Consider the following 141,469-nt stretch of genomic DNA (forward strand, 5'->3'; position numbering starts at 1 on the left):
TCACTTATGCTAGCACTTGTTTTTACTACTTTGTATGCTAGTTTTTAATTATTCGTACTTTTATATTACTTTTTATTAGCTTCCGCACGTGCACATGGCTACGTCACTTCCACGTGACGGCCAGCACGCCCTGATTTCGGTCGAGGTGTGTCACGTTATGTTATTCTTGTTTTAGTATTTACCATGGTATTGGTATAATGTGTTAACTTAACTTTGGTACGTACAATCTAATGGTATGTTATGACCCTCTAAAAAAAGAGAAATTTTCATATTAAAACTTTGTATTGAAAATTAATTATATCAAATTCTTAACAATTAATTATTGGGATAATGACTCAATCAAAAATTTCAGACTTATTTTCTTTCCAATAATTTAGGATTTTAGATCTCATCAGTTTCAATATAAATAACTCTTATTTTCAATTTTTTTTTGTTTTCTTTAAAATTTACTTAAAATGATGAGTTGGAAATTAAAACAAATGACATGGATAAAGACGGAAGCACCTTAATCAAAATACAAAGCGTTTTAATAAAAAGTTGAAAACCCACAAATGTTTAATTAATAAGATGTATAATTGGAGTGCTTTTACCTAATTTTGCCAAAATCAATAAGTATTTAAGCAATACATGCATGCTGTTATTGGAAATTTGAAAAAAAAAAAATAATGCTAGATAAATCAACTATTCACTAAATTTGCAAATTATATGATAGATTATTAATAAAAAATAAGTACGCTAAATTAACAATTATAAATAATTATAATCATCAACAACTACATAGTATAATTTTAAAAATTTCGTATAAATATTTTGTCTCCCTAATATTACTTTTGATAAAAACAAATACGTCTTTGTCTCTCAAAAATCGATTCCTTTCTTGTGGTCCTAAACATGACGAAGTGTGTGACGCACTTTGTAAATTAAATAATTTACTACTTATTATTCTATTGTCCAATGTGCACATGAAGGTGGGCATGAGAAAAAAATAATCCAAATGCTTATATTATTGTACATAAAATAGACTTGTGGAATGCATTTGTCCTTGTATAGCATTATAAAATGGGACGATACTATTTACACATTATTTTTATATTTTGTAAACTCTTTTAATTTTTGGTCGTTAATTTTAAATGAATTGAAGAATATTAAAAGATAAAAGCTAACACTAAAAGGTAAAAATAGAAGTGTGGATAACAATACCCCATAAAATATCCATTTGAGCATAGTACATGTAAGTGTAACCAACATTGTTGGTTTTTTGTGAAGATGAAATTCTCACCAACAACTCTTATTTTTTATTAAAAAAAAGTACACAATATAAAATTTATGCTCGGGTGTAAAAGTGTAGAATATCTGCTCTTTATCGGCACTAACAAGTCACTTAGTATAGGTAATAATTAAAAAAAAAAAGGGATTGAAGGTGCGCTATACAACTACAAGTGCATTTTCGCCAATCACACTCAATTGGTTGTAATATTTATTACCATATTTATTATTATCGGATGATTTTAAATTTTGAAATTTGTGTATAATACTATACAAATTTTGAACATAAATCTCAAAATTTTAACTCATCAAATAATAATAAACAAAATAGTTAGCAATTGAGCATTACCGAAGTAGTGAGCAAAAATATTCTCATACAGCCACAACGCAACTTGTGTCTAAGAATAATATAATTAGCTTATAAGACATTTGGCTCTCCCTTTTGCCTTTTGACCATCCAAAAGTTTGTGGACTTAATAACTTTTACATTTGAAAAAAAAAAAAAAGTTTCCAAATTAAAATAGTTGGTGGTCTTCCTCACTCGGGTTCTATGTTCTCTGGATTGAGATTTTTTCTGAATCACTGAGTCCGAAACAGATGGATGGGGAAATTCTGAACATTATTTAAATTTTGTGATTTCAATTAACATATTTTATTGACCTACTTCACACAAAATCAGCTATTGAACAGTCAATATCTCTTTCTTTCTCTTAAACAATCTGAATTTTCAAGTCCTTAGCTCCAGACACAAAAGACCTGAAGAGAATCTCAATTCATGTTCTCCCACCCTCTTCCTCCCTTAGAAGAGATTTTTCAATGTGACCAGAACACGAAATGATACGTGTTACTATACAAATGGTGTGATGTGTGTTAAAAAATTAATAACTTAAATAATAAAATTTCCCACTTATATAAAAACATCTAATATACTATCCGTATTCCGATCACAATGAAAAATATTTCCTCCCTTATAATCCAACGAAACTACTTTTAAATAAATAAGCAAATAGTTGGTAGTTTGGACCACGTCATGGCCCATGCAGCTCTATTCACCCGATCCGTAATGGAGGCATTACCAGAATCCAGATTAAAATTGGCAAATTTAACCCAACTCATTGTGGGACGGGCCTTGTGTTGGGCCTTATGATGTTAAATGGGCTCAAATGTTAAGCAACTTGCAGGCAAGACGAGCCCAACTAGTGCGACTGCTTCAATGGGTCAATGTTTACCTTACGGATCACTGCCCTATCACTTCTTCTGGGCAAGCTTGAGGTATCAGTCGTCCCTTCTACTCCTCGCTCGTAAATTATACCAATTCATAATATCAACTTGGAACAAAACAACCCTTTGATAATGAGGTATAGCGGACAATTAATACTATGATCTAGTGATATTCATATTCACTCGTAAGTAAAAAAATTTTACATTCGATTCTCGTCAAAAGCACCAAAGACGAATTTGAACCACATTATTCATAACTTATTGTGAGGCTAAGCACACATTCATTGTGTGATTAAGCCTATAACTTCCTTTTAATGTAAACAATATCGTTTGTTAAAAAAATATATATGGTACAACGGTATTTATCTAAAATTATAAGTAAAACATTTTAAGTTTGAATCTCATAATCGACGGGTGAATTAATTCATTATACTCATATAAAAATATATTTTCTTCATGTGGTTTGACTTTCACCCTACTTATTTTTTTCCCTTCCCTTCCAATTTAAGTTTTAATGCATGTGACCTTTTATAAGTTTTTTACTCTTATAAAAAAAAATACAAAACATGGTAACATAACATTCCCTCTAAAAAAAGAAATTTAAAAAGGTCCATTCACAAAATTCCTAGAAAGTCTTAAAACGTTATATTTCATTTATGTTTTCTTTTGTTTTTAACTCAAGCATTAGTCTGGTGAAAACTAATTTAAAGTATAAGAAGAGATTTGATTTTTTTAAATTTTACATGAGCGATAATGAACTGAAATTTAAATTTAAAATCTCAACTGCAAAGATAAATATTTCATGTAACGTTACAAAAGCGGTTCATTCAAAACTCAAACGTATACAGGTACAAAATTAGAAATATAGATTTCAAACGTAGAAAACTGTTTTAATAAAGTTCGAAATCGAGATTTGGGAAAAATGATTTAGACGAGGAGACCGCTATATCCACGCCTTTGGACTCGAAGACTCACATTCTTCTCTCTTTCTTCCGCAACCCTCTTGTTTCTCTCTCTACATTCAAACCATCGACACATCCATTTCCCGAACTTCCAACCAACTCCACCCTCTCTCTCTCTCTCTCTCTCTCTCTCTCTCTCTCTCTCTCTCTCTCTCTGTCTGTGGAAAGCAGCCCTATGCTTCCACGCTAGGGTTGCTTCGATTTCGGAAGCCGTAGAAAAATATCTACACAGTAATGGTGTTCAAGGCCAGGTTCTTCTCCTCCAAGAAGTCCGACTCCTCCAACAGCCCCGATGGCTCCAATAATAGTCCGCGATCTCTGGGTTCCAACTCCCCTATCCGATCCGATAAGAAGAAGCCCAAATCCGCGTCCAAAGACGACTCGCCGGGCCCGAGTACCAGTTCTGGCGGCGGCGGCGGCTTCAGTCGGCGGAGTCTAGTCAAAGACTTGTCAAAGAAGAAGGATGTGAAGGGGAAAGAGAGTCCAACTCAGCTGAAGACGCCGGCGAAGTCCGCGAGCTTGACTGGTGCGACTCCCAAGAAGTCGTCCGCGTCCACAACGGGGGCGGCGGAGTCTGCGGCGTCGGTTTCTCCCATTCTGGCGTCATCGCTGGGGTTGAATAGGATAAAGACGAGATCGGGGCCGTTACCGCAGGAGAGCTTTTTCGGGTTTAGGGGTGACAAAGGGTCCGCGCTGGGCTCGAGTAATTTGTCTAGGCCGGGCGTGGGCGGCGATCGTTTAGGGTCGGGCGGTGGGGGGAAGAAGAAGGATGCTGCGAGTCAGACTAGGATTGGGTTCAATGAAAATGTGGTAAGTGGGAATTGGGGTGATAATGGCAGCAATTCTGATGCTGCCTCAACTGGTAGTTTGCCTTCGAGAGACCAGAGCCCGAACGTGGTGGCGCCATCGCGGTTACACAACGGGGAATCGTCGGCAGAAGCTGGTACAATTTTGAGCAATTATGCAATGCAGGATTTTTTTTTTTTTTTTTTTTAAGTTGTGCTAGTTTAGTTTATGCTGTAAGTACTGGGTTATGGTTAAAGATTTAGCCTTTAGGTCGTGTTTTGAGCTTAGAACTTAGGAGTCACTTGGTTCTGAAATCACTCCAGTAGGTTGTAGGCATTACCGTAAAAGTGACTAGGACTCTAACTAAAACTATTAATTGTTTTTACATTTGTAAAAGGCATCGATTTCGAATAATCTGTAGAGCATTGAAAGCTTTATCTTTTGATGAGTGTGCAATGGTATGATGGGTGGACGTGGCTCTGGTTGACGTGGGTTTCCCTGTCCGCTACATGAATCTAGCTTAATGGTAGTACTCCACCCATCACTAGGTGTATGTTTAGGAAAACATGGACGACAAGTGTGGTTGTGCGTGGTGACTTAATCAAGCTTCATGAGTTGATACTAGAACGCCTTTGCTCTTTTATGCAAATTATTTGTACATTTTCATTTTTCTATATGAGTGCGATGCCTGTTGTGTTTCCCCTCTAATGGCTTTTGATACCTCCATCATCCTTAACAGGGAGAAACATATCATCTTGGGGTCACTCTGGAGGCTTAAGAAGTTCGGATGTACGTACACCAGAGGTGCGGGTACAATTATTTTATTTTTTGTCTCGGCATATTTATTTCTTATTTCTGACGGTTTCCCTATTCTATTATTTCTTGTCATAATGTGTTTGCGATTGATATTTTTCCTTAATAGACTGCATATGATTGTGAAAATCCTAAGGAGTCCGAGTCTCCTCGTTTTCAAGCCATACTCCGCTTAACAAGTGCACCAAGAAAGAGGTTTCCTGCTGATATAAAAAGTTTTTCCCATGAACTGAATTCAAAAGGTGTAAGACCTTTCCCATTTTGGAAGCCTCGAGGCTTGAACAACCTGGAGGTACGTATGTCTTCCTTTTATATCACATTTTTTAGTAGATAAATTTGAACTAGGAAATTTTACCTGCTTGGAATATGCTTCTGATATGCAGGAAATCTTGGTTGCGATTAGGGCAAAGTTTGACAAAGCAAAGGAAGAAGTGAACTCTGATCTGGCTATATTTGCGGCAGATTTAGTTGGAATTCTTGAAAAAGATGCAGATAATCATCCAGAGTGGCAGGAAACTCTTGAGGATTTGCTGGTTTTGGCTCGAAGTTGTGCAATGACATCATCTGGAGAGTTTTGGCTTCAGTGTGAGGGCATAGTTCAGGAATTGGATGATAGACGTCAAGAACTTCCCCCGGGGGTGCTGAAGCAGCTTCACACTCGAATGCTTTTCATACTCACAAGGTGTACTAGGTTGCTGCAATTCCATAAGGAAACTGGATTGGCTGAGGATGAACAAGTTTTCCAGCTTCGTCAATCAAGAGTTCTGCGTTCCTCTGATAAAAGAATTCCTCCAAGTTTGGCAAAGGATCCAAAGAGTTTAAGCGCTGCAAAAGCCTCTAAAGCAGCTTCAGCTAGGAAATTTTACAGTCAGGAGCAACATGGCTCGGAATGGAAGAGAGACCATGTTATACAACGGGGAAATTTGTTCGCACCTCCTGTTGATCAACCCTCTAAGAATTTGGAGTCTCCTGCTGGTAGGGACCGGATGACATCATGGAAGAAATTCCCATCTCCGGTTGCAAAAAGCATGAAAGAAGCTACTGAATTTAAGGAGCAGAGTGATTCTAAGGTTGAACATTTGAAAGGTTCAGACAACAAGAGAGGGACTTCTGACATCGATCCTACTTCTGTTAAGCCTCCTGAGCCCTCTGGCAAGGGTTCTCATGAACGTTCTTCCAAGCACCAGCACAAACCTTCTTGGGGTTGGGGAAATCAACAAAATGTATCTGACGATAGTTCTATAATATGTCGCATCTGTGAGGAGGAGGTTCCAACTGCAAATGTGGAAGACCATTCAAGAATTTGTGCAATTGCTGATCGATGTGATAAGAAAGGTATAAGTGTGAATGAACGTCTTGTCATAATTTCTGAGACCCTTGAAAAACTGATGGAGTCCTTTGCTCAAAAGGATATCCAGCATGGTGTAGGAAGTCCAGACATTGCAAAAGCATCTAGTTCAAGCATGACAGAAGAATCAGAGGTTCTATCTCCAAAACTTAGTGACTGGTCTCACAGAGGCTCAGAGGACATGCTTGATTGTTTTCCTGAAGCTGATAATTCATCTTTTATGGATGACCTGAAAGGGCTACCTTCCATGTCATGTAGAACTCGTTTTGGTCCAAAGTCTGATCAAGGAATGACAACATCATCTGCAGGCAGCATGACTCCTAGGTCTCCCTTATTGACCCCAAGTGGCAGTCAGATTGACTTGCTCCTCGCAGGCAAGGCTTCTTTCTCTGAGCAAGACGATATACCTCAGGTATCTTATAAATCTGTTTGATTTTACAAATACTTCTTTGCTCTGGGAGTTGCCCAGGCACATGCTTGTGATGCTTGGGATGCAATTGTACTGCCTTTGAATATCAATTTACAACATGAACTATAATCTTTGTCAGATTCAAAATGCAATGGAAAGACTTTGCTGTCCTTTCCAAGTCCTTAAGTTTTCTTATTAAATGAAAATTATCACCTCAAGTACTGTGCACCCCCTCCAGATTATGAGTGTGTGCATTTTGCTGGCCTTGGTGCTGTGCTTAGTGGTACTGAACTTTGTATCAAAATTTTATTTTTCATGCTATCAAAGCTAACTCCATTTGAATGATACAGATGAATGAACTTTCTGATATTGCTCGGTGCGTGGCAAATACACCTTTGGATGATGATCACTCTATGCCGTATCTACTGACTTGTCTTGAAGACTTGAGAGTTGTTATAGACCGCAGAAAGTTTGATGCACTTACCGTGGAAACATTTGGGGCACGCATTGAGAAGCTGATTCGGTGGGTACTTGCTGCTATTTTTCTTGGCTTTTACAAGCTTGAAGCCTTCAACTAAAGTGTTCATTAATATACCTTGAATTATGGTATCTACATTTCTCTTGAAATGTATTAGTAAACAATTCATTGAGTAATCAGCAAAACTACGTGTGACCTTCTCAGTTCCCTTTTTAAGTTCCATTTTACAATATCCTAATGTTGATTTTCTAGGGAGAAGTATTTGCAGCTTTGTGAGTTAGTGGATGATGAGAAGGTTGATTTAGCAACTACCGTAATTGATGAAGAAGCTCCTTTAGAAGATGACGTGGTTCGTACAAGCCCTATACCTTTTTCCAAGGACCGAACATCTATAGATGATTTTGAAATTATCAAACCAATAAGTCGTGGGGCATTTGGACGAGTTTTCTTAGCTAAAAAGAGAACAACAGGGGATCTTTTTGCAATTAAGGTACCACATAATTAGACATGTAATTTCTTGCTGACTGTATTGCTCCATGTCACCCTTAGTTGTTTAAGCTTACTGTTGTCTTTGATATACTTTTCTGTACATTACTGAGTTGTTTTTTTGGGTGATTTATTCATGTTATAGCCGGTCTTCTGTGTGCTTTTATTTATTGAGATAGCTTCTTCATCTCTATCTTTATTTTTATTTTTAATTTGACCCTGTGGAAGCTTTTGGCATAATCAATTTAATGGTTTTTAAGTACCATAATTGATGAAAATGATGCTACTTTGGATGACATCTAGCCTGTCTAGTCTATAAATTTAGTGTTTCCATCTCCACAAACACCCCGAAAACAAAGAAAATAATGTTTTGGTTTTGTCCTGTTGTTGAGCATGAAGAGGATTTGCTCATTCTTATTTTGTATCATTTGTAACAGGTTCTTAAAAAGGCTGATATGATCCGGAAGAATGCTGTTGAAAGTATATTAGCAGAACGTGACATCTTGATTTCAGTCCGCAATCCTTTTGTGGTGAGCAGGTGTTCTAGTAAAGCGTTTTACCTTGCCTTGAGAAACATTTAGTTTCATTCTAACACAAATTTGAATTGTATCAGGTTCGCTTCTTCTATTCTTTTACTTGTCGTGAAAATTTGTATCTTGTGATGGAGTATTTGAATGGAGGAGATCTATACTCATTGTTGAGGAATTTAGGCTGCTTGGACGAGGAGGTTGCTCGTATATATATGGCAGAAGTGGTATGGGCTTGCAACTTGTTCAGAACTATTTTGCTGCATACTTTTTGCTAGTTTATAATCTGAGGTCCTGTTTATCTATATTTGATTTTGCAGGTGCTTGCTTTAGAATATTTACATTCACTTCGTGTGGTTCATCGTGATTTGAAACCTGACAATTTGTTAATTGCTCATGACGGCCATGTTAAGGTACATACATACTTATTTATCTTTATTAGTTTTGTTGCGTTTCAGTGTCAGTATAATAGTGGTTTTTTTATCGTTGAGTTTTTCAGTTGCTGGATAGTGAAATTTGAAAATCCATCTCTACTAGAGGTCGTGATGGTAACTTGGTTTAGCTTTAGTTGGGTGCTTATTTTTGTTCAAGATAAATGAAACACTTTGAATAAATTTCAATTATTTCACATTATATTATAGAGCACTAGCACTCACGTAGGCACATCCGAAGATTGCTCTCAATCTATTTCTTTCTTAAATAAAAATTTCAGTAGTTTGTGCCTTGTGGGTTGGAAAGAATTCATTTTTGTGTAGCAGTTAATTGGGAGTTATATATGGTTGTCACTTCTTTCACCACCCAATTTTAACCTTTTGTGTTTCATCTGAGCAGTTGACAGACTTTGGGCTTTCGAAGGTTGGTCTCATCAACAGCACGGATGATTTATCTGGTCCAGCAGTTAGTAGCACATCCCTTCCAGGGGAAGATGAACCCGAATCATCTCTCTCCGAGCATCAACAAGAAAGCCGAAAGAAACGTTCTGCTGTCGGTACACCTGACTATTTGGCACCAGAAATACTTTTGGGAACAGGACATGGTTCGTATAGTCTTTTCTAAGTTTAAGGTGCTATTATTTCCTTTATTTTGTTTTAAAACTCTCCAACCTTAGGTTAAGCTTCAACATCAAGAAAGAAATACTAATTATTCAGTAATGTTCAACTATGGGCTAAAATGGTTTAATCATTATTCATTGGTACTGTTTAGTCTTTCATGGAAGCTGAAACAATGTTTAAGGGCAACCAACCATAATGCTCTTGTTTTCCCTGATTTTCCCCACACATCTAGCTGTTCTCTTATTTGGTTGATCATTATTTAAGTATTTAAGGGCGCAACCATTGTGCTCTCGTGTTTTTGCCAAATAGCTTTCTGTTCTGTTTATTGGTTGATCAGTTAACCGTTGTAAGATTAACAACTTGCTGCTGTTTTATGGTCCACAGGTGCAACTGCAGATTGGTGGTCTGTTGGTGTCATTTTATTTGAATTGATTGTTGGAATTCCACCCTTCAATGCGGAGCACCCTCAGGTTAATACGTTGCCTCTAAAATATGTTATACTACATAGGCTTGGTGTTTACTCTGTTTACAACAAAAATTGTTTGTGATTTCATAGTTTGTTTGAGTTCTAAATTGCTTCTTTTAACATTTTCTTCTTTTGCTTGTAGACTATATTTGATAATATTCTCAACCGTAATATACCTTGGCCTGGGGTTGGTGAGATGAGTCCTGAAGCGCGGGATCTTATTGATCAGTAAGTGAAGCATTAGCGATCTTTTAATGCAACATTATTGCTTTCAAAGATATATTTTGTCATCACTTTGCTGAGGTGGAAATATTTGTTTCTGTTGAAGTTAGAATCTCCATGAAGTTGACCATTAGTCAGTTTGTGTGGAGATCAAGGGATGTATCGGACTAGAATTAAAACCTGTCAATTAGCCAATTGGTTGCTCTGTTTTGGTCTAGTTTTGAGATACTCATGTTAATATTCTTAAATTTCTCCGTACTTTTACTTCAAGTTATGAACCCATCACTTATGGTTTCAGTTAGCAGAAACTCTGTTCTCATTTTGCAAAGAAGCCTAAATGTAGAATACCAATTTGTATCAAATTTGTTAAATTGTTCTATGAATCTGTAAAACTGATCTTAGATTTTGACTGAATTTGTGTTCCTGTTTAAGATTCAGTATGTTCAAACATGTATATATGCTGATGTCGAGTGATAGTATGTAGTTGTGATGTTTGTTTAGTTGATGCTGATACAAATAGTTTCTAGGTTATTGACAGAAGATCCTAATCAAAGACTTGGAGCTCGAGGAGCATCAGAGGTATTTGTTAGTTTACTTTCTTATTCTTTTTCATTATTTTTTAGGGCGTGATCTTTCAAACTTCTTCAATAAACTTAATAGAATTGCAACTTTGTGATACAGGTGAAGCAGCATCCATTCTTTAAAGATATCAACTGGGACACACTTGCCAGGCAAAAGGTGCGTTGCAACATATTCATAAATCATAAACATGTAGATACAGATTTTCATCTTCGGTTAGGTTGGCACCACCGCACCACTCCCTTACGACTTTTCCATTTCTTGCAGGCTGCGTTTGTTCCCTCTTCAGAGAGTGCACTGGATACCAGTTACTTCACCAGTCGTTACTCATGGAATCCTTCAGATGAACATGTATATCAACCTAGTGACATGGATGATTCCAGTGATTCTGATAGCTTAAGTGGCAGCAGCAGTTGCTTGAGCAACCGTCATGAGGAAGTGGTACATTAGTTCAAGAAACAAGCGCTTTTAGCTACTGATGCGAATATATTTTGTATTTGCCTTATTTCCATATAATTTGCAGCACTGACATGATCTTGGGCAACGTTCATTGACAGGGTGATGAATGTGGGGGTCTGACAGAGTTCGAGTCTGGCTCTTCCATCAATTACTCTTTCAGCAATTTCTCATTTAAGGTATTTCTTAACTTACAAGGCTGTCGTTTCTTTTATTATCTCTAAAATGACCACTCAGGGTGCGTATACTGTAATTGGTCGTGAGTTTGCCTTCATGAATATCGAGTTGGATGCCATGTTCGATAGATTTCCACTGTGAATGTTGTTGGGCCGTATTTCAATATAATTTTCGCCTTTTCCTAATATATGATCTTACTATTTTCTTATGATTGTGGTCCAGAATCTCTCCCAGCTTGCATCAATCAACTATGATCTGCTTTCAAAGGGTTTTAAGGATGATCCGTCACTGAATCCCAGCACGTAGCAAGTTGCTCCCGGTCGTCAAAAGCCGGGATTAGGGTTCTAGCACTAAAATGATTTGGGCTTGTTTTTTGGGGCCTAAACACCTCATCGGTGTTTGTATACCCTGTACATATGATCTCCGATCAGTTTTTTTCTTTTTCTTTTACAGTATGTGCAGTTGAGCAATTTGAGTGATGAATTTGCACCTGCCGAAACTGGTTCGGAATGTGCTCTTTGCTGTTATAGGTAACTTCTCCGCCGCAGGGGCGGCAATTTTACGGTCGAGTAGTCTTTTGTATCTAAGGAATTTGATGTATCCCAATTCATATCCCCTGCGCTGGTTGAGCTTGAGTATTTTTGTCACCAGTCTGTTGGTTTTCGCCATGGCAATGTGAAAACACATCCCTTTCTGTTCCAAATTGCCTTGTATCTTGTTTTACTCAATTTTTTGACCTAATGTTTGATCGTTGTATAAAATCTTTGGAACTCGTGTTTCGAAAATCTTTCTTGCTTCACACGCTGCATATACGATGGATGTTTCCGAGTTATAACTCGTGCAATGCAGCATAAAACTTTCCAAAACTAATTCAAAATCGTTACTCTTCGTGATTTACCACTTTTTTGTGCCCTGTATGTAATTTTTATGAAACTTGGATGTGGGTGTTTGAAGGTTATCCAGAAAATTTAGTCAAATTGACCACCTATCTTATATCTAACTAGCTCCTTAGCACTCGCTCACGTGTGTGCCATGTCAATTAGTAGCATGTGTCATTTAAGTTATATTTGTATTTTGAATTTAACTATTATGTGAACTGAAGCGAATCAAACATATCTCATATCCGTTCATAGTGCAAGATTCAAAACCAAATAGGTGAATAGGTGTTTCCGTAAAAGAGCTGTCTTGAAGGTCTTATTGATAACTATTACTACGTGGATGCAAATTTCTTAAGACAAAACATCAAAAATGTGTATTAACTTATTACACATAGGTTATTAATTGTCAAAATTGGGAATAAAGTTTTGTTATACAGACAAACACCCAAAACTTTGGTGTCCTTTCTGGTCCAGAAGTTACTGTTACGATTTTTCATTTTTTATTTATTTTCTTTTAAAATACGAGGATGGGACAGCACAACCCCGGGACAAAAATATCCCATACCGAAAAAACCAAAATTTTGTTGTCTTTTTTTTTTTTTTGTTTTTTTGTTTTTTTGTTAACAAGTGATATTAGCTGTATCAAAAGGAATTAGAACGGGCGTAGCCTCATAATGTGATAGTAATAATATAGTTCAAATTCACCTTTTGCGATAATTGAACCTAACAACTTTCACTTACAAGTGACATTTTAACAAACGATATTAGTTACATCAAGAGGAATTAGGGCGGGCTTAGACCTGGTTTGGTACTGAGGTGATTCTGAAAAAAAGTTGGGAGCTGTTTTTGTGTTTGGTAAACATTCAGCTTCAGCTTTTTTTCACAGTTTTGGGTGAAAAAAAAGCCAAAAACAAGAAGCTGCAAAACCTAGCTTTGAAAAATCGGCTTTTTTTCACATCTGTTTTACATAAAAGTTTACCAAACACTATAATTCTTTTTTTTTTTTTTTCAAAAGCACTTTTACAAAAAAGTTTACCAAACACTCTGCTGCTTTATTTCACAGCCGCTTATTCTCACAGCACAGCAGAATCAATTTTTTTTCAAAGCACAGCAATACCAAACCAGCCCTTAGTCTTATAACGTGCTAACAATAATATAGTTCAAATTCACCTTCTACGAGAATCGAACCTAACACCTTTCACTTACTAATGATAAATAATACTATCAGATCGTAGTACTAAATGTCACAGCCAACAAAATTAAGCATATTTTTTAAATAAGTTCTGTTATAGTTTGCTTTGGATGCCAACTCCCAACAAAATTAACCATACCGAGGACCACTGCATCACTGTCTGCTCTCTTTTTACACTTCTTTGTCCCTTCACGGACCCTCCACTTCAACAGCAATAGTTTGGTCCACCACCAAGCTTTCAATCGTTACTACAAAACCTCAATAGGAACCGAACGTGACTGTAATGCTATCTCACGTCATTTACGCATTGTTATAAAGCTTTCTTCATCCTCATCTTCGTCAACAACCATCAAGTTACTTTCTCTCTTTCCCGAATTCAAATTTGTTATATCATCCCACACGAGCGGGGAATTCTTGCAAAATCAGATCACGTGATCAAAGAGATACTAAAATATCCTCGGTCGTATGGTAGAATTTCAACAAATGAGAAACAGGAATTGGAAAATGACCAACGCAGGTTTGCTTAATTTCACAAAACTTTGACCAAACTATGGATAGACATGAAGCAACCAACACATCTTAATTTCGAGTAGCTAAAGAGTCGTAATAATAACAACAAATAAAGGAATAAAGGCAAAGGCAAAGGCAAAGGCAAAAGCGGAAGTGATAATTACAGAAAAGAAAACCATCATCCAACAACAACAAATGGAACAGATCTCCACCCCAAAAGGGCAGTTAGAAAAACTAGAGCAATGGGGAACAAAAGGGTGAATAAAAATTACAGCAAGGAATTTCCCTGCAAATCCATGAGGGAAGATGGTCGAGGTGCCGTTGCCCTGAGCAACCCAACTCATCGAGAAGACACATCGTCTAAATCATGGACAACCTCGGGCTGCTCATCTTGCAAGCTAGAACGACGTAGCTCCTCAATGCGCCTTGTCACTTCGGAGATTGAAGGGCGTTTGTCAGGGTACTGGGCTGAACAATCTATCGCAAGTTGCAAGAGCTGAACCATCTCCTCCTCGACATTCTGGTACCTGAGGAGCTCAAGATCGAAAACCTCTGAAGTCCACTCCTCTTTGACTATGGACTGAACCCATCTTGGGAGGTCAACTCCTTCCTCATTCAAGAGGGCATGCGTTGGGGGCTTCCCGGTGAGTAGCTCCAGGAGCAACACCCCAAAGCTATAAACATCGGCCTTTTGGGATACCTTGCGAGGATCAGTAACCTCCGGTGCCCGGTAGCCAGCAACACGGTTGGGAGTGGATGAGGGGCCAACAAGGTGCGCTAGGCCAAAATCAGAAACCCGAGCTTCATAGGACTTTGTGAGCAGGATGTTGGAAGACTTTATGTTTCCATGGGAGACAGTATGACCTTGAGAGTGTAGGTATTCAATTCCACGGGCAGCTCCAAGGGCAATGCCGGACCTGATTTCCCAATTCAATGGAGTCCTACCTGCTCCTTTGTTTCCTGTAGATTAAAGATAGAACACAAGATGGCAGTAAAGATAAAGCTCATCTATATTATTCTACCATTGAAAGCACGCATTGCCTCGACATTGCTGAAAAGATGGAAGTTTAAAACTTATTGATGTGACACTTTGAAGAAAACTCAAATGGGAATACTGAACCAAAGATCCATGAAACGGATTTGAAATCATCGCAAACTCCAGATAATTGTTGCATATATATATATATATAAGAATATACAGACAGCATAACTGTTAAATCAGGCAAAACAAAGTACCAACACAACTGAAATAAGCAGCATTGTATAAAACTCGGATGTATCAATGCTAACAGCGGAAACAAGCACACAAAAATAAGTAACACGGTGTTTGTGGAGACGCAAAATTTTGTACACCAAATCCTCAAACACAACTCAAAGAAACCAATAACTTCTAATCATCCAGATCAAAAATCGGAAAAGAAAGGGCGAAAAGATTGAAGCAAACATCCCGAACTAGAGAAACTGATGATGTATCAGAAAAAAAATCATATCCATCATCGTCAAATTTCCAGCACAGAAATAAAGTAACAACAATCGAACCGAAAAGGCAGAGCAATGTGTGAACAAAAAAAGCAAGCAATCAAATAGCAAGAAACACTGACCATGCAAAAGTGCAGATAAGCTTCCCATAGGCATGTAATCATAGACAAGAAGCTTCTCATCTCTGCTGAAATAATATGCCCTCAGAGGCACCAAATTCTCATGATCCTTCGCTCCCACAGCCTCAATCTTTTCTTTAAACTCGCTCTCCGAAATCGTCACGTCCTTCAGCCTCTTCACAGCCACCACAGTCCCAGCCTCCAGAACCGCTTTGTACGCTGTCCCGAAAGTCCCCTTCCCCAAAACCTCCGCCGAAGCTCTCAACAGGTCCTCCAGATCAAACACCCTCGCCGCATTGCCAAAAAACGCCAGCTTTTTAGCACCACTAGCGCCACCGGCTTCACTTTTGCCATTCCCCACCATCGCCGCGGAGGCAGCATCCGCCACCGAATGCCCATTTCCATATCCTCCATTCTCAGCCTCCGCAGGCAGCTTCTCGCCAGGAATCTCGACTTCCCGGTGCTTCACGGTGGCAATGGCGACGGAGCTCGTCTTCTTGCTCTTCTTCTTTCGGCAGAAAAGGATCAAAAGCATAACAATCACGAGAAAAGCCAGCACAGATCCGATCACAATACCGGCAATAGCACCACCGGAAAGCTTTCTCTTTTTGTGGTGGTCATTGATGTTTATATCTCCTCCTATGGCAGGCTTGGCAGCTTCGCCACCGTCTCCAGGACAAGCAGCAAGGGGACGCCCGCATAGAGAATTACCCTGAAACGAGCTCGAAGAGTAAGACTGCAACTGTTTTGGAACAGACCCGTTTAGCAAATTGTTGGATACATTGAACTGGTCGAGATTGGGCAGCTTCAGCTCCGGAATCGTCCCCGAAAGCTTGTTGCTTTCGAGATACAAAGTCCTGAGCCTGGTGAGATTGTTGAAACCCAGAGAGATCACACCGGAAAAATTGTTGGAGGCCAAGTTCAGCCGGACCAAGTCGTGCAGACTGAACACAAACTCCGGGATTTCGCCGGAGAAAAGATTGCCCTGCAAGTAAAGGTTACGAAGAGTAACGCAGGCAGAGAGATCTGAAGGCAGAGGACCTCTTAAAGCGTTGAGACGGAGACTGAGAGTGCGGAGACTAGTCAGATTTCCGAAAATGCCACTGGGGATTATGCCGGAGAGAGCCACGCCGGGAAGACGAAGCACCGTGACGCGGTTGTTCTCACAGTTGACGCCTGCCCACGAACATGGGCTGGTCTGGCTCACATCCCAGAGCAGAGTTCGGCCGCCGACGGCGGAGCGCAGGGCTAGCAGAGCGGCGCGGTCAGAAGCCAGATCTGGTCTTGCAATGGGGAGCAAAACCAGCAGGGAGAAGAGGAAAAGGGACAGCCTTTGGCTTGGCGAATGCATTTTGGTGGAAACCCAGATGGTGTTTTTGGTGAATTGGATAGGGGGTGTGGCTTTCTGGGGTTTCAAAGTTCATACATTGTTTTGGTTTATGGGTCTCAGAGGAGGGGAGAGAGAGGGGAGAGAGAGAGGAGAGAGTGCTATGGGAGCTGCATTTCCTCTTTTCTTTTTGGCCCTTTTTGTTAGCCTTCTGGTTTCCCTTGAGGAGAGAGAAAGAAGAGAGAGAGAGAGATAGTACAGGCTGTGAGGTAGATACTAAAATATGGAAAGAAAAAAGTAAAGCAGAGAGAGCAAGAAACCCTAGCTGTATGCAGTGACGGTGAGGAAGAGGGAGGAGTGGGGAAAACTTTTATTTTCCCAGTTACCAACTTTTTAATATATAAATCTTACCATTAATATAATTACACGTGATGAATCACCTTACGTGATAACACTTCAAAATCTCTCGGGAAGAATGGAAAACTGGCGGGTGGTAGTCAACTGTCATTTACTATTTAACCTTTCCTTTTTTGTCTTTTTCTTCTTCTTTTTTCCTTTTTTTTACTGAATAATTTTTTAATATTTTTCTTTGTCTTTTTTTTAATGTGTGACAGTTAGATAGGTTTGTTTGTTTTCTGATATTTTGTTATTATTTATTTAAGAAATTGGCTTTTTGTGTATTTGGATTTGTTTTTCTATGGTAGATGGTATTGAGATCAAATTGCCAAATTTTCCCTTAGCTTATCCATATTCCCCTTCAATTGTTTTAACATTTTTGCGAGTGCGACTTCAATTCTACGGGTAATAAGATAATCATATGTAACTCATTTTTGTATATAAGAAAAGAGTAATGCTATCCACATACTGATTTTTACTTCTAACACGTCCTTTTTAATTTTCGATCGTCTGATCAAATAATAAATTAAAGAAGATCGATAATAAAAAATTAACAAAAGTGCGTGAAAGATAAAAATAAATACGCGAATAGCACTTTTCAAAAGAAAACTACTACATCATTTTGTTTTGGTCTATGAGGCTTCAACAATATGTCATCAGCCTATAATAACAAGATCAATATCGTGGAGTCATTACGTTAAACAAACAAGGAGACATCTAAATAAAGATTGAACAAAGCCCAAATTAAGAAGATGAGTTGGAGATATCCTTTAGCTACAAATCTGGCTTTATGCCGTGAAATGGATCCATTGACATTCTTGTTTAATTTAAAAAAGAAATGAATGTTAAAAAAGAAATGCCTCTTTTTAGATATATCAGCCTTGAATCTTGTCACCATGATAGGATAAGATGAGGAGTATGTCGAAATAAAAGTTGATAAGGAGATTTCATACCAATGTTTCCGGAAGGCATTCTATTAATCAATAAGTTCGTTGTGGAACATGCATGGTACCAAAATTTGAGTGCTAACAAAGTTGTAGGCAACAAGTTCATTCTAGTTTTCATAAGATAACAATGTTTTCTTTCAGTTATCTCATTTTGTTGTCGAGTGTATAGCGATAACCAGAAATGACAACATATGGGCTAGGCCTTCATACATCAAAGTGCACCTTATGAAAGGGCTCATTAGCTCTATTAGGCTATTAGCAGAAGAAGAAAATGGTAAACGTGACATTTTACCATGTAAAATATATCAACTAATAAATATAATTTCTGATTTTAAACAAAATTATCAAAATAATTTCCAATAGTTCCTCTTGGTGAGGAAAAAAAATAAAGAAAAAAAATTCTTTCAGACTTAATACTCCGTTGTCAGTTTAAAAAAAAATTCTTTCAAGCTTATGCCTAGTTGTCAATAAAAAAAAGAGAATTGTTATTGGCACTTTAAAAATCTCATTCTACACTCCAAACTTTCTATATTTGCATTTGTGAGAAGTGTAGAATAAGATTTTTGAAGTACCAATAACACTTCCAAAAAAACAAAAACAAATTTGTAATGATTAAAAGGGCAGGCCAAGTGGATTTTTTTTGGGGATTTTGAAATGATTTTGTCCTTTTTTGGGGTTAGAAAATAGATATAATATGAGTGCACTTTTAAGATCCATATGGCCATTTGTATTTTAATCACAATGGCCTAATTATTCAGTCGATTAACGTCTTGGCACAATTAAGCTGTTATTATCAGGGTGGCATTGAACAACTTGCAAATTCAATTCAACAGAAAAACCAGCATACCCACTCAGAAATGCAAAACACTCAATTAGTTTTCTTCTCCAATGTCAGCAAGTGGATGAAATTATCGAATAATGCTTGGCTGCTGAAAGAATAGCAGCATGTTATGTTAGACTTAATTGAAAATAGATATGTGTTCATTTGTTTGGAGTGATATTGGTTCACATTTTTAATTTTTTAATTGTTTAGGCACTTGTTCATTTTAGCTGGATTTGCTGCTTTTTTTTTCAACAACCAAGCATTATTCTAAATTATCCTCAGTTTATTGATATAACTCATTTCTGTATTCATTTTAGTACCGAGTTGTAATTTATCTGTAAAAGAGATGTTTTGGATTTTCCGATTGTTAAGCATATGAGTAATAACAAATATGTACTCTTTTTATTTAAATAGGAAAGAAATACATTACAAAGAGATAGAGCCTTTTAAGGAAAGAGATTCTCAAGATTAGATGTGGGACCCATTCTATATGGAACTTCAATGATTCCAACCTTATATTTTATAAGTCTTGATTCATAGATCATTTTTGCAAAAATTCAATTCAATTTGAAACCAATTGCCTATTTAATCATCACAATGAAGTTTCATTGTTTCTTATAGAATAAAGTGTTGGTCAATTTCTTTGAACTCAATTAAATGTCTCAAATATTTCCGATTTGATTAATATTTTGTAAAAATGAAAAAAAAGGTACAACTTAAAAAATAAACGATTTGGATTATTGAAATTCGATATGGTGTGAGCCCCATAATCCCCGTGGGAATCCAAGAAGCCTCCCTGAAAGCTCTGACATTTGTAGAGATTACCGCCAACACTTGATAAGGGATGATAAGCTTCCGTTGGAATAGGAAACAACACCTAACCTTCCAAATATGCCAACAAGAGAACGCTACCCAAGTCAGGATCTTTTCTCTGTCAACTTTCAAACCTTCGCATGCCCTGATGATATCGCCAATATCCAATGCGTCCATGTGGTGATCTCTTCCTGATTTACCTTGTAGTTTAGGATTCCACCAAACCAAATAGTTTCCACCCATGGGCAAAGGACAAGAAGGTGTTCAATCATTTCCTCCTGAGTGTTGCATAAGTGGCAGAGGGGGGAGGAGGCAGATTTCCTGTGGTAGAGGGCCGCCATAGTAGCCAGGGCATTATGCACCGTTTTCCACATAAAACATCTAATTTTTGGAGGGGTTTTAAGTTGCCACACCAATTTCCATAATGTCACCGGGATGGTAAGAGATGATGACGATTTAGAATTGGTTTGTGGGATCCCTTGAGAGTGCACCCAATGGTAGCCTGACTTGACGGAATAAATCCCCCGCTTATCAAATGGCCATATTAACATGTCCCTGCGCTCGGGGTCACCAAGATGGGTTACCAAGATTGCCTCATACTTCGCCGATGATATAAATGGTTTTAAGAAATCAATATCCCACTCACCACTCACTGGATTAATTAATGAAGCCACTTTGGTGTTGTGACTTACTTGCACCGATCCAGAAGGCATTGAGTATCCACTCGGGAGGGAAGGCAACCACCTATCACCCCAAACCCGAATCTCTTTCCCACACAAGACTTGCCAATGAGTCCCCTGTAACAAAAGATCACGCTCCATAAGTAAACTTGACCACACCTAGGACGCACGTCCGCCCCATTTAGCATCCAAGAAAGAACAATGGGGGAAGTACCGAGCCTTCAGAACCTTTGCCCAAAGTGAGTCTAGTTCATGGATGAGCCACCAACATTGTTTCACCAAGAAAGCATCATGAAAATCCATGAAGGATCGAAACCCGAGTCCACCCATTGCCTTGGGAAGGGCGAGAGTATCCTTGGAGACCCAATGAATGTTTTTCCTCTCCTTTTCCTGTCCCCACCAAAAATTAGAAATCAGAGAGTCCATTTCCTTGCAAATGGTAGCAGGAAATTTGAAAAGGTTCATCGGAAAGGCCAAGATAAGTCCCTTTGTACACTTTAAGCTGCATTGGATGCTATTATTTGAAAAGGGCACTTACCAACAATATATTTGTCCATATTGAAGATAATCAGCTTACTTTTTTCAAAAGCCAAAACTTGAAGTTTATGACAAAACAAAATGTCGAATTCTAAAGAGGTTGACGATTTGGCAGTGGCACTGTTTTGCTCAGGTTATAATCTAATAGTTAAGCATCTTGTATTTGCTAAAAGTTAAAATATTCCTAATCTTTGTGTTTTGAGTGTTTCATTTTCTATTTCTTAGAAAGATTTTTAATGTACCAGAAACACAGCTCGGAAATGAAAAATTAGTTAGAATTTAAAAAAAAAAAACAAATTTTTAATAAATTTTATTATGACACTTAGTGTACCAAACCTTGTTCAACACACTGAAAAATTTCTCAATTGAGATAATTCCTAGGTTATCGGATATTGTTAGCAAAAGGTAAAATAATACACTAAATATATTATAATAGTCAAGACATATTATTTAGCCAAAAACAAAATTAAAGTATAAAATATTATTTGAAAGACGAGTGTACAATACCAAAGTAGTACTATTACTTTTATAAAAACACTGGTAATATCCAAAAGAAAGAAATACATATATTATAATAATCAAGATATAAGCCATGGCGGACAACTACGAACTGAACGGTAGTTTTTTGGTGTTGTGATTACAACGCGGTGCGACGTTCCTTATTCAATTTATACGATTACATTATAACATGTGAATTAATAATAATCTCATTAAGTGGTAGTTGAATCTTTTCAGTAAAAAGTTTCTTCAAGTAATTAAACGTCTGGAAAAAAAAAAAATTTGTCTAGTTGATCGCCTATTTCTTAATTAACACTTGCTGGTGATGTAAAACGGATTAATTAGTCCTAACACCTTTGATTTGCTTTTGGTCACTGTGAGCCGTCGGATGCATTAACATGATTGCCGCAAGAGCCACCGACGATTCATACCGCTGGGGTAGTGGGATGAAATGTCTTACTCAGGTCCACGTTGGAAGAAGATATATATAGGGGTGTGATATCTACACACACTATTTTTTACTTCTCCCACATCTTTTTAGTTTTCGGTCATCGGATCGGATGAATTGAAGAAGATCAACTGACATAAATTAACAGGTGTGTGTGAGAATTAAAAAGGAGTGTGTGGATAGCACATCCCTATATATAAGATCAAGGGACAATTATTTGTACAAATACTTTTACACTCTTTTTAAGCCTTTTGATTATATGACTTCCGATGGTTCTTATTTATTCATTAAATGATATAGATCCTTATGTGGATTTTAACTAATATTAAAAATAAAATAAAACTGAAAAAAAACCATAAAATCTGGAAAATTAAAACTAAAATTGAAAAGAAGAAACCCTAGTTGTACGCAGTCCTCCATCTCCCCCTTTGCTGATGTGGTTTTGCAACTTCATGTCTTGGAAACGGTAGTTGTCAACGACACTTTGTTCCTTGGAGCACAACTTGGCAAGACCGAAATCCAAGATTTTGGGTTGAAGTTGTCATCTAATAGTACATTGTAGGTTTGATATCGAAATGAAGGATTCGTTGGTCACATCCGTCGTAAACTTACTCAATTCCTTTGGCTATTCTGAGAGTAATATGTTGCAGTTTCTCCCAACCAAGTAAATGGTTCTTGCGATCTCCTGATGATATGAGTTTTGCAGTGAACCATTTGGTGCAAATTCATAAACTAAGGCTCGTGTAAATCCATCAGCGCAATAGGCAACCAAGCGAACCACGTTAATATGGTGGATCCGACCTAACGTTGACACTTCATTGATAAACTCTTCTCCATTTCCCTTGGAATTGTTGAAACAACAACAAAGATCTCACTCAAGAGCTTTCCTTTGAACACTTTTCCAAATGTTCCTTGTCCCAACTTGCCTCTAGATTTATTTTGTAATCCGCTTGATATCAGCATATGAGTACCTCGTAGGCCTGAGAGCTCTGTAGTTTTCCAAAATTCTTCGATCATGGTTTGCCACTCCTTTTCTATTCAGTTAATAAGTATGTACACGATGGAGACCGACAAGTATCAGCACAAGTGAAAATGAACCAAGGACTGCACCTGCATAGTTTACGTTCAATGAAGTATATGTACCCATTTGGCATCCTTGTACGTGGTTGGTTATATTAATGAAATTCTATCGATTCTCTCAAAAAAAAAAAAAAAAAAAAACTTCTACACTAAACTTCAAATTTTCAAAAGAAAAAAAAAAAAAAATTCAATCCCATGGTTCTTCATTTGTACCAAATCATTAAATCATTGCATATTTGTTAACAGAACATTCTCTAGTTCTTCATTGTGAATGGCACATTTGATAACTATGGAGCACGGGGGTCTCTACTTGCAGGTTGTGCAGGGGGTAGTTGCGATTTCTGCAGAGGGGGAGACACAGGATTGCGTACAACTAGGGTTTCTTCTTTTTTTTTTTTTAATTTTAGTTTTAATTTTCCAGATTTTATGTTCTTTTTTTCAGTTTTATTTTATCTTTAATATTAGTTAAAATCCACATAAGCATTCATGTCATTTAATGAATAAATAACAACCATTAGATGTCATGTAATCAAAAGGCTTCAAAAGAGTGTAAAAGTACTTGTACAAATATTTGTCTCTTGATCATATCCCCATATATATATATATATATATATATATATATATATATATTATATGTTACCAATTTTCTTATTTTTGGGTTGAAATAATAAATTTGGATTAAGACCGTATATCTACCAATTTGCAGGTATACATTTCGAATTATATATGAATGATGGATCCACACATATTCCAAATGCTACCTTGTGTAGTTGTCAATTAAACTCTCAATTAGATATTAAAAAAGGGAAACTAATGAAAATGGGTTGAAAACTTTGAGTTTTAATAATAAGAACAAAATAAAAGGTAAAGTGAATAGTAACAGGATTGTCTTTTTAGTATAAAAATGTGATTTTTCGTTAAAATAAACTGTACCGGAAGCTTTTCGTTAAAGTTCCCTATTAAAAATCTATAGCCAAAGAATCTATTTATTCTTTTCAAATGATATAGTTCGAACTAAAGACCTATCATTATTTCACAACTTTAATAGTGAGAACATAAAATATCCCGACCAATGGGTATGCCACGTTTACAACTTATCAAATATGATTATTGTGCCTTTTGGCAGAATACGTTGATCTTTAGCCAAACCCTAATGAACTAACGTATCACATTCTCAATGAAGCTCTTAGAAGTCTCCAATCAACAAGCTCCCAAGCCCAATTCATCGCCAATGGTTCAAGTTGATCGCCACACAACCTACGCAAGTTATCTTAATATGTCATGGGCTTGCCTATTAGTCTCTTAGCAGGGCAAGACTCTTTAAAGCATATTTCAGGAATCTCAAAAGAATATCCATCTATTGGAACACTGTGCTAACAGGTTCAACGAACCTGAACGGCTAATAGAGTCAACAAAACCTGGACGTTGGGGGTTAACTCCTCAGCTCTCTATAAATGGCCAAGGCCAGCCACTTTTGATAATTAAAAACTCTCACCACTCTTATTATTTCTTACAATCTTTCTACCTTAAACATCAGAGGCCCTTTGACTAACACCACACTGATGTTAGTCTAACTCCGTTCATCTCTTTTCTTTATGTATGTAGGTTTTCGTCAATATCCGAAGCAGAAAGTTGCTCCCACATTAATGTCATTTGAGAGATTTTACTATTAAACAATACAAAGACTAACTGTTAGGTTTAGCCTGATAATCTTTTTGTTTTTAGTTTATAATTTTTTTTTCTTTAGCATTCGATAAAAGAATGCTAAGACGTTCAAAAGATTGTAAGGGAACCGAATCATTAACCCAACCAAATGCTTTCTCATTGTGTCACCTATCTTAGCACTGGTTAACAACATCCAATGAGTTTGTGTTAAATTATTACTTGGAAGGAAACTTCTTCTAATCTTCTTCCTTCTAAAAGATCCTTATTTATATACGAGAGAATCTGAGGCAAACTTTTTTTTTTAAGAAACCTCAGCGATACGAGAGAAATTTTATTGATAACGAAAAACAAAAGTTATACCTAGTCAAGGCCAGGGGCCATAAATCTTGCCCTTCGTAATACAAGAAAAAAAGAAGAAAATTAAGAATGAAAAAAAAGGGGCCATAAACCTTCACCCTCTAAAAACGGAAAAAAAAAATAAAAAAAAAAACTTATACCATTACACCAAACTTATTATTATTAAGAGGAGGGTTGATGATTTAAAACTATTACAATAATTTAATAAATGTGAGAGTTTTGAACCTGAAACGTATGAGTGCAAACCTAAAACCCTATATTGTATGAGATACTCTTAGTTGGATTGGATACTGGCCTTATGAAATCATATTCGAATCATATATATGGTAATTAAAGAATATGAACATTTGTTGGAAATCTTAGTACGAGTTGTCGATTCATAAATCAATGCAAATAACAATTGGTGGGTGCTTTTATTTGTTTATATTTTTATTTTTGTGTTGGATCATCAGGCAGACATGGAGCTGTTGAAATCATATTCAAGTAGGAGAGCAGGACCACCTGTCTAACAAACAATTTTTATGGAAGTTGCGGTGGGAGAACGATGCATGCAGTTTAACTTGTCATCACCATTTTATCTATGGACTGCGTATGCATGGACACTCAAGAAACCGAGACAAGAAAATAATAACATGTTTTAGGTTAAAATATATGTACAATGGGCTTTTAATAGAGGATTTTACTCCTCTGTAGCTCGAGAGGATTATTTGATCTGTCGTTAGTTCGATATTCCTATTCTTAATATCAAGTGTGTGTGTGTGTATTGATGGGTCGATGCATAGTTTTAGATATGTTGTTGAATTTGAATATTCCGCTCTATAACAATAAAACGAAATACTCCTTAGGAAGCTTCTCGCATATAAACATCTGCATTGGTGTTTCAGTCTTTGATATATTGTCGAATGTCTCACTCTATAACAGTAAAACACGGGATAGCCCTTAGAAAACGTAGATGCACTTTTCTTGAAGGCATGTAAATATCGAATAATGAAGCATTATGAGGAGTGCCAAAACAGCCAAGTTGCTAGCCTTTCAACTAAACCCTACGGCTTACATAGGGTTTGGGCCGAGATCTCAAACCGAATCATAATCTAAATTGAAATATAATTTCGGCCGAAAAGAGGAAAAACAAGAATATAATGACACAGAAATTAAGTAGCTGTTCGTCATAATTCATGTTGCATGCTTTCCGTGTCGGCCTCCTCTCTCTCTCTCTCAAACATAAAAACACCAACACATCGTCATCACACATGCACAGAGAGAGAGAGAGATAGAGAGAGAGAGAGAGAGAGAGAGAGAGAGAGATCTGCATTGCCATTTGATATCAGCTTAAATTCCTATCTGCTGTCTCCTATCTGATAGCTGATTGGGAGGCCATAATATTGATCGATATGTGCATATTTCTTGCACGTAGCGCTGGACGTTGCATTTCTTCTACTGAATTAGTTGAGGCCGTTGGTCCGAAACAAAGAAAACCGCAATCTTTTGGTTTGATTAGTTGGTAATTAAATACATTGTCCATACACGTACGGATGTAAATTTACGCCACATGTATAGTCATATATGTACAGCTAGCTGCAGTTACTTTCTTGTATGGTTAACTATAAATGACTCATATGTAATGAACAATGTTAGCAACCTTCTCGATTGGAGTTTCTTCTTTTACGTCATTTTTAAATCCTGCAATATTGTATGATGATTGAGCCCGTCTATTTATGACAACAATCGAATGGTTAAATGATTGATGGTTTTGGTTGATTTTTTGTTGAATTGCTCTTTAAGGGGATGACCTAAATGATACAAAACAACAACAACCAAGCTTTATCTACCAAGTGGGATCTACTGCATGAATCCTAGAACACTACTGAGCTCGGTTTTGTGCCAAGTCTTTCGTTAACTCCAAGTATCCATATGTTCTCTTATAATCTCTTTCCAAGTCTTCCTAAATCTTCCATTACCGATTTTATCCCAAGTCTCCGTCTCATAATTGCATCTTCTAACTAGAGCATATTGGTCTTCGGTTTATGTGTCCAAACTATCTTAACCAATTGTCTCATATCTTATTTTCTATTACAGTCATTCTTACTTTACCTCGAATAGTTCTAAATTTATAATCATCAAACAACATTAAAAAAGCATACAGAAAAACGAGAATATAAAAAGAGATGTTTAAAGAGAAAATTGCTAACACCCCCTTAAATTATAGGTACCTACTCTTCATTTTACTCTCAGTGAAAATGACCCTTTTACTACTTAATTATATTAGTATCCTTGTTAATTTTCAAATACTAGCTAGTGATCACTCTTGTATTAGCATATTAGTAATGTGTAGGTGGGTTAATTACTTCGTAAGAAAATAAAGGTCCATTTTATCGGAGCTTACTTGCATTTCAACATTCCACAAACAAATATGTTTTTCTTAATTAATTAGTTAAGACTAATTAGGGCTTAGATTGTACATTTTCACAAGAAAGTGTTAATTACAGTATTAAGAGGAAGACTGAGAAAAAAGACAGCTCAAGATTATTATTCACAAGAAAAGGTAACCCCTCAAAATATTTTTAGATTTAATTAAGAAATCATGAGAGTTTCTGTCAATCTACACATTTTGGTCATGATCGACAACATTTTCTGCTACCATCTTTACTTTTGTAGCTAGCTTTTTCTGGCTTATGATGTTCAAGGCTGTCCACCTGCACGTCTCCACTTGATTTATTTTCCCTTTTTTGTTACAAAGGACATTACAAGGGGAAAACCGAACACAAGACTTCGGTAAATACTCTTAACTATTTTAGCTACATATTTCTTACTAATTAAATTTGATATCCGAAGCACAATTGAATTCATATTTCCACTCTAGTCAGGGTTTACACAGTTATTGGGAAACTTCGGTTAGACTAACTAATTAGGGCAGCTCTCTCGCTTGGTTCGCAATAATCCGACTGCTTAAAGGTCTACGAGAACTGCTTTATGAATGATGTGGTTTGAGTGACCTACATAATTGTGCAGATCAGATAGCACCAAGATACATATAGCATCAAAATACAAAAGCTCATATACTTCTACGAAATTTGTCCTACGAATGACGTGATCCTAGTGGACATCACACCATTCAAGTGATTAGTTGGTATACAGCAAATTATCCCTTTATCTGATGCACACTACAAATTGCCCTGCCTTTGCAAAGCACAGATCTGATTCGTCTGCATTTGCTTTACCAAGTGGGCCAACTTACTACTGGATACATAAGACCTTGTTTAGTTGTTTTATTATCATAATATTTGCACAAATAATCACGTTAGCCTGCACGTTATATCAAAAGGAAGAATTTGGATCCCGGACCTTACTGTCTGAACTAGAAAATCCGGATCCTTGGTTTGAGTGAAAAAGAGAGATCGAAGTCTTTGATTTTTTATGAGGTGGGCCACTGAAATGAATTAAAGGAGAACGTCAAATTTAATTTGAAAGGTTTAGATTGTCTTGTCGTTGGGCTCTGGACAATGAGATCTAGGAAGGATCTCATCCCAAAAGCAAGCCCTACCATTGTGATGATAAAAACATAAACCTTTGTATGGATTACGAGGTGTGTTGGAACGGAAAAGATTCGGGTCCTCCGACTATTATTCGTTCCTGTTGGGGAATTGGATAACCTGAATTATTGGACATATTGAACTCATGGAGTTTGGGGAGCTTCAGCTCAAAAATAGACCTAGAAAGCTTCTTGTTTTGGAGCACCAAAGCTAACACCAGATTGTTCAAACCTGGCGAAATCTCGCCGGAAAAATTGTTGTCTGCCAAGTTCAATCGCTTCAAGTCGTGGAGATCTAGAACACAAATAGGAAATGGAAAACTAAAACATAAAGAAAACAGAAGATCAAAATACCATGATCCTGTTTGGTTGTCCAACATCAAAGACAAGGATGCAGCCAGACATCCCATGAATACGAAATGAACGAAAATATCAAAATGCCATATCAATTTAAAACAGAAACTCTAATATCAATTCAAAGTCGGAAAAAGATCGTCAAGAACAATCTGCGGTTTAACAGAAAACTAATAATAGGGACAGTTAAAGCCACGATATTTGCTTTAAAGCTCCAACAAGATAGAAAAGTAACACAATATCTGTCAGAAGCAGTAAATTTAGAAAAGAGAGGTTCCCTTCCCCTTCTTGTCTCCACCAATCTCGAAATGCTTGCACCTCTGCAGAAATCAGTGACAACAATCAACCATTAGCAAAAAAAACACGGTTATACACAAAAACAAGCGAATTGCACACAAAATACACTAACCTTGATCGGGTGCTGGGACACATGCTTGCAACCCTGGCATTGGAGCCTCAGAACAATCTTCTTGGTCGTTTTTGCCTGATTATAAAGTTAAACGTGATCATTATTGAAAAAACAAACAATAAGAACAGAGAAATCAATCTGCGGAAATAGAAATATCTAGACATTTGGTTTTCAATTATTCTTTATACATTCCCCGTATGAAAAGGGGGCAAGAACTCAATCTTTACCTTCTTGTGGAACACTGGTTTGGTCTGACCTCCATAACCTGACTGCTTACGATCATAACGCCTCTTTCCCTGAGCAGCAAGGCTATCCTTTCCTTTCTTGTATTGGGTAACCTTGTGCAAGGTGTGCTTTTTGCACTCCTTGCTCTTGCAGTAGGTCTTCTTTGTTTTCGGAACATTCACCTACGACATTACCACATTTGAAATGATCCATTATCAAACAAATCACACAGAAACACAAACCACAACAGGGATTATGCAATCTGAATAAACAAAAACCCAATTACAAGACGCAGCATAAGAAATTACTAACCAACACCAAGATAATCGCAAAAGAACAGTTTTACACGATGTGTGCAGATAAACAATAACTTCGACACAATAATCTAATGACCATATTCAAGAACCAGAACACACTAAACAAAATCATCCTAAATACAAGGAAGCGGACACTTCGCACAGTTCATTGTCAGATACGTAACTTTGAAGTCTAAGAGGCATCCATAAACTAAGGCGTGACTAATGGAGGCGACAGTGGCGGTTGGGCACCTAAAATAGCAAATGGTTATCTTCATACTTATTGAGCACTCGATCAGGAGCCAAAGCAGAGGTGCTCCGGTTCCACAGCGGGTACTGGACCACCGTGAAATCCCGGACACCCATTTTCTATTTCGGGCACTTAATAGTCATCCATAGGAAAACCACCTACAACTCCTAAGGAGTAAGGAAGCACATTCAGGCACCAATTGTCACCATTTTCTTCTGAGCTAAACTAAAACAAATTTATGCTATTTTTCCAATGATTTAAACATGGCATCCATCATACAATCAGAGTATAATCTTAACATAAATCCCAAGTTTAACAAACAAAATTAAAGCAAAGAACAATAGCAATCATCACATAACCACTAAATATTAACAGATTTAGATTGGAAAATCAAACGCAGAAGCAGTAGATATATGATTGATATTGTTGAGATTTAGAGAGAGAGAGGTACCATGGCGACAGCGGGTTCGTAAGGAGATGACCGAGCGGTAGAGCAGAAACGGGCTCTCAGCTAAACCCTAGAAGAAGCACTTGCGGTAGGTATTTCATGGGTCGCCTTTTAGGATTTCCGTCGATTCAACTTGGGCTCGGGTCGAGGTCCACCTGGACCAGCCACCCGGCCCACTATTTTGAGTAATTTTTTTGAAACGCAGTTACGTACTGTTACTATTTCATTTAAATAATTATAAATAAACAAAAAAAAAGAAGATGTTTATATATATTTTTTAGCTTTTCACATACGATTCTTTATTTGAACGAAAACAAAAGACATGATCAGACAAGAATATGAAAGGCGAAAATAGTGTTTATCATTTGTCAAATTATAATTGGTGAAAACACAAACTTCTCCGCTATTATATACATCACAAAAACTAGAGTTGATTAGCATGTCATTTCTTTGTATTCCAAGCTCGAATCACTCTCCTCGTTAAAAACTAGATAATATTCAAAATTATTCTTGACAATCAGGACTGTGAAATACATTTGGACGACAGGGGAAGGAGTTAGGATTTCCTAAAATCCAATGTATAATGTTGTAGGTAAAAACTACATCATAGTTAGCAACTTTTAAGACTTTGTATTTCTATCAACGTTGTTCTTTTTTGTTCTACGAGTACGAGGAGAACCATCCTTTTGCTGTAACAAAGTGAGGTTATCGGTCTTTCCTATCACAGTACAAATGCACGTTACAACTAAAACAGTAAAAACTGATGCCATATACGAGGGTTTTGGCTTGAATGAACCCCATGACAATGGTGGCCTGTCCACGCTGAGTGATGCCAATCCCTCTCCCGACTGCCTCCTCCTGCGAAATGGGCAAATGGTTAAGAAAGGCTCGTGCGTATGCAAGATGAGTTCAAGGATCGAGGAACGTTCTCTCTTTCAAATGGACGTAAGGGCATGTTTAAGATTGAAAATCAGAACTGTAGAAACGAACTGCGACTGAGGCATACCGCAATACGCCCTTTATCGACCCCCACAAGGATGCAGAATGTTTAGTCGCCTGGTTTGAAGTACTGGTTGTATGCTTGCCAAAGTTCCCATCTCGTATCCCTGAAATAAGCACGAATTTTTCCTACAGTCATAATTTAAACCTACTATGGTGTTGCAACTTGGATAGTGGTTTATAAGAGTCCCGAAAACTATACCAGTGCCTTTGGGAGCAGCTGAATGGCCTTCCCTAGATGACTTAAGTGAAGCCAGTTCTTCGACAAGGGCACGTTCCTTATCACTGTCATTAAAGTTACAATAAATTCCAACGAAGAACAGAACGGAAGGTATTGAGATATCAAACTGCATGCCAAGTTCAACTAATAAGTTTAAACTAGAGGAAAGAGGGAAGCATAACATAGTTTAAGGATTCCAACCTGATTATCTTTGGGATCAGAACATTGACAGTAAAGTGATGATCTCCTCGAGCAGAAGGTCTGTTGATGTCTGGAACCCTGCATGCGTCGCAACTTCACTGTCTCTCCAGGCTGAATTCCCAAAGGAATCTGCAGCTCTTTCAAACCTTCAACAGTTTCAACCTGAAGTTACATCACAATTTCCATGTCATACGACTTATACCAAATAAAAGAACACTGATATTCCTAGACCTTCACTAAGTGATAATGCTAGGATTAACTTTATGACGGTCCCTAAAATGGCCTCGGTATAATCAATATTGATTTTTTAGTACAGATTGAGACCATCTCTACGAATTCCAGCCTTTTCATCTACATGGAGCACTATGTAGACATCACCAGCTTTACCCCTGCCATAGTGCAGATGATAAAGATATTAGTGCAGGGCATGCCTTCATATCAAGTCTCATACAGCGAGAGTCCTGAAAAGTAAACAAATCGCGCCAATTCTAATAAGTATAACATAAAAGTGCATCTCATTGTCACCATAGATGGTCAAACGCCAAACAAATCAGCACTAGAACATAAAAGTGCACGCCATGGGTAGATCAGAAAACGTTGGTATTTATTGGAATTTGTTTCTGTCATAAAGGTTGTATGTTTTCAAACATGTTGAATTAACAAAGAACAGACATCAACAACTAGACTAAATGAGCAAAACAGATTTAACGCACATGTAAATTTAAATTGTGCATAAACCTTTTCTTATCAAAATTCCCCTCTCCTTGAATTTGCATTGTGGATCCATCATTAACACCAGCTGGGATGATCACGTTCATAGTTTTTTTTACTGCACTTGTCCATCACCACTGCATCTTTGGCAAGGATCAGTGAGTATTATACCATCACCACCACATTTTGAACAGGTTGATACCTATTAATCATAAAATATCATCTGTGAAGCATATCTCTTAGAGTGTGGTCTTGAAAAAATTATAGGAAGACTTCTATGGTGTCTGAAACTTTTTGCGTAACTGGACGTAATGCAGTTTCAATGATTTTTAATGTTATAAGCAGGTCTCTTAACCTGCAATATCGTTCCAAATGGTGTTTTCTGAGTTTTCATCAACCCTCCTCTTCCTCCACAACAGAACATGATTTTATTCCTTTGTCAGATTTAGCACCTGTTCCACCGCAGTCATCACATGTCTCAACACAAGAAACTTCAATTTCTCTCTGTACCCCGAAATGGATTCTTCAAAGCTCAAATACAGATCGCACCTGCAACATGAAAGTTAAAAGAAAAGCCTAGAAAACATAATTTATGTGCCTTCAAAACAGATTGGGAAGATCATTCAACAGTAACAGTGAAGCTACACAGTTACCGAATGTCAAGACGCTGGTTTTCCCTATTGCTGAAATTGAAGTTCATGCCTCCTGATTCACCCCTTCCACCAAAAATCCCATCTGACCCTCCAAAGAATGTATCGAAAACGTCAAATTGATCCACCTACAGAATTTTGATGATTCATTAGCATGCAGTTAAACCGGTATCTACTTCACTAGGAAAGCAACCAAAAATTACTACGTAAAATGCACTTAATTTCCCATGTCTGTATTAAACAGGTTATCTACTTCACTAGGAAAGCAACCAAATATTACAAAGTAAAATGCACTTTCTCATGTCTATATTACTGCTAAGACCAGGAAGATCTTACCCCTGATGAACCCATGTTCGAGGAATCATATTCTCCCTGTAAACCAGCTTCAACAAAGCGATCATATAGAGACCTTTTCCCGCCATCTGATAGGACCTACAAAAATGCTTCATTAGAATATGAATGAAAAACGGAGCATGGATGCATCATATGCAATACACTCTGGAAGTTCAGAAAACAACAGTCAAATCACTACATGACGATAAAATGAATGAGAAAAAATCCCATCTTTTACTGAAAACTGATGCCACAAGAAAAACAGAAATGCGAAAATGAAGGGAAAAATGACAATGCAGCATCGCTGAAGAAGAAAAACTAGAAATCGTAAATCGTAATACCTCATACGCAGCACTAATCTCTTTGAACTTGTCCTCAGCTCCACCGCCCTTGTCTGGATGATACTGTTCCAAGTTCCACCATTTCCGATATCAAATTTCCATCCAACACCAAAATGTAATTAGATTATATCATCTATATATGAGTATCATGCTTAATTGCAACACCCTTCCGGATGAAAAAACTAAATCTTTCGCTAATCGCCACTCATTCGAACATATCAAGCAGCTTTGCTTACAGCAATTGGGTTTCAACTTTCAATGCATCCAACTTACAAATTTCTGAAAAATCGTTTCTTCTGCTTCAATTTGTATGCAAATAACACGCATTGGAAAATAAACAACAGAAAGAAGTAGCTAACCTTTCGGTAGGCGGACTTGATCTCCTGCAGCGTGGCAGTTCTGAGGACGTTAAGGGTCTTATAGTAATCGGTTCCCGCGGCACTGGCGATTAACCGAGCGCCGCGCTGGGGCTTGGCGCGGAGGAAAGGAGCTGAATTGGATTTGAAGATTGGGTCTTTACTTCTGGTGAAGAATGTAGAAGCGGCGGAGCTGAGGGCGGAACAGCTCAAAGAATAGGGCGGAAGTGGAACCGCAGACTTGGGATTTGGCGGGAAATTGGAGGTGCAGGTGCAGGTGCTTTGGGTCACGGGCATACTTCGATTTTTGAGATTGAAAATTGACGGTGGAGATGGGTTATGGAGATTGGGAGGTGTTGGGGGTTTTGCAGAGGTTTTTGGGTGAAGGGATTTCCGTGAAGAAGAAGAAGAAGAAGAAGATTGTCAGACAGTCAGACGTGAGAAGGAAACATAAGTTTGGGTCCCAACTGGTAAATATTTTCGGATATGACAAACAAGATTGAGGCAAATGTGAGAATAATGAAAAGTATATAAAGACCGTTTTACCCTGATGGAGCACCAAAAATAATAGATGATAATTGACTTTCTGGGATTCATTTCTATTTTAAGATAACAACTCGCATGACATCAGGATTTTACACGTCAATGCCATCCCTGTTCCTTAGCTTATGGCGTCGTCATCTGTGACCTGTCTGATTGTGAAGTCACCGTTTTAATTCTTTATCTTTCAAACTATAACATTGGTTGTGTAGGATCCAAATACATGACATCTCATCACGTTAACAGAATTTTTAACGAAATTAGATGGCAAGCCGCAAGGGCAACATTGATGAATAAGCTAATAAATGAAGGACGGAATTGATGAGTTTAAAATATAAATGATGAAATTTATGACTTCACAATACATTAAGGATCATTTGTGATCAAAACCCTTATCATTATTATTATTATTATTTTTTTTTTGGGGTGACGGCATTGAACTGCATTCATGCCAAGGGAGGATTTCTTTTCGGATGAATAGTGTTATAGCTCGTATGTTACATGTGTGAAAGACAAGATTAATACGTCATCAAAATTCTTTTATGGTCAACCTTAATTGCTTTGTTTCTACAACAAACCGTATCACTTATTCAATTCTCTAGTTCTCTTGCTCACCACATATTGCGCATCACCACCATTTTCCCTACTATTCTAATTTTCACGGTGACAAATGCAACGTCATCGATTTTCATTCTTTGATTAAAGCGTAAACAAGTGATTTCTATAACAAAAATAAACAAAGGTGTGCGGAAATCATTTTCCTAAATATATTCACTTAGTTCGGAAATACCCAGGCCGCAACACCAAGGCATGGTTTGAAGAATCGTCATGGAATCAGTAACACAAATTATCAAAGAAATAAGATCGGCAAATTCTCAAGTTCACATTGAAAAGAATTAAGATCAATTGAATTGAAAGAATGGAATTTGTAAATCTACACGATGTTCTGTTTCTACATGTTCTTCTTCAACTACATTGTACAGTTTTGCAATCAGTCCCCGTTTTGACTACTTAAGTTGAGAAGAAACAGTCGGAGGAACACAATATGTAGAGATGCCCACAACCGCAATTCAGCGAAGGCATCCGACGTCCTCTTTCCTAATGCGAGCTCTTTATTTCGGAAAACTACTTCTTCCTCCCTACGTACACCGCTGTGGTCCGCCAAAATTTGAAAAGAAAAAACAACAAAGCTAAGACTGTGTGTCTATGTACAAGTTGTGTCTTCTTCCTCCCCTTTTGGTTGGGGCTGCATTTGTCGACAGACTAATTTCTCCAGAGCTTCCTTCATCCACCAATTTTGACATGCTTCTCTAGCTTCAGCGACTGTCATCTGCAGAATACGAAATGCATTCCAAAATTTAGAACTACTAATAAATCAATTCAGCCGACGTAACAAAATTTAGGAGAGCATACAAGCAAGCAAAATGTATCGCAATTCCACGTACCCATTCACGCTTGCGGGAACTCTTCTCGGGCCAAAGGTCCAACTGCTGCTGGACAAGCAAAGGGAACATGTACCCCTCATGAAATGTGCCCTGGCTTTTGCTCTTGTAACGCCACATTCCCAATCTAGTCTGCAAGTACATCATCCGAACAGTCGATGAGTAAATTGATTCAATTCAACTCAATGAAATTAAACTAAACTGCTACAGAACAGGATTGCTCTATTGGTATTTTGCAGATACTTACTTCAAGATGGCCAGTCACGCCGGCTTCCTCTAGCGTCTCTCTTTTCGCCGCCTCTTCAATCGACTCATCCATTTCCCAACCTCCCTGTAATCAATCACATTGCGAATGCAGAAACGTTAATGACAATCGAAAAACGAAACCAACAAACAAAAACAAATGCTTTCTAGTTTCTGTGGAAAAATGAGACAAAAGTAGTACCTTTGGGAACAACATTCCTTTCCCCTTCTGTGAACTAATCACAAGAACTTCCAATTCCTCATCAGATGAAGATCTTTCGGTTTTCCGGTATCTGTATGGAATGCATCTGCAGAATTCCCAAATAAACACAACAAAAATTAGACTACAAACATACAAAATCCCACATATGACAGCAATAATTCATTCATCTAATCTTAAAGACCGCAACTTTACCGAAAACCCAGTTGAGATTTTCTTAAATTCAAGCATTTGATCACAAAGACCGCAACTTTCACTCATTTAACAAAAACCCAATTGAGATTTTCTAAGTTTCGAGGCTCTAAGATTGAAGAATTTTGAAATAGGTCCGAAACCAAAGATGCAAATTTGAAAAAAACCACAACAGAGATATGAAACATACCCTACAACTTGGCGGCAACCTTTTTCATAGCGCTGGAATTGTCTTCCGGTCCGGGAAACTAAAGAAACCATGTTCTCAATTTGCATGGGGATGAATTCTCCACCATTTTTCTTGGAGAAAACGGGAGAATTAGAAGAATTGCAAATGTAATTCACAATACTTTTTGAGAGAAGGAGACCCATCGATTACTTCTTCAACTTTCTCTACGTGTAGATTGAAAGGAAAAAATAAAAAATACTTGGAATATTTCTTTTCTTCAAAAGAAATAGAACCCACCAATTTTAGAGGGATATAAAAAAAAACAAAACCAAATTGGTTAAATTTGGAAACTGAAATTCTAAAAAAAGATTGGCTTTAATTGTGAGCAGAGAGAAGGAGCAGGGGGGCTTTGAGAGTTTCAGTTCAAAAGCGCTTTTGTGATGGAAATTGGAGAATCTGAGTGAGTGGTGAATACTTGAGGATACGAAAGAAGTACTTCTGCGTCCTGCTTCTGCTTTTGTTTGTTGGAGATATATATAAGGGCTTCTGGAACTATAGGCCACGGCTTGTTCGTCTCGAAACGACAACGGACGCGCATGTGGTGGTGGCGGTTGACAAAGATTGTAACTTTTGCGAGCGATATTTAGAGATGGAATCCTATGTTGCTGTATTTATTGTAACTTGGTAAGCTTCTTTATCCTTTTTGGTAAATCTCTTGTTTCTTCTGTTTTCGGTTTTTGTAATTTGTTTGGTTAATTGGAGAAGTAAATCCAATCGGAGAAGTGAAAGGGATGGTAAAGATATAGTAAAAAGCAAAATAACCAAGCCACCAATAACAAAAACAAAAAATAATAATAATAAAGACAAAAAAAAAAAAAAACAAAACTTTACTAGCAAAGCTCTTAATTTTATTTGTTTTCATTAATTTGAAAAATTAATGTGTAACGTTCATTCCTTATGATAATAAAATGATAAGTTTGTTCGGTCGTTTTTAATTTGTTATTTCTCATTGTTGACGAACAAAAAATTTCTTGTTTTTCATTTTTTGAACATATATTTCACTGTATTTTAAAATAATTTAATCAAGTTGTATTCACACATCTGTCTTATTTTGCGATCAACTCTCTAGACAATAGTGGAACCAAAGTGACGGTGGTGCATGTCGAAAACATATTTATACATTTGCCTAACTATTCGTGGGTTGTAGACTTAACATACATCAATTGTTGGCTTTTTTTTTGACAACTTAAGCTTTTACTACTTAGTAGTGGTTATAACATCATACAGTGTTATTGCTCTAGACTTATTCCGTTGTGTCACTTATCTGTCTGTTTCTTTCTAGGAGCGGGATTAGGCTACGAGGGGGGAGAGATTAATTTTGACATACGATGTTGCTCAATTTTCTGATCTTTGTAGATCACCAAACTTACCTACTTTCACCAACTTTTTGCACAACTTGATTGATACACGGGAAAAGAACATGACCAACAATTGAGTCAACAACACGGGCGGTTCAGATCAGGGTGACGTTGGTGATCGAGTGAGGATGCTCTTACACCAGACACACATCAAAGCTTAATGTTATATTCAGCGATTGTGCACGCGCCAAAGCGAGAGTAGGAAGATTTTGTCAACTCTTGATTTCTGAGGAATTTAAAAATTGCATGATTGCCAGGTTAGAACAGAGAAAGTTGGGCGTGTGAAGGAGAAAAGAGGGAGGCTTCGGCTTATCTACGAATGTGTACGGACGCGTTTTAGACAACAGTTCAGTCGCTGTTGGTTTTATAAAGTTAAAAAATGTGGGGCTGACCATGAAAAACGACCGTACACGGTTTCAAAAGAAAGGACTGATGACTGAAGACAGTGCAGTGGAGTGGAGTTCGGAGGCGGAGAATCTGTTGTGTCTTCTTGTTTTGTACAATTACGGTTAAATTATGTCAATATTTTATATTATTTTTTTAGAGATAATAAGATAAAAAAAAATAGTAATATAAAATGTTAACATAACTTAACCGTGACCACATAAATAAAAAGATATAAAAGGGCACGGAAAAAAGAAGGGCAGAGAATCTGCCTCTGTGCAGTTCAGCACTCAGCAGTGATATTTTTGCCCTAATTTTTAAGAAAGTCATTGTCGCTGCCTTTCATTAGGGTTAGGGTTAGGTTATGGTGAAAGGTATTTCTCGTGTATCAAATTGGTAATTGTATATTAATAATTTGCTCTTGGTGGTTGAAACTTGAAGGGAAGGAAAGTGACCTTAAGTTTGTTAATATCATGATTATTATTTAATTTTAGGTTGGATGTCTTAAGTTGAATATAGTACTAAGACGATAATTTATTTATGTACACAATGTTTTTGTCTTTGATTTGCCAACGATGAGGGAGAATGTTGAAAATATGAAGGCCTTGTATCGTTTGATCTAAGGGTGTGTGTCTCATTATATGTATATGAGGTTTTATGTACATATATCATTTATTTGCCAATTATTTTTTAAGTTGCATGCTACAATTTATTTTAATATTGCTAAACAAATATTAATGTTTTTGCATCGCCAGAAGCCTCATGTTGAAATCCACGTGCAAACAATATAATTATCAGATCGAGCAGGCTGAGAATCTCTGCATGCAACGTGATCGATTTGTTCTCGAAGCCTCGACAGAAATTAGTAGTAAATTACTTAGTCTGAACGTACGTTTTCAAGCACGTTGAAAGGGTGGATAAATATTCAAAAAATATGTCCTGCAATTTCAGTAGTTTGAACTTTGAACACACGCACAAGAAGTTACGTGCTATTTTTGTATAATGTTAATTTAATCTTTCAACTTTCAAAGTGATTAATTAAGCTGTTAACCAACCGGCCAGTAAAATTTGTATCTGCAAAACATGCCAATAGACAACAAGGCAACTCCTCACTCACCCGATGGCAAACGTTGGGAGTCAACCTATAACTATACCCAAGTGATTAATATGTGAATATGTTTGAAACCAAGTTTATACATTAACTTGGTCCTTTTGCTTTTCTTGAATATCTAAAAATCAACGCAAAATTTTTTTCTTGGTTAACCCTAATCGTCAAATACTGAACATCGTCCTTTTCATTTGGTATCGACTCTCACTTTCTCAATTTTATTTTTATTTTTTTTATAAATCTTTTGGTCGGTCATGCTTTTACGGGACTAACATATAAGTTAATAATCTCTTTATAGTTAAACGACTTGTACGTTTTTAAGTGTACATCAACTAAGAGGAAAAACTTGTGATAGGATGCACCAACTATGTCATTTTATAAGAATTCGCTTAGTAAACTATAGTCTATTGATACTTCTATCAAAAGTGAGGTCGTGGGTAGAAATATCAGTAGACTATAGGTTTGTTGGTTAAAAGATAACCAGATAGTGAGAAGACTCATAAGCCTAGTAATAAACCAATCCTACCGAATATCTTCTCAGCAACAAGATTACTTAATCTACTCATACTTTTGTCTGCCATCTCGCTTATGATATGTTGAGGAGCTAGCTAGAGGGATCGCACAACTTGCAATGGTCCACTGGCTAGTGATGCCATTTGTGTGCACTGGTAAGGATTCATAGGGCTTTAGCTAAAAGGGACAATTAATATTTTCTATACGGTTATTAATTAGATTCCTAACTTGTGCTTTAGTAATCAAAGAAATCAAATAATTAGAATATACACATGGTGAGATCATTTAGAGTATAGGTCGGATATATCAGGCTAGGAAAACCCTACTTTTATTCAGAAAAAAAGGCGTGAAAGATATCATATAGCTAGGCTAACTAGCCAACATGCATCTTTCGAGAAATGTAAAATGAAGACTAATAGAAATTTTTGTGGTTCATGAGTCGATGAGGAGGCTGTGATTTCAAATCACCAGCAATGATAATGTCAAAATTATACAACATAAAGAATAATAATACGAGAATTACATCAAAAAGTTGTGATAGTTTACTAGCATGGGTTGACGAGGAAGAAGACGACTAAAAAAGATAGTTACGCAGCAAGTTCTGGAAAAAGATAGGGAATGCGACTTTTTAAAAGAGAGTTTTTATAGGTAGGCGTGTCCAAGTTTCCATCGTGTCTTGGTGTCTTTATCTCTTGGTGTGTCTTGTAGAATCAGTAGCTTTTCTCCCACATGCTGTCCTACGCAAGGGCCACAACGCACAAGGGATAGGCCCTTGGCCTTGGCTTGTCCGATTGTCATGCCTTTGTTCACCACAAAAGTTATTTTTTCTCAATATGATTATCTCATGTCAAGAGGGCGACCTTAGATTATAATCCCGTATCAAATCATATTGTTCTGACTGATCTTTAAGCTACCAAGTCTCCACCATCTCCCAAGGCAAGATTGCTGAGTCACAACTTCGGAGTCAACTTCTTCCTGCTAACCTAACCAATGAAAGCTCTCTATTCCTCGAGAGATTTTTCAATATGATCGGTACACGAAATGGTACACTACGTGTTATTAAACAAATAGTGGGATATATGTGCTAAAAAGTTAATAACTTCAAAAATAAAATTTCACACCATTCCTATTAAAACATATGGTATACCACTTGTGTTTCCGTCACAACTAAAAATTTCTCCTATTCCTCCAACTAGGAACCCAATTGCTCCAGGAGTCAGGACACGTGTCAACAACACAACAATGAATTCAAATCCAATATCGACCAAAGAAAATAACTTTTCCCAACTATACGCCTCTATAAAAGAAGGTGACATTTCATTTTCTGCGTAGTCGTTATTTATTACCCTAAACATATAAATTTGGAATCTTAAAACACTCTTTGCCAACTTAAGCATCGAACTCTTTGATTCATACCACGTTGGTGGCGTTTGATATACTTGTTCTTGTGAGAATGATGAACCTTGAGCTTGACAATGGAGGTTGTAGAAGAAAGAGAAGCAGAGATTGCAGAAAAGAGAAAGCACAGAACGAAGAAGTAGAGAACAATTATTTCTGTATATTTCATTCACAAACTGTCTGAATCATGGATCCGGCTTCTCTGCTCTCCCACTTCTCATACACTCTAATCCTCTTTTATTTTGTGTGATAACGGTTAAGCCACGTCAATATTTTATATTTATTTTTTTTATAGAGAATTTAAGACAAAACACGATAGTAATATAAAATGTTGACGTAACTTAATCGTAACCGCACAAATAGAAAACGATAAAAATGTATGAAAAATGGAAAAACAGAGAAACCAAGTCGCTGAATCATTACATGAGTTTCTGTTTATACTAGTTTCGTACACGTTAAGTAAACTCAATTGCAACAAGCTTAACAACTTATCACCTAATTTGACAAGTGGCAGCATCTTGACCTTTGATTTGAACATGATTTTTTTTTATGCCTTTGCAGCTCTTTCCCTCATTATAGACTGTCGAAGCACCACTACCAGCAATTGTCATTTTTGCCCTTTACGTCCTAGGCCTTTCCATTTTCATTTTATGGCATGTGATGAGTTAAGCCCATTGGCCCAGAGTATCACTTTGTAGTTCAAGAAGGAGAACTAATTAAATTCTTCATGTTTTTCCAAAAAAAAAAAAAATTTAAATTCCTCATGTGTTGTTTTCCTCATTAGGTGTATTAGCCCAATGGATTACAATGTTTAATTAGCAAGAGGTCCAGCCCTAATTAGAGTGGGATCACTCTAAACCCACCAAATGAGAACAAGCCATCACTCAGTGCTCAAGTTAACTTATCTCATGTCCAACCCACCTCTCTTTGTGTTTGTTAGAATTCTTAATCAAGAGCTCGTTTAAAAGTGTTTTTAAAATGATTAAAAACGTTTTTTTGGTAAAAGGGTTTTTAGGATTTCAAAAACACTCTAAACACATTTTGGAATAAGCACTAGTTATGTGTTTTTTGTAAAAAACACTTTAATTGTTTTTCATAATTCACTCATTTCTATTAAGGATTAGTTTCAGAATCACTTTCATCAAAAAACACTTTCAGTCATTTTAAAAACACTTACAAATACTATATAATAATCTTTCATGCAAATGTGGGTTTGTTAAATTTTCTCCAATAGTAGGTTTAATAAAACAATATGATATTTTAGTTCTCTTCATTTACTATCATATAGGTTTTGGAACCATTTCAATTCCCACATGTTTTTATATTTACCAACACATATGATTTTCATGAAAATCAAGAATCAGATTAACTAGAGTAGAGAGAGTAGTTGATCTTATTCCCTTTTCTTGTTTTTTTCTATTCCTAAATAGCCCAATTTATTATATATCTCATTCTTGTTAAGTAAACACGTCATAAGTTTTCACAAAACCTTTTCCTCATCATCACCAAAGAAAAAAAAAATTCATTCCTTCCTTTTCAATTGTGTTCCCTTTCATTCCCCATTTACAAATTAGAGAAACAGTCTTAATGGGAGGTTTTTGTATAGATTCAACGATAAATATATGGAAGTTGGCCAATAGGCATATAGAGTCAGATCATATTTAAGGATTCAAAACGACATTGGAGGAAAAAAAATTAATAAATTGAATTTAAAAACTTTGAATTTTAATGAAAATAATAAAATAAAAAATAAAGTAAATAGTACTAAAATTAACTTTTTAATGATAAAATATAATTTTTTTATTAAAGTAAACAATACGAGGAGTTTTTCGTTTGAAGGAAATTAGGTAAGCTTCAGTGGTTGTTTATTTGAGGTCGGCTTCAGTGGTTGAAACATTTTTAACAACTTTTTTTTTAACAATTATTTCTTCACGTCAATTCTTTTGATTGAGCCTAAAATTTGCTCTCTACCTATTTTCAAGAAAAATACTTATTCGCCTACCTAGGCTACGGTAGTTTTCGATGAAAAATAAATTTTTATGTAGTTTAAATTTATTTTTAATGAGAATCAAATAGATAATTTTTCATTTACAAATGAAAAAATCTACTTTTAAATCAAAATGTTAAGTGGTTGCCAATTTTGGGCATGTTACTCAATCCGACGTAATTAATGATCATGGAGTTTGCAGGACGTGCACGTGTCAACATCTTATGTCATTACGGTTTTACAAGTCGATACGAAAAGTTGAAAGATAATGGGCCTATCTGTATATCCAGAAGAAAATGATGCCCTGCGGCGTGAACATTGAACGCGTGGCATAATCTGCGTGTTCAAGGTGACGTATGTCGGCTGCCCCGACCAACAAACGTAACCGCCCCCACCCACCACGTCAAAGGCCACGTACGCCTTCCACTCCCTTCCAAGTTAAACTTACTGGAATTACGAATCACCACCTCTCCAACGTGGAAATTAGACTTTTGCCCTCAAGTAAACGGAGACGGCCGGTGTCAACCGTCAAGAGTTGAACTGTTGAACCGTGCTTTTGAACGTTGACTTTTAGATAAGAAAAGAACGTTGACATGACTACATGGATAATTGGATTTCGAATTGGCTTCGACTAAAAGTCTAAAACCACGTTTTCCAGTCCGGATACAATACAAGCACACTAACGAACACATAAAAATAAAAAATGTCATCATAGTTACTTATGGAATGAAACTTGTGACTCATTGAGTAATTTTGCATTGTTTTGATAGACTATTAGGGATTTAATTGGCGTAATACATCATCTTATGATATTTGGACGTATTCATACCTAACATATGTTCGTTACTCAAGTTTTGGACGTATTCATACCTAACATATGTTCGTTACTCAAGTTGATTTCACGTTTTTGAGCTGAACAATTGACAAGGGAATCAAATTTCTACTAATCAACTATGTGGAATAAACGTTTTCTTTAAGTGACGATAGGGATGAACATAAAAATATAAACATTTTTAAATGGTGATTGTGATATTCTTTAAAACCATGGGGAAGGGATGGTAATTTCGACAAGCTAAGGACCAGTCAAAAAATAGAATCTCTGGCCCCCCTAGAATGTTTGGTAGTAATTTGGTAAACTTGTTTGGCAACATAGGATTTAATATAAATATTTTGACCTTTGAAAATTCATTGACGTTCAAATTTTTACACCCAAAAGCCTATTCGGGAAATCCCAAAAGGAAAATATCTGATACTCGTTGCATTTGCACCACAAAACGTAATCCTGATTGAGTGAATGCAGAGATATCATGGGGAAATCCAGATCCTAAATTGATATTGCTTCCCATTTGGAGAAACATCAAATTTAGTGAATACGAATTATCCCCGTCAAATTATGAGGATTTAATACCAAGATTAGCAACTAAATTAAAATATTAAGATTAGCTTGAAATGTATTTACATTTAGCGAGCAAATAGTTAAACCTGATCTTGTACTATGGATGGTAGTCAAGGGAGAGAAAATTACATACAATTAAGAGTATATTATGTGGAAGGAAGTATTCGACTAATTTAGGCATTGTCATGCGTTTTAACTTTATCATAAGACAATGTGTGATTAATTTATTAAACTACTGTATTGTGGCATTATAAACAAATCAAATATTGTCATGAGTTTTTATTTTTTTACATGACGATAAAAGATTGACTTGAAATACTGCAATCAAGTGACGTGTGCACGGTGTGATGAAATGCACAGGACCTAAACCCTATGCGTCAACAAGGTCCAAATAGTCGACTCAAAACTAATCCAAAAGTAGGATATTTTCCACCTAAGTTCCTTTTCCATCTTCCCTCACATCCTACGTCTCATGCCTCCCAATTTACTATATATACCCGCATACTCCTCATCTGCCCCTTCGAATTTTACATACATACAAAACATATAGATATACATCAAACAAAATTTACAAGTATATACTTCTGGGAGGAAGAGGAAGAAGAAGATGGAGAACAGAAACAGCAACAACAGCAGAAAGATGGAGGAGGGATTTGAGGAAGTGGGCTTTCCAGTTCACAGCCAAGTGAGGAAGATCAAGCAAGAATCCGACAAAACCATCGACTGGTTGCCGGGAAATCCGGAGATGAGAACACCCGTCTTTAAAGAGATCACCAGGCAGGTCTCTCGATCTCCTCTCGGAATTTCTTGCAGGCCGATCTCCGTCGGCGACTCTTAAGATTTAGGAGTAGGAGGGCTCTGATTTCTTGGAACTGATGGGAGGAGATGATGGGGTTTTAGGGATCTTATTTGCATCTTTCTGCTCTTGCTCCCCTGTTCTTTTTTCTTTTTGGATCTGGTACTTTTAGACGAGTTCCCTGTGTAAATATAATACATCTTTGTAGTTTATTATCTTGCAGTTATGCAGCCATGCTTGCGGAATGATTTCTGCTCTTTTTTTTTTTTTGTCTTTGCATCTTATTTAGTTATATTTCTTAATTTTCTTTTAGCGTGATAACTATATCGATCTTAAGAAAATAATTTTCAGTTTTTGAAAAAGTAAAAACAAAATAATTATTAAACGTCCTTTTACAAAAATTAAAAATGAAATGGTTATAAACAGCGCGTTGATGTATTCTAAAAACTACAATTGAGTAAGAATATGCAGGAAAGAAACTGATATTCTTAATTTTCGGCTCCTTTTGGAATTTGGTTGTCTGGTTTTGATTGATTTCGTATAATATCAATCAGTCCTCCATAATATATTTGTTCTTGTCCTGACTGTAGAAATCGGTTTGGCAAAGATTTGAACCAAAAGGCCTACCAATCATGTTATGTCATGAAAAGTGAAAACCCTGACGAGAAGAACTTTATCGTAACACAGTGTTGTTGGGGCGGTATCACAGTTTGATAAACCAATTACACAGAGTCGAAGGCAAAGTTGAGATGAATGAATAATACACAATTGGTTTGTGAAATTGTTATGTTTGGCTTTGCACTTCAGTAATGCATAGTTCTCTTGGTTTTTGGTATGAATTTAGTTCTTTGTATGAAGAGTCACGGTTGGTGTTTGTTCTATTCCTCACCAACCAAAGTTGGTGGTATAAAAGGAAAATACTATTACATGAGTAATCTGGAAAGAGTAATCTTTTGGCAAATTTCGATTGTTTGTAACTTTGTAGGTGTTATTTATTTATATATATTTAACTTAGTTTTATTTGGAACGGCAAGTTGCTGATATTTCTATGTTTTAATTGTTTAATTGTTTAATCGTTTAATCGTTTAATCGTTTCGGATTGGATGACCAAGGCTAAACCAGTCACATTCAAGGCCAGGACCCTTTTTTTCCTATAAAGTATAAACCTCTTCATTCGTATTGACTTCATAAGGATTTGATGTGAAAAATAGAATGTCGGTTGTCGATTACTTGATGTGCTCTCTTCCTTCTTCAACGGGTTTGAGATCAGATGCGTAAGATAAACTTACACAGACACAATTACATTGACTTAATAACTTATAAAAATGGAATTCAATTATGCAAGAGTTTCTCATGAATATGCAAATGCACATCGACATTTTCCCCATTCACATTCAAATGGAACGCACCATGAGAAAGATAAGGGAAAAGACAAATATGCCATCGAAACAAAGCAGCGGTGGGATGGTCAACTATTCTCACATAAAAAGACCATCAGTGTATTTAAGTACCATTGGACTTCGGATAGATACAATTTTTAATGCACACGTACATACGGCCTACTCTTTGTAAAAGTAGCTTAATTAGTTGGATGATATTTCATGGCATGTTCAGTAATTCCGTATGTCCTGCATAAGTGACATGGCCAGTAATTTAGGAATTCTTTTGAGACCAAAATATTTGAGTCTCAAATTCTTTTGAGAGCTTCCTTACGGGTCACATGGTCAGTAATTCAGTATATTCTTGTATAAGTTTTTCTTATTGACCTCAAGCTATTTCATGCCACATCTATGCATTTCAATATATTTTGAGAGCTAGTAATGGCATTTAGTCCTGCACTCAAGGTCTTTTGTCGATTCATTCCTAATTAATATAGTTTTTATTCAAAAACTACTTAATTTAGGGGCTCGTTTGGTATATAGGATTGGATTAGAATAATTTCTCAATTTAAAAGTAGTGGAGATATGAAAAAAAAAAATGTCCAACTGTTAGAGGATGAATTACACGTGGAGAAACTTATCTCTGTTTCCTTTTCAAAATAGTAAGATTAGAAGAGATTTTTTTTTTTTTTTAATGTTTAATCCTCTTCTAATCGGAATGAAAAATCCTTTGCAGTCTGTATAATTCGTCTTCATTATTTTTGGGAACAAACAAATTCGCTTTTGCAAATCTCAATAGAACCAGCCAAATCACCTTTCTCCTCCTCCTCGTCATCGCATGAGAGCTGCTGCAGTGGTAACAGTACTGCTGCTGCATGATGCACCCACATCAATGTGTATGCGTGCACCATCCCTGAATAGCTGCAAAGCCTCCAAGACTTTCTCTATGCTAGTTTTCGTCTTACCTGCGATTTCGGCTACTCACATGTGTACAGAAGATATCATCATATGTATATATATAATACATGTAATCTTTTAGAAAATTTGAGTGCAGTAGACCAAACGATCATGGATACACTTTTAGTACTTTTTTATTTTGCAAGGATCCTATGCCCAACATGAATAACACACGACACATGCATATTAGACAACTTTCTTTTTCTTTCGTACGTTTTGCTGGAAGCCAAACAAAGAGACACTTCAGGAAAGCTGATTCATTTTTGCTAGGATTCTATACCAACATGGAACATGCGTATATAAACACCTTCGTTTTTCCTTTGTTTGACTAAAATCCAAAGCAAGAACACCTTAAAGAGAAACCAACCCTTCTCACACAACCTTCTTTTCAATCCATCTCACACTTCTAATACTTTCTGGTTTGCTAGGATTATCTTTACTAAACATGCGCATATAGACAACATTATAAGGATTTCCTTAATGGTCACGGAAAATATTTCAAGAAAATAAAAATTTGCATTTTTTACAGAAAAAGTGTCACATCCCGGCCCGGGCGGGACCACTTCCCGGCCCCGCTCCACCACCGTAGCACGATATTGTCCGCTTTGGGCCCCGACCACGCCATCACGGTTTTGTTTCTGAGAACTCACACGAGAACTTCCCGATGGGTCACCCATCCTGGGAATGCTCTTGTGCGCTACTCGCTTAACTTCGAAGTTCCTACGGAACCCGAAGCCAGTGAGCTCCCAAAAGGCCTTGTGCTAGATAGGGATGAGAATATACATTTAAGGATCACTCCCCTGGGCGATGTGGGATGTTACAATCCACCCCCCTTAGGGGCCCGACGAGTGCTCTCGTGCGCTACTCGCTTAACTTCGGAGTTCCTACGGAACCCGAAGCTAGTGAGCTCCCAAAAGGCCTCGTGCTAGGTAGGGATGAGAATATACATTTAAGGATCACTCCCCTGTGCGATGTGGGATGTTACAAAAAGTGAATTAACACTCATGGTTTTTTGTCAGTTTTGTAAATTTGTACATAAATCACCGTTTAATCCATTTATTTTCACCTTCACCTCATTGTAAAGTTTTGAAAATTAGGGTGAGACTTTCTGTTGAGATTCTTGAGTTTAGAATCCCATTTGACAATGTTCTGGGCTTTACTACTATATTTTTCACTTATTTTTTTAGTTTTCAGCTTAAATACTCTATTAAATATATATTTATTGCTTAATACATCGTAAAACTGCTTCCAAATTCATTAAAAAGTTTAACTTAATGCTTAGGAAAAATATTTTGTGAAAATAAAATACTTGCATTTTTGTCAAAAAAATGAGTGTTAGGCGGGCTCGACACATGCAAAACAAGGCGGACTCAACTCGTGCAAAGCAAGGCGAATCATATGACATCCCACATCGCCCAGGGGACTGATCCTTATATGTATATTCCATCTCTACCTAGCACGAGGCCTTTTGGGAGCTCACTGGCTTCGGGTTCCGTAGGAACTCCGAAGTTAAGCGAGAAGAGGGCTAGAGCACTCCCAGGATGGGTGACCCTCTGGGAAGTTGCTCGTGAGTTCCCAAAAACAAAACCGTGAGGGAATGGTAAGCCCAAAGCGGACAATATCGTGCTACGGTAGTGGAAGCGGGCTCGGGAAGTCATTCCGCCCCGGGCCGGGATGTGACATTGGTATCAGAGCCTATCCCTGGCCGGAAATGTGCCGACGAGGACGTCGGGCCCCTAAGGGGGGTGGATTATGACATCCCACATCGCCCAGGGGACTGATCCTTATATGTATATTCCATCTCTACCTAGCACGAGGCCTTTTGGGAGCTCACTGGCTTCGGGTTCCGTAGGAACTCCGAAGTTAAACGAGAAGAGGGCTAGAGCACTCCCAGGATGGGTGACCCTCTGGGAAGTTGCTCGTGAGTTCCCAAAAACAAAACCGTGAGGGAATGGTAAGCCCAAAGCGGACAATATCGTGCTACGGTAGTGGAAGCGGGCTCAGGAAGTCATTCCGCCCCGGGCCGGGATGTGACACCAAGCATACTAAACCCACATGGAATCGAACCCAACCAAAACCCAAATTGTGAAGGTTTGGTTGACCATCCAACCTGTCCAACCTACCTGAGTTGCATCCCTAATGGTCGTTGCTTCACACGTAGGCCAACCTGACTCTAATATTATAAAAGAAGTTAAGGTTTCACCACAAAACCAATTGACAATATAGAAAATAGCTAAACTCATTGTAAGCTCTAGCAATGTTTAAATCCATCGCTTATATGAGACTTTGTCGTTTACATTCTTATATTAGAAACACATTAAAGAGAATCAACACAACGCGTTTGCAATTCAATCACTTTTAATTTTAAACTCCCTTTTTTTTTTTTTTTTTTAATCAAATGAAATTAATAGCGTTTTTTAATTGTTAGAAGCGCATTTAGCCTATCAAAAGCAATCCCAAACATGGCTTTGACCAATAGGCTTTGATGTGCTTTTAACAAAAGGACTTTTAAGAAAATGCTTATGAGTATAAGTATCATGACTCCTAAAGTGGCCGAGTAATGCTATTCATACTATGCTTTTGTATACCACCTTAGGTGGCATCTGATGTGGACAATCATATCAATTGAAAAATTTGCAAAACCCAAGAAAATGAAGGAGAAAGACTCCTCGTATACCACAATCATCATTTAATTAACTAGTTTTTCTTAATTATTAGTTTATCAAATAATGAACTAAATTTAAAAATTTGATTAATTCAAATGATGTAGCTGCCCACATCAAATGCTACCTAAGATGATATGAAAATATGATACAAAAACATAGTATGAATAACATTATTCAGAGTAACCATTCCATTTTGCGCCTTGTTGCTATTGGGTCATGGAAAAGGAATCAGAGGTGGACCAATACACATATGCTTGGGTCAAGTGAATAAAACGGGGGGAGGCCCGGGAGTGGCCTGCACACAAAGGGAACGGTGGTGGGCCTGGCGGCCGGACTGGTTCGTGGTGAGCACGCAAAAGAGTCAGAGGACTAAACAAGTGGCAGTAAACGAAAGGTCAGGTCAGAGTCTGCGATTTCGGTGACGAACTACCCTCACTGCCTTTCCCTTTCCTTTTTCCTTAACCCCCAAGCCACACCCTCACTATAAATACATATATATAAACCGTATACATATATAAACTACTCTCTCTCCTCTCCCCCTTTCTCATCCCGTTTCTTCACCGGGTCGGTTTGTGTCGTCTCCGAGACAAACCCATCTGAAAAATATCCACCTTTGGGACCCGCCGCACAACACCAACGCGCACACAGAGGGGAGAATATTTTCAATTTTTCTGCTGTTTTTGTTTTTCACTTGAAATCCCAGAAATAAAATCTAGAAAGAGGGAGACTCACCGGAAGTGCGGGAAATTTTCGCTCTGCTTCTTATCATCTGGGTGGGACAAATCCGATCAGGTAATTACTTGATTAATTTATTTTGGTTTCTCTTGTTTTTTTCGACTTCGAATCGGATTTTTAGTTGTTTCGATTAGGGTTTCTATTTTTCTTGTTGGGTTTTCAGAAATTGTTGGAAAGTTATGAGCTTGATTTGAATTAGATATCAATATTTTTTTTTCTTGTTGGGATATCACAAAATGTTGGAAAGCTTTGAGCTTGATTGGAATCAAATATGAATTCGTTTTAGATTAGCGAACCCATGAATGCTTAGTGTTTTGTTTGTTGAAATTTGTTAATTAATTCAACTCCAATTTGAATTCATTGATTGCAGTTACCGGTAGGTTTTCTGGGCGTGGATTTCTTTGAGGAGTTATTTTTTTCTGATTCGATCGCCTATTTCGGCACACTGTCGGAGAATAGGAGGTCTGATAGCTTGGTAGTTTCGCAGAATATGAGTTTTCATGTCCAAAATGAGCGAAGGGATAGGTCCAGGTTTCTTGCTCAGCCTGCTACTCAGCCTACTCAACCTGCTACTCAGCCTACTCAGCCTGCTCGTCGAGAGTGGGTGCTGAGAGGTACCAACCCTACCACTGCCACTGCTGCTGTTAACCCGCCTCCAGTCTATCCGAACAACCTGAATGTCAATGCCAACCAGCCTAATCCAAGATTCAATCCAAACAACCCGACCGGCAATGTGAGCCAGCCTACTCCAAGATTTAATCCAAACAACCTGAATGACAATCTCAGCCAGCCTAATCCAAGATTCAATTCTAACAACCTCAATGGGAATGCTGGCCTGCCTAATCATAGCTCTGTTACATCCGAGATTCGGCCACACAGAGGAGGAAATAATGGCGTTATTAAAGGCCATATGGGCCAGTCAGCGAACCATAGAAGGGAGAGGGGAAGGAGTGAGAATCAGGAGGAAAAGGGATTGAAGGACTCGAATTTGCCCCAGCTTGTGCAAGAAATTCAGGATAAGCTGACAAAGGGCACTGTCGAGTGCATGATTTGTTATGAAATGGTGAGGAGGTCTGCACCTGTTTGGTCCTGCTCAAGCTGTTACTCAATTTTCCATCTGAATTGCATCAAGAAATGGGCTCGAGCTCCCACTTCTATCGACATGTCTGCAGAGAAGAATCAGGGGTTTAATTGGCGGTGTCCTGGATGTCAGTCTGTCCAGCTCACATCTTCAAAGGAGATTCAGTATGTTTGCTTCTGTGGCAAAAGGACAGACCCGCCTTCAGATTTGTATTTGACACCACATTCGTGTGGTGAGCCTTGCGGGAAGCAACTCGAGAGGGAGGTCCCAGGCAAGGGTGTGAGTAAGGATGATCTTTGCCCTCACGTTTGTGTCTTGCAGTGCCACCCAGGTCCATGCCCTCCGTGTAAAGCATTTGCCCCGCCACGTTTATGCCCTTGTGGAAAGAAAACAATCACAACGAGATGTTCCGACCGGGCATCTGTTCTGACTTGTGGTCAGCATTGTAATAAGCTGCTTGATTGTTGGCGTCATCGCTGCGAGCGGACTTGCCATGTGGGTCCTTGTGATCCTTGTCAGGTTCTGGTTGATGCATCCTGCTTTTGCAAGAAAAAAGTGGAGGTTGTTCTCTGTGGAGACATGACTGTTAAGGGAGAGGTGAAAGCAGAAGATGGTGTTTTTTCATGCAGTTCCCCTTGTGGAAAAATGCTTAGTTGCGGTAATCATTCCTGCAGTGAGGTTTGCCATCCTGGGCCGTGCGGAGATTGCAATTTAATGCCAATTAAGATTAAGACATGCCACTGTGGGAAGACAAGCTTGCAAGAGGAACGACGGAGTTGTTTGGATCCGATTCCAACCTGTTCTCAATTATGTAGCAAGTCCCTCCCTTGTGAGATGCACCAGTGTCAAGAGGTGTGCCATACTGGGGATTGCCCACCTTGTTTGGTTGAAGTGACCCAAACGTGTCGTTGTGGGTCAACTTCTCGGTCTGCGGAATGCTTTAAAACCACAATGGAGAATGAGAAATTCACTTGTGATAAGCCTTGTGGGCGGAAGAAGAATTGTGGAAGGCACCGGTGCAGCGAGAGGTGCTGTCCTCTTTCTAATTTGAATAATGCTCTCTCGGGGGATTGGGATCCTCACTTTTGCTCTATGTCCTGTGGGAAGAAGTTAAGGTGTGGTCAGCATTCTTGTGAATCGCTTTGTCACAGTGGCCACTGCCCTCCTTGCCTTGATACAATCTTCACGGACTTGACCTGTGCATGTGGGAGGACTTCAATCCCTCCTCCACTGCCATGCGGTACCCCGCCTCCATCATGTCAGCTCCCGTGTTCTGTCCCTCAGCCTTGTGGGCATACATCTTCTCACAGCTGCCACTTTGGAGACTGTCCACCATGTTCGGTGCCTGTGGCAAAGGAGTGCATTGGTGGGCATGTGGTCCTCAGGAACATTCCTTGTGGGTCGAGGGACATCAAATGTAACAAGCTCTGTGGGAAGACAAGGCAGTGTGGTATGCATGCTTGTGGCAGGACTTGTCACCCACCTCCCTGTGATACATCTTGTTTGGCAGACCAAGGTTCAAAAACTTCTTGTGGACAGATATGTGGTGCTCCTAGGAGAGATTGCAGGCATACATGTACTTCACTTTGTCACCCTTATGCTTCTTGTCCTGATAGCAGATGTGATTTTCCTGTCACAATCACTTGTTCTTGTGGCCGGATGACAGCAAGTGTTCCTTGTGATTCTGGTGGCAGCAATGCTAGTTTCAAGGCTGATACTGTTTATGAAGCTTCCATTGTTCAAAGGTTGCCAGCACCACTGCAACCAATTGAATCAACCTGCAAGAATATCCTGCTCGGACAGAGGAAGCTTATGTGTGATGATGAATGTGCTAAGAGGGAGCGGAAACGGGTTCTTGCAGATGCTTTTGATATAACTCCTCCAAATTTGGATGCGCTCCATTTTGGTGAGAGTTCTGCTGTTGCTGAGTTGCTTTCGGACCTTCTTAGACGCGATCCCAAGTGGGTATTATCTGTGGAGGAGAGATGCAAGTACTTGGTGCTCGGCAAGAGTAGACGTGCTACAAGTGGTCTCAAGGTTCATGTTTTCTGCCCGATGCTGAAGGAGAAGAGGGATGTAGTTCGGATGATCGCTGAAAGATGGAAGCTTGCAGTTCAAGCGGCTGGTTGGGAGCCCAAGCGATTTATTGTGGTTCATGTTACACCTAAATCCAAAGCCCCCGCTCGGATATTTGGGGTTAAGGGCACAATAACAGTGAGTGCACCCCAGCCTCCGGCTTATGAACATTTAGTGGACATGGATCCGAGGCTTGTAGTTTCATTCCCAGATCTCCCTAGAGATGCAGATATAAGTGCACTTGTATTGAGGTTTGGTGGTGAGTGTGAGTTAGTCTGGTTGAACGATAAGAATGCATTAGCTGTATTCAATGATCCTGCTCGAGCGGCAACTGCAAGGAGGAGGTTGGATAATGGTGCACTATATCATGGCGCTATTGTTGTTCACTCCAACGGCAGTGCATCTATGGCGGCACCAGGTTCTAATGCTTGGGGTGGATTGGGGACATCTAGGGAAGGAGGAGCTTCTGCAGTGCTGATGGGTAATCCGTGGAAGAAGACTGTTACACAAGGGTCCGGTTGGAGGGAAGATTCATGGGGCAAGGAAGAGTGGCCTGGCAGTTCTACAGATGCGCCGGCAAATGTGTGGAATAAAAAAGCACCAATTGCTGCCTCAGTAAATCGATGGAGTGTACTGGACGGTGACACGGCATTGGGCTCATCCGCTTCATCTCCCAGAGTTGAGGACACTAGAAAACAGTCTTTGGGTCCATTGAATTCGGCCTTGGACTCGAAAGCAAGTGGTTCGAGTTTGAGTTCCACTTCGGAAGGGCGGCCTGTTGGTGTTATTGCAGAAACACCCGAAGTGGTTGATGACTGGGAGAAGGCTTATGAATAAAGATAGAACGGAGAAACAGATGAAAAAAAGTTTAGGACCTTCAGCTTTGCGGGATTTGTAGTAGTTTTAGTAGATGATCCGCCTTTTGTTTTCTTTTGTCTTGCATTTGGGGGTGATTAAATTTTGTAGCCCAAAGAAATGTTTAGTTAGCTCCACGTTTTTGTATCAGTGACATTTTGGATCAAATGGAAACCATTTTTCACTTTAAAGTTGTCTTGGTGGGCTGCTCGTTGTTGCATTTTTGTTTTAGACATCGTTTGTGAAAGTGGATGACATACATCTAATACAAGACTTCTCTCTCTCTCTTTTTCATCATATGACATAACACTTTTAGTTTTGGGTTTAACAATGAATGAAGATTGATACCATTTAAATAAAAAAATTTGGGGAATTATGCTACGATCATGTTATTTGTGAGACATCTCTCGCCATAAGATTCTACATAGGGTGAGAACTGCAATAATAAGGTTGTCCTATTGAAGTTTATCTTCGCATAAAGGTAGATGAATTCTAATATATAATTGAGATATGTCTCTTCAAATCCCTTACTGGGCCTACGTAGTGTGAAAAACTGTTTTATCGAAAATTTTCTTTTGATAAAGAGATTCTAACACATAACTAGGATATATATTTGCTCTCCATCTCTCACTTCACATGACTCCGTAACCCCCAAGTTCCTTCCACACTGCACCAATAGGCATATTTTCATAATTGATGTTGACCATTTGATTGGTTGTGGTTTCGAACCTTCCATAGTCGAGAAACAGATGAACAACCAAAGTTGGACAAACTACAAGTCCACTCCAAATAAACAACAGAAGATACGAACAGGCGAAAGTCCAAATAAACAACAGACGATACAAACAGGCGAAATCAATCACACAAATCGAACATGTCGCATGTGGGATGTTCCTCCCTCCTACCCCAAACCCACCTCCCAAACGGAAAGGCATGTGAGATGTGGATGTGTATGTGTTTTTCTCTAATATTAATATATTGACACGGGGTATTACGAATATTTTTTCTATTCGTAGGTAGGACTTAAGATCATCTATCAGATAATGATTAGTACTTAATTTAATATGACCGGTCCATTATGTAGCTTAGATCATATCTATGAAAAAGTATATTACTGATTAAAATTTCCAAATAAATTATTCATTAAAAATCATAGGCGTCACCCTCAACCCGGCATTCCATCTCAACTACCGGTATATATAAATATGAAATATTATCATCCCCTCATAACTATGTAAGTTGTAACATCTCTCTCTCTCTCTCTCTCTGTAAATTGGAAATTTAATTTCTGTATTGTGAACTCCGTGTGTGAAGCATTGGGTAAGTCGCCGTGCAGTTGGCGTTCTCTCTCTCTCTAGTTTCTTATATATAAAATCTTCACAATAACGTTTGTTTAGTATCCATTACTTTAACTTTTTGTTTTCAATCTGTCTTCTGATCTCAGACGTCCATGGAACCTCAGCTCACTGCTCCTAACCAGTTCAAGGTAACTTTTTAGCTACAAAACTTGTATGTAATTTGTTTTTTCACTTGATTTTATTGGAAAAAGTTGTCTGGTTTGTACTAAATGGATTTATGAACTAGCTGAAGCATTGAGCCATGATCTCACTATACCATCTCCGTTTCGGGTTGTTGTGCTCACTTGACTTGCATTGCTCTGACATTTCTGTAGCAAGTTTTTTTTTTTTTTAAATCCGTTACCATGAAAATTGAAAAAAGAAAAATAGCCAAGATCCAAGCTTCAATGTTATCTACAGAATACTGCTTAAGACTGTTTTCTCGTGCATTTACTGTCCGAATCGGAGTTTTTTTTTTTTATCAACGGAGAGGGGGATTCAAAGTTTCAAACTGAGGACAATTTTCAATTGGCTAGAATCCGTTACTTGAACGAAACTAGATCTTGTGAAATCATATTGAATAGAGAAGAGAAGTATCACTAGACAGTGGTTAACATCTGTCTAGATTTGATCGATTGGATCTACTTACAGTTCCCATTCTGATTTTGCGATCAGTATACATCACCTAAATTTTGAGTTGATAATATGCAGGAGACTTGGAAACACACACTTCTTTTGTCATTTCAGAGCCTTGGAGTAATATATGGTCAAATGAGTACTGCTCCCTTGTACGTCTTCGGGACATTGACTGCAGGCGATATCCCATCAGAGGATACCGTTTATGAACTATTCTCCTTCATTTTCTGGACTATTAACTTCATTTCTTTACTCAAGTATGCATTTATAGTATTAACAGCTGATGACAACGGAGAAGGTAATGTTCTAGTTTCGTCACAGGGGCAAGAATTTATTTTCGAGTATTTTCCATTAGATTTAACTTTTTACTTTGGCTTTGTTGTAGGTGGTACTTTTGCTTTGTATTCACTTCTGTGTAGGCATGCCAAAGTTGGTTTGCTTCCAAATGAAAGTAGTGCTAATGACGTTATGCATTATGAGACGGGAAGTCCTTTCAAGATAAAGGCAGAATCAAGGGCTCGAAGAGCCATAGAAAAACTTAGATGTAGCCATTATTTGATGCTGTTCCTGGCTCTTTTCGGTTGCTGCATGACAATTTGCATTGGGGTGCTTACCCCAACTCTTTCTGGTTTGGCATTCCTCATTTTTTTTAAATAAATTATATTGTAAATTTATAAAAAAGTTCACTTTCTGCATCGAATTTATGCCAAATTTGATCATATGTACTGTTAATATCATTTTATAGATTGAATGATTTGTTTTCTGTTCTTTTTCTTAACCAGTCTATTCAGTTTCATCTGGAATTCAAAGATCATTGTCGGATATTTCACACAGAAGTAAGAGCTGCCTGTAAATTCAGTTACAGAAATATCTATTTCTTTCAACCATCCTTTAATCACCATATAGCCAGCCACTACTCTGACACAAATGTATCTCGTGGCTCTTAATTTCTAACCAGTTTCAACGTCAGAAAAACGAAGGGAGGCCATATCTAGAGCTTTAGAGAAATGTGAGTATTCTGTCATCAAGTAGATACATCCATTGAATTTGTTCCATTTTCTTGCTTGTGTTGTTTCGTAGTCAGTGAATAACACATAGACAGTAAATAACACATTTCTGAGCCAGTCAATCATGCTAGCTAAAGTTTATCCACTTCCCACGGCATCTTCTATACTGGTCACGATTTGGATATCCTATTTGTTTCAGATGTCCCGGTTTCCACTGCATCTGCTATATTGGTGTGCCTCTTCACACTACAGCACTACGGGACTCGTAAAATTGGGTTTATTTTTGCTCCAATTGTCGTCGTTTGGCTGTTCTTTATTGGTGGAGGGGGTGTATATAACATTTTCCACTGGAACAAAGAAATTCTCCTTGCTACATCCCCCATGTACATGTACAGATTTTTCAGGAATATTCACATCAAAAGTTGGAGGTCATTAGGCAGCATTGCTTTATGTGTAGCAGGTTTTATTCTATTCCGCTTCAGCCATATATTCTTATGAGCTTCATATAATGCTTTTTGTTTTATTTTGGAATCATATGTTTTCACTAGACCTTGTTTTTCATCCAGAAATACTGTTCCTTTTGCAGGATCGGAAGCAATGTTTACATCTCTAGGTCATTTCAGAAGGAAATCAATCAAGGTTTTTGATACATCTCATATTCTTTCAATAATATCTAAGTGTAGTTCGCAATTGAAATGAACTTACGGACGGTGTGTCGTGCTGCAGATGACATTTGTATGCTTCATATATCCAGTCCTTGTTTTAAGCTACGCCGGTCAGGCTGCATATATCTCCAAAAACTTGGATGTTAAAGATTTCAATCATCTCAGTCAATCCATACCTAGTAAGTTGTATGATTTTTTAAAGGGTGCTTTAGATTTTGGTCCTTACAATTCATTATTTCTAGATAAAAACCCATCTATCTTTAAAGATCCAGATTAAGCCCAAATTTAAAATTTGCAAACATATAGGAACACTATTGACATATTAATACAATTTATTTACACTCATGCCACTCATACTTTATGGTCCATTTTCCAAATTCCTAAATTTATGCCAAATTAAAAGTGGTAGAAAAAGTGAAATAAAATGAAAAAAGTGTTTGCATTAACCGTATCGATGTCAAACTAGAAAAGTAATTTTTTTTTCGTGATATATTTTGTAGCAATTTTATCCATATTAATTGGTAGGTAAATTAGTTTGTTTCAATTATTTAAAAAAAAATACTACACCTATATTATATATTTTGAATCAAATAACATTCTTCTAACTTGTAGGTAAATTATTTTCTATGTATTGTTATATATGTTAGACATGTTTTGTTGTTGTATAAACATGAGTGGAACATAATATTGTTGATTTTATACATCAAACTGCATTTCTTTTGTTATAGGTAAATTATTTTCCATTTACAAGTACTTATGTTAGGCAAGTTTTGTTATTGGTACATACAATATTTTGTATCATTGTAAAGAAAGATGTTACATTACACCCATGGTATAATTGTTGTAGGTAAATTATTGAAAATTAATTTGTAGTTAGGTAATGAACATTTTGCATCATTGGAAATGAAAATTTCAAAGCGTAGGTAGGTAAATTAATTTGTTCTAATTATATATAAAAAAAAAATTACGCTACACCTAGCTATATTTAATTTTTCCAATTATTAAAAAAATTTATACTACACCCAACCAAATAACATTTCTCTAACTTGTAGGTAAATTATTTTTCATGTATTGTTAGATATGTTAGGCACGTTTTATTGTTGTATAAACATGGGTGTAACATAGTATTTTTAATACTATACATCGAACTACATTTCTTCTTAATATAGGTAAATTATTTCTTTTTTTTTAATATACATCGAACTATATTTCTTCTTAATATACATCATAGGTAAATTATTTCTTTTTTTTTAATATACATCGAACTATATTTCTTCTTAATATACATCGAATTACACCCATGGTATAATTGTTCGTAGGTAAATTAATGTGCATGTAGATAATGAAATACAATGTTCTAATATATTAATAAAAAAAGGATAAATTCAAAAGTATGCAAGAGTAGGGTGAAAAAACTGAATCGAATAGTTTTATGAAAATTCAATAGCTTTCTAAAAAATTAATATGCAATAAATTTTTAACATTAATGTCTTTTTTTTTTCTTGTTGCAAAATCATTTACTATTTCCTTACAATTAATTATCTACATCAAGTATGTAATAGGGGTATTTTAGGCATGTGAAAATGTAAAATGTGTGAATTAATATGAAGTTAATGAATTTGCTTATGTGTATCCTAGTCATTGGGTTTTCTTTGAGTAAAAAATTTATGTAGGGTTTTATATAAAGAAAATGGAGTTTGAAGGGCTAAAGTCATATTTTCACTTTTACTTGTTTTGTCTGCAATTTTTGAGATTTCTAACATGTGGAATGGATTATGAAAATTCCAGAACAAATGCGCCACTGGTTTGTAGCATTTTCCCTTCTTGCTTCTGTTGTGGGAAGCCAGGCAACCATAACAGCATGTTTCTCCATTATAAATCAGTGCCTGGCACTTGGTTGTTTTCCGAGAGTAAAAGTTATTCATACATCAGATAAGATACACGGGCAGGTCTACATTCCTGATATCAACTGGCTATTGATGGTTCTAAGCCTCCTTGTTACGATTGGTTTCCATGATATTATCAAAATTGGTAGCGCGACAGGTATTTATTTCCCAACTATCTATCTTCTTAGGTACTATTGTGAACTAGTACAAAAACTCCTGACATGTTTTATGTCGGATAAATATCAACAATCAATGATAAATTTATATATGCTAATAAATAATAAATGCAAATAAATAATTTAACAGAGTATGAACAAAATGAATTAATATTAGACAGACAAATTGAAGATCGAGGCTTGCATACCGCAATATTCTTAAAACAGAAATTTCGTCCTTACTTAGTGCTTGTAGTTCTACGGATGTGTGCTTCACCAGGATTCAACGATCTAAGTTAGAATTCTAGCACCGAAAAACTTGACTTCTGATGAATTTCTTTGTGGTTCTCTCAGTAAGAATGTTCGGGATGTAGAAGAAGAATTTTATTTTTCTGTGTTCTAAATGTTATGTAGATGGATGTATATATAATAGGTTTATGCCTGTTCGCAACAGGTATGAGAATGTGATGCGTCTGTTGCGAGACATCTTCTCAGAGGGGTGATTTGCTCTTTGGTGTTCTTTGCTCTCTAGCGTTCTTTCATCCCTTTAGACTTCATCTGAAAAGATGACCCTATTGATATAAAAAATAATTAATTAATTAAATCAGAAATTAATTATAAATAAATAATTAAAAAAATTTAATTATTAGTACACCTCAAAGCCCAATCCCAAGGCTGAGCCCAATTTTATTCTCTATAGTTCATCACACCAATCACTTTTTGTAAAGGACAAAGCCTTAAAAAGTGAGAAAACTTTTTGGTAGTAATCAACGTGGAACAATGAAATTTTTACTCAAAATTTGCAATATTTTATTCTCCCCAGAAATGCTTGTAACAACAATTGGTTATCTAATCGATGTTAGTTAAATCTTCCACAGGTTTGGCTGTAAGTTCTGGAATGCTTGTAACGACTTGTCTCATGTCACTCGTAATTGCGCTATACTGGGAGAAAAGTTTGTTTGAGTCCGTCTGCTGTCTAATATTCTTTGGATCCATTGAGGTGATGTATGTATCGGCTTGTATGTTGAATTTTCACAAGGGAGCTTGGTATTTTGTTGTCCTTTTGGCATTGTCCTTGACTATCATGCTTTCATGGCATTACGGAACCAAGAAGAAGCTCGAATTTGATATACAAAACAAGGTCTCTGCAGAATGGCTTACAGGCATTAGCCCCGGCCTAGGAGTTACTAGGGTACCCGGGATTGGTTTCATTTATAGTGATATAGTGACAGGAATTCCAGCTTTCTTCTCACACTTCATTACCAATCTTCCAGCGTTTCACCAAGTTCTGATTTTCGTGTCCTTCAAGTCTCTGCCAATGCCTTATGTCCCTCCAAGTCGGAGGTATCTTGTTGGCAGGGTTGGCCCGAGGAATTTTAAGATATATCGCTGTGTTGTGAGATATGGATATTGTGATCCTATTAGGGACACTGATAATTTTGAAGAACAGATTATTAGTTCGATTGGTGAATTCATTTGCATGGAAGAAAATGATTTTGATTCCCAAAATTCATCCGAAGGAAGAATGGTGGTTATTGGAAAGCCACCAGCTGATGGAACCGGAAGTGCTTTGATTCCTTTGAATGATACTAATTCATATGAGATAGAGTGTGTAAGTATGGCGAGCAACGAAACTCGGTCTCCATTAGATGATGCAATCGAGAGTGGTTTTGTGCCGGTGGTGAGAAAAAAAGTCCGGTTCATGTTGCCTCCGAATAGTCCGCAAATGCACGTATCTGTGAGGGAGGAGCTGCAAGAACTGATTGATGCTAGGGAGAGTGGGACTGCATACTTCTTAGGGCAGGTGCATTTAGCAGTGCGTGACGGATCAGACATTCTAAAGCGATTGCTGATCATGACTTATGTGTTTCTTGATAAAAATTGCAGAGAGCCTCCAGTTGCACTCAATATTCCTCATGCTGCTCTTGTTGAGGTTGGCATGGTCTGTTGCATATGAATTGTATTGCCAGACACCGTGCGGGCAGGGGATCGAGCAACGAGTTGTACAGAGAGCGAGAGGAGAAAAGGAGGAGGACAGAATCTGGGATCGGAGGAGATATAAGAAACCAGTACTGCTAGTTTAAGTGCCTAACTTGTACTACAAGATGTTAGGAGTAAAATCTATAGTCCATATATGAACAAGTATTTGTGGCCAGGAGTAATGCTACGTGCATGCCTTGCATATCCTTTAAGCGGTGGATCGGGAAGAGTTCCTCTCCGGATCTCTTCCACCAAAGCTATCAAGTTCACTCATTCGAATTTTTAAAATTTGATTTAATGATTATAAATAGAAGGTCTCTGAAAAAGTTATAGATGAAATTTCAAGAGTTTGAATGAATGAACTTAATGACTTTGATGGAAGAAATCCGAAGAAGATCTCTTTCCCGGTAGATCACATTCACCTGTTAAATTAATTTTCTTGAAGTATTCAACGTGATTGATCACTGACATTTTTACTTTCTGTATAAGACCAAGTTATTTAATACCAAATTAAAATAGCTAAGAACCCAACAGGATTCTTTCCGGATCTTTTTGGTAAGGATTCTGAAAATTTATGAATCGTGTCTATTCATTGTATATTGTGATGTTAGTTTTTGCCAAGTACTGTTTATGTTTATTTTGAATTAAAATATTTAAAATAATTTCTGACAGCATAATATATGATAAACGGACCAGATTCACAGATCTTTGAGATACTCACAAAGAGGAACACTTCCAAAGTAATAAAAAAGAAGAAAAAAATTATCCTTTACGAGACTTGCCTGTCGTGTCATCCTCTACATAATTAATTGATTCAAATTTACTGCCAAATATTTTTGGTAATAAAAAATTGACAATTATTTTAAAACAAAACGGTGAACTCATTGAACGATCCACGAATTTGTTTTCGTAACTTTTTATTATTAATATAAAAAAAATTGATTGAAATTTACAGCCAAACATAAGAATCTGACAATTATTTCAGAACAAAAACGGTGAACTCATTGAGCGATCCACGAATTTGTTTTCATAATTTTTTATTATTTATTAACAATAAAATTAAATAAGTTGAGGTTTCACTATAATATATACCATAAGTAATATGAGAGGAACAATATAATGGATAATTAAACTGACTATAATAAAAAATATATATTTTAAAAGGTTTAAATTTCCATTAAAAAAATTCAAATAGATCCATGCAGGGTGAGATATAGTTGCCCCAAATAAATATGAACGATGACAATACAGAAAAGATATACAGGAATTTGAAATGTGGAATCCTCGCCATAAGCTCATGCATGCCTATTGTTATTGTGGCTATATGGCCTCCAGGTGAATAATATGATGGATGATTAATACAAATTACTAGTGTATTAATACAAATGAAAGCATTAACTATATATTAGACTATTAGTTATGAATGGGGGTCCTCCTTCTAGCTGGGGTGTAATCCATGACCAGTAACTCCAAATCTTGTCCAATTATGAGATTTTTCTCTCGTTTTGTTTTGAATGAATCTGTATGAATGGTCTTGACGGCTTTGTCTTGAATAAGATCTGCACCTTTTTCATCGACCCCTATAACTCCTGATGATGCGTTGCGTGAAAGTTAACAAGGAGAAGATTATCATATCATATCATACATTACTACACATTAATTAAAGAAAAAGAGAATTTACCATAATCTAATTAAGTATAAGGAAAGTAAAACTAGAATTTGATGAGAGTAAAATGAACGTATGTCTACCATCAACAACGACGATCGAGATGATGAAGATCAAAACCATGAATGCAAAAACGCGCTTGTTTAGCCCTAAAACCGCCATTGCAACTGTTTGAAAATCGAGGAAATTATTTGAAATTGAAAATGTGTTTAAAAGTTCTTGGCAAATATTAAGGTATGTTTCTGCAGCTTGTGCACCTTCCTCTTCCGCTGGCTTAATGAATTTGCTTCCTATGTGTGTGAAGTTCGTGACTCTAATTGGATATATATGTGAATATGGGGGCAGCTGGATGATGGAGTGTAAGTTAACGTAGGCATAAGCAAAGCCAGAGGTTTTGAGCATATGATGTCAAATTATAATATCAACTTCAGTCAAATCTTCGTACGGACATAATAGTCCCAACAGTAACGTACTATTGTTTTCTTCTTCTCATACATGTATAGCTAGTTTTCTTGAATAATAATATTGATGACATAATGTGCTTGCCCTATACATTTTTTTTTTTTTTTGGTCAAAGATTGCCCAATACATAGTATAGTAAAATCTTGTTCCCTTATGTTGTACTTTTATGTGTAACAAATTTTAACAAATTACGTAGTAAATATCAACGTCATAGGCGAATGCGAAGAATTAAACAATCTCAAAATAAAAACACAAGTGATTTACATGTTCGGCGTAAAATCTATGTCACGGGCGAATCACAACGAAGAGTTTCATTAAATTAATAAATGGAGATTACAAAGAAGTGTTTAACTCACAACCAAAATCCCACAAATTACAATGCCTAAACCAAACAAATAGAGAACCCATAACAAACAAAGTAGTCTCCCGCTAAATTATTCTATAATTCCCAAATTCATAAATTGACTCTCATCAAATTGACGTTCAGGAGACCGGTTCAGTGTTGACCAGTTTAGCAGCTTCAGACTTACTATTCATTTTTTTCTCAACGAAGAGCATTGCGACGGATATACACATGGGCTTCTTCCAACTAGGGAACACTAACAGGATCCTTGCGCAAGATTTCACCTCAAATTTGTTCAAATTCGGATTCGAGGCCAGCCAAAAAAATACGCATTCTCTGGCGTTCAATCGATTGTCGATACGCTTTCACATAATCTTCATCCTTCATGGTCACCTTGTCACGGCAGTTCGCATGTTCTTCAATTTTTTTTTCTATCTGTTTTTTTTTCAAACCTAGCTCAGGATGTCAAGTTAGAATTCGTAAATGCTTTAATACTAATCTTCTCACTATGAGGAAATATATATAGTTGTAACCCTAATCACAATTAGTCTAAGAAGTCTATTAAGAAAAGGAATCCTCAATATAATCAATTATAATAATCACATTACTATTCTACTATATTTTAACAAAACAGAATTCCAAAATAAAATAGGTAATACAAACTAAAGTTTCGCATCATCCTAATTTTGAGCTGCAAAACAACATTTTATGTTTCTGCTTTCTGGCCACCAACTGTAAAAGATAAGGTATATATGCGTATAACTAAAACTTTGAAGCCTTAATTAGTTACTTACGTACCTGTACTTACGTGCTTCATATACATATTTTCTCCCATTCATTATAGCCAGAATTAATTTGAGATATTATACGTAAATATTAGAGGAGGGCGATAAGCCAGCATGTACATATATATGCAGGTGGTTGCAGTTGATCGATCGAATTATTTGTGAACAAACATATGCATACATAGACGGTAATCATTCAGTTTATTATTAGATTAAGAACTAGTTGGGATTAGACCAAAAAACAGTTGGTATAAGCTGATCAACTTTCGAATGCTTATCCTATCAATAGCAAGAAAATTTAAAAATTATTTGAGGAAAATTAATCAGAAGCTTCTGATAAATTGGCACTTGGCACAAATAATTGGGAGGCATGGTGGAGCCATATCAGCTGAGCTGTATGTATATGATCCATGAAGGATACAGCCATGTCAGAGAGAGAGAGAGAGAGAGAGAGAGGATGGGGTGCATCAGTCGTGCTCCAACCACATGGTCTCCATCAGGAGCATCACGTGAAGTATTTATATATTTCCTTAGCGTGTCCGTGACTTGGCTCCTTAACAAGTACTCCTAATAGTTAACCAAATGAAGGGTCGCACGCGGCAAGCACATGGGCTTTGTTGCAAGGCCGGAGTTAGAAATTTTTATAAGGGTGAGCTAGCTTTCTTTTATCTGTATAAAGTGACTTGTTTTGTTTTAGGAGTTGTTAACGTAGAGTATAGAGTAATTTTTAGTTCAATGGCATGAGTTAATTTTCGCTAAGTGGATGAATTTCATAAGAATATAGCACCAAAAAATTGTTTACTAGAATATTTCACTAGATTGGAGCCCACTCTAGCTTAAGGTGGCTTCGCCCTTATTTTGTTTGTAACTAAGCTATCTCTGTTAAAAAATGTGTTAATAATGAGTCAATTTTGTGCGTTTAAATATTACTGTTGAGTTGATAATTTCGATTTCAACAAACATAAACTAGAACATAAAGTTTATCTTTAATGATTAGTCATGCATGTTAGCGCAACTCCTATAAATATAGCTCCTAGAATACAAGTTTGTTGACGTACTTGCAGTCGGAAATGGATCATCTCTGGATTTTTTCCATCAAATCCATCAATATGGGCCCTTGAAATTTGATTAAACGGCTAAAGCATGGGCCTCCCTCAAAAGTTATAATAACTTTAGCCGTTTGATCAAATTTTAAGGATCCGAATTGGTGGATTTGATGAAATTAATCTAGAGGATCCCTTTCCCTTGCAGTCAAGAGCCACCAACTAAACTTCTAGCTAGATATAGGGTATAGCCTTAGCCTACCCATCATCGTCTTATGTCTAGTCATTTAGGCACAATCATTCCCATTTTTGGGGTTAGTTTTCAGCTTGTCAATGCACATTGAATCGATCAAATTAAACCTTCCAACATGGAAGCGGCATAACTGCAGAAACGCACATGTATCTGTTGGATATTGGCACCATCTGTTGTGTTTGTAGATAAGATTTGGATTGTAAATGGCTTGCCATGCAGCGACGTCGACACATTAATATATTAGACTATGGAATATTAAAATGAAGATTAGTTAACCCTCGTGAATAAATTAGTTTACATCTGACTAACAGAGATCGACCTGGATTAATCTCTTCAACAAATACATGGGCTTGGTTTGAGCGACGTTGGGCTTCTTAAGCTTCTTTCACAGAAGGACACAACAGGAGTAGCTAGGCCAGTCTAATGTTCGTGGGAAGTCGCTGAACAAGGACATTTGCGTTTGGAAGCGTCTCCCTGCCCTTTATCAGTTAAAGCGGAGCAATGCATGTGTTTGATTTAGGGTTCACACACACTGTTCATTTACACTCATCTTCTCGTTTTCACGCCTTGATTCTCCATTTTTTGTTTTACTCGTTGCCGAAGTACGAAAACAATATGAAGAAGTACTGCCAATTTTTAAATGTCTTTCTTTTTTATTTATAATTTTATAGTGTTCATAAATTAAATTTTATGAAAATATTATAAGTTTTAATTCTCAATATGGTAAGTATCTTATATAAGAAAATATTTCGTAAAGATTTTCGGGTACACATGTTATTGCATATTTTCTTAGGCTTTTTTTATTAGCACCCCACATAATGTTGAATACACTCCACATTAAAATTTAATTTAAATGACTTATGTACCCTACTATGCAATGACAATTTCGACCTTATAAGTTAAAAAAAAAAAGTCTAAATATACCCTAAATTACTTTTAACGTATTATTTAGCTTATTCAACTCTCAAAACACTCTCACCTCCATTGTAGGACAAAACCCTAACCAATGAAACTACAAACACGTTGATTGAAACACAAGATCGACGTTTCAGAAGCTTCACATGAAGTAAGACTTCATATTTCATTATTTTAGTGATTTCAATGACATCGATATTAATTTAAGCCTACTTTTGCTTCCCAAAATACCTGTGTTATTAAAGCTATAAGTGGTAGTTTTCTGTTCCCTTCTCTTGTTGCCATTTTACGATGCTCCACCTCCTCGGTGGATCGCCATTACTTGACTTTGAAATGGTCTTCCTTGGCTCTGAGATGGCCATTATTTTAAGACCACAGAAATGAAAATATGTCTAAATTTTGGAAACCGCACTTTGGAAATGTATGGAATTGCAATAGGTACTAACTACTAACTAATTGAAATGGTCTTTCTTGGCTTTGAGATGGTCATCTTAGTTGCTCAGAGAGGGTTTTGAGCTTGTCAATAGGTACTAACTACTAACTAATTCATGTTGCAAAATTTAGTTGCATACTGATTGTTAAAAAATGTATAACTTCTGTAATGAGTTCATGTTGATAAATGTTGAGACACGTAGTTAATCAGAGCGTTCCCTGGAGAGACTAATGCTTGTCTAAGTATTTTGAAATTGTCGTCGGTGTAGGATTGCTCGAAGAACTCAAAGAAAATGTGGAGTGTATGTAAACAAATGTAAGGTGTCTGTTAAGATTATGGGGTGCGAGGGTATTATAGAGAATTATGTGGGGGTGTTTTAAGAAATTTTTTTAATTGAAAAAAGTAATTGTGGGGTGTATTCAACAATATGTGGGGTGTTAATATAACAAGCCATTTTCTTATGTGCCACTAATTCACTACAATATATTTAGGTATGGACATTTAGGTACAATATGTTTAGGTACGGACATTTTGGTACACTAGTTTATTATAATATATTTAGGTACCAACATTTCGGTACACTAGGTTAGTATCATATATTTAGATACAGAATTTTTTGGTGCACTTATGTTTTTGCATATTTTCTTATGTGCCACTAATTCACTACAATATATTTCAGTACGGACATTTTGGTACACTAATTTAGTAAAATATATTATGATACGAACATTTAGGTACACTAATTAGAGTAAGTAAAATAAATATAATGAATTAAAATGTGTATAATAATAAATAATTTTAATTTTAATTAATAACATTAAATAAGATATCTATTAAATATTAAAACAAAAATATAATATGAATTTGAATTAAGTACACATTAGAGGATTAAAATCAATATCCAATCTAACACCAGATTTTTATTGAATTTTAATCTTCTTCAAGAATTAAAATTCAAAAACCCTTAAAATGTGGAGTATGAAGATTATCAACATTACGACAAACCATATGTATGTTGGAAAAGTTAAGTAGTTAGCCTTTTGGTTTATTATAATTTAAGGGTAATTTTGTATGTTGCATCTTAGCGTTTTCTTGTAGGTTAAGTATTTAGATTCCTTGCCTATTAGAATTAGGGTAATTTTTTTTTTATAAATAGGATGTTTTGTAATTTAGTTAGACATAAGTCATATAAGATGTAATATCTTCGAGTTATGTAGCATTTTTGGCAATTCCATAGCGTTTCTTTGTTTTCAGTTAGTAAATTAACAATCGTAGTTTTGTATCTGATTATTCGTCTGTACTACTCTACGTTTCACTATATATATAATGTGACATGCCCTTGACCTAGTTTATTAAATTCTCGCAAATTATAACAGTGTACAATCATGAATCTTCCTTTGTTATATAGGTACTAATTGTAATTGTTGAAAAATGTAAAAGGTTTGGTGGATGATTTGTCTGGGTACTTACGTATATAGTCAGATAATCTATGATACCAATATATCAGAGCCTTGAAGAGTCATTTTCGTATGAGTGGATAAACAGTAGTGGAAACATTCTCTTCTCAAATAAATTTGGCAAGCATCGATAAAAGAAAGCACCCATTGTGCATGAACAGTTAGGAATTTGGATGTATTGCTTGAAAAAAGTGATACAGATTGACTAGTAAAAAGGAAAGTGATCTATATATAAAGACGGAGAATATTAAAGTCTGGATGAATATGAAGAAAATGCACTAACTAGGTCCCCATTGCTCGGGAAACTCCTTGATGTGTTACTTTCCTTCATGTATAAAGACAGAAAAAGAGAGAATGGGGAGATAGAGAAAAGGCCAAAAAAACCAGAGATTGATACCTTTCATGCATTCGAATCATCAGTTTTATAATATATATGCATGCATGAGTCATTCCATTTGGTGAATTCCAAAAAATGAGAGCGTCTCCGTACTCTGCGCTACTCTTTATACGTGAGCAGAAATGGTAAGAAATGATGTGATGGTCAAACATTAATTAGGGTTAGGGCAGAGAGGTTGTCTGACTCTAATAGCTATATAGTTAATTAGCTAGTATTTACAGTTGCAGGGTTGGAACTTTCGGAAGGTTATAATATGGAAGATGATTTGAGTAGTTCTAGTCACAAGCAGAAGGAAAAAGAAGCAAATATTGAAGATCATGAGATTCTCAAAAAGAAAATCTCTACTCATCCTTTATATGGTTTGTTGATTGAAAATCACTTGGACTGCTTGAAGGTTCTCTCTCTCTCTCTCTCTCTCTCTCTCTCTCTCTCTCTCTCTCTCTCTCTCTCTCTCTCTCTCCCCCGGAGGGGGGGGGGTTGGGAAATGCTCCTCCGGCCTTATGTTTGTGTGTAAATTGATTTGTTCATTGGAGTGAAGGCTTTAGGGCATCCATCCTAAATCCTGCACAAAGAACACTTTCTGATTAACTACTTATTAATTAGATAATACTTCTTGTTTATATTCTTTTCAAATTTTCAGGTTAGTGGAATCAACGGCGAACTAGAGGCAAATGATGGCTGCGGAGATATGAAACAGCTTGACTACAACTGCAATGCAAATTTAGGCGTGCTTGGACATTCTGACCTCGATCACTTCATGGTGCGTAATTAAGATCGAACCCCTGAAGGCTATTATTTCACATTCATTACTAATAACCCAAATCCTTTGTCCCTTTTATGCATCATGTTAAAAAACTAATCAATTAATTAACTAATTCATGCACAGCAAGGCCTCGCTATTGGTATCTCAGATTGGATTGGAATGGATATATAAACTACTAAATTGACAGTAGTTAAAAGGGAGAAATGGAAATATTGTGTACACCTAGAAGGTGAAAGATGAATTACAAATGAAAGAAACTTATCCATTCCAATCCCCCTTAAAATGGTAGGAGTAGAAGAATGAGTTTCTTACATGTCTAACGCTTTCCAAATGAAATATCATTCACTTCTCTCTTAGATGTATTTGAAATCTAAGAGCTATTCGTTCCAATCCAATCTTAGAGGCCAAATGACACCCAAGCGTATTCAAGGAAGTTGCTCAGCACAAAGGGAAAAAATAAAGGGCAACAAAAAGATTACTACTCAACCAAAATTGATATTCACCAACTTGCTATTAGTCGTACATCTCTTTTCCAATATTACTGGAAGTGGTCTCAAATTCAAATCCCTCTTCCTGTTGACAGTGATGCTACTCATGCATGCCACAGTTTCCTGAAAGACCACGCAATATGTGGAGGAAGCGTGTGTGTGTGTGTGTGGGTGTGTGTATTCGCATATTCTTTTTCTATTTCAGTTAATAACTTGTGTGGGTTTGTATTGATTGATGCGTTTGGTGGTGATCGATGACAGGAAGCATATTGCTTGGCACTTGGGAAGCTGAAAGCAGCAATGGAGGAACCTCGGCAGAAGTCTATGGAGTTCATAACTAACATGCAGTTGCAACTTGAGGATCTCACAAACAACTCCCATCTACCTGATCAACCTGCACCCGCCTCACTTTCTGGTTAGTTTGAATGACTTTTTTGAAGTGTCAATAATAGCTTCGTAAAATCAATACATGAACTCTAATTACTCTTGTTCTGAACCTTGAAATTATTATCACAGGTGAAAGCTAGAGATGACTGTAGCACAAGGGCCATGGGACAAAGATGAATTCTGCAGGGTTTAAGATGTGCTTTCAGAACCATTTATATGAATATTGCAGAATGGTATTTGCCACCATTGATCACGTTTGTGAGTTGTGACAATTTGAAGAACCTGTAAACATGTGTTATCTGGTCCTTAATCAAACATTAGATATCAAGAAGTGAATTTTAGGCATATGAGTCGGTAAAAAACACTTATGTCTTGAATTCAGAATATTTTCTTTTTAATTTTTCACCTTTTGCGGCTTAAATAGTCATTTCATATAGAGCATATGAATTGTTTACTATTAAATTTTTGAATAATGTTAGGCAGACTAATTTTTTAAGTGCATTTTTGCTCACCACCCTATTTATGATTTGAGATTTGTACATATCCACTACACAGATCTTGAAATTTAAACTCATCTACTTGTCAGCAAATATATACTACTATTGACGTGCAAAAAAAAAAAAACAACAATTAGAGATTAATTAATTCATGATTCTGTTCAATTAGCTTTGATTAAATTGGAAAGCATCAGAAGAAGTTTATACATTATCAGCTTAAATGTTCATGCAGTGCAGCTTATTTCTTCAAATATCTAAACAACATCCCACTTTATTTCAATTGGTTTGGTTGTCCAGCTTAGTTGGAAACCATGCTCTCGGTCTCTTTCACGAAACCGTCTCCTGTCCAGTCTTTATCAGATTGCAATCCTTTCCGGATGGCTTTCCTCTGTTTGATTGCTTCCTGTTGTCTTGTTACTAAATCTGTATGTGTTGTAAAGTATTCGAGGGAAGCCCTGCAAATTCGTCGAAAATACCAAAATAAAATACGAGTGAAATTCATTTTTCACCTCAAAAGAAATGTTCTGTTTAGATTGAACATTCGTTCTTCGTAAAGCACATACCCCCTGTAATCTTCAATGGATGAGAAATTGTGCTGTTTCATAAAATCCTTCAGCTCGGAACAAAGTTTCTTCACAACACCATATCCGTGCATCATGACCCCGGTGCAGACCTGCAAATGAAACTCAATAATTTCAAGTGCGCATTAAAGCTCCACTTTTGTATATGCTAAGACCTTTCCAGTGACTTCCACCAGTCGTGCTTTCCAATCAGTTATCATGGCACGTTGCCTAAATAACATTTGCGGCATGATAAATTAAGTTTCCTGAACCTGAACTAGTCATTAGACTCTTCCTAACGTAAATTAGCATTCGAGAGGAAATCTTATCTCCATAGTCCATACCAACAATGACATCTCCGAGAGACAAAAAAAGCATCTGTATATTTCTAAGTCAATTATGAGATGCATTATTCATTGTCAGGTTATACTGAGAGAACCTGTGATCCATTCTACAGTGGCGTTGAATGTCCAAAGAGTCGGTCACTCCACCAAACTATAGAAATCACATCATTTTAATATACAGAAACTACAACAGTTAGTTCTCAACCTACCTGAACAGTATTTGCTCCAAGAAGAATGAACTCAGCAGCATCGCCACCTGACTCAACACCCCCAATTCCAGAAAGCGAGTAATCCGTATCACCAAACTCTGATTTCATTAATTTTGCTATGTTCATCACCTTTGCCAATGCAATCGGATGAACTGCTTTAGCCGAATAGCCCCCAGGAGTTGAGTATCTGAGAGAAAATTTAGGCATGTTTCCCTGAGATGAATGACAATTCAAACCAAACAATATGAATTTCTGGTTTTGGCAGCATACCCCTCCACACAAGGCTCAGGCCGTAAGGTAGTTAGATTGATCCCCATTACACTCATGATGGTATTAATAGCCGCCACGCCCTCACATCCTGAGCTCAGAGCCACTCTAGCTGGCTATAAACAAAACGATAATGGATCTGAGCAAGATCACAATAGATGTAACTGTCCATGAAAGTCATAAACATCTCGTAACATGCATATAATAGAAAATGTACATAAATATGAAGAAAAAAAGTTTAGAGAAGAAACTACTGTTATTTAGAGCTGTTCATGTTGAATTTCTCAACAAGAATACAAGGAGTCAACACATCTTTAGGAATGCAAGAGAAGGCGAAAGCAAGTTAACCTGTGTGATGTCAGTAATGTTAGGAGTCATCTTTGCCCAAACAGGAACTGTGGCTTTGGCATTGATCCAGCCACAGACTTCTTCCAGAAGTGCACAGTCTTGACCAACCGCAGCACCCATCCTGCGCTCTGGCATACCATGAGGGCAAGAAAAATTGATTTCAAGGGCATCCTAAGGTAAAAAATTCTGGTGTTAGATGGAAGACGATCCAAGATCAAAGTACGAAAGTTATAACAGAAATTTAGTTAAGTACTATAACTTACAACTCCAGTTTGCTCAACACGGTCAATAAGTTCCTCCCAGCCAGCTTTGTTGTATTCCTCCATAATTGAAGCAATCAGAATCCTATCTGGATACTCTTCTTTTAGTTGCTTAAATTCTTTCAACATAATTTCAAGAGGTCGATCACTGATCAGTTCTATGTTCTGCCACCCAATAATTTGCCCTTTGGCAGAGCCATTTCCATCTACTCGTAGCCGAGCATATCGAGGAGTGACATTTTTTACTTTTTCTGCATCTAGTGATACCTATCAAAACATAAATTAAGATTGAATTAAAAAATTGCAATGTGAAGAGTTTCCACTCACATGCACGCAAAACAGAATACCTTAACCAACTATTATCCGGAGTTCCTATCTTTAAGATCCCTTTCTTTGCATGGTAGCCAGTCAACTGGTTCATAGGTCATTTTTTTCATACAAAAAGGCTAAATTCACATATTTGTCCACTTTACTATCATCAAGTTTGGTTTTTTTGCTCTTTAAAACTAAGACCACGTAAATGAATTTAACTAACAGATGGCATTGTAGATGCTGAAAATCAGAAAATCGCAACTAAAGAATTATAGCAGAGAAGGACCGGCCAAGATGCCACCGCACGGCAACTACTACAAACCAAATTGTTGATCTCCAGTAGGGTTTTCACACATGCATCAAAGACTCAAAATTCAACAATTTGTTGATCAGCAAATGGGCTTTCACTTTCGACAATTTTAGCCACAAAAATCACTAAATCTTAGTACTTTCGGTCGAACTCATCTGCTAACAGGACAATTAGCATTTCTATACAACATTATTAGCAAATCACTTAAACCATTTTTGCTAAAATGGCACCAACTACATAAAATCAAAGATATCAAACACACATAATCATCCAAGTTTCATTCTTTACTTCATCATACCACCACCCAATATCTCTGCTAATCATCATTCTAAAATTTCTTTTCCTGGACTTTCTCAGTAACCAAACAGCTGAATTATGAAAAAGCTTATAATCAAACAGTCCAACCTCGCAAATTCACAATCTTTTCATCCAATTCAAACTCAGGATCCAAACGAAAGAGAAAGAGAGCAACAAGACTTACAGTTTTGGCAATCACAGCACCCCAGCCTTCATCAAAGGCCCTCTTCATCACCGTATAGTTAGTCCCGGGCGGACCCGACCCGATAACGAACGGGTTGGGCATGTGCAACCCATTAACAGTAACACTAAGATCAGGCTCCGCCTTGCTCTCAGAGGCCAACACCCTGAACCCAACTCGGCTAGGCCGAATCAAACCCAACTCAGGACGAGTCCTTCTGGAAAACTCAGCAACTGGGGTGTTGCCTTTGATCTGCGTAAAGCTGAAAGACGCCATGGATCAAGAATTTGGGTCCCCCTTCTGCAAGTAAACTGGAGGAATGAATAACAGGAAGGAGCAGAGGAAGAAGAACAAGACGGTGATGATCGAGATTGAATCCGAGTTAAAAATATTCAGTTGGCTCTAGAGAGAGGGAGAGAGAGACGGGAGGTTGGAGGAATCGGTTGCGTCTTGTAGCGTTTGATGTACTGGGATTGAAGGTGGAAAACTGGAATTTTATAATCCGAAGAGAGAATGCATGTGGATGCTGACAGACGGGATTGGCACTTGGTTGTCAACATTTTCGGGAGTCATTCCTTTCATGGTAAAGGTCTGTGGTGGTGGATAAATCCAAATGGATTACATAAGAATTTCTATTTTGTCGTGACATTTGTGTGAATGTTACATATGAAATTATACGAGGAAACAACTCAAATTAAATTTTTGGGGGCATACATTAAAAGTTTTAGGTGAAAAGTCCTACGTGGTAAGATTTTTTTTCATACATGTAAGATTGTGTCGGATCAAAATGTTTATATCTAGAGATATGTTTGTAACCTCATTACAACATATAAAATTAAGAGTGAAAATAATAATATCAATATCTCATCTTTCTATTTACTTGCATCTTTTATGTGACTAAATTACAAAAAATAAAAAATAAAAAATCATGATACATTGCATTCATTTCACTTATATCTCTAACAAAAGTTATATCTCTCTCACACTTTTATCTATTTATAACAACTTTTCTCTTTCTTACTGCATTACATGTAAGAATTATAAAGGGAAAATTTCCCAAATTGTCATGTGAACTTTTTCTCAAGTTGCAATTCGTCACATGAAAAACAAACGGAAAAGGTACCTTTTTTTATTTTAATTTTAATTTTGTTTACATGCAACTCTAAATAGACTTGGCAAATGGGTCGTATTTGTATTATAATCGTTATTTTAATGAATCGTATCATGTCAAATCCACTACCTTAATCAATTCTTTCATGTAATTCGATAAATATGATGCACAGATACAATAGCTTTGTCACGCATTGCGTATCAGATATACAAATGGATACAATACGTCTCCAATATGGTCGGATACACATCGTATACGTATTTGGATCAACAAAAACAGTGTTTGACGGATGGATACATGTATTCATGACGGTTTGGATATGGATATCCTTGCATTTAATTGCCTTTGATACAATATGGCGGAAAAAGGCCTTGGGATGGAGATGACACAATTTGGTGGAAGGAGGCCTTGCGAAGAAGACGACACGATCTGGTGAAAGAAGGCCTCGCAGGTTGATGATGCGATTTGGTGAAAAGAGGCCATGCGAAGAAGATGATGCGATTTGGTGGGAGGTTGACATGCCTTATGTCTTCTTTTCTTTTAAATTGATATATATTCATGTCTTGTCGTATTCTTGTGTTTGTGTAAAGAACGTGTTTCGTGTCAATCCATTACCTTAGAATTTTAACACACTACACACTTGACAGCAATGTGATGCATGTTTTCCATATTTCAAATGTGCACGTTACAAACTTTGATATTTTAAATAGAACGGGTTCTTATGACTTTTCATCAATAAACACTTTATTAAAAGTAAAATGATGTTTTTACTCTGCAAAAATTAAGGTGAAATTAGATGAGACAAAAGTCCATATTTCAATAAAAATTGAAATTAGAACTTGTTTGAAGACATAAAAGTTATCACTAAGGGCACGGTTTGGTTTTGGGATCCCAAACCACCCCTTCCAACCAACCAAATCGGTGTGCTCAAATCCCAAGGCGCCATTGAGCTGGCGTGGGCTCCTAATTGTGGGAAAATGATCATCTCCAGATCCTCTTTGTGGGGATCTGAGGAATCAATTAATCATGTACGTTCATCGTACATTGTACGATCAAATATCGTTAGACATTATTTATATTTAATTTTAAAATTTAAATTTTAAATAATTTCTGACTGTATAATATACGATAAATGAATATAATTAATTGATTCATTAAATCATCACAAAGAGAATCCAAAAATGATCATTTTCCGAAGATCCAACTATCATATCTTACACACAAGCTACACATGGCAGGTATACTCTGGTAGCTCTTTTTTTGTGTCACTTTTGCTGGAGATACTGACATATCATATTATTATCATCAAATTTCAATCAACTAAACTTCAGGTTGCTGACTGGTCCAATATTCTGACCTATTTTGAGTCATTTATCTTCATTTTAGTATATACATTCTGATTTCGCTAAACTCCTTGAAAATCCCTGATAAGCACAAATTTGTACTGCTTATTTTATCCTCAAAAATGATATTTTGTAATGATATCTTTGCTTTTAGTTGAGGTCATGACATGTTTATGTATTTTTTTTATAGCTAGATTAATATGACAGAGAATTATATTATAAGTCATTGGTTTCCACGGCTAGTCAAATACGTCTGGGAATTGTTTCAAGTACCATTGACCTATAGTTTTGTATGTCATTGGGCTTCAATAGTTTACATTGGTATTATTTAACTTTTGTGAAGGGTGAAGGAAAAGGCACGTGACCACTTCAACAACTCGGTTGCGTTTATTTTTTCATTTTCACGAAAAAGAGAGAAGAAAGCACTGCTTTCTCCTCTGATATACATACCACGCCGACAACTCGGTTAAGGAAAGAGAATGATTCAGAAAGATGGGCACCCAAATTTTCATTTCAAATTTCAGTTCGTGGGTTCTTAGCATGAGCATGGGTTTTGGTTATTGGTCCATTACTTACTGGTGTCAACTGATTTGGGGAAGCCACTTTCAGATTTATTGGAAGTCGAGTTGGGAGATTAAAATTTCAGTTACTAAGCAACTGGAGAGTTGAAGAAACTGATTGGGAGGCTATGATTGTAGTGAGTAAACCCATGCGGTACAAGGCAATAACTTGGCTTTAAACCTTTGTTGATTACGAGAAAAAAAGCTACGGCGAGTAGATGGAAGACAAAGAAGAAAAATAGAAACGGCTGGGCATTAATCTAGTCAATTTGGGCTAATCATAAATAAAGCAGAAGAAGAGAAAACAAAAAGATTAAAAAAAAAAAAAAGAAAAGAAGAGGGATTATCATTGAAGAAGGCATCGGCAAAGCAAGGGGATTTTCAAGCTTTTTTTGAACTTATTTTTCTTTTAATTTTTATGAATTCAATAATATTTTCGGTTATGTTTCGGAACTAATTTTCCTCTAGGGCTACGATGTAGCCATGATTATGAATGCTTAAACTCTGAATTGAATTATTTTCAAGTTTTCAATTTTCATTGAGTATCGTTTGCTATGCTTATATGCTTGATTTTAGTCTTGGTGATTAGCTACCATCTTGACTTTTTCTTAGTAAATTTGATGCAAGTTGTGCAGATGCCATGCTTTCAACTTGAGTGATAGCTTCTTGCAAATAGATACCATAAATTACCTAGTAATAGATGCCATACTCAAGGATTTGTGTAGTCTTCATATAAATTTCCACTGATCATAATGAGTTTTATTATGTTAAACTAATCCAGATGCCATGGATGGTTGCATAGTGGAATATACGTAATAGTCTAGATGCCATAAATATTACATCAGTAAGGGAAATTTGACTATCAATGAGATTGAGTACTTGTTAATAATTCGTTGCAAGAAATTAGTAGGATTGGTTATGGTGAGTTGGATGCTCTAGTGTTTTACTCGATTGAATTACAACTTGTTTTCTTGGAGGAAAACTAATGAAAAAGGCTAGAAAACTTTGAGTTTTAACGAAAATGACAAAATAAAGGGTAAAGTGAATAGTACCATGATTGACTTTTTAGTGTAAAAATGTGATTTTTCGTTAAAGTGAACAGTACTGGGAACTTTTCATTAAAGTTCCACTTTCTTGGCTGCCACTTTTTATATTATGATCACACGTTCTTGTTTTCATTTGTTTTGTTTTTGTTTGGGCCCAAAATAATATTTTTGGGCCAAGCGTAGGTTCGGCCCAAAGGTTTTCCAAATATACTATAGGTTGCCTAGTGGTCCTAGGCTGTTCAGTAAAGGTGGTCGAGTCCTATTGCAAGAATGAGTAGTTTGGATGAGCAGGTGGGTCGAAGAAGTCCTAATACGATAAGGGGTCCTAGTGCAATATGGATTCTCGATCGACAATGAATACGACCTGAAAAGGAGGGGAGGTGAGTTCAAAGTCCTAATAGGAGTAGGATTGTTCGAGATAAAGTTGGAACAAAATGAGAAGTCCTAATCCGAATGTGGTCTCAACTTGATTTTAAGGAGGATTTGTTGTTATACATAGACAGCAGAATGCATCATTCAGGCTCCCTCCAATTCAACACACAATTGTCCTGCACAAACCTCTCAAACATCTTGAGAATTTTTATTTTCTTTTTCCACCAACACATCTTCGGTTTGGATAAACAGCACTGTGAAGACAACCGGCAAACATCTTTAGTTTGGATAAACAGAACTGTTGCCGTAGAATCAGCCGACCAAGGAACATCTTTAGTTTGGATAAACAGCATTGAGTCAAGGCTGACTGGTTATCTATCCAAGTCTCGGTCGAGAAGGATTTCCGAATCCTTATTGGCAGAGGTCATCTTATTAGCCTTCTCAGCGAAGTAAGGTGTTACGAGTTACGACATTTGACACATTGAACGCTGAGTAATTTTATGATTGGATACTCACAAGTGAGTTTCAAAGTTCGGAATTCTGATGGCCAAACCACATTTACGATCAAGACATATATCTCCTTTGAGTACTTGTGTCCATATAGTTTGGTGTTGATTCGACGTGCTTATACTTTTACGAATATAATCATTGTGACCAAATCTGGCGTTGACGATTTGTGAACTTTGAAGAACTAGCAGCCTTGTCTTCAGGCTCGAGAATCCAAAGGCCGACACTTGTTCCTTCCTCGACTGCAATCGCAAAATCAAGAAGTTAGCAATGTGCTCAACGCAACATCAACAAATTGTACTCCTTGGCCAAGCTCGGCCGACGAGTTGGCACTCCCTGCATCAACCGAAGGACGTAGTTAGCTCATTAGTTACTCACCCTATGCACCATATAGGCTTTGTAATTTTTAGGGTCAATAGTTTTACTTTTAGTATCAACTCTCAAAACCATCATTATTTATTAATCTTTGTTAAATTTCACTACGTTGCAATTTGATTTAAGTTAGTTGTTTAGAATTAGATTAATTTATGTGGGACAATTTTAAGTGCTTGCTTTCTATGATATCGAACAATTCGTATGCTTGCGAGTATAAAATTTGGAACTAAGTTGGACTAATTTCGGTTAGTTTAAATTTCGCAACAATCCCCGATTTCTCCCTGATACATGCAATTATATTATATATGTTTTGACGGGTTAGCTAACAGTTTGCCAACAACAATCAGACTATTAACAGAAGCTTGTCATATGATCTTTTGAGTGATAACATATTTGCATTGGCCGAATGTAGGAACTCGACGCTCACATTTCTTCTCCAGAATAGTAATTTCTTCGAACTATTACTTGCCATTTGATTAGTTTGTTGCGTGAAAATTGTGATGCTTCTAACTTCTAAGCATGACCTAAAGATGACAGGGTGTGATTTTCGCATTCTCTTTCGATTTTGTATGCACTTCTTTACTTCATTCTATCCTCTAATTCTCCATGACTGTGTACTCTAGACGAGCGCGTTCCAATTCCTATGGACTGTTAGCATAGTTTTATGGGCTAGGTTTCCATTTGGACTATACTCATTCGGTTATCGAATACAAATGTAGACTTTTCTATGCCTATGTGCTACGCCTTGCTGTAGAAAGCATGAATGAAATTATTGTTTAATTTCCTTTTTTTTTTTCCTTACATTTTCTCTTTAAGCTATGTCTGAGTGAAAATAAGAAGAGTGCACAAATTAATCATTCTCCATTAGCAATTTAAGTGTTTAATTAACTGTAATATATAGTTTTGTTGTTGCATAACATCTCATTTAGAGCATGTTTACATACACAGAGATATAAAAATCAGAATCATTTTAACTTTTGAGTTTCCTATGTTTATACTTCATAAGAATATGATGTGAAAATCTTTTCACTTTTAATTAAATTTCTTTTGTATTTACTAACACGTACGAAAACCAAATAATGCGAGTACTTTTCCTTCAAATCCATAATCAAATTCCTATGTATCAGGAATCAAATTAATTAACTAAGTATATTGCGGCTAGTTGATCCGGTTTTCTTTCATTTCCCTATTTCTAAGATCTTTGATTTCTTCACTTTTTGATTTACGTTAGATTTCCGATTTTAAAATTTGAAAATAAAACGTACTTAACAATTTATCAAACCTAGTTAACTATTTGGACGGTGACATTTGAAGGACCCCATGATTGAGATTGACGACCCCTCAAGGATGATCAAAGTTGGGGAGTGAATCGTGAGACATGGAGCGTTGTGGTTCATGCATGATATTGGGCAAAGCTTTGATTTTGACATGTATATTTTGCTGACTCATCATGTCTTGTATTTTTCAGGATCGATCGAAGCTGTCAAGAAGCACCCAACTTTCGTGCCATGAGCTTGCACCAAATTTGTTTTCATCACCGGATTTGACGGCCAATCATCTGGCTCGAGAGAAAAGGCTAATATCAGACTAAATTTGTAAATAAAATTTACAAAATAAATGATGTGTCATTAATAAAAATGAGCACGTTTATCATCCCTTAAGTAATAAACTAATCTTTAACTTCTATGTCATTTAATTTTCAAAATTTTGTGTGCAAATTTAGTCTCTCCAGCATTATTGAGAGAAAAACTTGTATAGGTAATCAAGATTGCGTCATCACTTATCTGTAAGGTTTGTCTCACTTGATATGAGAAAGTTGCCCCTATATAAAAAAAAAAAAAAACTCTAACAAGATTTTCCCTTATATGCACTGTGATTCCACCCAAAAATCTTTAAACGGCCAGGATCGTTTCAACAAAAACGCAGGAAATTGCTTCGAATCTTTACATACGATGTCATATATGTATCTGCTTGGCTCATGAATGGGACATTCCAATTTTTATTTATTTCAACAACTTGGAAATTTGTCACTTGCCAGTGGGGGCTAGCAAGAAACCAACTTTATAAGATATTCTTGAAGATTGGATAACAACAAATTTATGATGATTGTACGTCTTTTAATTTAAATAACAATAATTAATTATGCACGTTGACATGAAATAAGGAAAGTAGTTTAATTATTTATAAGCATATGTAATGTCTATTATTTTACCGACGAGGGATTGATACTCTCAAAAAGACCCCACGTATGAAGCAAGTTGAAGTTTCACCATAAAACCAATTGGCAATATGAAGAATAGACCAACTACTTATAAACATATACAAGGTTCATTCTTTTGCCGACGTGGGATTGATACTGTTAACAATGAATTTGTGAATAACTGGAGTCAATACATTTTTCTTCTAATCTTAGTTGTTGGATTGAGAGTTGTAGTGTTAGCATGATTTCTTTACTTCTTGCACGGTTTAGCCTAGCTATCTGATCATAATCTTTGTTTTAGGAGAAGACCTGATCTTGGTTAATTGGACCAAAAAAAAAAAAAAAAAAAAAAAAATCCAGCTCCTTGTTTCGTCATAGAAAGTATACGATTATTGATTTTTTCTTCCTGCAACTTGACTAGTCTTTGAACACCAGCTAGGAAGTAGGGGTTGATCAATTACGTACAGCCTCTACTTAATTGACTAATATATCAAACTATTCATAGTTTAGAGAAATTAATGTAATCCTCTATGTCTACCTTTACACTTATTAGTCGGTTCCCTCGTCAACTTCAAGTGTAGGTTGAACTCTTGACATTTAGTCAGTTAGAAATTTTAATAATTAATTTCGTGTTGTTCAATAGCCGGAATACAAATAGAATCAAAGGGAAATTTGATATTCATATGATTCTCTTAATCATATTTTAATTAACAGATAAGATTAATTAACGCCATAATCCACAAAGAAAGAATCCGAATCCGGCCAGTATATACAAAAGATCATAAAATTCCTACAGTAACTAGTATCCGAAAAATTCATGCCAAACCCGGCGACTAACAAATAATTACAGCCGGATCCACTCGCACGGATATTTGACACGGGAAGGTTTGACGAGCAGGAAACGAATTCTGAATCTTCAAAAAAGTTGAAGTTCCACCAAAAATCCACCGACAACATATTAGTATAGAGGAGTATGAGGCCTTGATCAATTAGCAGACAATAACCCAAGTTAATTACCCAGCTCGTCCTTGTAAAGATTTCTAAACTTCCCCACGACGGATTCTTCACATCCTCACGGTATCTTTACAGACGAACGGGTGGGTCAGAAGCTGAGCGGCGGACCACCTCTTGCCAGACTCCTTCTGCAAGCAACACTCCATGAAGCTCCGAAACTCCTCGGACACCCCCTCCGGCAAGGTCGGTGGCTCTCCAAAACATATGGCGCACATGAGGGTGGCCCAGTCTGGTCTCTGACCTGGAGGCAAGAACGGGAAGTGACCCATGTAGAGCTCCATCAGGGTCAGCCCCAAACTCCATATGTCACTGGCGTAGCCGTTGTAATTGCCGCCGTACGTATCCGGGTCGAATCTCTCCGGGCTCATGTAAGCGCAAGTTCCGACGTAGGAGTTGCAGGCGTCCAACGTTCGGCACATGATCTTGCTCACGCCGAAGTCGGCGATTTTTACTTCCATGTGACTGTTTACTAGAAGATTTGTTGGTTTGATGTCGCGGTGAATGATTTTGTGGGTGTGGAGGTAGTTGAGGCCGTTAAGAACTTGCCGCGCCACGTAGGCAAGTTTTGGCTCGGAGAAGGTGCCATTGGATTTAAGCAAGGTCTCGAGGGTGCCGGAGTCCATGTACTCCATGAGAATCCCGATGTCACCGGAGGGCTGTTCGAAGATTGCGTGGCAGTGGACGACGTAGGGAGAGTCTGTGCGGCGGAGGATTTCCATCTCGCGGAAGAGCTGACGGCGGACAGTGGGGTCGGAGTCACCTTGGACGAGTTTGTAAGCGTAGTTGGCTGAAGTCCGCTTGTGGCTGACCTTGTAGACGGTGCCGCCGTTTCCATGGCCGAGGACTTCGAGTCTTTCGAGGTCAGCAGCGGAGATGGCGGCACAGGAGGAGGTGTTGGTGGTGACGGCGGTGGTGGGGGCGGTGGGAGGGAGGGGGAGAGAGAAACGGGGGTGGCGCTCGGAGATGTCGGGCAGGGGGAGGCGAAGGTTTAGCTGGCGGCGTTCACGGATGAGAGCCATTTGGATTTGCGGTGGTTGTGTTGGTGGAGTGCGGAGTGGAGAGTTGTATTGAGATGAAATGAAATGAAAGGAGAACCCTTTCATTTATAAAGGGCTTCGTTTTTTAATGTAAGCGGGAGTGAAAAGCACGTGCGGGCCCTGCAGCCGGCGGAGGAGGGTGGAGGGAGTAGTAGCACGAACCACGAAGGTGGAAGGATAGAGAGGATGTGGATGTGGTGTCCAATTGGGGATTTTTAAGTGCTACTTGTTGAGATGATATATCAACATGTGATTAAATGGCAAGTTGATAGCATGCCACTTCATTTTTTAAAAGTAAAGAAATGAAGTTTTAGCAAAAATTCAGATGAATTTGAAATGCAAAGCCAAAGCAGCCTACCACTCATCATTCATCAATGCTCACTATAGCAAGTGGCCTTTGGCCACCCTCTCTCTACTCCATCACTCTGCAATATTTCTCATTACTTTTTTAAAACTAGATCACATATTTAGTCTGGACAGTTTGCAATAATTCTCTCTACATATAGAATGTTCTTATTTCCTATTAGTGAAATTTGGGGAAGTTGTCAATAGAGGCTTAAAAGAATACAATGATATATTTACACTGAGAAATGCATAATTTGGGTTAAGCTACACAATTAGTATGTCATAATAATTAGGTCACATCCTCGTCAGTGAAGTGAGTTATTAGGCCATATTATTAAGTGCAAATATATACATATATCTTAGAAAAAATTAAAAAAAAAAAAATCTCATGTTTAAACATTGAGTAGGATAGCCCAGGAATAAAAATTCATTAGTCTAGCTTCCATTTCTCGAGAAAATTTTAATTGTGACGGGAACACAAGTAGTACACTGTGTGTTTTAATAGAAGTGATGAGAAATTTCATTTTTAAGTTATTAACTTTTTAGAACACATATCCCACTATTTGTATAGTGACATATGGTGTACTATCCTGTATACCGATCACATTGAAAAATCTCTCCCATTTCTCGTGCTTATGAGTGGGACACTTATCGGATAGATAATTATGGAGGGTAAAAGCAATAGCAACCACCCCAAAGAAAAAACAAAAGGAAATTAGAAGGTTTAAGTAGTTTTTATTTATTTTTTAAAATTAAATTTTTTTTTTTATGGTTGTATGTGAAAAAACAAAGGAAACATCCACATGTTAACATAAACAAAAAGGGTTATAATCTCAATTTATTACTTTGAAGTTTTTTGATTTTCAACCTTTCATATATCAAGTTTTTTTCGTCCCAGTCTGGTACCTAAAGTCTTAATTTTGGGACACTTTCATACATCTGTTAAGTTTTCTATCAAAATTTCTGTTAACTGATGACGTGGCACCCGTATGAACAATGACAGGACGACATGTGTTAATATAAGTCCACGTGGATATTCAAAAAATTTTAAAAAAATTAAAATAAAATATAAATTTTTTTTTTGTTATCCCCCTCCCTCTTCCCCCGCACCTTCTTGCTCATATTCAATTTCCCAAAACCCACTTCCCTCTGTAAAATCCCCCAAAACCCACCTTTAAATGCATCATCTTCACCCTCGCTTTCCTACTCCTACTTCAGTTCCCAACCTCCACTTTCGACAGCTACCTTAAAAAATCATGTGGTTTGTCTCTAGATTCCACCATTTCTGCTTCCATGAAGCTCCAGCTCGAACCCATAACCACCCACAACCTTGACTCGGTACTGAGTATGTTTAGAGCTCACGGGCTGACTCGGAGCCACATCAAAAAGCTATACCAAATGTCCGGTTTGCTTTTGGCAGATTTAGACAGTAGAATCAGACCCAATTTAGAGTTGTTTAAGGCATTCGGGGTTTAAGGCATCAATGTCATTGGATCTGAACAAATCGTGTTCTAAGTCACCGATCGATAGTCCAGATCGAACACCTGGACCCACCAACGATGCCGTATCCTCCTGTTCTTACTCTTCCATTCTTTGTAGCTGCCCCTCTTGATGTCAGAGCTGGAATCGTCGCTGATGGTGATGCTCTTCCATCTTCGGTTTCGCCTGTGTGTTATATCTGTGATTATCTTAATCATAGTTTAGCAATTAAATAATTATTTCAATTTAAGTGATTAGTTATGCCAGCTGGCTTTAAGTGTTTGGGGAACAATATATGTAGCCAATTGTAAAAGAAAATGGGTAACAATTATATTTAGAAAAGAAATATATTACAAAAACATCTATCTATCTCTCTCTCTCTCTCTCGCTTATCCTTCATTGCTATTCTGCCATTGCCATTGCTGCTTGCAGGTTGAGTTAGGAAATATGAGATTTGGTGTATATCAATTGGTATCATCCTTCTTGATCTTCGATTCCCCTCTTATATGCTCTATCGCGCTTTGACGACTCGATTAACCACCGTGTATGCTCGTCTCACTACTGTTGAAGAAACTCTGGCAGACCTTCCCAATTTCCTTCGATCCTCCATCACCACCACGAATGCTGAGCTCTCGACTAAACTCTCCGCTGATTTTGAGGCTAAGTTAACTTTCTTCTTTGAGCAACTTTGGTGCGAACAATCCTTTCTGGGGGTGCCGGATCTTCCAATCCAGCACTGATCACCACCAATTTCGATTTAAAGACTTCTCGCACACCTCGTCATGATCAGTTTGACATAGAAGGCAGAGCTCTGAGGCCTCATTGGCAACAACGGGTGGATTTTCCCCAATTTTCCAATGACGATGACATTGTTACTTGGATCTATAAGGCTGAGCAATACTTTGCTTGTTACAACACTCTAGATCCTCAGAAGGTCTTTACAACCTATTTCTATTTGGAGAATGAAGCGATGCAGTGGTTCAAATGGAGCAATTGCATCCTTACTACTCATTCTTGGGAGGAATTTACTAGTGCACTTTGTAAGAAGTTTAGGCTATCTGAGTTTGAGGATTGTACTAAGGCACTCTTCAAATTGTGCCAAACAGGTACTCTTATGGATTATGTGACTGAATTTTGTAGGCTTATTAATTGTGCTTCAGATGTTGGTCATGTGCTCCTCAAGAGTTGCTTCCTTGGAAGTTTAAAATGGGAATTGATTTATGATGTCAAATTGTTGAATGCTGTGTCTGTTCATGATGTCATATCTATAGTTGTTCCGGTTGATGCTAAACTTTATGAGTTGCGTGTCCTCAATCTTAGAACCCTTCCAGCATCTAAAATCACTCCACTGCCCATCCTGCCTCCTAGACATAGAACCACTAATTCACCATATCATAAGCTTACTCCTGATGAAGTCTAGAGAAAGAAAGATATAGGGGAATGTTGGTTTTGCACTGAGAAATAAGTCTGAGGGCATAAATGCATGCATAAATAGTTGCTTTTGTTAGATGCATGTGATGATAAGGACTTGTGTAAGGACAATGACGACGTTGTGCAAGCTAAATTGCAAGGAATGACACTGAGTGAATGTGCATTTTATGGCATGAATGTTGAACACTCCCTGCAAACTATAAACGTTTTAGGCAATGTTAATAACCAACCTGTGCGAATCCTCTTAGACATAGGTACTGCCCACAACTTCATTGATTCTAGGTTCACTAAGAAGTTGGGGTGGTCTTTACAAAAAAACAAAACATTTGAAGTAATGATTGCAGATGGAGGAAAAATCAAAAGTCAGGGTTATTGTAGACACATTCCTTTGGAATTAGGAGGATACCATTGTCACACTGATTTGTTTGCATTGCATTTGGCAAGTTGTGACTTGATGTTGGAAGTGCAATGGTTATCTATTATGAGTCCGGTACTCTGAGATTTTCAATTGTTCCCAATGGAGTTTCAAGTGGGCAAAGGTAAGTTTAAACTGTCACATAATATACCACCACAGCTTGCTATCCAAGAAATGTCATTATAGCAGCTTAATAGGGAATTCTATCATTCCAACTTGGGGGTCTTATTGTATTCATTAGAGTATAAACCAGGGGATACTAGCACACTAAGTGCTCAATAAATGAAAAAGTTATAGGCAGTTTTAATGAGATTTAAGGTAGTGTTTCATATTCCTTCACAGTTGCCTCCATAGGGCATATGATCACAAAATCCCACTTCTCCAGGGTACTAAGCCTCCAAGCATTAGGCCTTACCATTATGGCTCTGTACAGAAAAATGAAATTGAGAAAGCAATACAAGAACTTCTCAGTTTAGGGTTCATTAGGCCTAGTCACAGTTCATTCTCATTCCCAGTGTTGTTGGTGAAGAAAAAGGAATGGACATGAAGGTTATGCATGGATGATAGAGAATTGAATAGCCTCACAATCAAGGACAAGTATCATATTCCACTGATTGATAATCTTTTGGATGACTTATATGGAGCTAAATATTTTTCTAAGCTTGATCTCGAGTTCGGCTACCACCAAATTTGAATGCATAAGAATAACATTGAGAAAACACCTTTTAGAACTTATGAGTGACATTATGAGTTCCTGGTTATGCCATTTGTTATCACTAATGCCCCTGCAACATTTCAAAGCCTCATGAATGACATCTTTAAGGCTCACTTAAGAAAGTTTATCCTTGTGTTCTTTGATGACATTTTGATCTATAGTCAGTCTTGGGAGAAACACCTAGTGCATTTGCAAAAAACTTTGGAATTGTTACAACAATATCAACTGTTTGTCAAGAAACAAAAGTGTTCTTTTGTGCAACACCAAGTCGATTACCAAGGCCACATAGTATCCAGTGAGAGAGTCTTTGCGGATTCTGCAAAAAAATCCAAGCAATATTTGAGTGTCCTGCTCCTAAGAATGTGAAGGAATTGAGGGGATTTTTGGGTTTAACAGGCTACTACAAAAAATTTATACTTGGCTATGGCAAAATCTGCCAACCATTATACAAACTCACTGGAAGTGAAGGGTTCCTTTGGACATACGCAACTGAGGCTGCCTTCCAGCAATTGAAACAAGCCATAACTTCACCCTAATTGCTCGCTTTACCCAACTTTGCAGAACCCTTTATAGTTGAGTTTGATGTTTCTGGTTTAGGTATTAGAGCAATTTTGCAGCAACATGGGAGGCCTATTGCTTTTGCCAGCCAAACTTTAGGTCCACGAGACTGGGCATCGTCAACATATGAAAGAAAGTTAATTACCATAGTTTATGTAGTTAAAAAGTGGCAAAGTTACCTCCAAGAACGCTATTTCAGTCTGAAATATTTCTTGAGTTAAAGAATCGACACCCCATTCTAACAAAAATGGGTATCCAAACTGTTGGGGTTCAATTATGAGGTATAATATAGACATGGCAAGGAAAATATTATGGCAAATGCTCTCTCTCAGGTTCCAGGTTCACACTTCTCTCTGAGCTACCTTTGGAGGAGAAAAGAGAATTACTAGCAGTCACTTATCCATATTTCGGTTGGTTGGATGACCTCGGGAGAGATTTAGAACAAAGATCCTTAGGTTAGATTAAAGAAGCAAGAAGTAGAGGCACAAGATAAAGCTTCTGGAACTATTGTCACTGCCTCTAAGTATCACATGGATATCGGCTTCTTGAAATACAAACATAAGATTGTCTTGGGGGTTTATTCCAGTTGGAGGAGAAAAGTTTTTGAGAAACATCACTTCACCCCTATAGCAGGTCATGAAAGGGTATTGAAGACTTACCAAAGATTGAAAAAAGGTTTTTATTGGGTTTGGAAGAAAAAAGACATAACACTTGGGTGGCTAAATACATGACTTATCAACAAAATAACTATGAAACAATATCACTACTGGGGTTATTGCAGCCTCTTCCAATACCACATCAAGCATGGACAGATACAAGTATGGATTTCATTTGTGGTTTGCCTTCATACAAGGGAAAATCAGTGATTTTGGTAGTGGTGGATAGGCTTTCTAAGTATGGGCATTTCATAGCCTTGGTGTTACATCCCGGCCCAAGGTCCACCACATCTTGGGCTCGCTCCACCACCGTAGCATGATATTGTCTGCTTTGGGCCCTGACCATGCCTTCACGGTTTTGTTTTTGGGAACTCACACGAGAACTTCCCAGTGGGTCACCCATCATAGGAGTGGTTTGCCTTCATACAAGGGAAAGTCAGTGATTTTGGTGATGGTGGATAGGCTTTCTAACTATGGGCATTTCATAGCCTTGGTGTTACATCCCGGCCCAGGGTCCACCACATCTTGGGCTCGCTCTACCACCGTAGCACAATATTGTCTGCTTTGGGCCCTGACCATGCCTTCACGGTTTTGTTTCTGGGAACTCACACGAGAACTTCCCAGTGGGTCACCCATCATAGGAGTGCTCTCGCGCGCTACTCGCTTAACTTCGGAGTTCCCATGGAACTGGAAGCCAGTGAGCTCATAAAAGGCCTCGTGCTATATGGAGATGAGAATATACATATAAAGCTTATAGGATCCATTTCTTTGGGCGATGTGGGATGTTACACTTGGGACATCCATACACTAATAGTATGGTAGCACAAGAATTTGTGGAAAACATCTTTAAGTTACATGGCATGCCACTGAACATAGTGGGTGATAGAGATACCATTTTCCTTAGGAGGGAGTTTTTTAGACTATAAAGATCGAAGTTATGCATGAGTTCGGGTTATCACCCCCAAAGTGATGGGCAGATGGAGGTGGTTAATTGATATTTAGAAACCTATTTGAAATGCTTTACTAGCTGCCAACCCAAGAAGTGGCTCCAGTGGCTTCCTTAGGCTAAATGGAGCTATAACACTTCATTTCACACTACTTCTAAGTTCACACATTTCAAAATTTTCTATGGCTTTCCTCCTCCACACATTGCCTATTATGAGCTTGGTTCTGCTAAATTGGAGAGTGTTGAACAAGGATTGATTGCAAAAGACAAGATGTTGACAATGCTTATAACCAATTTAATTATTGCTCAAAACAGAATGACAGTGCATGCTGATAAACATAGAAGTGACAGAACTTTTGATGTGGGAGATTTGGTCTACTTGAAGGTTATTCCCTACTAGTTACAGTCACTAGCAACTCATGCCTACCATAAACTTCACCCTAAATTCTGTGGCCCCTTTGAAGTATTGAAGAAAGTTGGTAGTGTGGCCTACAAGCTAAAGCTACCTGAGACTTCTAAGATACATCCAGTCTTCCCTGTCAGTTGCTTAAAGAAACATGTGGGTCCTGATGTTAATCATGTACCACTGTTACCACTAATGACTGATGATGGACTACAAGCTCAAGAACCAGCAACAGTGCTATAAAGAAGGGTCAACAAGAAGAACAATGCAACTGAGGTTCAACTGTCATCCAGTAAAAGGACAAGAATGCTGATGAATCCACTTGAGAAGATTATGATGAGTTCACTACAAAATTTCCATAATTCAAGTGGTAAAACAACACCTTGAGGACAAAGTTTAATTGAAGGTGAGGCAATGTTATATTTGTGATTATCTTAATCATAGTTTAGCAATTAAATAAGTATTTTAATTAAGTTGTTAAGTGATTAGTTATGCCAACTAGCTTTAAGTGTTTGGGGAACAATATATGTAGCCAATTGTGAAAGAAAATGAGTAACGGTTATATTCAGAAAAGAAATATATTACAAAAACATTTCTTTCTCTCTCTAGCTCTTCCTTCCTTGCTATTCTGCCATCGCCATTGCTGTTTGTAGGTTGAGTTAGGAAATCTGAGAATTCGTGCATATCACTGCGGCGGAGTTTTGGGGTTCAGAGGATTTGATGGGGTTGGGAAATGGAGTAAGAAGGTGAGGGTGAAGAGGACGAATTTGGAGGTCGGTTTTGGTTTGGGCAGGGTTTTGGGGATTCTACAGAGGGAAGTGGGGTTTTGGGAAATGGAAGAGTAGGAGGGTGCGCGGAAGTGGTGGGAGGGGGAAGACAAATTTTTTTTTATAATTTTTTTAATATCCACATGGACTTATATTGACACGTGACATCCTGTCATTGTTCATACGAGTACCATATCATCAGTTAACAGAGATTTTGACGAAAAATTTAACAGATGTATGAAAATGTTTCAGAATTAGGACTTTAGGTACCAGACTAGGACGAAAAAAACTTGATGTATGAAAGATTGAAATCAAGAAACTTCTAAGTAGTAAACTGAGATTACCCCAAACAAAAATTACATCACATGATTCACATCTTCATCTTTGTATGGTTGTCTTTGAAAAAAATATCATAAGGTACTTTTAAAATTTTTGTTTATGTTTCTCAATATGAAGTTTCCCACCAAATAAACCGATTATAAGCATTTGTTTTACTAAGTTTTACTAAATACAAGAAGGTTTGTGGATTGAAGGTATAAAAGAGCCAAACAAGGAGTATAAAGAAAAAGCAGGGCAGACATTTGCAATTGGTTGAAGAATGGTGATTCTCTATAACCGGTTAAATTCGCTCTTCAATTGGTGCTTAATTGCAGAATCTGTGTTCGTCCCTTTGGTGCTTTTCAGGTATCTGTGTGTATGCTTATTATAAATGGTGAGTTTCTCAACTTCTGTATGGATTTCCTCTTTCAATTGGTGCTAAATTTTCGATATGAGAATATTTATTGGTAATTTGTGTTTGTAGATTGCCTCTTTCAACTAACCATGTCTGTTTTCTCTAATCGACTTAATCTGTCCCTAACCATCTTTGTTTCTCATATTTGTACAATATTTATAAATTATACGGAATTCCCCGTCTGCACCAGTTCCATGCACCCAATCGATCAGGTCATTTTTCTCTAACCTTTTCCTAATTTGAATTTTAATGATGGTGGGGTTTTGTTTAAGTATTGGTATAATTTGTTGCTTGATTGCTTTTGTTGTTTTCCTCCACATTTTGACTTATATTCGTTGTTCTACCAATTTTATTTGGGTGCTAAACTGCTTCTGTTAACCAAGGTTATTTTACTTTTAGTTAGATTTTTCTGCAGTTTTCGTTTGATGATGCTTTCAATTCTCCTCTCATCTCAAGCTACATAGTTTGAATATATGCGTTTTAAATCTTCCCTTTTATCTGGAATAATGGTTATTTATATTTATCTATCTTTTCATGCAGGAAGGGAAAAGGTGAACGCTTCATGCATGAATTTTCACTGCATTTCACACACCAATGTGACTACAAAACCAGAGGGCTGCTTAAATATTAGTCACCACCAAGCTAAAAGGCCATCATTGTTTCTTTGTTCCTACACCATACACATGCATGCATATGTATGTTTTATTTTTATTTAAGCTTTTCAATTCTTTTATCAAACATCTATAACAATATTTGGAAGTTATATCGATTTTTTTTCCTTAAACGCTATATACAATTGGTTTTTGAGGGATTTCTTAATTAATTTGGTCAGTGTCAGGAAACAGTAGTTTTTGGAAGTTTATGGTTGTCTTGGATTTTGCCTTAATTGGAAGAACTTGCCTTTACATGATTGAACATTCCTCAGAGATCCAGCTGTTGGAGAATATGAACTGAAAACTGTTTAAGTCTTACAAGACAAAGGAAAACTATTAAGAGAATGATGAAAATTTTGTTTAACACTTAGGTTAATGAAATTTGGTTGAGCACTTGGTGAAAAAAATGTTATTGGAACTTATGAATTATTTTAGATTCTTACTTCCCATTGGTTCGTCTTCCTCAGCTGCTCCTCCCTGCTTTCTTCTGCTCAAAGGTCTAATTTTTCTGGTATTTTTTTACTAAATTTGGGTTCTTTAATTTCTGGAAAACTAATTTGGCTTCTTTTTTTCTTGACAGGAAAAGAAAAATCATGCATTAGAGATGGAAACTGAATCATCGATAGCCTGCAGAAGGGAAGACAAAAGGTTGTGCTTACTATAAAAAATGAAAAGGTAATTAAACTTTTGATTAAGCTTAAATTTTGTCGATTAAGCTTATATTTTGTCGCTTCCCCAGTGGTTAAGGCCTTCGTATTAATCTCACTGCCGGGTTCAACCCTCCCCCTTCCCTTAATTAGATTTGAATCGGATTTGTATCACTCTAAATTATTCGTTTAATTACCAAATAAAAGATATGGCTACCCAATCCAGTTTTGTATTTTCAACATCTTAATCATTTTTCTTTGATAGCACTTTGTTTTGGTTTGTAAATGAACTATATACTTTATCTTGGATCATAGTATAACGTTTAATGATTGAATTTGTAAGACGGTTTAACACTTTTTTTCTTCTTTAGAAAGTTACTATTCCTACTAGATGCTCAAGTATTGTCTTCTACTCTTCTACTTTCTCTTTTATGTATCTTCCCCATGTAGTAGGCTGATTACTTGAAACTATAAGTATAATACTGATGATGCAGTACAATCTACAAATCAAATGTTTCTTCTAGGAGGCATATCCATATATAGAAGGCAAAGTTTTAAAAGTTTCACTGAAGGATTCAATTCGTCCTCGAATTGTACTTTGTTTTCCACTTCAATGCATTTGAATATTTAGCTTTGTCCGTAATTTGCTCAGGTAAACTTTGTCTATTAGGGATAGTTGAAGGCTTTACTCGAAGTTTTCCTACAATCTCACCAATTGCAGTTGGAGGAAATTACTACCTAATAAAATGGGTAGTGAATGATGTTGTTTGTTATTCTATTTCCATTTAAACAATACAAATTATGTACTCCTCATATTCTATAAAAAATTTAGTTTAATGAAATGTAGTTAGGTTTTTTCAACGTACTAATGAGTGTAAACTTTTGAATTTTAGGTAATTAATGGAACACAATGATCATACTCGTTTTGTTTTTGAAATCTTCCCGTTTGGGCTCTTGATGTAAAGTAAATAGAATGTAAATGCAAACCAAATACATATATTACCATGTTGGTTCAGCTGTCTATTTAGTTTTTGAATTATTTGCAAATAGCTGTGTTGATTTGTAGTTTTGTGGGGTTACTGAAGTAAAATGTGCATTGCCTAGACTGATGTATTTGAGAATGTGTTGTCTTTTTGCTGACTTTTGAGTATCAATTCAATGCTAGGTGTTGTTATCCAAATTTTGTATCTTCTCTGGAAATGATTCATAGTTGTTGTGGATTATTGTTTCAAAACACGCAACAAAGTGAGGGCAGTTTTTCTAGTACTCGTACTAAGAATTTGGTCTATTATTTTAATTAGGTTTATTATTTACTGTATAACTGTGAGACGCTGTATTTTAAAAATAAATATTTATTTAGAGTTTTGATGCTAATTTTATTGGTAATTAATGGTGCAACATGGAACTTGGAGGTGGCAAGGGTGGATATGTTTAAGTGCTTAGACACTTGTATTTCTTACACGTGTGATTATAGGTTTGATGAATAAGCACTATAGGTTGCTTAGTCTTCATCAAAAAGTGGCTGTGTGGAAAGATTTTAGGACACCAGTTTATCCTTGCATTTGAGACTGCCAAAACTATCCATTTGCAACTAAGTTGTTGCCGGCTTCCCTAACCTATAAATAGGAGCTTTGCTCCTTTTTTATTAGAAATAAGGCAACATGAAGAGCATGCAAAGTGTTGGTGTTCATGTAGAAAGAAAGAGAGTTTAGAGTTGGAGTTTGATGGGTTGATCTTGTTAGTTGGGTTGTTTTGCCAAGGTTCTGATAATTAAGATGAGTGGTTTACGTAATGTGTTTCAAAGTATTCTTATTTTCTGATAAATGAAAACCACAACCTATTGTGGGTTTTATCTATTTATAAATCTCTATCTATTTTAAGTCAAGCATGTTGGATTTGTTGAAATGCTTTTGGAATTATTAATATGGTGATGTGGATTATTTGGATATGTTCATGGAGCATGAGAACTTTAGTGTTGCATTAATCCGAGGGATAAATGTAAACTGCACATGAGGACATTAGGGCGGAAAGGTCAGTAGGGGTCACGTGGTGAGTTACAATTTATGAAGGATGTAATGAACACGTAAAGGGATGATGTGATATGAAATTACGTGGTTAAAACTTTGATATTATTATTATATTTTCTAGAGTGTGTAAAAAGGCATCGCTTGACTGGCATATTACATATTCTACTTACTGAGCGATAGTGGTTGTTGCCCACCCCTCACCTTTTATTTTACAGATGAGTTATTTGGCAAGATAGGTGATAAACGAAGTGAGGTTGTGTTAGATGAGGGATGTAAGAGTTTTTAATTTACTATTTTTGTACACCCTGTAAGGATTTTGGAGTTATTTTAATAAGAGGAGTTCATTTTTCAACCCGTGTCAATTTCCTTTTATTGATTGAGCTTTTAACTCACGTTTCGGATTCAGGTTCGAGTTTTTATTACCGAACTTGGGTTCGTGGCGTGACAATAACATACAAAAATATCATAATTTTTTCTTAGTATTTTAGTGAATTTGATGGTATGAATATGAGATGAAAGTTCAAGTGATTACAAGTTCGTAGTACTTTTCGAAATACTTTTAAGAGATCGTATGAATTTATAGTGAATTTTAAGATAAATAAAGTTGTCAAATATGTGATATAAAAAAGTATTGTTTGAATAATACATCATTCTTTTGTTAATTAAAATGTTAAGTGACACAACCTGATTGGACAACAATTAAAAAACAATAGTACACAAATACCTTTCCACACACATAGGATGTGTGATTATTGCTTTAATACAGACCAATTGAAGTTAAATTAAAAACAAGAAACAGGAATGCAACTAGTGATAAAATGATATTATCACTTTCACAAGGAACACGACGCATGCATATTGTAGCACAAGGAATAGGTCTTTAAACCCTTAGGTGACCGGTCTAATGGGACGAGTGAAGTCTCGTGAAGGTTTTCAAAGACATTACCCACAAACATCAAATGATACTGATGAATAATTATCATGGAAGGCTGCGGATGGCTGTGTAGACATCCGCTTCATGGGAGTCAGGTTTTTCGTCGCTGAGGCGTAATTCGAATCTATTCTCGACGAATGGCCTTGTGTAGAGGCCGCTTTGCACGTGGTGCAAATAGCAGAGCATGTTGTTGTGGTTTTTGCTGGCCTGTCCGACACGCTAGGCTTGAACAACGTGCAACCCCAACTTTTTGTGCTTTTATCTCGTCGGTCAGCCACTGCCATGATCAATTGCTTGTCTACGTCCATCCTTCTCAAATACTTGTTGTACAAGCATTTGATGTGCGCGTAAGGATTCTCTTGATAGTCCTTACTGTTTGCCTGCTCTACTTGGAAGATTGAATGCTCCCTCTTAGGATCCTCTCCGGCGAATTGAACAATCTCATGATTTTGGTTTTCTTCATCAAGTATGTTGCTCAAGTATTTGTCGCAGCTGTTTGATTTCAGTACAAAAGTGTCAGGTAGTGCGAGTGGATCCAAGTCTATGACTGTGAACTGAACCACACGGTTTTCAAGGTTGGTGCCTCTCTCGTCTGCGTAGAGGCATTGATTGAAGTTGTTAGCAGCGGCTCCCTCTGCAAGACGTTCCATGCCCGTGGGGAGTACTCCTTCGATCAATGCGTCGCCCTGGTTTACAGTGTACAACCTTACATAACGCCGCAGTGCCACGTGGAGTAAACTGATGTCTGCTTTGTTGTCTTTATGGATAATCTGAGGCTAGAAACAAAGTGCAGGCCCAATGGCCTTGATCTTCCTCTGGTTCTTCACCCGCGGCCACAATCCAGCGCCCCCATTCGTCACCTCTTCTCAAGTATTTGCCGTTGGTAGCGCATTTAATATGCACAAGTTCACCGTTACCGTCGGCCCTCTCCACTTCGAACCTTGCGCGTGAGCTGTTAACATCAGCTTCCGAGAACTGGACAATCCCACGATATTGCCCGATGTTTTGATTTATGATGCGCAAGCAATTTTTGCTGTGGTTTGATTTCAACGCAAAAAACCTTGGAAGTCCTGCCATTTTAACTAACTGGGATGATTTATTCTCTCTTATCTCTCACTTCTCTCGTGCATTTTTCTTTGCATTCTACTTGCTCCTGTTCGCCCCCTAAATTCGTCATGGGCCTCTCGGGCATGGCATGAATTTACTCGAACAAGAAATTGGTGGGTGTGAGTGTGCCACTACTAGATGCAGCTAGTAGACGGGATTTGAATGCTTGAGATTGCGCATGAGTACGACTTCTAACCAAGAGATTGTGTTATTGAGTGGGAGTGGCTCAAATCAAGGTTCTTTCTTTGCCTTAAAGATAAGGATTTCACTTATGTGGAGAAATGTAATAATATGTAAATGGCAAGTTTGCTGGAAGTGTAAATGATAGAGGAAAGTAAATGATTGGTATTATAGATTGCTTGTAAATTAAATGACTGGAATGAGTTGTACATAAATGTAATTATATAAAGTACAAAGCATTATAAGTACATAAGGATGCCAAATACAAGGTTCGAGCTTGTTCCCAATGGTTCGGGCAAGCTGCTCTAGTCTTGTGGCAATTTTTGGTGGTTTGGGAAATGACTTTGAAGGTTGTAAATAAAAATACAAGGGACATCGATACTACCGAGTGAGCAGCAGAGCTAAAAACAAGGAAAGTAAATGTTGCTTGGCTAAAAGTAAAAGTTCACACGGAAATTAAGGAGATGATTTGAGTAGAGTTGCTTGATTGATTGGTTGAGTGTCCATAATCATTTTGCCTCTGCTTCTTTATATAGAGAACTAAGAGAGACCCACTTGCTAAGAACATTGAACCTGTGGAGAAAAATCCACGACCAGCTTGCATATGAAATAATATTAAAAGAGGCCAACTCACATTTCCACCACATGTCTATTAATCTTACTTGCAATAGATTAATATTTAAAAGAATTAAGTTAGTTTCTTTCCTCCACATGTCTACTACCCAAATGTCCGCATGTTGCCTTCCAATCCACTTGCAATGGGAAATCAAGCAATTGTCTTGATTAAACAAAGTTTTTGGCACATCTCCACCACCCAAACAAAAGGAAAAACATTATTTTAATGTCAAACCATCCCACTTGATGCATCTAAATCTCTTACAAGTTAGCCTTTTTGAACAATAATCCTCCAAATGCCATATTTTGACTTTAGGCCCAAATAAGTAAAATTGTGCATATTTTAGGTGCAAACATAAGCCCCCCAAGTATTACAAATTTGAGCAAAGTTTGTACAACTTACAACTCCAATATGCTCTTCCAGAAGATTGATGATAACAGGCATAAGAAACATTAAGCATGAAGAACACATGAAAAAAGCCTCACCACTAAGCCATATTTTCTCTTGTAGCAAATGGGAATATTCGAAAGTCCACCATGACAATAAAGGCACAATGAGTGGAAGCCTTCAAGCCATGTACTGATCATAAAGGGCAGCTTTGTTTGCTATGACTTTTCAATGCTCATCCATATTCAAATTTTCAGTTCGATTTGGGAACCCAAGTTCAAATGAAGCTCTAACTTTATACTTCTTAACCACGAACTCAAGTGAACACATATAAAATCTGACGGCTAACAGGTCTTCAAGAATTAACCACAACAAAAACTCTTGGCGCGGCTGTTGATGGTGGTTGCTAAAGTAGGATAAGATTTGATTGTAAGCATTAGAGAAGGTTGATAAGGCCCACAGAGTCATCCGGCGATGATGTGAAAGAGCAGCAGAAAAGTCAGACATGCCTGTCAAGCAAGATAATAGCTTCATTGGGCACCAACCCTATGTGCAAATAGCCCATCGGTTAAGATATTCAATCAGGCAATCCTCTGCGGCCACGGTTGTAGTCTTTGACTTCATCGTCGTTGTCGTCCTAGTCCACGGGCTCTCGGTTGCCTTGCTAATCAACTCTTTGAACTTGCTCCGTCGGATCATTGAGTTATAGTCCCACATTCTGGATGAACAAGCCGCTATGGTGGAGTGTCGTTTGCGAGGCTCAGGACACTGCCGTTGAAGTGCTTGCTTCTAATGATGTAGCATGGCAATCAATTGTCTTTAATTCGGAATCCCCTGTTTTGGTTGAATTCTGGGCTCCTTGGTGAGGGCCTTCTGATATGGGATTCGAAGCAACGAAAGATGCTTGACCTGCTGTCAAGGCCGGTCCTGAGTTTTTTGGTGCCCAGTGCGAAAGCCCAAAATGTGCCCTTTTTAATACAGAAACATTTGTTTAAAATAAATATTTTGCGAGGATAATCACATGTATATGTAAAAAATTCATCACTAGTAGCATGCAAAATGCCTTCCAATTTCTGTCATGTATGTGTAAAATTTTATTCACATCAACAAAATTATGATTAAAAAAAGATGAAAAATCACACATACGCAGAACACATTAAACACATCCAATACATCCCAATCTAATCACATATTCATCCAATCATATAAAATAACATATCCCACTAAATTAATCTCAACTGCATACCATGTGAACCACCAAGTTGTTGAAGAGAAGAGCATGCAAGAATCGGCGGTGCAACTCCGGTGACCAGTTTTGCCTTTGTTTCCCTGTCCATCTTTCTTTTCTTTCTTGTTGTTCCCACCACTTCCTCCACTCACGGTGTCCGTGGTGGAACTAGTAACCGAAGCCGAAGAAGGTTCTTTAGCCACTGGTCCATTTGTCTTTCCAATGCTTTTTTCCCCTTTTGAAAGGTTGAAAAGCACCCCATTTCTCTTCATCTCCACCACTATAGCCTTTAACTTGATCCTCCTGCCATTACCCTATGCCTAAAAATCAATACTTTCAACTTCTTCACCTTAAATTTTATAAGCAACCAAACAAAAGGGCAGTCACAAAATTTACTAATATTGATGAAGGTGGAGTCTTTTTTTTATACCTCTTTGAGTGGTGCATCTGGAGTTGTATGAAATCCTTGTTAATGGAATGAATTTCTCAAAAACATGCCCCTCACTTGAAGTCTGCTCAGAACACTCAGATTTTCCATGCATGTAATCTGCAGTTGCATCTGAAATCTGCTGCTTGCACCTCTCAATAGCTACCGAAAAACTCTAATTTTGAAAACAGAAACCAGAACAATTCAAGCAAAAGAAACAAAGCTTCTGACTCAGAAAACAAAAATTAAGCTGAAATTTGAAAAGGGTATGTGCTCTCCGTAATACCTTGGGCTTGGACAGTTGGGTGACAAGCTCCAAGCAGAGAGGGAGCTCCCTCTGAAAAACTTGAATCCTATACCTCTCCTCCATGCCCAAAACCTGACGACTTGTACCTTCCAGATCCCCTTTATGTTATATTATTTTTTAATCCCCAGAACCTGGACAAGTTATTCCCTCAAACCTTTATTTTGGGCTTTGGACAAGAAAAAAAAAATTTATACCTAATTATTTGGATTTTGTTTTTTGGGTGCCCCTTTTAACTTTAGGCCCTAGACAATTGCCTCGGTTGCATTGCGCCTGGGCTGGGCCTGCCTGCTGTCACCAATGAGGTCAATTGACACGCCATCATTTTCAGGTGTAACCCAAGATACCCTTCAACTTGCCCTTAGACTCCTTCTTGGTAGTAGCCTTGATTTGTTCATAGGTTGCAACTTTCTCAAGCCTCATTTTCCAACAGCCTTAGCAACTCTAATGCTGCTGGGAATAATGTTGAAGGAAACGGCATGTCCACCTCTTTGGTCATTCTGTGATTGACCGTTAACAGTCTTTTGGGTGGCAGTAATGGAGTGCATCGTGGTCATAAGACCCTCAACAATTCCTAACCTGTCGTTGATAACATTGGCAAGAGGAGCAAGGCAATTGGTAGTGCAACTAGCACTGGAAAGAATGTTGTTGTCTGGCTTGTATTCCTTCTCATTGATACCAACAACAAACATGGTAGCGTCCTTGCTAGTTACAGAGATGATAAATTGGAAAAATGCCCGAAGTCAGGTAAACTGGAAAATATAGAGAAAGAGTGAGAAAGAGAAAGGAAAAAGAAAAATAAATGGGAAGAGGAAGAAGATAGAGACTTCGGGTAACTATGCTCAGATTTTTTTTTTTTTTTTTGTCTCTTTTTCATATAATATATATAGCTTATTTGGGTAAAGTAGAAAACAAACATTGAGAGAGAGACATGGAGAAAGAGAAAGGAAGGGAAAGAGAGAAAAAGAAAAGGAAAAAAGGGAGAGAGAGATCAATAATAAAAAGGAACAAAAATAGAAAGAGAGAGGGGACCTTTTTTTGGGCAAAAGGGAACAGAAGAGAGAAAGAAAAGGAGAAGGACAAAAGAGAGAGAGAGAGAGAGTGAGAGAGAGAGAGAGAGAGTAAAACTTACATTGGGCAAATGCAAAGTCCTAGGGCTGGAAAAAAATCCCAAAAATCCCAAACCAAACCGAAAAAATCCCGATCCCAAACCAAAAAAATCCCAAACCAAAATTCCCGAAATTTTCGGTATGTAATCCCGAACCAAACCGAAATTTTCGGTATGGGATTCGGTATTCCATCTCCATTTTTTCGGTATTCCCATACCGAATTGAAATAAATATGATTAATCTTTTGGTTGTTTCTATATTCCAGTTGTCTCAACTAATGTGATTAATCTTTGGATATTAGTTTAAGTTCATCAGAAAAGTTTGATTATATATATCAGTATACATATATTATACTAGTACCTTAATATTGTGCATGCATATTGTTAATTGATAAACTAGTACATTAATAAAACTAATTAATATAACTGATGTGGTGTAATTCACTATAGGGAGGTTAATAAAGGGTATACTGATAGTTATAATTGATGCACCTTAATATTTGATGTAGTTTAAGTTCTAACTAGTACTAATAGTTAGTGATATGAAAAGTTTGTATTTGAATTATTCATTATTTATTAGTTGTAAACAATTTAATTTCCTCTTTTATTTTCTTAATATTTATTATCTATTAGACTATAATTCAATGTAACTGATTTGTGGCTTATTGTTTTAGACACGGCTAATTTGGGAGGTGAGGAGAATACAACACAATTTTGGCTCATAACTAATTTTTTTGATTTTGGGTTTGTTACTTTATTTATAAACCTTGGCTTGTAACTACTATTTTTGCTTTTGAGTTTGTTACTTTATTTATTACTTTATAATATGTCAAATTTTAGTCCAAAAGCCCAAAAGCATTTTGGGATTCCCGATTTGTCCCGAAATCCCGAAATTATTTCGGGATTCCCGAAAATTGGGATTCCCGAAAATTTGGTTTGGGATTGGGATTGAATTTGGAATTCCCAAAAATTTCGGTTTGGGAATCGGGACAATGGTTTCGGTATGGGATCCCATACCGAACCACCCCGAAAGTCCTGTCGGACATTCGGGCAAGCTGCAAAAGCAAATTTCTACATACTTCTTCCAACCTCAGCTATTCAATTTGATTTGAGAACCAAATCTGAACGAAGCTTTCATTTTACTACTTCTCACCCATCAAAGATGGTGGCTAACCAATGGCAAAGTTAGGATTTGTCGGAGGGAGGGGCGAAAATTAAAAGAGTAAAAGGTTCCAAAATAAATGTAGACAACCAAATTCTTTTAGATAATAGATAATATTAATTTCGCTCATATATTATCAAAACAAACAAGTTACAACTGTTGCCGATGAAAATTTATGCCATAAATTTGCTAATTATTCGATAGCTTTAAGGGAAAGGGGCATTGCAGTGATGTCCATCTCTTTGATCATAATACTATATGGCCTCATCTGGTCTAGAGGACTGAATTTATATGTGTGTCTATTCAAATCCAATCCTAGAATCCAAACAAAGCCTATATTTGATACAAGCCACTGTAGTGTGATATGCCAAATGTGAAAACAGAGAACCTTATCGTACCAATTTGAGTTTTTTGCAAACATATCTACCTAATAAACATTAACTTCTTCTTTTTTTAAGATAAAAACTGCAACTTTAATCAATAGTTGATGTGTCAGCCCCTTCCAAGCATCAAATTTTAACAAAAGTTGTACTCTTTCGAAAAATGGCGGCTAAATTTTGCCTGAAAATTTACTTATTAATCAATAATCAATATCCATAGTACCCTATAATTCTTATAAAGAATGTCAATTAAGCAAATATTTATGTTAAACTATGAATTAGTAATTTAAATTAAAAAAGGCAGAAGGCATGGCAGTGAGGTGGGAATTGGGGAAGTAAATGTGAGGTTAATAAATAGGGACGAGTGGTCCCCCTTCTGTTGTGTTTTTCTTTTTATTTTTCTTTTTCTTTTCTTTTTTTATAAATATTTTTATGCCCAAACGACGCCGTTTAGTATCGATTATTTTTATTTTAAAAGGCAAAGGACACGTCTTCTTCATATGATTGTTTCTAACAAAACACAGGTGCTGCACGGAGATGCAACCTGCAGAAGCATGACTTCACTTTGCCTTCCAATCCACTTGCAAAGCATGCAATGCAATTGTCTTTGATTAAACAATGCTTTTGGCACACCTTCACCGTCCAAACAAAAAGGAAAAACATTATTTTAATATCAAACCATCCCATGCAACTAAGGGTTGATTTGGTATTGCCGTGTTTTGATAAAAAAAAACTGTTTCTGCTGTGATGTGAGAATAAGCAGCTGTGAAATAAAGCAGTAGAGTGTTTGGTAAACTTTTTTGTAAAAGTGCTTTTGAAAAAAAAAAAAAAAAAAAAGGCAATATTATAGTGTTTGGTAAACTTTTATATAAAACAAATGTGAAAAAGCTGGTTTTTCAAAGCTGAGTTTTGCAATTTCTTGTTTTTGGCTTTTTTTTCACCCAAAACTGTGAAAAAAAAAATTGAAGCTGAATGTTTACCAAACACAAAAACAGCTCCCAGCTTTTTTTGATACCAGCTTTTCTCAGAATTACTTCAATACCAAACCAAACCTAAATATCTTACAAGTTAGCCTTTTTGCACAATAATCTTCCAAATAACATATTTTAACTTTAGGCCCATATAAGTAAAATTGCGCATATTTTAAGTGTAAACAGCTCCAAACCAGCTATCCTATTTATAAGCCCGCATAAAGCATGCGATGCAACCAACACTGGAAAAGATAAAACACAACTTGAAACCGTTTACTTGTCTTGCGTCACATTTCGTACGTTCACATTCATAAGTCTTTATTTTAGTAGTTCAATATATGTGTGTAAATATTTTTAGTTAATAAACATGGGTGACCACCTTGGAGTGACGCACTATTTGGTAAAATAAGTTGATCTAATTGGTTGATTTATATATATTCCAAACTATTGTGTTCCAGACGTAGCTTTCTATCGGAATAGTTTATATTTCAAACAACTAAATGAGCAATTGTCAACTTTCATAAAAGAACATGGATAGGTGTAGTGTTTTGTTAGAAATTTCTTGCTTCTAGCTACGATGAAGAATGAAATTTGTAACATGGTGAACTCTATGACTTGATGTTTTGAAGCATTGAAATTTACTTTCTATCATTTGTGATTAATTTGAAATGAATTCTGGGCACTTTTAATTGAAGATTTTTTGGTTTCCTGGATATAACTATGTGGTGTATTATTTTAATCAAATTATAATGGTAATGGTGGGGAGGTAGCATATATAATAGGCATTATATGTGCTAGGTTCAATGTTCAAAACCTTCCCTTATAAAGTTATAATTGGAAATAATAAAAATTAAAAAAGCCCAAGAAAGAAACGAAAGTAAACAATAAGGATTAAAAACTGGTTCATCGGATTTTCTTTTCTTTTCTTTATTATTTGTGTTTCTACGAATCATAATGATGATGAATCTATTTTATCGGAATTGGATCTCTTTCTGAACAAATGATGGGGCAAACGGCTACAAACAAAGAAGTTCTTTTAAAAATTATAATAATTGTTGCCGTTGGATCAAAATCTAACGATTTGTATTATGTGATCATGAGTATCCCACTATTTGTCCAGGGATCCAATTCCTATTTTATCAAGCATAAGTCATAAGACGGCCCGATTAATCAAATAACCCTTCCTTTAACAAGCTTTATACCATTCTTTCGGCACGACTGAGGATATAGATCTATAGCTCTCAAGGTCAGAATGTAAGCAGCCTAGCTCAAGTTATGGTCTTTAATTAATATAAATTTCCCCAATCAGTTTTCCATCTCTATTCAATCATATGGACATGGATGATCTCATTGGTGTGACGCAAGATTTGTTATAGTTGATATTGATTGATGTTTGTATAACTCTTCTGCCAATTCTGCAACTTGTGGATATAGTTCTCATTATAAATTAAATAAAGCCAAAACTCATATAAAACAAATAAAGAATTTTTTATATGGAAATATCTAGAAAGAGGACAATTCTTTAATTTTGCGATAAAAATAGGACATTTTGAATATGCACACAGCATGCAGAGCAACCGGACATAAATAGAAATTTTCATATACCTTGAAATAAGTTAATTGCTCTCGTATATAAATAGTTTATTTCCTCCTATTTTCTGATTTTTCTCTCTACATTATACCTCATTCTCTCTCTTCTCTCGCTTTTTCCCGCACACACTCTCTCTCCCATTCTCACTATGCACACACAGTGTAATTGTCCCGACCAAAACCGTCCAAATCGAAGCCACCACCAATTTCATCTCGTCCTCACGAATCTAAAACACTTAGCCTTGTCACGAATCTCATGCTCGATCGTTGGGATCAAAACTCAACCAAGCCGCGAGTTTTCCAGGCATTTTTTGGCAACATGGCAAAGAATCGAGGCTCGAGACCACCACAACTGGACTCGCATCGACGGTGGGAACAAAGCCCAGTCATTAAGTGCTAGTGTTTTGTTGGATGACTTTTTCAGGATTTGCTTACTGTATGTACACAGTACACGACATGCACATGACATGCTCACATATCTGAGCTAACCAAAAAACCTAAAGCTTACAACTCTATCTTCGAAATCAGAAAAATGACGTCATCACTGTCCATATACACTATATGCACATCACATGCACACCATATGCACATAACTAGAGATCAAGCAACAAGGCTGCTTTTCGCATTAATAAGAAACTTTAACGGCAACCTATTGGTATAGTGGATACAATTAAAACATAATTGTTACGTATATAAGGTTACAGTGGTAGTTTGAAAAGTCTTGTTATGTATATCAATCTCTACTTAACCATGCACATGGAAAATATGATACTCGTTGTTGTTATTTCATAGACACGCATGATCCTTAACGTTCTCTAAGCTTTTTCTTAATTTTGTTTTTCACCGAAGCCAACTAGGTTGTGGTGATACTCGCTAAATTCCGGAGCACAACATACGTGCATCATAACTAGTGAACAATCCTGCTTCTCATATTAAGATGTAGTCATGCACACCACATGGACATTACATAATTTTTTTTACAAATTTCTTCAATTAGACACTTGAATAAAATATTGTTCCAAAACTAGTGAACATTCCCGCTTTTCATATTAAGATGTAGCCATGCACACCACATGCACATTACGGAAAAAAAAAAATTACAAATTTCTGCAATTGAACACTTGAACCAGAAATTGTTCCATCCTAGTTTTGTAGCAAGTCAAAATTCTAAACTTTATTCCACAACCCATTGGCCCCAACATGAAACACAAACCCTAATTTAACTTCCAACTATTAATTCATCTTACAAACAATCATGTATTCCATAAATCATTGATGAAGGAACTTAGAACTAAACACCCTACCTTATTATGCCTGCCAAAGCTTCAATCGCAGGAAAAAATGGAACTTTCTGGCCAAAACAAAAATACGGTACAGAACCCAACTCACTCTTCTCACCTTTCTCTTGCATTCATTTGTTCGAAATTAGAGGTATGAGGTCAACCCAAAACTCAGCTCACTCTTCTTACCTCTCTTTGGACCTCCCTATCTTCGAAATCAAAGCTTAGAGATTTGAGATGAACCTAGAAACCCAGAGCTCATAGAGCTCTCTCAACATCCCTCTCCTCCAAATGAGAACGGTGATGCAATGGGCTGATGACTTTTAGTATTTATATGTGGGTATTTTAGTAATTTCGATTTTGTGCATGGTGTGCATGACTTGTGCATGGCCAGTTTGTCCTATTTATGTCCCAAAATTAAAAAAATTGTCCCATTTTGAAGTATTTCCCCATAAAATAAGACTTTCAAACTTGTATCCCATATGTACAAGATTAAGTGAACAAGATGGCTTATGCCATTGGACTGACGAAACATTTAGTAAAAGACCAACTGCCGAGCTGGTTTTTGATGGTGCGCTGCAATTAAATGAGAAATATTGTAGTCTTTCACAAAGCACATGGCTATAGATGTGAAGTCTTTGATTAAAAATATTTGTAACATGACAGCATATGGCTATAGGCGTGGAGTCTTTTGTTAGCAATTAAAAGTTATGTAACATGTAATTGACTTCGTTTCATAAGAGCTACATCTAGAGGATGGGAGTATAATTAAAAGGGCACTTGTAATATATATGCTAACCTACATCAATGTCTTAATTTTTTAGGCGATAGAATTTGGGAGGTTTGCATGAAACAAAATGGACTTCAACATAACAGACAATGACAACTTCACGAAACTAATAGCCTCTATAATGAGGAAATGACATATTAGGGGTGGGCAAATGGGCCGCAGGCCTGCGGGTAGGGGTGGGTATTAGTGGTTCGGGGTGGGTACGGGGCAGGTTTATATTATTTTATACACAAAACAGGGCGGGGTAGGTAGGGTCCAAGCAAACAGAGGGGCGGGCGGGATCCAATCTTCTGAAGTCACAGGCCCCCGACCTGAACTGTATCCAATAAACCTCACAACTTAATCACACACACACACACGCGCACACACTCAAATCTCATACACATCACATCTTTCTCGAAGACTCTCCCATAGTCATTCCTCTTCATCTTTCTCTCCCATAGTCCTCTTATTTAATCTCTCTCTGAGAGTCATCCTTCTCGATCTCTCTTCCCCAGAGTCCAGACTAACTCTTATCCCTTTCGATTCTCAGTCCCCTCTCCCACTCGAGTCAAGTCCTCCTGTGAACACAATCATCGCCATCGTCTACTCCCAAACGTGACCATCCATCGCCGCCGTCGAAAACACCACCATCATCATGCGATTCAAAATATCATATCATTTTCTCTCAAATTGAGGTAATTTCAAAATTAGGGTTTTTGAATTATTTGGTTTTTGAGTTCAAGGATTTAGGACTTATGAATTATGATTTTTGAAATTTCTGGGTTACTGAATTTAGGGATATATTTTCTAAATTTTCTGGATTTAATTGGTTTTGGTTTTGATTTTAGTTTAGCTTTGGAAAATCATGTTGTAAAGGATCTAGCTGGACTTGTTGAAGTCTTATTTTTATCCACTTTGGGGACTCGATTTGGTTTGATTTCAGGCCATTGGTTCAAGTTTGGTGGTCCATCTGATGGCAGCAGCGGCGGAGGATGCAGTGCAGGCTATTAGGGTTTTTTATGTTGGGCTTGGTTTCGTTGGTTTGTATTGTCTGTGGGCTTCTCTTGTAAATGTAAATGTGTTGTTGGTAATAAAAAAAAGCAACCCACTGTCAGACCCAACAAAAAAATACCGAAAAAAAAAGAAAAAGAAAAAGTAATTCTGTCCTGAACCGGCCCATTTGAAATGGGTCGGGCTAGGCCCGGTTCCCAAACTCAAAATCCTTTTACCTTGCCCGGCCCGACCCGTGCCTAGCCCTATGACATATCCAAAAAAAAGCAAAGAAATACATTCAAGTTTTGAAATTATCAACCATCAAATTCACAAGACAAGTAACACTTTAAAGCCAAACTTCATTTGCTACCTGAAAATACTATTTACCCTATGAAATTTGCCCTGACGAACAATATTTCGTCAAGTCAAATGGCTTTGCTCGATAGAAACTCTAGTTGGTCGGATAAAGTTGGTCAACATTAGGTTCTAGCCAAAGACTTTGCACGGCAAAATACTTTCAGAGAGCAAGAATAAATTCGCTAGGCCAACATTTGACCCCAAGGGAAACAATGGCACGTATTTTGTAAAGGTTTACCCAACGAAGTGTAAGTTCTTCAGCTTGAAGTCCTTTACCCGATGACACATTTCTTTGGGCAAAGTGTTAGTAAAATTGCTTTCAAAATGCCTTAAAAAGTTTTCTTAAATGCTCACAAATTTCTTTTTTCTTTTGCGAAAACAAAAAATTTTGCATTTTCACAAAAAGGGTGATTAGTCACGGGTTTTTTTATAGGTTTTGCAAAATAGTATAAAAATCATCATGAATCTATTTGTTTTCACTTTCGCATCATCGTTAGGTTTTCAAAATTAATGTAGAACTTATGTTGATATTCTTTAGGTTGAACCTGATTTTGGCAATTTTTTGGACGTTACTACTATTGTTTTTTTACTTATTTTTTAGTTTTCATGTTAAATATGTTGTTATAAATGCATTTGTGGCACAGTAAATAATAAAACAGCTTCCAAATGCCTAGTACACATTTTTTTTACTAGCTGCTAGACAATGTGTATTATTTGTAAGATATTACATTATCCTTGATTGAATCCATAGGAGTTGGAGCAATTAATAGCTCAGAGATGTTGATGTCTTCCAACTTAGTTGAGTTATGAACATTCATAAGAGTTAGACATCTGAATCACCAATGTTTATTACTATTGCAACAAACACACGGACTACATTATGAGAACTAGTGAATCATACACATGCAAATGACCTATCCACAGAAGGAGATAGGACATGAGTTTATTATTATTGCTATAAACCCATGGATTACAACGAAATTTAAAATCCAAAACCAAGGGAAAAAGTAGTGATGAAAACTAATGCCACTTCCGTTGGAAACACGACTGCATTCAGCGCACGCAACAAGACTTTTAAACCCATAGGTGACCCAAATGGGACGAGTGAAGTCTCGTGAGGGTTTCCAGAGACGTTACCCACAAACATCAGATGATCATGATTATCATATAAAGCTGCGAATGGCTGTGTAGACATCAACTCCTTGGGGATCAGGTCTTTCGTCGTTGAGGCGTAATTCAAATCTATTCTCAACGAATGGTCTTGTGTAGAGGTTACTTTGAACGTGGCGCAACCGGCAGAGCACGTTGTTGTTGTTGTTGCTGGCTTGACCCACATGCTCGGGCTTGAACAATGTGCAAGCCCAATTCTTTTTGTTTTCGTCTCGTTGGTCAGCCGCGGCCATGATCAATTGCTTGTCTTTGTCCATCCTTCTGAAGTATTTGTTGTTGACAGTGCATTTGATATGCACGTAATGATTAGCTCGGTCGTCTTGATTGTTTGCCTGCTCTACTTGGAAGATTGAGTACTCACTCTTAGGATCCTTTCCGGAGAATTGGACAATCTCATGAGTTTGGTTTTCTTCATCAAGCATGTAGCGCAAGTATTTGTCGCAGCTGTTTGATTTCAGCACAAAAGTGTTTGGTAGCGCAAGTGGATCCAAGTCGACGACTATGCACACATCCAAATCGTTTTGGAGGTTGGGGTCTGCTCTCTCCGCAAAGAGACATTGACGGAAGTCGTTACAAGTGAGTGACATTAGATAGTGCCCGAGTTGCACGTGGAGTATTCGGAGGACTGTTTTGTTGTCTGGATGGAGAACCCGAGGCTCGAACAATGTGCAGGACCAATGGTTTAGATCTTCCTCTGGTTCGTCTGCCTGGGCAACAATCCAATGCTGGTGATCGTTCGCCCTTCTCAAGTATTTGTTGTTGTAACAGCATTTGATATGCACGAGTCCTTCGTAACCGCCGTACGCAGGCTCCATTTGGAACTTTGTGTTCGGGCTCTTGACATCCACTTCAGAGAATTGGAGAAGCCCATGAAGATTCTCGTAACTTTGATGTATGTAGCGCAAGTATTTTTTGTTGTTGTTTGATTTCAGAGCAAAAGACCTTGGTAGTAATGCTGCCATGGTAATTGGGATATGATCTCTCTCTCTCTCTCTCTCTCTCTCTCTCTTGCAATTCTCTAGTATGCTCTTCTCCGAACCGCCTATATCCTATTTATATAAGAAAATTGCTACGACTGTAGCTATCCTATTTTTTATTATTCACGAGTTAGATGACAGTTTAGCATATAAGTTTTTTTTTTTTCTATGCTCACATGATGTCCACACTAATGACTCAATTAATATATTATTCGGAAAATTCTATTCTAATCCTTGACCAAGATTACTTTTTGAATAAAACCTTGTCTAAGATTAAAAACTAATTCTAATCCTTGACATTTAATTGTAATTTTTAATATTAAATAAGTTGTAATAATTATTGAGTTTTTTTTTCTAGGTTATATATTGATTCCCATAAATAATAAAAATGTTATTTATCATTGATAGTTATTACTAAGTTCCCATAATAAGAAAAATCATATATTATTATATATTTTTCATTGTGCGTGAATTTGTTCATATATATGTATATATTTTTTGTGTATATGCATATTACATACATACATATGTTTAGATACTATAGCTATGTATCGAGACGTTCACATAAAAAATTATGTACTGATACATTCGTACCAAAACTTACGAACTGATACTTATGTATCTATGAGTAAAATAAGGTACCTAAAGTTATGTACCAATACATTCGTACTGATACTTCCGTACCTATGAATAAAATAAGGTATTGAAAGTTATGTATAAATGGTTTTTGTTTTGTTTGTAGATTTTTTTTAATAATAAGAATTTGAATTTTGAATAAATTTTTATATATTAATATTATTGGAGCACAAAAAAAATAATATTAATTATGGATGGGTAAAGAATTTCGAATGGTAAGTTTATAAATAATAAATGTGCTATAATTACTTAAATATGGTAAGTTTTACAAATAAGGACATATTATATTTTGAAAATCATTCACGTTACAATCATATTGTTTAGAGCATACAATAAACTATTTATAAGCCGATATCCTCTTTATGGTCATGATCATGTTGGTCCGGGCTTATACATAAGTTTTTTTTTTTTTTTTTTTTATAGCGAACTAGTATATGTCCACACACAATGTATGTGTGTGTGTGAAATGTTTTATTTTTGTTCTTAAAATTGAAGGAGAGAGAAAGAGCGTAAGAGAGAATGAGAGAGTGGGGGAGAGAGAAAGAGAGATTTAATTAATTAATTTTTTAATTTTTAAAATTATAGATTTTAAAATCACCTATAAGTGATGCTTAAACAAAAAACAGAAAGACTGATTTGTAAAATTACATTACTACTCTTAACTTTTTTATTTTGATACAAGACTAATTAGTCTTTTCACCATATTTTGAATTTTTGATTGACAAAAAGGATTCTATTAATATGTAATTTAGATATGTATTATAAGTAATTGATTAGGAATTTTGGACCGAGCTCGAGAATCAGAAGTTCAAGAAGGTCATCAAATTCTTCAATCTTATTTTTGGGATGGAATTCTGAACACGGAGTTTCTTTACACTATGTTTGGATGAGGAAAATAAATTTCGAATTTTGACAAAAGTAGAAATTTGTAAATTGACATGCACTAATTCTCTTAATTGGCATAGAAATTTAGAATTTGCGTATAAAGTTGGCATTTGGGACATCTAATTTCTAAATTTAAATTTCATATAAATACGTGTCATTTCTAAATTTTTATGGGTGAAAGTTTAAAAATATCAAATTCCGTATTCAAATTTCATTGTTTTTTTTCTTTAGATTAACCAAACAAGAAATTCACAAATTCTAGAAAATAAAATTATGTCATTTCAAGTTCCGTCATTTTAAAATTCCTTAGTAATCTTAAATTTTCTCATCCAAATATAGTGTTAGGATATGAGATTGGCAAAATCTGTAAAACCCTACTTTTTCTCTGGTTTCTTCTACAATAGGAATCGAAATTCCACTGAAATAGTTTCAAAATTCTGTCGAAGTTCAAACGATATTTTCATTAAAATCTCCAAAATTTTAAAGATATTAAACCGATTCATCAACATAAAAATAAAATTATTGAAATTTCGTGATAGTCTTTATAGAAATACCTTGACACCCTTTTTGATTATCAGTGACCTGATTTTCTCGATATTTCAACGATTTTTATTCATTGTTATGGTGCAAAACGGAAACACATGACTATTTTTTTTTTAAAAGGGGACAGCTGGTGGATTCGTTATAGCAGTCCACTTTTTCAAGGGCCAAGAAGACTCACAAAGACATTTCAACCTCCCTCTAGCCACCACCAAGAATCAAACGCAGAATGTGCCATATGAAAACACATGACTATAGGTATAGGGACCTTGTTAGCTGCCGTAATCAAAGAAAATTGTTGGATATAATAATAATAATAATAATCTAAACTACATATTAATAGAATCCATTTTGTCAACCAAAAGAATGTGAAAATACTATTTTTTTTTATTGAAATCTCACTTACAAGTGACGTAAAGATATATCTAATATTAAAAAAAATAAAAAATAAAAAATCTCCCACCCACGTTTCTATCTCGCTTTCTCCTTTTCATTTAAAAAAAAAAATATTCATACACACAATGTGTAGGCATATACTAATAATATACTAATAATAATAATAACAACAACAACAACAATAATAATAATTTCCTCAGATCAGTATCCCATCTCTTTATAGATATGAACATGGCTGATCTCATTGGTGTGACGCAAGATCATAAGACTTTCCAACTTGTATTGTGCAAGATTATATGAACAAGATGGCTGATGTCATTGGACTGACGAAAGATTTTGTCAAATAGCTTCTTTCAATTGTTTGGTTGATGATATCATTGAAAAAGGCTTTAACCAATGCGGGGAAAGTTCCTCACCAAAAGACCGACCGCGGGGTGGGTGGCAGTATTTTTTTAGTTTTAGGTTCATCCAATCTGGCTTGTTTTCTACATTGAATGTTTACTCTTGGTTTTTGATGGAGCTCTGCAATATATGAGTTTAAGCATTTTGGTTCGTTTATAAATAACAGCGGGTTGGAAACTTAATTAAGAAAACATTTTTAGGCTTGACATGGATCCTATAACACACCTCTGGAAATTAACTTATACATAAGGGTTTTTTTTTATTTTTTATTTTTTATTTTGGGGTCAAACGATAGATTTTGTTAGATTAAATGTTAGGTTAGCCATCGATGGAGTTCAAACCCACGCCGTCATGCAAGAGCTCAACACCTTTGTTCAGGCTGGATTTTGGATCTGGTCCCTCGCATAGCTCCCTAGGGTTTTGGCTCTGTCTTGCCTGTCGGGCAAGATCTTGTTGCTTGGTATGCTGCAATACGAGTTTATTGTTAGTTTGAAAGGGGCCTTTGTGGGGCATGAAGTTTAGGCCTTGAGGTTCACTATCAAAACTAACAAGGATTTGAGCGTGCCATTGTTATCTTTGTATAACAGATTGTTGAATAGGTGTGAATTAAGTTGATTACTTGCGCCACAAGTTATTTAGACATTCATCAAAGGATTGTCACATATGAGTTAAGTCTGTATAAGGTTCTTTTCTTGCCTTGTAAACAAGGACTTTTAATTCATAGTATTGTATGTCCAAAATGAAGGGGTTCATGGCCCTTCCAACCATTTCCTTGATCAAAGTTTGTTTTAACAAAAATAAAGTCATTAACTTAACCAGATTTGATTGCAAATGAAACTCTTAAATAGAAAATAGTTTGGAAATGATTCACAAACATGAAGGAAAGTGCACTAAATAATAGATCTATTATATAAGTACAAACAAAAGAGACTCGGGCAAGATTTAACCATGTCGGGTAAGGTTCAACTTCTTGCAACCTCTTATCTTTGTGTTTACAAGGGTTTGTATGCTCTGAGGAATGAAAAGTAAAAGGGTTTTACTAGAGGGAATCGAGACTACAACACTAGGAGGAAGGTAGCAGAGCTTCTTAATCTCAATAAAAGATGGCTTTCTATAAGGGAACTATAGCTAAAAAGGACAGGATCTAGACAAAGTTCATCTTTTTGATTTCTTGCTTGTTTGAGAGCAAAATGGGATGTCTTTTGATTGATTCGTTGAGGATCCTTATCTTTAGTGTCCCTCTAGCTTTTATAGACAATTTGGCCTGACTATCCAAGCCTTGACTTTAGCTGATAGCTTTCAGAGGGTAATGAGTCATCACTTATTTACTCATTCATGGCCTTGAAAAGTGTTTTTTGGCTGGTGGTGAGGTGCCCTATATCGCCCATCACATCAACACATAGACATGTGGCCTATGCCTTTACTTAAATAGCTTCTAATTCTTCTCAAGCCTATCGACTTGCCCGAGACCAGCCTTCTATTTGCTTTTGCATCTTTGGGCCTCCATTGTTACAAAGCCGAATGTCAAAATGTAAACTCAAACAACCTTTCCACCAATGTGATGAATGGTCATTTGCTATTAATGGTGTTATTGGTGTTTAGTCTTCACTATAATATATATATATATATATATATATTAATGTCTTCATCTTTATCTTTACATCGATCTTTCGACTAGAGATGCTCGCATTGATTTGTTTGAATCCGTTTCAAACTATTTTGTGCCAGTTGTAGACCTATTAAAAGGAGTAATTTTATATTTCAAACTTGTAAAAAGTTCATCCAAGTTTATAATTGGATGAACAGACTAACAGTTTGGGTGTGCCTTTCCCTTCAATTTCTAGTTCATTAAAGTAATTGGTCTCTACAAGAACTAGATTTAGAGAACGAAAGTGGAATTAAATGAGAAATATATTTTAGTCTTTAACAAAGCACATGGCTACACATGTGGAGTCTTTGATTTAAAATATTTTTAACATGAGAGCATATGGCTATAGGCGTGTAGACTTTTGTTGGCAATTAATAGTTTTGTAACATGTAATATATTTTGGTTTCATAAGTTACATCTAGAGGATGGTAGTATAATTAAATGGACACTTGTAATATATATGTTAACCAATGTATTAAAAGCGTGAGGCGTGGGCGAGGCGTCCGAGGCGAAGCCCAGCCTAGGCGTGAGGCGAAGCCTTACAGGATTTAATTTTTTTTTATATATATGTTTTATATATTATACATATAATTGTATAAAAAATAATACTATGTAAAACAAACATCCATTCTCAATTTTTCATTCAAATCCATAGTCATTCATAAAAAAATTAATTTATATACCTCTTTAGTGCCAATTTCTAAAATTTATTAATTAATTTATATACCCCTTTAGTGCCAATTTCTAACAATTTATCTAAGTGCCAATTTATGGCACACGGACACAATTTATGGCAGCCAGCAGGAGCATTAAATTTATGGTATAATTGCAAAACAGTTTATGGTATAATACTATAATACTATAATAGCATAATTGCAAAACACTTTATGGTATAATTGTAAATAATTGCAAAACAGACAAATAAAATCGTGGGCTTATAGCCTTGTTCCCCTGTTTTCTACTCTGCTTCTTTCTCTCTGTCTCTCTCTCGCAGAAATCATCCTTCCCCATCTCGCAGAAATCATCCTTCCCCAGAACCAGAAACCTAAATCCTTCCCTAGAAAACGAAATCCTTCCCCAGAAAATGCAAAACCTTCCCCATAAAACTAAATCCCTAATTTCAGAAACCCTAACCTTTGGGATCTTGCTGACGGCGCTGGGGCTGGGCTGATGGTGCTGAGGTGACGGCGGCGGGGTGATGGCAGCGTGGCGGCGTAGCGACTGGACCGGTGTTCTGAGCCTCTGGGCTTCTGGCACGCGGGAGAGGAAGACGCAACAAGGTAGAAGGCAAAAGGCAGAGGTAGGAAAAATGGGATTGAATTCGAAGGTATGGTAGAAGACTGAAAATCCTTACCCAAACGACGTCGCTTTGGGTTTGGATGGTTTTTTTTTTTTTTTTTTTTTAAAAAAAAAAAAAGTCTGATAAGGTGTCCAGACGTCTTGAGGTGCGCCTCCGCCGCCTCGGCGTCTCCGGCGAAGCATTTCGCCTACTCCAGCAAAACTGAGGCGTTTGCCTCTCCGTCCAGCCTCAAGGGCGCCCTAGGCTCGCCCCGAGGCGAGTTCTTTAAAACATTGATGTTAACCTACATCAATTTCTTAATTTTTAGGCGATAGAATTTGGGTGGTTTCATGAAACAAAATGGACTTTTATATAATAGACAATGCCAACTTGTCGAACTCAGAGCGCCTATATTGGTGGGCATGACATGTCTGAAAACATAAAAAAATGCATCCAAGTTTTGAAATTATTAGTTACTAAATTCATAAGACTGAACTGACACTTCAAAGCAAAACTCTATTCTTGATAACTAAAAATGCAAATTCTATTTCTCTTGCCATTATATTATCATGATTCAAAAAAGTCAACACATTGACAAAATCAAATAACATATAAACTAAAATTATAATTAACAAAAATTCTTGACAGTTGCATTTATAAAAACTAGATTATGGCACCAAATTATGATCCTTTATAAATTCATACAAAAATCATCATTAGATCTATTTGTTTTCACCGTCAGTCTTATCATGATATTTTTAAAACTAAAGTAAGACTTTCTATCGATATTTCTTAAGGTTGAAGTCCCATTTGGCCTCATTAATTTTTTTTTACTTATTTTTAGGTTTTGGCTTACATGTTCTATTATAAATACATTTGTGGTCAATAATTGGTCGAACCACATCCAAATATTGTGTAAGATTTTTATAATGTCACAGAAAATATTTTACGAAATAAAATATTTTCATTTTCCCCTATAAACTTAGGTTAACACTCACGATGTTTAGTAGGTGTTGCAAATTCTTGCAGAAGTCATTATTAAATCTATATGTTTTCACCTTCACCTCACCGTTAAGTTTTAAAAATTAATGTAATACCATACATTAATAGTCTTCAGGTTATAAATACATTTGTGTTAAATATACTCAGTTTTGAACTTTACTACTATATTTTAAATTAATTATTAGTATTCGGCTTAAATATTCTGTTAGAAATACATTTGTGATTTGGCATGGCTATTTAGTTATTTGAAATAGGGTGGAATTAACAACTAGTTATTGATTTGGAAATTGGGAGAGATCTGTTGGGTATTATATGAAACCATGAGAATTGGCATATCTGTAAACCGTGCAGCAGTGAGACCAGTTTTTATTTATCTTATGAGAATCATAGAAATTTACAAATTATAGAAGAATGACAAAGGAATTATATTTTGGAATTTTTTTTTTATCCTTTTTCTTTTATCTTGAATTGTTGTTGTATTTTAAAACGAGGTTAATCTTAGGGTTAAGAGGCTGAAACTCTTGTTCTATCTCCTAGGTTTGTGAGTAATACTGGCCGGCAAGATTCAAACAGTAGAAACTGGATTCTCCAGTTGCAATGACACCGGCACATTGGCCTTGATTGGAAAGGTCTCAGAGCATTGTGTTCTCCACTTTTAGCGGATATGTAAATAAGATATCTTGGGTTCTGCATTTCTATATATCCCTTATGTTCTCCACTTTTGGGCAAAGAGGTTGAAACTCTTGTTTTATCTCTTAGGTTTTTGAGTAATACAGACCGGCAAGATTCAAGTAGCAGAAACTGGATTCTCCAGTTCAATGCAATCTCACCGGCACTTTAGCCATGACTGGAAAGGTCTCAGAGCATTGTGTTCTCCACTTTTAGCGGATATGTAAATAAGATATCTGGGGTTCTTCATTCTATCCATTATGTTCTCCACTTTTGGGCAAAGCATGAAATTCTAAACTAGTGGAGTTTTAAACATGCAGAGTAGTTAGACATCTGAATTACCAATGTTTATTATTACTGCAACAAACACACGATTACACTATGAGAGCTAGTGAATCATACACATGCAAATTACCTGTCTACACACAGAGATACGGCATGACATTATTATTGCTATAAACACACGGATTATAGCGAAATTCAAAAACCAAAAACAAGGAAAAAAGTAGTAATGAAAACAAATGCCACTTTCGCGGGGAACACGATTGCATTCAAGCGCATGCAACAAGCCTTTTAAACCCATAGGTGACCCAAATAGGACGAGTGAAGTCTCGTGAGGGTTTCCAGAGACGTTACCCACAAACATCATGCGTAATGATAATTAACATTAACCGCAAGAGACTGAGTAAATATCCACACCTCCAGAATCAGGTATTTTTTTGTTGAGGCGTAATTCGAATCTGTTTTCAATGAACGGCCTTGTTACGAGGTCACTTTGCAAGTGGCGTAATCGGCAGCGTGTGATTAGGTTGTTGCCGTCAGGTGGTCCGACAGGCTCAACCTTGAACAATGTGCAAGCCCAATTGTCTTTGGTTTCATTTCGGTCGGTAGCAGCGGCCAGGACCAATAGCCTGTTTTGGTCAACCCTTCTTAAGTAGTTGCCGTTGTAGGAGCATTTGATATGCACATAATTCTTATCGGCGTAGTCCTCATTGTTTGGCTTCTCGGTGGTGAACTTTATGAATCGGCTGTTAGGATTGTCTTCAGAAAACTGGACAATCTCATTAAGATCGCTTTCTGCATCAAGTTGATAGCGCAAGTATTTGTTGTTGGTCTCTGCTTTTAGTAGAAAGGGGCTTGGCAATACAGGTGGAGCCATGTTGTATACTATGGTTGGGATTGGGATGATCTCTCTTTTTTTTCTTCTCTCTGGATGATTTAATTTGCTTTCTGTGAGTCATCCTTGCTATCCTATTTATAAGAAATTAAGCACAAGGTAGCTCAAAGTTATGGTCTTTAATTAATATTTATTTCCTCAATCTCAGTTTCCCATCTCTTTCATATCCATGTGAACATGGATGATCTCATTGGTCTGACGCAATATTTGTTAAAATAGCTGTCTGATTGATTTGTTTGTATCTTTTTTAACCTCTTCTGCTAATTCTGCTACTTGTGAATATAATTCTCGTATAAAATTAAAAAAAAAAAAAAAAACCAAATTTCATATAAGGGAAATAAAGATTTTTTATAGCATATAAATTATGACTTTCAAACTTGTATCCCATCTGTACAAGATTATAAATACATGCTCGAACACACTGACGGGTGTATCTTTTTCTTCAATATCTTCTAAGTGCGGGTAAAATGAGCGATTGTCAGCCTTCATAAACCACGTAGCTATAGGTGTGGAGTCCTTTGTTAAAAATTTTATTTGTAGGATCTATGTGTGTAGTTAAAATGAGGAGTAAAAGCATATGGCTATAGGTGTGATATTAAAGTTTGGATTACAAGATGTGTCACCAATAGATAATAAGCACGTTAATCAGTATTTAACTAATAATTCAATCATCAACATCCACATTATTTGATTTACAAAATTTAACTTAAAATTTTGATCTTTCTAACATTACCCTTAAAATTTTGTAACGAATTATCGTGGTCTCCATGAAAAATAGATATAGATGACGGAAGTACAATTAAATTAGCAACTGTCAACTTTCAACAAGCAAATTGATGTAGGTATGGGATCGTTTATTAGGAATTTTGGGTAGCATGTGTGTTATGGTTAAGATTATAGAAAAAGACTTAACAATGTGAATTCGAAGACTTGTTATAGAATTGCTCTCCAGTGCAGGAGGGTAAACTAATTGCTCTCCAGTGCAGGAGAGTAAACCAATTCCCCGACACCTATATGGGTAAGCTCTCCAGTGCAAGAAGGTAAACCAATTCCCTAACACCCATCTAGGTCTGTTTTCCAGTGCGAAAGGATAAACTAATTGCTCTCCATTGCCAGAGGGTAAACCAATTCCCTGACACCCATTTGGGTAAGCTCTCCAGTGCGAGAGGATAAACTAATTGCTCACCAGTGCGAAAGGGTGAACCAATCCCCCGACACCGATCTAGGTAAGGTTTCCAATGCGAGAGGATAAACTAATTCTCTGACACCCATTTGGGTCTACTCTTCAGCGGAATGGAGCAAACTGCCCATGAATTTCCGCACAACTACTCATTTTGATGTGATTAGTTAACAATTTTCATATTCCACAAATCTTTATCATGTTGTGATGCAGGCCACACAGTTCAAATAATCGAATAACAACTCAATGCCTAATTAGCCAAAACTCATGGCCATAGTGACTTTGTGGGATCGTTAGCCTTTTTCAAAGCAGCGTGCCCAAACAACGGTTCTATGGCTAAAAGTTTTGCAAGACGCTTCAAGCAAGTAAAGTTTCAAGAAAAATGAAGGTGGAGTAAAGCAAAGAAAGCAGTTATTTCGAGATCTCTACACCTATTGCCTTTTCCTGCGAGCAGCCCAATAGGTGTAGGGGCATTTGTGGATAAAAAAATAATCAAGAAAATTATGAAGGTGACACGTGGACTTTTGGGTTAAAAGGACAAAATTACCCTTGAGGCACACCAGGATTCTCATGCGCATGCAACAGATAATAATGGCTCAATCAAGGAAGAGTCAAAGGTGATCAAAATGGTATTTATTCAAATCTCTCTCATCACTCCTCATCAAATCCTTATTCAAAAGGTAACTCCCAAATTTCCTATTTCATTTAGGATTAATTATTCACATAATATCTTGCAATTATTCTCCAATTACACCATATATGGCCGACCATTAGTCTCCAAATAGGACCGGCCACTCCCCTATAAATAATGGAACCTTAACTTTCTTTATGGTATACGCACCACATCGTCCCGTAGTGTCGTCCACGTGTTAGACTTGAAAATTCACTTGTGAGCATAGCTCTCATTCTAAAATAAAAAGCTAAAACTAATACAATAAAGATGTTTTATTTTAATATTTTCAAACTCTCCCTTAAATTATTATAATAATGTTGAACTCTCCACTCTCCTCCTAATAATAGTTCAATTAAAAAAAGAAAGACTTTTGTTGAAAATAAAATATAGACAGAGAATACGAGAGAATAGAGAAAAACAAAATAGTGATTAGAAGAAGAAAATTTAAGTGTCTTCCTTCTTATTAGAGTGCCTATTTATAGGCTTAAAATTTACATGAAAATATTTTAACTAATTACATATTACATATTGACCGACAAACCAAATTAAAATCACACTAATAAAATGTTGCACTCCACCTGTATACGTCAAACTTGTACAGGTTTATAAAGGGGGTGAAACACTAACAGATTGGGTGTGCCTTTCCCTTCAATTTCTTTTCTTTAATGAATTACGGTTGGATGTCAGATTTGATTGTCAACTAGCATAGTACATATATAGGTGTGGAGTCTTTTGTTATAATTATGGATTGAATGTCAAGTCCATCAAGGGATTGGTCTCTAGAAGAACTAGATTTAGAGACCGAAAGTGCAACCAAATGAGAAATATGTTGTAGTCTTTCACAAAGGACATGGCTACATATGTGGAGTCTTTGATTAAAAATATTTGTAAAATGACAGCGTATGGCTATAGGCTAGGCGTGGAGTCTTTTGTTAGCAATTCAAAGTTTTGTAACATGTAATTGACTTGGTTTTATGAGAGCTACATCTAAAGGATGTGAGTATAATTAAATAGGGACTTGTAAAAAAATATATGTATATATATATATATATATGTTATGGTCTTTAATTAACCTCAATCTCAGTTTCCTATCTCCTTCATATCCATGTGAACATGGATGATCTCATTGGTGTGACGCAAGATTTGTTAAAATAGCTGTCTGATTGATTTGTTAATTTGTATCTTTTTTAACCTCTTCTGCTAATTCTCCTACTTGTGAATATAATTCTCATTATATAATTTTAAAAAGAAAAGCCAAAATTCATATAAGAGAAATAAAGACTTTTAATAGCATATAAATTAAGACTTTCAAACTTGTATCCCATCCGTACAAGATTATAATTACATGTTCGAACACACGGACGGGTGTTTCTTTTTCTTCAATAATCTTCTAAGTGCGGGTAAAGTGAGCGATTGTCAACTTTCATAAACCACATAGCTATAGGTGTGGAGTCCTTTGTTAAAAAAATTTTGTTTGTAGGATGTGTGTGTAGTTAAAATGAGGAGTAAAAGCATATGGCTATAAGTGTGATACTAAAGTTTGGGATAATGTGAGGAAAACTAAATTTTGCAAATCACAAGATGTGACACCAATAGGTAATAAGCTCGTTAATCAGCATTTAACTAATAATTCAATCATCAACATTCACATTATTTGGTTTACAAAATTTAATTTAAAATTTTGATCTTTCTAACAGTACACTTAAAATATTAACAAAAAACCTGAATATTGGCCTATGCCTTTACTAAAATAGCTTCTAATTCTTCTCAGGCCTATCGACTTGCCCGAGCCCAGCCTTCTATTTGCTTTTGCATCTTTGGGCCTCCATTGTTACAAAGCCGAATGTCAAAATGTAAACTCAAACAACCTTTCCACCAATGTGGTAAATAGTCACTTGCTATTAATGGTGTTATTGGTGTTTAGTCTTTACTATATATTAATGTCTTCATCTTTATCTTTACATCGATCTTTCCACTAGAGATGCTCGCATAGATTTGTTTGAATCCGTTTCAAACTATTTTGTGCCAGCTGTAGTCCTGTTAAAAGGAGTAATTTTATATTCCCAGTTTATAAATGGATGAACAGACTAACAGTTTGGGTGTGCCTTTCCCTTCAATTTTTAGTTCATTAAAGTAATTGATCTCTACAAGAACTAGATTTAGAGAACGAAAGTGGAATTAAATGAGAAATATATTGTAGTCTTTAACAAAGCACATGGCGACACATGTGGAGTCTTTGATTTAAAATATTTTTAACATGAGAGCATATGGCTATAGGCTAGACTTTTGTTGGCAATTAATAGTTTTGTAACATGTAATATATTTTGGTTTCATAAGCTACATCTAGAGGATGGGAGTATAATTAAATGGGTACTTGTAATATGTATGTTAACCTACCTCAATTTCTTAATTTTTAGGCGATAGAATTTAGGTGGTTTCATGAAACAAAATGGACTTTTACATAATAGACAATGCCAACTTGTCGAACTAAGAGCGCCTATATTGGTGGGCATGACATGTCTAAAAACATAAAAAAATGCATCCAAGTTTTGAAATTATTAGTTACTAAATTCATAAGACTGAACTGACACTTCAAAGCAAAACTCTATTCTTGATAACTAAAAATGAAAATTCTATTTCTCTTGCCATTATATTATCATGATTCAAAAAAGTCAACACATTGACAAAATCAAATATCATATAAACTAAAATTATAATTAACAAAAATTCTTGACAGTTGCATTTATAAAAACTAGATTATGGCACCAAATTATGATCCTTTATAAATTTATACAAAAAGCATCATTAGATCTATTTTTTTTCACCGTCGCCTTATCATGATATTTTTAAAACTAAAGTAAGACTTTCTATCAATATTTCTCGAGGCTGAAGTCCCATTTGGGCTATATTTTGGGCCTCATTAAAAAATTTTACTTATTTTTAGGTTTTGGCATAAATGTTCTATTATAAATACATTTGTGGTCAATAATTGGTCCAACCACATCCAAATATTGTGTAAGATTTTTATAATGTCACAGAAAATATTTTACGAAATAAAATATTTTCATTTTTCCCTATAAACTTAGGTTAACACTCACTGATGTTTAGTAGGTGTTGCAAATACTTTCAAAAGTCATTATTAAATCTATATGTTTTCACCTTCACCTCACCGTTAAGTTTTAAAAATTAATATAATACCATACATTAATAGTCTTCAGGTTACAAATACGTTTGTGTTAAATATACTCAGTTTTGAACTTTACTACTATATTTTAAATTAACTATTAGTATTCGGCTTAAATATTCTGTTAGAAACACATTTGTGATTTGGCATGGCTATTTAATTATTTGAAATAGGGTGGAATTAACAACTAGTTATTGATTTGGAAATTGGGAGAGAGCACAATCTGTTGGGTATTATTATATATATAAACCGCAAAGAAACCATGAGAATTGGCATGTGTAAACCGTGCGGCAGTGAGGCCATTTTTTATTTATCTTTTGAGAATCATAGAAATTTACAAATTATAGAAGAATGACAAAGGAATTATATTTTGGAATTTTTTTTATACTTTTTCTTTTATCTTGAATTGTTATTGTATTTTAAAACGAGGTTAATCTTAGGGATAAGAGGCTGAAACTCTTGTTCTATCTCTTAGGTTTGTGAGTAATACAGGCCGGCAAGATTCAAGCAGCAGAAACTGGATTCTCCAGTTGCAATGACACCGGCACATTGGCCTTGATTGGAAAGGTCTCAGAGGATTGTGTTCTCCACTTTTAGCAGATATGTAAATAAGATATCTTGGGTTCTGCATTTCTATATATCCCTTATGTTCTCCACTTTTGGGCAAAGCAAGAAATTCTAACTTCGTATAGAGTTTTAAACATGCAGAGTAGTTAGACATCTGAGTTACTAATGTCTATTATTACTGCAACAAACACATGATTACACTATGAGAGCTAGTGAATTATACACATGCAAATGACCTGTCCATACACACACATACGGCATGACTTTATTATTATTACTATAAACACACGGATTACAGCAAAATTCAAAAACTAAAAACAAGAAGAAAAAAAGTAGTTAAATTAAAAGGAGAATGACTTTTGTTGAAAATCCTTTCCCAAGACACGGATTACTATAAACACACTTTTTTTTCTTCTTATCCCTTAATCAAATCCTTTCCCAAGAACCCTACTCTAAATTTGAACCTTTTTGTTATTAACAGTTTCGTAACTTTACTATTATCGCCGATTTGAAGGAATTCATTGCGGTCTCCGTATCCATCAAGATAGATCAAGTTATGGTCTTTAATTAATATTAATTTCCTCAATCAGTTTCCCATTTCTTTCATTGATATGAACATGGCTGATCTCATTGGTGTGACGCAAGATTTGTTAAAATAGATATTGATTGATTTGTTTGTGTTGAGAATGTGTCTCACATTGATAGGAGGAGAGACCTTGCATGGGTTATAAGTAAAATGGGCTACTCTCTACATTGTCAGTTGGTTTTATAGTAGAACCTTAACTTTCTTTATAGTATACGCACCACGTCGCCCTGTAATAGTGATTAGAAGGAGAAAATTTAAGTGTCTTCCTTCTTATTAGAGTGCCTATTTATAGGCTTAGAATTTACATGAAAATATTTTAACTAATTACATATTACATATTGACTGATAAGCCAAATTAAAATCACACTTATAAAATGTTGTACTCCACCTGATATATGTCAAACTTGTACAAGTTTATAAATAGGTGAAACACTATTGACACCCATATGGGTAAGCTCTCCAATGCGAGAAGGAAAACCAATTCCCTGACACCCATCTAGGTCTGTTCTCCAGTGCGAAAGGATAAACTAATTGCTCTCCATTGCCAGAGGGTAAACTAATTCCTCGACACCCATTTGGGTAAGCTCTCCAGTGCGAGAGGATAAACTAATTGCTCACCAGTGCAAAAGGGTAAACCAATTCCCTGACACCCATCTAGGTCTGTTCTCCAGTGCGAAATGATAAACTAATTGCTCTCCATTGCCAGAGGGTAAACTAATTCCCCGACACCCATTTGGGTAAGCTCTCCAGTGCGAGAGGATAAACTAATTGCTCACCAGTGCAAAAGGGTAAACCAATCCCTCGACACCCATCTGAGTAAGCTCTCCAATGTGAAAGGATAAACTAATTCTCTGACACCCATTTAGGTCTACTCTTCAGCGGAATGTAACTGCCCATGAATTTCCACACAACTACTCATTTTGATGTGATTAGTTAACGATTGTCATATTTCACAGATCTTTATCATGTTGTGATGCAGACCACATACTTCAAATAATCGAATACTCGAAGACCAGCTAAGCAGCAAATGGTCAAAGGGTAGAAGCCGACAACGAACTCAACAGCTCGGTGCCTAATAAGTCAAAACTCACGGCCATAGTGACTTTGTGGGATCGTTAGCATTTTCCAAAGCAGCGTGCCCAACCAACGGTTCTATGGCTAAAAGTTTTGCAAGACGCTTCAAACAAGCAAAGTTTCAAGAAAAACGAAGCTAGAGTAAAGCAAAGAAAGCAGTTATTTCTAGCAACTTGATAAACTTATACGAAGGTCGTCAAAATTCGACATAATCTAAACTAAGGTTCTAAAAGACGCTAGGCGCTAGTCAGGCGGCGAGCTGGGGCCTAACGCCTAGGCGAACTAGGCCAATTTAGGTAAATCTATTGTATTTCATGTAAATAAGTGTCTGTTTATAAATATATATAATTTCATCATAAACTAGAAAATAGAATGACATATATATTATGAAGTATTGGAACATAATGAAAACAAGGGGAGCAAACATATAATGTGTGTTTATTTAAGTGTTCAATGAGTCTCTTACAATTTATTGGAAACAATAAAATGCAAAAGAAAAGTCATCTATTTTCTATCTAAGTGAGTTGCAACCTAGGCAGGTGTCTAGGCGGGTTTGGGAGGCGGTCTAGACGGGCGCATCAGCAAGTCTAAATGTCCTTTCTTAATTTTCAAACGTCTAGGCATTAATCAGGGCGATAGTCAGCCGCCTAGCGCCTAGGTGGGGCCTAAGCGGTGCTAGGTGGAGATTTTTAGAACAGTGATCCAAAGAGGACATACTACTTATTTAGCAACTTGGATAACATAAGCAGTCCAAACCGTGGCCCATGCCACGACACTTCCTCGACCTATTCCGAGCTAACCTTTGGCTCCAGCTAAGTTGTGGCCCTTGCCACACCACCTCATCGACTCATGTCGAGCCGACTCCTGGCCCCTTCCAGTCGACGTGTCCCACCACCTCGACGATTGTCCCACGGCAGCACCACCCAAGAAGAAGACAAAAAAAATTAAGTTTTTCTTACCTTGGTACGGGGCGGAAAAGACAAAAAAATCAACAAAAGACAGTTCTTTGCACAGGCAAACGAAGAAGAATGCTAGGGAAGGGGAAACAAATATCCTCTAGCTTTCTCTCTTTCTTGTAGGGATAAATAATTGTCCTCCGAAGTTGATTTAATCCCCTCCTTAACGTAGGCTTAAATAGGCTTTGGTGGTGATTTATCTCCCTTTCTTAGAAGAATCTAACTCCAAGTCCAAGTGGGAATCTGTATCAAAATTCGAGATCTCTACACTTACTGCCCTTTCCTGCGAGCAGCCCAGCAGGTGTAGGGGCATTTGTGGAGCAAAAAATAATCAAGAAAATTATGGAAGTGACACGTAGACTTTTGGGTTAAAAGGACAAAATTACCCTTGAGACACACTTGGATTCTTACGCGCATGCAACGGACAATAACGGCACAATCAAGGAAGAGTCAAAGTTGATCAAAATGGTATTTATTCAAATCACTCTCATCAATCCTCATCAAATCCTTATTCAAAAGGTAACTCCCAAATTTCCTATTTAATTTAGGATTAATTATTCACATAATATCTTGCAATTATTATCCAATTACACCATATATGGCCGACCATTAGTCTCCAAATAGGGCCGGCCACTCCCCTATAAATAGCCATATTATCCCACTAAAAAGGAAAGTCATTTGCTACCCATAAACTCCTAAACACATTCTTTTCAGAATTCTTAACTTTGGCATCAAAAATTCTTCAGCCAAACCCCTCCTCCAATTCATCGTGGACACGTGAGGCTTTTGGCCTTAATCTTAGATGTTATTATTTTACAGGTACATTTTCATCAAATGAGAAGATGTCGCACTAGTAAAAAAAACACTTTGCGCGACGTAGGTACTTTCGTCGCGCAAAGTAAAAAATCGTTGCCTAAGGGTTTGCGCGACGCAACCTTTGTCGCGCGTTAATCGTCGCGCAAAGTCTGAGACGCTAGGGTTTGCGCGACGGCCCACGGGGCGTGCGTCGCGCAAAGTGGGTTTGCGCGACCAACGGAGTGCGTCACGCAAACCCACTTTGCGCGACTAACGGAGTGCGTCACGCAAACTCACTTTGCGCGACGCACTTCGTTGGTCGTCGCGCAAACCCACTTTGCACTACCCACTTTGTGGGGTCACGCAAACCCACTTTGCGTGACTAATGGAGTGCATCGCGCAAACCCACTTTGCGCGACGTACGCATGAGTCACGCAAAGTGGGTTTGCGCGTCGTGCAAAATGATTGGTCGTGCAAAGTGGGGAGTAGTTTTGGTCAAACTTTTTTTTTTTTTTTTTTAATTCTTGATAAATATTGTAATTAAATTCGAAAGAATAATTAATTAACCAAGCAAAAGTATTTAATTATAAAATATATGAAAATGTACATACAAGATCCGAACAAAAAAGAAAAAACTAAAAGTGAACTAGGTTTAATACATCAAGCTATTAGGTATCAGCAGGGCGAGGTGGCTCTGAGGTCGAAGGTGGACCAAGATGAAGTGCTGGTAGTGAGATTTGAAGGCCGGACATCTGTATGGCTTGTACAAGGTCTCTCCACGCCCCGGCATATGACCTCATCTCCTCGCCCGGGCACCTGGGACATCCGATGAAGTGTGATCAGAAGGTTCCGACTCACGACGCCGCCGATGAGGCCGCCGTGCACTGAGCTGCTCAACTGACACTGATGATGTCGATGATACGGGCACCTGGGACGCCGTAGGAGTGGCCTCAGCAAAGGGTGTAGGCTCGCTAATCAATGGAGCACTCACGGCTGGAGCCGTAGATGCTGATAATGCAGGAGGTGCATTGGTCACACTCCGACGACGAGTGATCAACTGCGACATCTATACACTTATTCAACCATAAAAATATAACATTAGAAACTAATCCTACAACATTTTTCTTAAATGCAACAGATAATGTTAGTACATAAATACAGAACAACTAGATACATACATACATAAATACAGAACAACTAGATATATATATATATCTATATATAAGTGTCCCAATATTGTCACAACTACATAAATACAGAACAACTAGATATATATATATATATATATATATATATATCATTACAAAACATTGGAGAAAATTTTGACCATGAGGCTTATTATGATATGGCTACATTATTAGCCATATTTCCTTATAAATGTTATTGACTTTATATAACTGACCAAAACTTAATAAATTAGGTCACCCTGTGCATGTAGGTGGATACTCCATTTATATAGGAAAAGCCAGGGTATCACATGGCTGGTCTTAGTTGGATTTTAGAACATTGTTAGAAACTTTTCAGCCCTGAACCAAAAGTTTATACATTTTAGTTCTTAAAATTTTCCAAATAAATCATTAAAGCAATCAAAATGTTGTATGAGGTCGCCTCTAATTTTTCCAAATAATTAGTCTTTTTTCTGAAATTATGAAGATAAAAAGCAAGAAAGTAAGCAAAATCCTGATCGAAAACAGTGAGATTTCTATACCACAGACACAGAACACTTAATAAGGTAAAAACCATCAAGGAAAAATACCAGTGAAGTTGTTGCTGCTTATGCAGTCAAGGTATCGTCTGAAAAAGAAAAAGAAAACGGATGGCAAGCAATTCCAAAACCAAAGGGACACTCGTCAAAACCAAGCTATCTGTCAAAGTATCGTCTGAAAACGTAGCGTGCTTCTCCAGTGCACAAAATTTAAATTTTCTTCCCATAATTTAAACTATAAACATCATCTTGATCTTTGGTTCTATGAAAGTGAAACAGAATATGATAAAACTATAAACATGTACCTAATGAAGCTATATCCATGTACTTGTCATTGAAGGCATTTTAAGTTCATCAGCCGCCGGCCTGTTAAAAAGGTCCTTAATTAACACGGCATATGCATCCTTAATTAAAATCAGATTAATAAAAGCCAATTTCATGTTCATACACAAAACACACATACATCAACAAAATACTCAGAAATCAACTTGCAATTTGAGCCTAAACCCTAAATAACAAAAACCCATTGAAAATCAGAAACCCTTACCTTGATTTTGGGACTTGATTCGCGTCGGCTTCGAGATTTGCGTGAAGGTCTGTCGTTTGGGTTCAAGATTTGTTAAGAGGAAAGACAGGTTTGGGTTCAAGATTGTGAAGAGGAAAGATTTGGGGTTCAAGATTTGTGAAGAGGAGAGAAGGAGATCTGGGGTCTACGGGAAAAGAAAGGGGACGGGATTTTGGGTTCAAGATTTGTGAAGAGGAAAGAGGGAGATAAAGAGGGATGGTTCAAGATTTCTGGGTTATGTTCGAATAGAAGGAGGAAGGTTCAGTTGGGTTAGGTTTGAATAGAAGGAGGAGAGGGAGATAAAGAAGGGCTGTCATTTGGGTTCGAATTGAGGGAGATAAAGAGGGCAAAGTGGAAAATTTTGGAAAAATTGAAAAAAAAACGCCTATTTTTCACTATTATACCGCCAAAATTATCACACCTTGCGCGACGTAGGTGTTTAATTCGACGTCGCGCAAAGTTGTTTTGCACGACGATCATACTAAGGCGTCACGCAAAGTATTTAATTGGAAAAAAAAAGTATTATGAAAATTACCGAAAATGTGACTTTCCTCCTTTCAAATTCAAATTTTTTTAAACATAAACCCCACAATAATATATTTTTCTAACAAAAACCCACAATAATTTTTTTTTTCATATATATCAGTCAATCTCTTAAGTATTATAAGTACGAAATAAATAAATAAATTAAAATCTACTTAGTAAATATATATACGGTTGAACTTCATAAGAAAAGCATCGTATGAAACTAGTTTCAAAGATCCAACCGTCAAACTTGTTTCTATATGCTTCGAGATCGCATCAGCCAAAAATCGCAAAAAACAAACATGCAGAGATCAAGTAACGGGACAAAACTTTTTGACGATTATAAACGAAAAAGCACGATTTAACGGTTATTTTAACTCCATATGAGTATTATGTGATTAGTTTGAAAATTTTCTAATTTATTCAGTTTATAATTGGCCATAAATAAATAGGAGTTTATAATGTGCGTAGAAATCACTTTCCAAAAATATAACGTATGCATAAGATTCTTGTAGAGCCTTTGGTTGCTAGAGTTCAAACTTCTCCAGTCGTCATATGTATTTGTCCAATGTTCAATCCGGGTTAAGCAATTATATTTGCATATCTTTTCCCACCACAACACTAACACTTGCAAATAGCAACATATATAGCAAAAATCAACAACAATGTTAGTTAGGTGATAATGTTTTAGCTCAAAATAAATAAATTAAAATCTACTTAGTAAATACATATACCATTGAATTTGATAGGAAACACATTATCCGAAATTAGTTTCAATGATCCAACCGTCAAACTTGTTTGTATATACTTGGAGATCCCATACGCCAAATATCACAAAAAACAAACATGCAGAGATTAAGTAATGAGACAAACCTTTTCGACGGCTATAAACGAAAAATCACGATTTAACGGTTATATTAACTCCGATTTTGATGATTTTTGACAACTACACTCATTGATCCTACATGAATACAACAAACTGGTTCGATTTTCAATTTAAAATATTTACACAAGTGGATACCACAAAATATTATGTTATACTTAATGAAAATATAAATAAACTCCAAGTGTTAGTGAATCTATTGTTTTGATGGGATACGCATTGTACAAAACTAGTTTCAACGATCCAACCGTCAAACTTGTTTGTATATGCATTGGGATCGCATACGCCAAAAATCGCAAAAAAAAAAAGTGTAGAGATCAAATAACGGGACAAACCTTTTCGACGGCTATAAACGAAAAATCATGATTTAACGGTTATATTAACTCCGATTTTGTTGATTTTTTACAGCTACACTCATTGACCCTATATGAATACAACAAACTGATTCGATCGTCCATTTAAAATATTTACACAAGTGGATACCACAAAATATTATGTTATACTTAATGAAAGTTTAAATAAATTCCAAGTGTCAGTGAATCTAATTTTTTGATGGGATACGCATTGTACAAAACTAGTTTCAACGATCCAACCGTCTAACTTGTTTGTATATGCTTTGAGATCGCATACGCCAAAAATTGTAAAAAACAAACGTGTAGAGATTAAACAACGGGACAAACCTTTTCGACGGCTATAAACGAAAAATTACGATTTAACGATTATATTAACTCCGATTTTGATGATTTTTTACAGCTACATTGTTTAACCCTATATGAATATAATGAACTGATTCGATCGTCAATTTAAAACATTTACACAAGTAGATACCACAAAAGAAAAAGGCAATGCAAGAACCCCAAAAGAAAAGGAAAAGGCAAAAAAAAAAAAAACAGAGGACTTTGCGAGACGTAGGTACAATTACGTCACGCAAGCCTGTTTTGCGCGACGCAGTTGTACCTACGTCGCGCAAAGTCCTCTGTTTTTTTTTTTTTTTTACCCGTTTAGCTTATGAGGACAAAATAAATTAATTAAAATCTACTTAGTAAATACATATACCATTGAATTCGATAGGAAATGCATTGTACCAAACTAATTTCAAAAATCCAACCGTCAAACTTGTTTGTATATACTTGGAGATCCCATACGCCAAAAATCAAAAAAAAAAAAAACATGCAGAGATTAAGTAACAGGACAAACCTTTTCGACGGCTATAAACAAAAAATCACGATTTAACGGTTATATTAACTCTGATTTTGATGATGTTTTACAACAACACTCATTGATCCTGTATAAATACAACAAACTGATTCGATCTTCAATTTAAAATATTTACAAAAGTGGATACCACAAAATATTATGTTATACTTAATGAAAGTATAAATAAACTCCAAGTGTTAGTGAATCTAATGTTTTCATGGGATACGCATTGTACAAAACTAGTTTCAACAATCCAACCGTCAAACTTGTTTGTATATGCTTTGAGATCGTATACGCCAAAAATTGTAATAAACAAACGTGTAGAGATCAAACAACGGGACAAACCATTTCGACGGCTATAAATGAAAAATCACAATTTAACGGTTATATTAACTCCGATTTTGATGATTTTTTACAACTACACTCATTGACCCTATATGAATACAACAAATTGATTCGATCTTCAATTTAAAATATTTACAAAAGTGGATACTACAAAATATTATGTTATACTTAATGAAAGTATAAATAAACTCCAAGTGTTAGTGAATCTAATGTTTTCATGGGATACGCATTGTACGAAACTAGTTTCAATGATCCAACCGTCAAATTTATTTGTATATGCTTTGAGATCCCATACGCCAAAAATTGTAAAAAACAAACATGTAAAGATCAAACAATGGGACAAACCTTTTCGACGGCTATAAACGAAAAATCATGATTTAACGGTTATATTAGCTCCGATTTTGTTGATTTTTTACAGCTACACTCATTGACCCTATATGAATACAATAAACTGATTCGATCGTCCATTTAAAATATTTACACAAGTGGATACCACAAAATATTATGTTATACTTAAAGAAAGTTTAAATAAATTCCAAGTGTTAGTGAAAATAATGTTTTGATGGGATACGCATTGTACAAAACTAGTTTCAACGATCCAACCGTCAAATTTGTTTGTATATGCTTTGAGATCGCATACGCCAAAAATTGTAAAAAACAAGCATGTAGAGATTAAACAACAGGACAAACCTTTTCAACGGCTATAAATGAAAAATTACGATTTAACGGTTATATTAACTCCGATTTTGATGATTTTTTACAGCTGCACTGTTTAACCCTATATGAATACAATGAACTAATTCGATCGTCAATTTAAAACATTTACACAAGTGGATACTACAAAAGAAAAAGGCAATGCAAGAACCCCAAAAGAAAAGGAAAAGGCCAAAAAAGAAAAAAAAAAGGACTTTGCGCGACGTATAAAACGTCGCGCAAAAGGCATTTGCGCGACGAACCTTTGCGCGACTACATATGGTGCTGCGCAAAACACATTTGCGCGACGCAGGATCTGATGCGTCGCGCAAAGCTGTTTTGCGCGACGCCATCCTTGGTCGCGCAAAATTCCGTCGCGCAAATGCCTTTTGCGCGACGTTGTGTGTTTTTGGTCGCGCAAACATACTTTGCGCGACGAAAGTTGATCCGTCGCGCAAAATTCGGTCGCGCAAACATGTTTTTCTACTAGTGTCGGAAATTTGCTTCCGCACTCCCTATATATATATATATATGTTATGGTCTTTAATTAACATTTATTTCCTCAATCTCAGTTTCCCATCTCTTTCATATCCATGTGAATATGGATGATCTCATTGGTGTGACGCAAGATTTGTTAAAATAGCTGCCTCATTGATTTGTTAATTTGTATCTTTTTTAACCTCTTCTGCTAATTCTGCTACTTGTGAATATAATTCTCATTATACATATGTTATGGTCTTTAATTAACATTTATTTCCTCAATCTCAGTTTCCCATCTCTTTCATATCCATGTGAACATGGATGATCTCATTGGTGTGACACAAGATTTGTTAAAATAGCTGCATGATTGATTTGTTAATTTGTATCTTTTTTAACCTCTTCTGCTAATTAATTCTGCTACTTGTGAATATAATTCTCATTATATAATTAAAAAAAAAAGCCAAAATTCATATAAGAGAAATAAAGAGTTTTTATAGCATATAAATTAAGACTTTCGAACTTGTATCCCATCTGTACAAGATTATAATTACATGTTCGAACACACTGACGGGTGTTTCTTTTTCTTCAATATCTTCTAAGTGCGGGTAAAATGAGCGATTGTCAACTTTCGTAAACCACATAGCTGTAGGTGTGGAGTCCTTTGTTAAAAAATTTGTTTGTAGGATGTGACTGTGAAGTTAAAATGAGGAGTAACAGCATATGGCTATAGGTGTGATATTAAAGTTTGGATAATGTTAGGGAGACTACATTTTCAAACTAAATTTGTAAATCACAAGATGTGTCACCAATAGGTAATAAGCATCTTAATCAGCACTTAACTAATAATTCAATCATCAACATCCACATTATTTGGTTTACAAAATGTAATTTAAAATTTTGATCTTCCTAACATTACCCTTAAAATTTTGTAACGAATTCTCATGGTCTCCATGAAAAATAGATAGAGAGGACGTAAGTACAATGAAATTAGCAACTGTCAACATTCAACAAGCAAATTGATGTAGGTATGGGATCGTTTATTAGCAATTTTGGGTAGCATGTGTGTTATGGTTAAGATTATAGCTAGAAAAAGACTTAACAATGTGAATTCGAAGACTTGTTATAGAATTCAAGTTTTTGTAACGTATGTGAAACCATATTGTAGAAAGTCTTAGTTTTTTTTTTTTAATTGAACTCAAGCCATATCGTATAGAACACAGGACTTAAAATTTCTTGGTCACCCTTAGATGGTTGTAAAAAGTCTTTATTGGCAATTCAAATTTGATTAGAATTACAAATTATAAGATTCCGTGTACACTATTTACTTAATATTAAGTAGAATGACTTTTTATAGCATATAAAACAAGGCTTCTTTTCACAAAAATATAAGGATGGTATATATTACTCTAAACCATTTCATTATAGACTTTAAATACGATAATAATAAAAAAAAGACTTTTTTTTTTTCCAATAGTTAGGTGGAGTTCTGAAGGGAGAGAGGGAAGGGGTGAGGCCCTGGGGAGCCTCGAGATTGTGTGAGGGCTATGGGTGCTTAATTTCCACTATTGCGCTAGCCCTCCTTAAAGGTTTAGGAGAAAGGGGTGGCCGGGGAGGGAAGAGGATCCGGATCTCTCTCATCATAGTTCTAAGATCAAGTGATCTGGACCGACGAAATATAATCCAACGGTTGCAATTATTGTAACTTTTAGAGACGTTTCCTGTTTGTAGCCGTTTGATCAAATTTCAACAGTTCAGATCATTTGATCCTGAACCTTTGATGAAAGAGATCCGGTTCGAATCCTCTTCCGCCGGGAGCTCATATGTGGGTAAGGATAGGGCCACAAAGGTGCTTAACTTTCACCACGGTACTGGCCCTCAATAATAAAAAAATACTTTAAATACTGTAACTTTTACTACCTGCCAACTGCTGTGTATTTTGCTTCTTCGACATATTATGTTCCATCAGTAGCCTTTTCGTAGGAAGGTTTTGTATTTGAAACATAACTCATCTGTACCATATTATAAGCTAGTTACGCGAACAAATCGACAGATTGGGTGTGCCTTTGCCTTCAATTTAATCTCTTTTAGGAAGTGCATCAATTGTCAACTTTCATATAGTACATGACTCCTTCATGGAAGATATTGATTCATATACACTAACACTGATTTTGTTTTAAATTTACTTAGAAAACCTGTTATTTGGGAATTGGATTCGTTAAGTGTGGAAGGACTATAATTAATAGCTCAGGTTGTCGTAGTGGTCAAATGACTTGGTATTGGTGTGTAGTCGTTCTCGCCTAATCTTCTATAGGAACATTTTTGCTCACAACTATAAATTATGGTGTATGCTCACCACTTTATTTATTACCGTTAGATGAGTTTAAATTTCAAGATTTGTATAGTGGATAAGCACAAATTTCAAAATTAAAACTTATCTAATGGTGATAAATATGATGATGAGTATCACCAACACTTGAGGATGGTGAACAAAAATGCACTCAATCTTCTATTGCCTTTGCGTATGCCAAAAAAAAAAAAAGGAACTTTAACGGAAAGCTCCTAGTAATGTTCAGTTTAACGAAAAACCACATTTTTACACTAAAAGGTCAATTATGTTACCATTCACTTTACCCTTTATATTATCATTTTCATTAAAACTCAAAGTTTTCAAGTCTTTTTCATTAGTTTTCCTAAAAAAAAAATAAAAAAATAAAAAGCATAATATTGTTGACTACAAGGCTCGAACTTTTTAATGGTTATAATGGCGAAAGACGCTTTGGACATCGCTGGAGGGTAGGTGATGGTAGGTCTATTTTTCTAATCCTTGGCTACCGTTATTTTCAAACTTTTAAGTTTCTTCCCCTCCCAACATAATTTAAATACTATAACTTTCATTACTTGCCAACTATTGTGGATTGCCTCTTCAACATTATTGTGTTCCAGTTGTAGCCTTGTTTATAGGAACGTTTTGCATTAGAAACTTGTAACCTTTTTTAACTTTTGGGCAGTTAACCATTTTAATTGCTTTGAGCTGGAGTTGGTGTTTGTAGTCGTATGTGATGGTGGTCAATTTTGTTTTACGAGAGATATAAAATATGTGTAGGATGATGAATAATGGCATTAAAAAATTAATGAGGATATTACAATAACTAAAAAATATTCATTAAAGACCCAACTCAGCTTATGAAAGCAGCTTTTAAAAGCAATTTATATCAACACACCTCATTTTTACTTCTCACACACCCTTTCAATTTACGGTTGTGGGATCAGATGATTAGGAGAAGATCAATGGACAAAAATTAACAAGGGATGTGTGAGAAGTAAAAAGGATGTGTGGATAGCACTCCCCTTTGGTAAAATAGCTTGATCTATTTGGTTCGTTTACATATTTTCCAAACTATTCTGTTCCAGTTGTAGCCTGGTCTGTCGGAATAGTTTATTTTCCAGACAACTAAACGAGCAATTGTCAACTTTCATAGAGAATATGGATAGATGTGGAGTATTTTGTAAGAAATTCTTTAAAGAAGTCACTTATAGCTATGATGAGCAATGGCGGATTCAAGAATCAAAGCCGGCCCTAAGGGAGGCCGATCGAAGTAGGCGTCCGTCTAGGGTCATCACTCCGAA

General features: G+C 36.6%; 11 protein-coding genes, 1 long non-coding RNA gene and 2 pseudogenes across 13 annotated transcripts; 5 read left to right on the forward strand and 9 right to left on the reverse strand.

The window, feature by feature from the left end:
* The first annotated feature begins 3,439 nt into the window (after positions 1-3,439).
* LOC103946914 (probable serine/threonine protein kinase IREH1) lies at positions 3,440-11,883 on the forward strand. Its single transcript, XM_009357737.3, has 17 exons — positions 3,440-4,392; positions 4,975-5,039; positions 5,158-5,340; positions 5,432-6,808; positions 7,156-7,328; positions 7,536-7,773; positions 8,207-8,299; positions 8,383-8,523; positions 8,617-8,709; positions 9,128-9,332; positions 9,733-9,818; positions 9,957-10,042; positions 10,564-10,615; positions 10,718-10,774; positions 10,883-11,056; positions 11,173-11,250; positions 11,471-11,883. The coding sequence occupies exons 1-17, from the start codon at positions 3,684-3,686 to the stop codon at positions 11,552-11,554; spliced, it is 3,894 nt and encodes a 1,297-aa protein (XP_009356012.2). The 5' UTR covers positions 3,440-3,683; the 3' UTR covers positions 11,555-11,883.
* A 2,083-nt stretch (positions 11,884-13,966) lies between these two features.
* On the reverse strand, positions 13,967-17,102 carry LOC103946913 (probable inactive receptor kinase At1g48480). The gene is made up of 2 exons (XM_009357736.3): positions 15,430-17,102; positions 13,967-14,788 (listed from the first exon to the last, which is right to left on the reverse strand). The coding sequence occupies exons 1-2, from the start codon at positions 16,775-16,777 to the stop codon at positions 14,169-14,171; spliced, it is 1,968 nt and encodes a 655-aa protein (XP_009356011.2). The 5' UTR covers positions 16,778-17,102; the 3' UTR covers positions 13,967-14,168.
* An 11,873-nt stretch (positions 17,103-28,975) lies between these two features.
* On the reverse strand, positions 28,976-30,643 carry LOC103946912 (60S ribosomal protein L44). The gene is made up of 4 exons (XM_009357735.2): positions 30,512-30,643; positions 29,517-29,696; positions 29,290-29,364; positions 28,976-29,200 (listed from the first exon to the last, which is right to left on the reverse strand). The coding sequence occupies exons 1-4, from the start codon at positions 30,512-30,514 to the stop codon at positions 29,141-29,143; spliced, it is 318 nt and encodes a 105-aa protein (XP_009356010.1). The 5' UTR covers positions 30,515-30,643; the 3' UTR covers positions 28,976-29,140.
* A 427-nt stretch (positions 30,644-31,070) lies between these two features.
* Positions 31,071-34,795, reverse strand: LOC103946990 (annotated as a pseudogene).
* A 950-nt stretch (positions 34,796-35,745) lies between these two features.
* On the reverse strand, positions 35,746-37,644 carry LOC103946908 (nudix hydrolase 18, mitochondrial). The gene is made up of 5 exons (XM_009357732.3): positions 37,147-37,644; positions 36,747-36,852; positions 36,549-36,632; positions 36,305-36,433; positions 35,746-36,189 (listed from the first exon to the last, which is right to left on the reverse strand). The coding sequence occupies exons 1-5, from the start codon at positions 37,326-37,328 to the stop codon at positions 36,064-36,066; spliced, it is 627 nt and encodes a 208-aa protein (XP_009356007.2). The 5' UTR covers positions 37,329-37,644; the 3' UTR covers positions 35,746-36,063.
* A 13,914-nt stretch (positions 37,645-51,558) lies between these two features.
* Positions 51,559-56,065, forward strand: LOC108867218 (NF-X1-type zinc finger protein NFXL1). Of its 2 annotated transcripts, XM_048589075.1 has the most exons (3): positions 51,560-51,919; positions 52,233-52,529; positions 52,581-56,065. In XM_048589075.1, the coding sequence occupies exons 2-3, from the start codon at positions 52,353-52,355 to the stop codon at positions 55,854-55,856; spliced, it is 3,453 nt and encodes a 1,150-aa protein (XP_048445032.1). In that variant the 5' UTR covers positions 51,560-51,919; positions 52,233-52,352; the 3' UTR covers positions 55,857-56,065. The 2 variants fall into 2 exon arrangements, with proteins under 2 accessions (XP_018502921.2, XP_048445032.1); XM_018647405.2 differs by having other exon boundaries at positions 51,559-51,919; positions 52,233-56,065.
* A 1,145-nt stretch (positions 56,066-57,210) lies between these two features.
* On the forward strand, positions 57,211-64,105 carry LOC103946989 (potassium transporter 2-like). Its single transcript, XM_048589076.1, has 9 exons — positions 57,211-57,360; positions 57,923-58,145; positions 58,233-58,475; positions 58,630-58,683; positions 59,054-59,314; positions 59,441-59,493; positions 59,581-59,698; positions 61,308-61,562; positions 62,439-64,105. Exons 1-9 carry the CDS (start codon positions 57,325-57,327, stop codon positions 63,515-63,517), a joined length of 2,322 nt encoding a protein of 773 aa, XP_048445033.1. The 5' UTR covers positions 57,211-57,324; the 3' UTR covers positions 63,518-64,105.
* A 7,281-nt stretch (positions 64,106-71,386) lies between these two features.
* LOC103946910 (homeobox protein knotted-1-like 6) lies at positions 71,387-73,337 on the forward strand. The gene is made up of 4 exons (XM_009357733.3): positions 71,387-71,688; positions 71,935-72,054; positions 72,807-72,960; positions 73,062-73,337. Exons 1-4 carry the CDS (start codon positions 71,548-71,550, stop codon positions 73,070-73,072), a joined length of 426 nt encoding a protein of 141 aa, XP_009356008.1. The 5' UTR covers positions 71,387-71,547; the 3' UTR covers positions 73,073-73,337.
* A 247-nt stretch (positions 73,338-73,584) lies between these two features.
* On the reverse strand, positions 73,585-77,082 carry LOC103946911 (dihydropyrimidine dehydrogenase (NADP(+)), chloroplastic). Its single transcript, XM_009357734.3, has 7 exons — positions 76,521-77,082; positions 75,421-75,684; positions 75,158-75,328; positions 74,813-74,925; positions 74,543-74,729; positions 73,993-74,102; positions 73,585-73,884 (listed from the first exon to the last, which is right to left on the reverse strand). Exons 1-7 carry the CDS (start codon positions 76,791-76,793, stop codon positions 73,728-73,730), a joined length of 1,275 nt encoding a protein of 424 aa, XP_009356009.2. The 5' UTR covers positions 76,794-77,082; the 3' UTR covers positions 73,585-73,727.
* A 7,604-nt stretch (positions 77,083-84,686) lies between these two features.
* LOC103946907 (mitogen-activated protein kinase kinase 9-like) lies at positions 84,687-86,414 on the reverse strand. The gene has a single exon (XM_048589079.1). The coding sequence runs from the start codon at positions 86,146-86,148 to the stop codon at positions 85,096-85,098; it is 1,053 nt and encodes a 350-aa protein (XP_048445036.1). The 5' UTR covers positions 86,149-86,414; the 3' UTR covers positions 84,687-85,095.
* Positions 86,415-89,777: 3,363 nt separating this feature from the next.
* LOC125479629 lies at positions 89,778-97,487 on the forward strand. The gene is made up of 4 exons (XR_007260137.1): positions 89,778-89,876; positions 92,943-93,436; positions 94,331-95,225; positions 95,764-97,487. It is a non-coding gene; the product is annotated as an uncharacterized LOC125479629 (long non-coding RNA).
* A 3,496-nt stretch (positions 97,488-100,983) lies between these two features.
* Positions 100,984-103,170, reverse strand: LOC103946905 (transcription factor HHO3). The gene is made up of 4 exons (XM_048589154.1): positions 103,023-103,170; positions 102,740-102,911; positions 102,328-102,622; positions 100,984-102,049 (listed from the first exon to the last, which is right to left on the reverse strand). The coding sequence occupies exons 1-4, from the start codon at positions 103,104-103,106 to the stop codon at positions 101,842-101,844; spliced, it is 759 nt and encodes a 252-aa protein (XP_048445111.1). The 5' UTR covers positions 103,107-103,170; the 3' UTR covers positions 100,984-101,841.
* A 115-nt stretch (positions 103,171-103,285) lies between these two features.
* Positions 103,286-103,777, reverse strand: LOC125479728 (annotated as a pseudogene).
* Positions 103,778-112,816: 9,039 nt separating this feature from the next.
* On the reverse strand, positions 112,817-113,785 carry LOC108867213. Its single transcript, XM_018647384.2, has one exon. It carries the CDS (start codon positions 113,783-113,785, stop codon positions 112,817-112,819), a length of 969 nt encoding a protein of 322 aa, XP_018502900.1.
* Between the last annotated feature and the right edge of the window lie 27,684 nt (positions 113,786-141,469).

This window comes from the organism of the source record quoted next, unplaced genomic scaffold, assembly GCF_019419815.1.
Source record: "Pyrus x bretschneideri cultivar Hongxiangsu unplaced genomic scaffold, Pyrus_bretschneideri_v1 Contig3, whole genome shotgun sequence".
NCBI classification, from domain to species: Eukaryota; Viridiplantae; Streptophyta; class Magnoliopsida; order Rosales; family Rosaceae; genus Pyrus; species Pyrus x bretschneideri.

Excerpts from the sequence above, each read along its gene's own strand:
- LOC103946914 (XM_009357737.3), top strand. The coding sequence starts at position 3,684 with ATGGTGTTCAAGGCCAGGTTCTTCTCCTCCAAGAAGTCCGACTCCTCC. Across the intron at positions 6,809-7,155 it reads AGCAAGACGATATACCTCAG|ATGAATGAACTTTCTGATAT; the intron begins GTATCTTATAAA and ends TGAATGATACAG. Across the intron at positions 9,333-9,732 it reads ACTTTTGGGAACAGGACATG|GTGCAACTGCAGATTGGTGG; the intron begins GTTCGTATAGTC and ends TATGGTCCACAG.
- LOC103946913 (XM_009357736.3), bottom strand. The coding sequence starts at position 16,777 with ATGCATTCGCCAAGCCAAAGGCTGTCCCTTTTCCTCTTCTCCCTGCTG. Across the intron at positions 14,789-15,429 it reads CTTATCTGCACTTTTGCATG|GAAACAAAGGAGCAGGTAGG; the intron begins GTCAGTGTTTCT and ends TTTAATCTACAG.
- LOC103946912 (XM_009357735.2), bottom strand. Across the intron at positions 29,365-29,516 it reads AACCAGTGTTCCACAAGAAG|GCAAAAACGACCAAGAAGAT; the intron begins GTAAAGATTGAG and ends CTTTATAATCAG. Across the intron at positions 29,201-29,289 it reads TGTCCCAGCACCCGATCAAG|AGGTGCAAGCATTTCGAGAT; the intron begins GTTAGTGTATTT and ends TGATTTCTGCAG.
- LOC103946908 (XM_009357732.3), bottom strand. The coding sequence starts at position 37,328 with ATGGGTCTCCTTCTCTCAAAAAGTATTGTGAATTACATTTGCAATTCT. Across the intron at positions 36,633-36,746 it reads AAGGAATGTTGTTCCCAAAG|GGAGGTTGGGAAATGGATGA; the intron begins GTACTACTTTTG and ends GATTGATTACAG. Across the intron at positions 36,434-36,548 it reads GCGTGACTGGCCATCTTGAA|ACTAGATTGGGAATGTGGCG; the intron begins GTAAGTATCTGC and ends ATGTACTTGCAG.
- LOC108867218 (XM_018647405.2), top strand. The coding sequence starts at position 52,353 with ATGAGTTTTCATGTCCAAAATGAGCGAAGGGATAGGTCCAGGTTTCTT.
- LOC103946989 (XM_048589076.1), top strand. The coding sequence starts at position 57,325 with ATGGAACCTCAGCTCACTGCTCCTAACCAGTTCAAG. Across the intron at positions 59,494-59,580 it reads TCAGAAGGAAATCAATCAAG|ATGACATTTGTATGCTTCAT; the intron begins GTTTTTGATACA and ends GTCGTGCTGCAG. Across the intron at positions 59,699-61,307 it reads TCTCAGTCAATCCATACCTA|AACAAATGCGCCACTGGTTT; the intron begins GTAAGTTGTATG and ends TGAAAATTCCAG.
- LOC103946910 (XM_009357733.3), top strand. The coding sequence starts at position 71,548 with ATGGAAGATGATTTGAGTAGTTCTAGTCACAAGCAGAAGGAAAAAGAA. Across the intron at positions 71,689-71,934 it reads ATCACTTGGACTGCTTGAAG|GTTAGTGGAATCAACGGCGA; the intron begins GTTCTCTCTCTC and ends TCAAATTTTCAG. Across the intron at positions 72,055-72,806 it reads CTGACCTCGATCACTTCATG|GAAGCATATTGCTTGGCACT; the intron begins GTGCGTAATTAA and ends GATCGATGACAG.
- LOC103946911 (XM_009357734.3), bottom strand. The coding sequence starts at position 76,793 with ATGGCGTCTTTCAGCTTTACGCAGATCAAAGGCAACACCCCAGTTGCT. Across the intron at positions 74,103-74,542 it reads TTGGAGCAAATACTGTTCAG|GTCTGCACCGGGGTCATGAT; the intron begins GTAGGTTGAGAA and ends TTTCATTTGCAG. Across the intron at positions 73,885-73,992 it reads TCCATTGAAGATTACAGGGG|GGCTTCCCTCGAATACTTTA; the intron begins GTATGTGCTTTA and ends ACGAATTTGCAG.
- LOC103946907 (XM_048589079.1), bottom strand. The coding sequence starts at position 86,148 with ATGAAAGGGTTCTCCTTTCATTTCATTTCATCTCAATACAACTCTCCA.
- LOC103946905 (XM_048589154.1), bottom strand. The coding sequence starts at position 103,106 with ATGGAGGAGAGGTATAGGATTCAAGTTTTTCAGAGGGAGCTCCCTCTC. Across the intron at positions 102,912-103,022 it reads CCCAACTGTCCAAGCCCAAG|AGTTTTTCGGTAGCTATTGA; the intron begins GTATTACGGAGA and ends TTTCAAAATTAG. Across the intron at positions 102,623-102,739 it reads CAGATGCACCACTCAAAGAG|GTAATGGCAGGAGGATCAAG; the intron begins GTATAAAAAAAA and ends TTTAGGCATAGG.
- LOC108867213 (XM_018647384.2), bottom strand. The coding sequence starts at position 113,785 with ATGGCAGCATTACTACCAAGGTCTTTTGCTCTGAAATCAAACAACAAC.